The following is a 144,179-nucleotide window of genomic DNA, read 5'->3' on the forward strand; positions in this document are numbered from 1 at the left end:
TGATTTAGGGAGCATCGACTCTGAAAGGGGAAAATGGCCCAGAAAATGAAAGTGGGGCAAAGAGAGTGTTAGAAATCAGAAGCGCTGAATAGAAGGAGACGGTGTGAGTGGCTCTCTCACTGAGTGACACTCACTTTTATGGCATTGAACATAATTCGCTTCATTATTTGTCCTTCCAGCTGGAAAATTCCTGGCCTGGAAAATGTCTGAGCTTTACGTCAGCATTGATTCCTCCTCCTATTGTCCCCGTCTCAGAGTTGATTGTCTCTGGCTAATGCTCTTTTCCAGAATGCTGTTTCATGCTCTGGTTGCATTCTTCAAGTCCATGCTTCCGTCTCTTTCCCAATCTGTTTTTATTTTCTATAGCCAGGTATAGCACAACATTTCTGTGGGTTTTCAGTTGCTAATGAATACGCTATAATGGCTGTGTATTGTGACAGACTGGTAAATTGTTTATTTCTCACACAAGGAGACAGATTTGCATGCACATATCCACACTTAAAGACAAGCGGCAGTTATCGTCTCAGAATGTACGCTCCATACATCTGACTGAAGGCCTTTTCCTTTAATAAGCAAGTCAATGAGCTGTCCGCTCTTAGGCTGTGAGATATGTGTGTGTGTGCGTGTGTGTGTGTGAGAACAAGCGTATATTATATTGTGTTCATGAGTGTGTCTATGCCGCCAAAAATGAACTTACCAGGATCACACATGCTGCCTCCAAAATCATCCACTCCCCTACACCCAGCCTCTCAGACATGAGCGACAGAGCCATCGCCATCATCATCATCGGCGGTCACTCGGGGTCGACTATGACCGTCCTCCCTCTGGGTCTTCAGGTGGGCGTAGAGGCTGATCCTGTAGCTGCATAATGGGAAAACGCCTCCACGTGATACCTGTTTAAATGGAGTCTGAATAGAGAGTCATTGGCCATACGTTTATTCCTACCCTTTCCGATATCGACTTTTACCTAGCACCTGAGGTAAGTTCACTCTTGATGAGCCTACATTATTTTCTGTGTCATCTTTTGCATCAAGATCTGTCCTTTTTTTTCTTTTTTTTTTCAGGCATCCAAAATCCTAGGCAACCCACTCTCCTCAGTTGAATCTCTACATACTAACTGTAAAGCAAGCAAAGAAGATCACCTCTGACCCCTCACATCCTGCTCATCACCTCTTCCAGCTCCTTACCTCAGGGAGGCGCTACAGGTCACTGTCCACGAAGACTAAACACTTCACAGTTTTTTGTCCCCTCGCCATCAGGACTCAGAATTCCTCTCTATAGTCCCCTCCTCACAACACTGGCATAAACACCACCATTCACCTGTTATGCGTGATGTGTTTGTTTCTGGTATTGTGTAACTATATTGTTCATGATAATGTGTGGAGAGTCTGCTGTTGTCCATGTATGTATTGTGCTGCAGAGTTTATTGTGTACCAAAAACAAATTCCACCGGCCTCAGTCATGTGGCTAATAAAAACAATCTAATCTAATCTCATTTTTCTCCCCAGTTGTACTTGGCCAATTACCCTACTCTTCCGAGCCGTCCCGGTCGCTGCTCCACCCCATCTGCCGATCCGGAGAGGGCTGCAGACTACCGCATGCCTCCTCCGGTACATGTGAAATCACCAGCCGCTTCTTTTCACCTGACAGTGAGGAGTTTCACCAGGGGCGGACATAGCGCGTACGAGGATCATGCTATTTCCTCCAGTTCCCCCTCCCCCCCGAACAGGCGCTCCGACCGACTAGAGGAGGTGGTAGTGCAGCGACCAGGACACATACCCACATCCGGCTTCCCACCCGCAGACACAGCCAGTTGTGTCTGTAGGGACGCACAACCAAGCCGTAGGTAACACAGGGATTCGAACCTGCTATACTCGTGTTGGCAGGCAACATAATCGACCGCTATGCAACCCGGACACAATCTGTCCTTTTTAAAACGAGGTTGGAGCCCAAGTGAAAAAAGGGACATTTTGCAATATTCAAATTGTTGTAGTATGATGAATTTAAATGCTGATGGTGGGTTTGGCTATTTTTAACTTTCATGAAGGTGAAAAACAGTGGCTACACAGCCAGAACATAAGTGTATTTGCTGTCCCTATCAGCAAGTGATTTATTCAGATTTAACAAGGTTGGCGGGTGCCTCATTTCTGCCTTATCTCTGGCTTTCCCTATGAAGGGATTGCATATTGCATATTATATATTGTATGTGGTCTACTCAGTCCCCTGTCAAAGCACAGCAATCAAAAGAACCAATTAACATGCTGTAATATGGTCTGTGTGTGTGTGTGTGTGTAATGAATATTTGACGTCTGGAGTCTTAACTACATGCTCATCTGTCAGATCATGACATCATGTTGGGACCAGGGATAGGTTTTTCCATAATACATGAGGTCACTCATCAAATCAAATCGCTGCTGATTCACCCAGACAAATTCTGGTCTACATTCCCCTCTTTCTTCTGCGTCTTTAACATTCCTTTAACATCACCCCCCCCGCCCCTTTTCCCTTGTACTCTGCCATGCATCCATGGCACCCTCTAAAATATTGAAGAGTTTAAATAAGTTGGTAGCCTGTGGGGCAGAATGGAGGAGAAACAAAGAGCCTCATTTATAAACTGCATTCAGACACACACTTGCGCGCACACACACACACACACACACACACACACACACACACACACGCACGCGTCTGATTGTTTGTTGGATGGAGAGACAGGCCAAAGTCATTTACCGTGTCACGTGGCACCTTTCACATCTTCTCAGCCGCTATCAAGTTTGACTATCATAAAGCAAGACCTACTTGCTGTGCCAAAGACAGAACTTAATCCCATATTTGGGCAGAAAAGGATGGGGCAGCTGCCACAACTCCAGGGCCTGAGGTCACTGTAGACAAATGTCTGGTACTTCTCAGAGGTTGCTGTCACTTCAGGCTATTTATGCAGAGTAAAAAGAGAAACTATTGAATTGAAATCTTGGCACTGCCTGATGCAAGAAACTGTTATGCATAGATGCTGCAAGTACACACTGGCAAATGTGCAAGTGGTATGGGAGAACAAAATCAGGGTGGTGTATTTGATATAATAGCAGATGTGATGATATATATGATATATGTCAAACAATATGGTATGACATCATACAATATATTACGATCTTCAAGGCATTACCTTTGGGTGTCATAGCTTTTTCGCATCTCATTCTTTCAGCCAGCGAATGCTGCAGAAGTAAAGTACTTGAATATGGTGGGAATGGTCAGGAAGAACAAACATGTGCGTGCTTCCTCCTGCAGTGCCCGGGGTAAGAGACGGGGCTTCTTCATCTTTAAAGTCAGCTACCATTGAGACCACAACAACCGTCTCATACGGTTATAAATAAAAAAGGCAATGTGTTGAGCACACTCCAAAAGAACACTGCTGTGAGCAGAAGAGGGGGGCAAAACATGGTTTTTATCCTGAATTACAGCAAGGACAAAATGGGATTTGATGACTTGAAGCTTACCAAAACATGCTAAAGTAGGACCGTCTGGTGGTCACCTATAAAATTTCATAGGTGCTACAGTACACCATGTTGTAGTGTGGACTGCCATTAAGCCTTAATGTAATGTCAGATAACTCCACAAGAGAAGACTCCATCTGGAGAAGTGTGAATGATCGCTGGGGGGGTCAGACACTGAAATACATTTGGTTTCTTTCCTAATCCTCCCCCTGTGCTAAAGTGGGTTCTTCAGAGAGGAGCTTTGAATGCACCTGCATCCGTATAGAGAAGCTAGATGAGAGAGAGAGGGAGCTTGAGAGAGAGATGCCAAGGCTGCCCTGCGAACAAGGACAGATGCAACTTCAATTGACACAGATGTAAAATATACATTTGCAAGGATAAACCTCACATATGTTTCCAGAAGGTAACGCAGACATACATACATGGACTACCCATGTATACTTCCCGCAGAAAGAGACTTTACTTATTTAATAAGTTTTTTTTTGTTTTAAGAGACATGATTTAAAGATGCAGTGTGTAGAAATGTTATGGGATTATATCATGCTTCAATGTCTTGTGATCGTACACATGTTCATCTGTAGAAAAAAATGAGATAATCGTGGTGTAAATTTGTTTATTCTGTGTTTAGATCTCACTTTGTGTGTTCCCGGGCTCGAAACGCCGCGATCAGTGCCGTTGCTGCACTAAAATCTGTGGCCCGTCAGATTATGCGACCCTACCTTTAAAACGCACTGTTTCTGCCACCCATAGAGGCTAATCCTAATCTTAACCACACCAGTCTCGCGTCTAAACTGAACTATCTGATACCTAATCCCTAAATGTAAGTATATCCAACTGCCGAGTCCTGTCTGAAAAGACGTGTTTTAAAAGCAGGGTCACATAATCTGATAGGTCACAGATTTTGTTACAACACCTGTTAACTGTTTTAAGGCAGAACCAAGTGTTGTTGTTGGTCAATCTAATAAGCACAGCAGATGGGTAATGCTCAATTAATTGCTTGCTTTCATTGAAGCCATGATCAGCGTGTCAGAGGGTGTTAAGATAACACAAACCTCAACAAGAAAAAAGAAGAAGCCTCTAGCCTCTATCAAAGAAGGCTAAACAAGTAAAGGAAAGTGATGGGGCACTACAGAAAACGAGAGTAAATCTAAGTGAAATAACAATGAGGATATTATATTGCATCACCAAAGCATTGTTATATTTTTTTTTCCTGGACCAGTGTTGGCAATGTCTGCGGTTTTGTGTAAGGGCATTAATTATCTATCCGGGTCAGCAACCTGTACAGCTACATCAGCTAATTTGTATGAGGGGGCATTTTAGGAAATATGTCAGACTTTTGTTACACAAACACTTACATATTCACATGTGAAACTTTCACACACGTATCCATACTACTGAAAACTCACACACATGTGAAACGCTTACATAGTAATGTAGCGCTGGGACACGCACACGCACACACACGCACGCACATACGGGCACTTCTACGGGGTTTCCAGGTGTGGGTTGTGCATTGATTGGGGGAGAGACGTCGGGAGAGAAATAAAGTTGTGCAGTTGTTTTGCTGACGAACTGAAATCCTCGTCTCCGTTTGTCACTGGCACGCAACGCTATAACTGGTGTCAGAAGTGGGATTTAAACTCACGTAGCTGGCCGGTGGCAGCATGGCTCACCCCGCCAGCCTCGGTACGACGGACGAAGAATTGGACCGCGCGGCGACAACGAGGGATGAAATGGAAAGAAGCACGGAGGCATGTGACGCACCGGAGAAGATGACGAGTTCAACCGGGACGGGTGTGGACATGGAGGATGGATGGCACCGAGATCGGGAGCCAGAGAGACAGGTAGGGGAAATGACGGGGGTAGCAGGTAAGGATTATCGGGTTGATAGCGTGAACGCTAGCTGGGCTCAAGCCATTGCTGCATTAGGAAGTGAGTTTAGTGAGAGACGTGCTCGACTCATGGCGAGTCTGAATTCGTCTGAGGCCAAGCACGATTACGTAGACTTCGACACGCCTCCAGGATTACCGTCACTAGAACGTGTTGACGACCGCATTTCCCGGAAATGCCCTGTGTTTGCAAAATTAGCAGCTAATGGTAGCTTAGCTGTTAGCCAGCCTGAGCTAGGTTTAGCTACCGTAGCACCAACTGCTGTATCTGTGCCCGCTAGCCAAGTTAGCTCAAGGCCTGCTCAAATAGCCCTTATTACTGCCCCCGTACCCGATAGCCGAGCCGCTGCCCAGTGTTACTCAGGCTTTAGCACTGTAGCCCCAACTGCTTACCCTGGGCCCGCTGATTTAGCTAGCCCACCCAGAGTATATGGTGCTTTGGCTAGCATAGCTGGTCCCCACGCTAGCCAAGCTAGTGAGGTAGCGGTAACCCCGGTAACCCGAGCATACGCACAGTACTCCAGGATGGAGGCCAAGGAACGAAGCCTGGGGAACGTAGAGGTGAGGTGCAATGCGGTGCTGCTGGAGGACACCACTGACTGGGCTAAGGACCAGCGGGAGAACCCGGACCTGGGCCAGGTGATCCATTGGGTGGAGGCGGGCAGCCGCCCAGAGTGGTCAGAGGTCGTACCCTTTAGCCCGATGGTGAGGGGGCTCTGGTCGCAGCTGGAGGGCCTGAAGATGCAGGATCGGGCGCTGGCTGGAGCCAGCGGCAGCTGGAGAGAGGTGGCAGGTCGTGATCCCCAGGAGGCGCCAGATGGAGGTGTTGGAGGCACATCACAGGCCACCGGGGGTCGGCCATTTTGGAATGACAAAGACGCTGAGGTGGGTCCGCCAGTCATTTTATTGGGTCACCTGCCGGCAGGATGTTGAGCCCTTCTGTAGGAGATTTGACCCCTGCACCACCCGGAAGTGTCCACCGGGTCAGAGCCATGTGCCGCTGCAGCAATACAGGGTGGGATAACTGATGGACCAAGCTGTGGTGGACGTGTTGGGGCCCTCCCCTCGCAACCCTCATGGCAACTGCTATGTAGTAGTCGCAATGGACTACTTCACCAAGTGGCCAGAGTCCTACGCTGTGCTGGACCAGGAGGTGGCAACAGTCTGCGAGCTGCTGATCGAGAGGCTGTTCAGTCGGTTTGGGGCCCCGGCTGAGCTTCACTCGGATCAGGGGCGCAACTTCAAGTGGCAGCTGTTCGCCGAGATGCGTCAAGCAGCTGGCCATCCACAAGACTCAGATCATGCCCCTCCACCCACAGAGCGATGGGCTGGTGGAGCGGTTTGACAACACGCTGGGTGCACAGTTGGTGTTGGTGAAGGACCAAAAAGATTGGGACTGCCAGCTGCCCTTGGTGCTCCTGGCATATCGGTCGGTGGTCCAGGAGACGACAGGATGTACACCGCCCTGTTGATGCTGGGGTGAGAGCTGCACACACCCCTGTCCCTGGTGTTTGGCCAGCCCCTGAACATGCCGCCGGTGCCAGCGGAGCCAGAGTATGCAGACCAGTTAAGGGGCCGCGTGGAGGTGGCACGTGAGTTTGCCAGGAGGCAGGCCGAGGATGTGGCTCGGCTGAAGAGAGCATACGACCAGCACACAAAAGGAGCGGACTTCCAGGCAGAGGAGAGGGTGTGGGTGTACGCTCCAAAGAGAACCACAGGAAGGTCACCCAAGTTGGACAGTAAATGGACAGTCCTTGCAGAGTGGTGGAGTGAGTCGGAGCAGTGGTCTATTGGGTGCAGATGGTGCCCAGGGGGCAGGTTGTCGTGCTGCACCAGGACCGCCTGGCTCCATATCATGGAGGTGGCCACCCTGCACCTGGAGGGCGGCACGCTGGGCCGGTGTCGCCCTCTCACCTTACATTCCAGCACTCTACTGGGGGGCAACGCACTGAGCCCGCGTTGCCTCCACACATATCTCCCCGCGGGGTGTCGCCGAGCCCCCAGAGGGGCAGGTCACTGTGCCTGAGTTGCCCCTCGCACACGACGACACTGTGCCCTGTGGCCATGGAGGGTCGGCGCCCTGAGCCCACGTCGACCCCCGCATGCCACGTTCCAGCGCCCTGAAGGAGGATGGCGGGCTGGACCTGCGTCGCCTTCCCACTGCATCACCTCCCAGCATTCTTCACAGGGGCAACACAGGCGTGTCGCCCTTCCAAACCACGCTGCTGGGAGCCGTGGTCCGGACTGCGATGATACAGCACGAAAGGCCCAGGTGGGCGCGCAGACGTCCCAAGTGCTACACAGACTATGTCCTCCTTGAGGACGAGGAGATTGGGGGGGGGGGCAATGTAGCACTGGGACACACACATACGGGCACTTCTATGGGGTTTCCAAGGGTGGGTTGTGCATTGATTGGGGGAGAGACGTTTGGAGAGAAATAAAGTTGTGCAGTTGTTTGCTGATGAACTGAAATCCTCGTCTCCCTTTGTCACCGGCATGCAACGCTACAGTATGTAACGAGCACGGATGACGACTCACTAGCCCTTGGCTAATGGGTCGGACCCTTTAGTCGACTGGTTAACATAGTCCCCCGCGGACGATGCGGGAGACCCCGGTTCACGTCCCGGCTGTGGCAGTTCTCGGCTGCCCCCTAATTCGCTAATTCGAGACGATCGCTGGACTGACGGCTATGTGCTGGGGAAGCGCAAGGGATTATGGGACTGTTGAACGTTTGTGTTCAGATTGTGTTTTGGTAATGTACAGTTCATGTTGTGTTCATTGTTGTATTGTTTGTTTGGGGGTTGACTCGGACTGGGTAGACGACTATGTTACTGACTGACGGTAGGACGGTGAATGAGACACGTGTTCAATGACGACTTTGTTGGGGGAAGTTATTGTTCGGCAACCATGGGGAGGGGCAGAATAAAGGAGCACTTCTGGGGTGGTGCGGTGTATGGGATGCAGGAGATGCCATTAACTGAATCCTTTGTTACTTGCTTTTCCTTCCCTGTCAGTTCCGTTCGGTTCTGACAGAGTGTTAAAATTAAACATGTATGGGACACGAGAATTGCGAGTAAGAAATCTCTATCTCTTCATTCTTTCACGCCGGTTCGCCACATTGATGTCAGAAGTGGGATTGAGCGAAAGAATGGACACAGAGATTCAGAGACTAGAGCGGGGCATCGAACAGACCATTTGGCGCCTGGAAAACCTGGCATGGTAAAAATCGGAGCCCGTCAGAGATGGCAGAGATGGAAGTTTTTCTAGCCCAACCTGATGGCGCCAGTGCACCGTGGCTCCACCGTCTCCTAGGCCAGGAGGACCAGTAAATGGAGAGCAGCTTCCCACCGCCGCCGTTTGCCCCCTGGCGGCCTGGACGACCAGCTTCGGGGAATGTATGCTGCCTGCCACCGCCGATTGCCCCCTAGTGAGCAGTACAAATACAGCACCCAGAACACCAGCCAAGCTGCCCAAATAACAATGGGACGACGCTGCTACAGCCATACCTCTGACAAGGGCAATTAGTAGCATGGCATAATGGGTGGAGTAAGGTGGGGACTTGTCAGCCTCCTGGCTCTGGCACTGGAGGGAAATGCCTTGCAGGTGCTCCTTGATCTAGCCCCAGCGTAGCAATGGGACCTCCAAGCAGGTGATTCGGGTGACAACCCTTCACTAACCAGAGCAGTGTGCAGCTAGCCAGCTGCTGAGAGAGCTTGGGTGCCTTCTCCACAGACATTCAGCTACATGCCCAGCACGGTTATCCGCAGTTTGATGTAGGTGTCAACGAGGAGCTGGCCCTGCACGCTTTCCTGTAGGGGCTCACATTGGAACATCTGCGCCAGCATGTTGGCCTCACCATGCCCCAATCCCTCAGCGGAGCTCTCAGCAAAGCTGAACGGGCTGAGGTAGTACTGTCCATGTGACCTTCCCAGCAGAAGACCCCTGCTTTCTGACCACACATCAGGGAGGCCTACCATGAGAAGGAGGAAGCAGACCAAGTCTACCAGGTCCGGCTTTCACCACCACAGTCTCTGTGATGGCCTCCAACATCCAGGCGCCGTCCACCCCGGTCGACTCACTGTGTGACAAATAGCCAGTGACTGCCCAGCACCGAAAGCCAGAGCAACCCAGTCAATGGGAAATGATGGCAGAGTGGTCCAGTGAAGGGACCGCCACGCCAGTCTCCAGCCTCCCTTCAAGGCCGATGCATGCTGGTTGGCTGCCTAGGTCGCACCAAGGGATTATATTTGGACTGCCTACTCGACAGTCAATCCTGCAGGGCCCTGGTAGACGCGGGGTCGACCATTTTCTTGGTGCAGCCTGGTGTCCTCCCGGGCACCACTGGCCCCCTCTGTGTAGCATGGTCCCCAACCAACACCCGGCTGGTGATGGTGACTGGGGAAAAAGCTGGGATGAGAGGAAGGAAGTCATTGCGAGTCTGGGCCTGAGACCAGGAGTTGACACATGAGTTCAGGCTTGTCAACATCCAGGACCTGAATATCACTGGCCTGGACCTGCTGACTCGTTGGGGAGCCCATGTTAATGTGTCGGAGGCAACCATCACCCTCAGCACGAAGACCATGGCGCTCCGGTATGGCCAGAGGAGGAGAGGGCTCAGGGGCCAGCGAGCCAGTTAACGAGCAGCCACAGCTCAGCCAGTGTGGCATTGGAGTGCCACTGCTGCCAGCAGCAGGAGGAGCAGAGCCAGATGATGTCAACGGTGGTAGCCCTCCAGACCGCCAGCAACGAGGAGAGGTTGTTCCCGTTGACAACGCAGCAAAAGGAGGCAGAAGTGGCCCTTGTGCTGGTGAAGAGCTGGCTGGAGACAGGGTGGTGCAGGAGACACGGGTTCGCATCCTGGCTGTGGAGGTTCCCAGTTGCCCTCCCCTGAATTCGCTACATTGTTGTCAGAAGTGGAGTCTGGAAGCGTGCAGATCCTCATAAGTCTCTTCAGAGTGTGGGTTTAACGAAACATGAGGGCTTGCTTCCGGCAGAGGGTGACTACTGAAACCTACAAAAACACTCACTGGCCGATCGGCAGGGGGTCGGCCCCCTTTAGTAAAGCAGTTAGCGATGTCGCCTTGTGGTGCCGTACACCCCGGATCGAATCCTACCCCCATGAAACGGGCCCAAGTACAGAAGTTTCTGCCTTCTTATGATGGCCCCTATTTCATCCTGGGCCGGCTGGATGACTTGGTCTACCGTATCCAGAGGAGCAAAAGTGCAAAAGCTAAAGTGGTCCATCACGGCAAGCTCAAGCTTTACCATTCCAGTACTCCACTTGACAACAGCTGGGTCTTCCAAAGTGCCAACGAGTGGGCACCAGTGGAGGTGCCCCCTCCAGCAGTAGATGAAAGCTCTGCTGACCCTGACATCGGTCCCCTCGAACTGTGGGACATCCCATCAGAGACTGAGGTTACTGCTATGGGGGCCCTCCAGGGCCTCCATTCTTCACTACCAGTTTCACTGAGTCATAGATAGCCTCCTGGCAGCCCTGCTTAGCCTGAGCTGGATGAGGCCGGTGCTCAGGATCCTGGTGAGGACGCATCCAGTGTCTCCCTCCTACCTTCAGCCCACTTCAGAGACCCCGGAGGGTTCCGCAGGTCCCCAGACATATTTGGTGACTGGGTTAGTCACTGAGCATTATTGTTAAGTACTGAAAGACTTAACTGTTAGATAGTTAGTGGTGAGATCATTGTTCTGGGAGCACAGGCCTAGTTTAGGTGTAGATGTGACGGGTAGGCACAGACATTATGGATATTACCCCTCCACTTTCAGTTGCCTTCCACTGGGGGAGGACCCATTCAAGAACTGTTGGGAATGTGAGTTATTGTATAATGTTTGTTTTTTTCTTTTTCTTTATCAAAGTCCGTGCTGGAGTGATGTTAAGGGCTAATCATCATCCAGAGTGGAGGTAGTTTTGCAAGCTGAGCCCTGCCCCTTTAAGGAGGGGGCTTTGTGGGTAATCTGTGGGGGTGACATAGACGCAGCTGTGTGTGTATGTTCTGTCTTTAGCTGAAGCCACAGAGATAGCAGTGTGCCGACAGATAGGAAGGTTGCCACCGTTAGCAGTGATGGTTTTTATGCATCAGAGGAAGGCTGTGTGTTAAATTGTGCTGCAGTGCTGAAATAAAGTGCCCTGTTCTCCCCTGCAGAGTTGGTCCGGACTCTTTGTGAAGTTGTTACCAGCTATGAGCCAGGCTAAGCTAAATAGGCTAGCGAGACACCAGAGGCTTCCAACTACGGTTCAGGGCCGCGAAGCTGGAGAGGTAACATAAGATCTACCTAAAACGACCATGAGCGGTCAAAATAGCCACTCGTAATCTGCGCGTGATCATGCGTGTCATGCCACTATTTATGACGTGTTTTGGTCGCATCACTTCCTTTGTGATGTTCATTGCTGTGCCCTAGAAACAAGCTAGTGTTCTCCAGTGCAGAGTAATTGTCTAAACTTGATTTTTGATTATTGCCAACATATCTGGTTACAAGGACCGGATGGCTTGTAGCAACTGCCCCGGTTGCTACAAGCCATCCGGTCCTTGTATAACGTCTGGAGTGCCCTACTTAGTTTGCTGCTACTGTGACGCGGCTGAAGATGATGAATGAATAAATGTCTGGTTACAGACGCCGTTTCAGATGCACAATGACTACCACAGAGGTGTTGCAGTATTTACAGGTGTTGGACAATGGTCAGCGGCTATTTTGAATTGTTTGAAAATAGTATTAAAGTTGTTAAAATGTTAATTTCGGTGTCAGTCGTTTCTTAACAGACATATACCATATGTAATGCATTAATATCTCAATTGGGTATTTATCTTGACAGAATTTAGCGTTTAAAAACCGTGGGGTCGTTCTAGTAGTTTTTAAGTTCCGGTCATTTGGGGCTGTTTCAATATTTATTTTCAGTTCTTTTTTCAACATTTCACGTTTTATAGGCCTTGTTGCGTTTCTTGGATTAGTAATATGTTTCCGTTTTGTTTTTCGGGTAATATTTTCACTTTTTCAGTTTTGCTGTTCAAGGTCGACCATGTCTCTCTGAAGTTTAAATTGTTTAAAAATAGTATCATAGTTGTTAAAATGATCATTTTGGTGTCAGTCGTTTCCTAACAGACATACTAACATATGCAATGCATTAATATCTCAACTGCATTAGCACAACATGCACAATAATTGTACTTGCACAACATAAGAACTTCCGGTCTGGTTTGTTGAGAGAAGAGATGGCTTTGTTTTACACTCGCTGTTTGCAGGACCTCCCTAAAATCACGGTCACCGATGTACATCGCATCATGAGTGCTTCCTCGGTAGCTCAGACAAGCAAAAAAAGAAAAGGGGTTTAAGATGTATATTTCGAGCTACATCGACAAGTACGAGGGTGAGTAACGGCATCATTAGACGGCTCGATCAAGTGCCCGAAGCACATGAAATGCTCATAGGTAGCAAACCTTAGGACACAAGCCATAATACATGACATGGTAGTTGCACGACATGCACCGAGCCTATTTAGCTAGCTTATCGTGAGCGTAGACCGCGAATTTTTGCTAACCCGAGTTATCCAAATGAAAAACAAACGTGATCAAGCACATTAGGTGTTTTTTTTTTCACTGGCGCATGAACGCATTAGGAGTCTGCCGTTTTAATTTGCGTACGAGCAAAGGTCAAACTATTACAATTCTGTCATATTGTTAAAGAATGTGTTGGTCTTTTTCAAATCGACTTTGGGTCACTAAAGCGCTACATCTGGCTTGGTATATGCTCTTTATGATGTGGACGGTTTAGTGAAAACATTAGTTATACATTTATGGTATTTAAGTGTTTTGTTTTAAAGTTTGATGAAGGTTTTTTTTTTTTTACCCCTTTTGTGAAGGCAAACCCCACATCCGTCTGAATTTTTTTTTTTTTTGCATTTTAATTTTTTACGTTTTAAATTTTCTTTTTGAAATTAAAGGCAAATTCATCTTTTGTGTGTCTGAACAAGTTTTACGGCCCAGGGCTCATGAAACCCTTTGAAAATTAACCAGCTGATTAAAAAACATTCAGGAATGTCAATGGGGAAAATGGAGCAGTTTTTTTTTCTTCTGTAGACCTAAAAATCAGACGTTTTGGGGATGAAAGCATTCTTATCAGACAGCAGCAATGTTGTGGGCTCTATCCTGCCCATGACCCCCCCTCCCTCTCTCGTTTTTTTTTTTTTGGTCTAATCACAGACTTGACACAGAAGACAGAAATTAGTACAAAATAGCGTTCACGCAAAAAATAAATAAATCACAATACACTTATTGTGTGCATGTAAAGAACCGATTAGAACCCAAGGTGGAATGGATGAGGGAGCAAAGTGATGCAGTACAGTGCAGGTGTGTGTGGGAGGGGACGGGCGGGGGGGGGTCAGGGATGTGTACCACGTAGAGTAGTTGCACAGACCCCGTACAGAGAAGCGGAGAATGGTTTTTGACGCTCTCCTCTCTTCTTCGCCTCATCTTTTTCAACAAAACATAGAAATCTGATTGCGCAACACAGTAATACACGGGGGTGGGGTGGGGAGAGAGAGGAAAAAGAGAGACAGAGTAAGAGGGAGAGAAAGCATCAAACGCACTTTGTAATAACTGGCCCTAATTAACACCAGAGGGAATAGGGTAGTTATTAGCTGTCATAAGCAAGTTTATCAGATCCAGAAAGAGAAGATACTACATGTGTTTGTGTGAGTGCATGTTGTTGATTGTGTGTTACCTACCTACCTACCTAGATATGTGTTTGTGTGAGAAAGAGAGAGGAATGTTCTACCAGTGGTCAAGCATCCCAGTGTGCACTTGCGTTTGTGTATGTATGTGCACATTGGTGTGGTGATAGTGGAACGGTAGTATTCCCTCCAAACACCCCAAATGTTATTAATATGTATGCGCGGCAAAGAGATACGCTCTCATCTCCTAGCTCATCAAAAAACACTCACAAACACATTATGATCAATCCCCGTTTAACTGCAATGCTCAAAACACACACACACACACACACACACACACACACACACAGATTTATATTTATCTGCAAACCAATAATAAGGGTTTAATGCAGTCTATGGTAGTTGGTTCATTTCAATAAACAGAGAGCTCTTTAACTTTTTGTGACTTGTAGTTGCATTGTTTTATTTCCTGTGTCTATCTTCTCTCAGTTTTCTGGCTTTTGTTTTGGGGGGGGTTCATTGCACAAACACACGCAGAGAGAGGGAGCTTTCAACCATGCTGGCTCTGGGTTTCCATGTGCTTTGCAAGTCTGTTTCCCGCACACTTTGGCTTAATTAAGTCAATTTAATGTAACGGTAACTTTGGATGGCAGGACAGTGTTTTTCAAAAACCTATTGTAATTGGTATGTGAAAGTGGCTTTGTTTTTGCTTGGCTTAGGTAAAAGGCCTATGCATAAAAAAAATAAACACAGCTAATATAACATACTGTGCCAGTACCGTCCATGCAGTGTCTTTGTCCACGTCTGCCTCTAAGTTTTGTCTTCGTTTGATGGCTGGGAGAGTGGGGTGGGCTAAGCTAACTGCTAGCCCATGCAGACCGGCAGTTCCGATAACATCGAGGGTGGTCTGGCGGCGGCCTTGCCTGGTGTTGACTGTGGTGTTTTTGATGTCATGAGGAGTGCGGGGAGGTGCGTCCAAGGTGTCTGGCTGGGAGAGCTTGGTCTGCTTCATCCGGTGGTAGGGCTGGGTATTGTCAAGAACCTCTCAATTCAATTCAATTTCGATTCTTAAGGTCATGATTCGATTCGATATCGATTCAATTCAATATTGGTCCAATATGCTTCGATATCGATTCAATAATACTTGTAGATGACAAAAATACCCAAATTATTCATTGAGTACCTTCTGATATTTGTTATATAATAATGTGTGCATTATTTGTATTGGTTTAGAACAAACTGACCTAAAATGTATTTTACCATTTCATTATGCTTTAATGAATAGAAAATAAAACATTAGTAGTACAGTATTGTACCTGAGCTGAACTTGCAGCACAAAAGTAATATACATAACTGTGCTGTAATTGCATGGGAAAAAGTAAAATGCATCTAAGTAAAGTGCATCTAAACTAAAAATACTCTTTCCTCTTAGTTTGAATTGAAATGTAAACAAAGGCACACAATATGCTAAGTGCTACTCTCTCTGCTGACTTTAACGACTGGACGACGGCTTCCTTCACCTCCGTGTACAGCTTTGGAACGGCGACTTCTGTCGTATGTTTTCGTGTTGGTATGGCGTAGCGTAGCGTGGTTCCAGTCTTCCATCTTCTTAAAGCCCTCGTTTTCCACGACACTGTACGGGCGTGGGTCCTTACAGATGAAGATCGCCACAGACTCTGTTATCTTCTGTGCGCGCACAGAGCTTGACTGTAGTTTGCAGACAAGGGATTTGTCTAGCTGCATTTGTTTGCAATCCACAGGTTTAGCTTTAGCCGCAGGTTGCAAAGCTTCTGCGTGGTGTCGGCTCAAATGGTTGCGTAGGTTCATCGTATTGTTGCGGTATTTTAATACTGACTCGCAAAGCTTACACACGACATGACTTCTACGACTTCCTCTGTTCCGGTTTTACACCTGAATCCAAATGTGTCCAAACGTCGGATTTTAAAGTTGTAGGCGCCGACTTTAAAGCGTTACTCTTGCCCGTTTCTGTCGCCATTTTGTTGAATAAACAAGTGTGATTTCCGTTGTACGGAGGCCCCACTTGACCGAACAACCGTTGTTCGGTCAAGTGGGGGCTCCGTACAACACAAATCACACTACGCCCACAATGGAGTGGGGCTTAATTACAACGGAAATAATCGATTTCAAGATTTTCTGAATCGATATTGAATTGGGGAAAAAATATATTGCAATGCATTGATGAATCGATTTTTTTATCCAGCCCTATCCGGTGGGCCCAGGGACCATGACCCCTACCTGGAGCTGCGCCCAAGGAGGAAACGCCGAGGGCGCTCTGACAGGACACAGAAGCGGAGTAGGCTAGGCTAACTGCTAACCCATGCAGACCGGCGGTTCCAACAGTCATCCTGGCTGGTGTTCGTTCCCTTGGACAGTGATTTTTTTTGTTTAGTTTGGATGATGTGTTAGTTTGGATGCTTGTTATTGTAATTTTTGGGTGTGTTTTTGTGTTGTACTGCTGTCGGCTGGGGGAAATGCAACCACCCTTCCCTCTCTTCATTCACTCTGTAGCTCTCTCAACCAGCGCTGCTCTTTGTTGCTGCCCGATCGGAGTCAACCATAGATGTGAGTCACACATGTGCATGATTGACTTAGATCGGGCAGGGACAGTGTGAGTCCTGAAAGTAAACGAGAAATCAATCGTATTTTGCAAGTCAGCATATCGTTCATTGGTGATCTCAAAACAGGAAAACTGGAGGAACAACTTCTTCTAGGTTGCAGTCAAAACAGGAACTGCTGCATGTTCTTGTCTTTGCCTGATCTGATTCAGCCGAGGATGTGAGTCATGAATGCATGAGTGTAAACGGTTTACCCAGCTTTATTGTACAAACCCCAATTCCAATGAAGTTGGGACGTTGTGTAAAATGTAAATAAAAACCGAATACAATGATTTGCAAATCCTTTTCGACCTATATTCAATTGAATACACTACAAAGACAAGATATTTAATGTTCAAACTGATAAACTTTATTGTTTTTTTGCAAATATTCACTCATTTTGAATTTGATGCCTGCAACATGTTCTAAAAAAGCTGGGACAGGGGCATGTTTACCACTGTGTTACATCACCTTTCCTTTTAACAACACTCAATAAGCGTTTGGGAACTGAGGACACTAATTGTTGAAGCTTTGTAGGTGGAATTCTTTCCCATTCCTGCTTGATGTACGACCTCAGTTGCTCAACAGTCCGGGGTCTCCGTTGTCATATTTTGCCCTTCATAAAGCGCCACACATTTTCAATGGGAGACAGGTCTGGACTGCAGGCAGGCCAGTCTAGTACCCACACTCTTTTACTACGAAGCTGCGCTGTTGTAACATGTGCAGAATGTGACTTGGCATTGTCTTGCTGAAATAAGCAGGGACGTCCCTGAAAAAGACGTCGCTTGGATGGCAGCATATGTTGCTCCAAAACCTGTATGTATCTTTCAGCATGAATGGTGCCTTCACAGATGTGCAAGTTACCCATGCCATGGGCACTAACACACCCCCATACCATCACAGATGCTGGCTTTTGAACTTTGCGCTGATAACAATCTGGATGGTCCTTTTCCTCTTTAGCCCGGAAGAAACGACGTCCAGGATTTCCAAAAACAATTTGAAATGTGGACTCGTCAGACCACAGCACACTTTTCCACTTTGCGTCAGTCCATCTCAGATGAGCTCGGGCCCAGAGAAGCCGGCGGCGTTTCTGGGTGTTGTTGATATATGGCTTTCGCTTTGCATGGTAGAGTTTTAACTTGCACTTGTAGATGTAGCGACGAACTGTGTTAACTGACGATGGTTTTCCAAAGTGTTCCTGGGCCCACATGGTAATATCCTTTACAGAATGATGTCGGTTTTTAATGCAGTGCCACCTGAGGGATCGGAAGTCACGGGCATTCAATGGTGGTTTTCGGCCTTGTCGCTTATGTGCAGAGATTTCTCCGGATTCTCTGAATCTTTTGATGATATTATGGATTGTAGATGATGAAATCCCTAAATTCCTTGGAATTTTACATTGAGAAACGTTGTTCTTAAACTGTCGGACTATTTGCTCACGCAGTTGTTCACAAAGTGGCGAACCTCGCCCCACCCTTGCTTGTGAACAACTGAGCCTTTCAGGGATGCTCCTTTTCTACCCAATCATGACACTCCCCTGTTTCCAATTAACCTGTTCACCTGTGGAATGTTCCAAACAGGTGTTTTTTGAGCATTCCTCAACTTTCCCAGTCTTATGTTGCCCCTGTCCCAGCTTCTTTGGAACATGTTGCAGGCATCAAATTCAAAATGAGTGAATATTTGCAAAAAACAATAAAGTTTATCAGTTTGAACATTAAATATCTTGTCTGTGTGGTGTATTCAATTGAATATAGGTGGAAAAGGATTTGTAAATCATAGTATTCTGTTTTTATTCACGTTTTACACAATATCCCAGCTTCATTGGAATTGGGGTTTGTCTTATGAAATTGAAGACAGGTTTAGGGTAAGAAAAAAATGGTCGCATAACAAACCTTTTCTTTTTGGAAAGTGCAAGTTCATATTAGATTTGGTTGCGTTCGTGCAAGGGTCTGCGTAGGAGGTTGTGCAGGCAAAATGTTTTTATTAGGTAGTTTGTTTTTTTTTGTTTTTTTTTACCTTGAGGGCTGCATATTAAACACGTTTCCCCCCTATATTTCCTGTTCAGTTGACTCGGGCGCTGTGCAAAAGTCTCGTAATTGCAGGAAATACACTGGTTTTTCTGTGTATGCACATGTATCTGTCCGCTGCTGTCAACCTAATAATATTTGTGCACAGTTATGACTATGATCTGTGATGACTGTATGACCTCTCGTGGTTGCGGTAATTCAAACTCTTTGAAAAACCTGTTTTATACCGCAGTTGAATGCTAATTCAGCTGGTTTTTCACCTAAGTCCGAGCACCGGAGAAGGGGAGATACGCCTGGTGGAGAGCTGCACTCTACTTTAATGTGTGGGTGGTGGTGTTGGGGCAGGGGCCATGTTTGTCTGTGTTCAACCAGACTGTGTTTCCTTCCTTTTTTTGTCAGTAATGGCATGCTTCCCAATGGGCAACTTCAGAGCCTGATTCTTAGTTACACTCACATGACCGACTTCAGGATTAGAGTCAGCATGTGGTGAAATTAAAGTAGTGCTTTCTCTCACTCTGCTTGTGCATTTTTTAGACCTCAGTGGAAATAAAAGCAGTGTGTACTGAGGTTCACCAAACTCCACATTAAAGTCTAATAAGTGGGAGGGCAGAAGCCATCACAGCACCTTATTGCTGTCGGCTCCTCTCCCAGGTCAGGTAAGTAAGGCAGACAGAGAAGACGAGTCTTATAGCAACACTCATACAGCCCACGTGCACACACACACACACACACGGCACCTTACTATCTTGTCCTAATCTGAATTTCTATATTATAAATTTCCGTCTCAATATTTATTTTTGTTGTGCTGCAATGGAACTAGGATTCCCCCAATGATGCGGCTTTTCTTTGCTCTCACTGTAACAACTATATACATATATGCTAGAAGAACCCCGCTACAATGTAGCGGTTTGGTTATCCACCCGTCTAAATCTCCCTCCTCTTCATCCTGCCAGCTAACTGCCTTCCCCCTGCCCCTAAAACCCCCCCCACTCCAACTCCCTCCCCCCAAATGCTCGGAATCATCTGAAATGCCGAGAAAAGTGGTTTTTAGCCATTTTTAGAAAATGCATATTTTGCATAATTATTATAATTATTTTAATTTTCTGCTATTTTTCTGGTCCTCTCTTGAACAATACCTACCACCTCCAAAAAAAATTAGGATCATAAGTGCATTTTTGCAAAAATGCATTTATTTTGCATAATGCCAAAACATTTCTAAGTCCCAGAAAATGTTTTTTATATAGGTGAAAAAATCAAAGATGCTCAGAATCATCTGAAATGCCGAGAAAAGTGGTTTTTAGCCATTTTTAGAAAAATGCATATTTTGTATATTTATGCATAATTATGCATAATTTTAATTTTCTGGGATTTTTCCCTTACTCTCTGAGACAATACCTACCACCTCCAAAAAGAATTAGGATCATAAATGCTTTAGTTTTCGGTGCCGCTATCTACACTAACTAACACACACACACACACTAACACCACACACACACACATTCTGAAAATATATGAGTAGATATATATGTATACACCCTCCTTACCTCCCCTTTAAATTCTGCCATGTTAGACTTTCCCTGCCGCTCCTTTCTCTTTCCACAATCCTCTCCCTCTTTCCTCCCTCTCTGCTCTCGTCCAGTAATTTTCCTTTTGGCCTTCCATCTCTCTGCACCTGCACCCCCCCCCCCCATCCAGTTCTCCCATTTCTCCTCCTGAGACCATGCATTCCATTACAGTGCAGCATCCATTGATTTGCTCTCTGTGTGCAAGTGCTATTGATTGCAATACATGCTCCAATGCTACTGATTCTGGGTACCAGCGCTCTGCAAATACCTTAAACATACACACCTATGTGTGTGCACGCACACACACACACACAAATGCAGAGACTGAGACAAGCACACACACCAATGCCTTCCTGTTAGAATCCACCACTCATATCCATTTTAAAACATTTGGCAGTCCACTACTTCACTCGCTTCATGTCTCTCTCCTCGCTGTGTTGTGGCTATATTTCATCTCTTCTCTTTTTCTACATCAGTATGTATCGACTTTTCCAGGCCTTTCTGAGGAGCTGATGTCCTCATGTGCAGTTCTTTAGCCAGTGTTTGGAACCGATTGTTTCAAACGAGTGTCTGAAAGAACAGGAGGGGCTCTTGAGACTGAAGGAAAAGAGGAGCTCTATGTTGACCAATTTCCCCATGAAGGCCTCAGAAAATACCCTTGAGATTATTGTGTGTGTGTGTGTGTTAATCTCTATAAATATAGATACACCGATCACCAAAACATTAAAACCACTGACAGGTAAGTGAATAACATCTTGGAAAAATGGGCAAGCGTAAGGATCTGAGCGACTTTGACAAGGGCCAAAGTATAATGGCTAGATGACTGGGTCAGAGCATCTCCAAAACGGCAGGTCTTGTGGGGTGTTACCAGTATGTAGTGGTCAATACCTACCAAAAGTGGTCCAAGGAAGGACAGCCAGTGAACTGGCAACAGGGTCGTGGGTTCCCAAGGCTCAGCAAAGGCTAGCCGCTTTGGTACAATCCCACAGAAGAGTTACTATAGCTCAGATTTCTGAAAAAGTTAATGCTGGCTATGATAGACAGATGTCAGAACACACAGTGCATCACAGCTTGCTGCGTATGGGGCTGCATAGCCGCATACTGGTGAGAGTTTCCATGATGACCCCTGTCTCCCGCCAAAAGCACCTACATTGAGCATGTGAGCATCAACACTGGACCATGGAGCAATGGAAGAAGGTGGCCCGGTCGGATAAATTGTGTTTTCTTTTACATGTGGATGGCCGAGTGTGTGTGCATCGTTTACCTGGGGAAGAGATGGCACCAGGATGCACTCTGGGAAGAAGGCAAGCCAGCAGATATCATGTGATGCTCTGGGCAATTTTCTGCCAGGAAACCTTGGGTCCTGGCATTCATGTGGACGTTACTTTGACACGTACCACCTACCTAAACATTGTTTCAGACTAAGTAAAAAAAAAAAAATCGCTTAGCACCCTATTGCCTTTTTGCACTGCCTGTTGACACCCATGTCCTATTGTACATAGGTGCCTGGTTTTTGGCACTTGCGTTATCGCCTCCTGACAAGATTTTTGCTCGTGTTGTATTATCTCTCAGATGTACGTTGCTTTGGATAAAAGAGTGTGCTAAATGAAATTGTAACACTGTAAGTACACTGCTTCATAGCAATGGTATTCCCTGGTGGTGGTGGCCTCTTTCAGCAGGATAGTGCACCCTGCCACACTGCAAAAATTGTTCAGGAATTGTTTGAGGAACATGACAAAGAGTCCAAGGTGTTGCCTTGTCCTCCAAATTCCCCAGATCTCAATCCGATCAAGCATCTGTGGGATGTGCTGGAAAAACAAGTCCGATCCATGGAGGCCCCACCCTGCAACTTACAGGACTTAAAGGATCTACTGCTAACGTCTTGGTGTCAGATACCAGAGGACACCTTCAGGGGTCTTGTGAAGTCCGTGCCTCGACGGGTCAGAGCTGCTTTGGCGGCACCAGGGGGACCTACACAATATTAGGCAGGTGGTTTTGATGTTTTGGCTGACTGGTGGAGAATCTGTTGGCAAGGGACAAGATTTTGGTATCAGAAGTGTTCTGGTTTCCATTTCTGTTTCCATTGTAGTCCGAGTAGTATTGACCAATCACATTTGAGTAGGCGGTGGTTTCTATAGGAACATGCTTTGGTTTTATGCAGGTAAACATCCGTTTGGGGAGTGAACAAGGCGGAGCGCATTGGCGGAAATGTCAGTTAGACTTAAAACACCTACAAAAAGTATCGATGTTTGTGTTATTGTGTGGAGAAATGTTCGAATCATGTAATAAAACGAATAAATTGCTTTCAAAGTTGGATTACATAATTGCCTTTGAAAAAATCAGAAGTTGGCGATTCTCCCGGGGCAATATGTAACTCTTGTAAAGAGCTTCTACATCACAGCAATGAAGAAGCCAAAAACAGAATCGGTGGTCTCGTTAGGGACATGGCTGCAGGTAAAAACATCAGACAAAAAGGCTGTGTACCATCAACGCCTTCGCAAGGCAGGAAAAGATGGGAATGTACTGTAACAGAACACATGTCCAGGACGAAGAAAAACCTTATTCACCTGGAATCTCACTGAAAATGTGAGTAGCTGTTCAAATTAATTTTGTTTTTTACTGTTGTGATTGATTGCATAGACCCATTTCATTGTTTCCGCATGTAATTAGATATGTATAGTGTCACACATAACAGGTAATGTAGTTATATGTATATAATATATAAATGCAAATTTGCAATTTGCAATGGGTTGAAGTATAATAGAAGGATTATATCATATGGTAGGCGTATGCATTTTTTTTTCATTTATTTCTGATTTTTTCCCTTTTTTCTCCTAGTTTAGTGGCCAGTCGATCCCTATTTTAATTCCAACACCCACCCTCGTACTGCATGCGTTCGCCAACTGCATCTCTTCGGCCGGCAGTCTCGAAGGAGACCGCCTCCCCACTTTCGTGACAAGGCGACTCCAGGCCGAACCACTGTTTTTTCCGACGCACACAGAGACGCATTCACGTGATGAACACAAGCCGACTCCGCCCCCCTCCCGAAGACAGCGTTGCCAATGATTGCTGCTTCATCGAGTCCGGCCATAGACGGATCTGACGAGACCGGGGCGCGAACCCCAGTCCCCAGTGGGCAACTGGATCGACATAAAGCCGATGCTTAGACCGCTACGCCACCGCGGACTAGGCGTATGCATTTTTAAAGTGACCACATACTATATTTCCCTAGATCTAGCCAGGTTCCCTAGACTCATGTGTTCACACAAGCCTTGTGCAGTAAAACATAATGAATCATAATGTATAATTATCAACTTAACATGGTAGCATGCAATGTTCTTGCATTTATTGTCAAGCCTTTGTTTTATCTTCAGGGCACTGTGGGTAGAGTATCAGAGGTGCAAAAGACCCAGCAAACCCAACCCAGTCCATCTGTATCTGAGGCAATACCACCAGCAGATGCTCCTTTCAGTCTGCACTTGCAGTACAAGTCCTGCGGTACTGCACAACACTTGCAGCCTATCGTCACTGTTCTGTAGATACAGGATAAAACTCACCCAAGTCTACATGCTTTTTTTGGTACGTAAAATGATCACCAAAAACTGAATAGTATAACTAAATGGACAGGCTATCTGTTATTTTCACTTTCATCATTGATTGAGTTGCCTAGCCCGGCATGATCATCACAGTTTCACTATTTTGTGATAGTAAACCCCCTTCTCCACTGTCTTATCTCCACAGGGTGCTGTGAGTAGACTGTTAGGGATGTAACAAATCCAGTAAACCCAGCCCAGTCCACCTATATCTGAGGCAATACCACCAGCAGATGCTGCGTTCAAGCTGCCGGTGGGTATTGTGGCATGGTTACCTCATACAGTTAAGGTTGGTCACAATGGTTTATGTCAACCCTTTGGTCACTGCTGTAACAAGTGTCACTTGGCCTTGATACCCTTGTCCCCTGTGTCATGTCCACAGGCTGCTATTAGTAGAGTATCAGGGGTGCAACAGACCCAGCCAACCCAGCCCAGTCCACCTGTATCTGAGGCAATATAGCCAGAAATGCAGAAAAGAAAGATAAAGGTGATAATTTACACAACTGTCATCAACATTGCTTTATATTCATTGTGTTATAGTTATGAAAAATATGAATGACAATTTTTTCATTAATTTTTTTTTTAGTTTGTAGAGATTGGAACTCATCATAGGAGCAGAATACTTCATGGCCCCTGGGCAAGAGTCAGTGATAACCTTTTATGAGGAATATTACACGTCTTCCCAAAGCAATGATGGGTGTGCTAAGGCCATTGTGGTTGTAGAAGTGGTCAAACTGATGGACAAGAAGTGTAAGACTCTGACCCGTCTGACATTCAACTCAATACTTCGACAGACCAACACTGTGGCTCTAAAAGACTTTAGGTGAGTGAATGTGATGGATGAGTAGAAGACAGCTTCAACCATTTTTCTCAAGTTCCTGCAACATGCAAGCACAGTCTTTGAAACCCAACTACACACCAGAAATCTTTGCTGAATGCTAATTCATTAACAAGGGTCATGGGTAGACCTTTACTCTCGAGAGCACGTTCAGCCTGCATGTGTGCACCAGTGTACATTAACTTGCTGATCCTGTGACAGGGAGGGGCCAAGAAAATGTGTATTCATTGACTCAACAGACTTGGCATCTGTATGTCAAACCATGGGACCTTGATGAAAATAAGGACATGAGCAAAACATGGGACAGCGAGGTAATCTGATGGAAGCAAAGCACATGCCATACAGGTACAGCAAAGACCCATGAAGAAGATAACAGTGATGCCCATCATGTATTTCAGTGTACATTGTGTCATAACATGTAATATGTGATAAAATGAAAACGTTATAATCATTCAGATGTGGACTACTGGAAACTGCATCTAGCTATAGGGCATCGCTATGTATCCAACAGTGTAATTTCTGCTAACTGCACTACTTAATCCTTTACAGGTCGAAAATGATTTAAGTTTCAGTAGCATTGGAATATCTTACCCACAGACACCAGTATCAGATTATGGAATCACCCCAACAACAGTTCATCAATTAGTATTACTCCACTGTTGGAATTGCATGCAGATTCATGTTGGATATTTTTTAAGCACTAAATCAATAAAGTATAAATAAATATTAAGGTACCAATGAGGTCACATATAATATATGCACCTGTATGCAGATGTAGCTGGATGATAATTGAAAATGTAATAGTTAACTCTCATATCCACAGAACCAGGACAGCAGAAAATATGGATTTGCAATATGTTTCTAATCATTACATATCCTCACCTTTTAGGTTAGAGCTTGCATACAATTTCAAATAACCATCGACAGCCTTGACCGTACTGTCACCCCACACATTATGACACAGAGCCATCAAAATATCCTCCACCAGTATCCTCCAGGTACTATTTCAAAGATATACAACACTCTCCTCACATGCCAACCCTCGTCCTCTGATCATTTACGCAGACTTGTTGAAATAGAGCCTGAGGTCTGGCAGTCAGTTTTGAGGCGGGTCCACACATCATCCAATTGTGCCCGTCATGGGGTTTTACAGTGTAAGGTGCTTCATAGAGTGCACTGGTCTAAAAGCAAACTAGCCCACATCTAACCTGGAACTGATCCAAACTGTGATAAATGTCACTCAGGACCAGGTAATCTCATCCATATGTTCTGGGCTTGTCCTGCACTGTCCTTATTTTAGAAGTCCGGTTTTTGATTCCCTTTCAGCTATCACATTTACTTATATCCACCCCTCTCCCTTAGTTGCCCTGTTTGGTGTCCTACCCACTGGCCACTCGTTGCCGTCCTGTTTTGTGGAACTTGCAGCTTTTCTCACATTACAGGCAAGGCGTGTTATTCTGATGCACTGGAAGAGCCCTCACCCCCCCCCCTACCCATTGGATAAAGGATGCCCTATCCTTTGTGAAGTTGGAGAAAATTAAACACTCCCTTCATAGCTCTAATGGACAATTTTATAAAATATGTCAATCCTTCCTTGGACATGTCAGGTCCTTCCAACTAGATTCTGTCCCCATTGACTAAGTACCCCCCCTGCACTGTACCAATATCTTGCACTTCCTGGCTGAGTCCCGTTTTCCTCGTATAAAAAGCACACAGTATGTATAGTATGTTACTGTCACCAAATTGTCTTGTTTTGTCTTGAAAGTTTTTTTTTTTTTTGCTTTCTTTTAAAAACTATGTATATGTGTTTTATGTTATGCTATGTTATGTTGTTGTATGTGTTGAAAATCTTGTAAATAAATCATATTCACACGAAAAAAATCCTCCACCACTGGCTGATAATGGTTGGGAATGAAGAATGAGTCAGTGCTGACCATTTACTAAAAGAAAGAACCAAATCTGTCCCGGAGGTTCCCGCATATAACATAATTCCTAATGTGGATGAGAAGGAACAATTGAGAACACAATTCAAATAGTTCATTGGAAGAGTGTTAGTTTACCAGAATTTAACCAATGCACAATGTTAAGTGGCACCTGTAACATGACTACTCAACAATTATGACCACAAAAACGGGACGTAGTTTCATTGGGGTTGCTAGAAACGGATGAAAAGAAATCAAAAGACATGATTGTGGCTCTGAAGTACATCAATGACCGATGTGTCCTTCATCCCCCTGTTGTTGAAGATGGGGGGGGGGGGACTACCACAAAGCTGTTTGTTCAGGTCATTCTAACAAGGGGACCAGCTGACCAAACAAAGTGCAGATGCTGCATTGAGAACCGTGAAAAATGAGGACACAAGCCATGGCAGACCTCAGGGACTTGTCCTAGCCATGGCTGGCTTCTACTGTAGTATGAATTTAAATGATCTGATCTTCAAAGAGTTCTGCAACACAAAGTCAGATGCAGATATAGGCACTCTATACCAACTACAGAATTTGGCAAACAGTGTGACAAAGTGGGTGGGAACCCACCTTTACTCAGCACGTGCCCCTTACATGTTCATCTCACACGTTACGCCATATTATTTCCTACATGTATTAATTTTGCTATAATGAACCTTGTTATTGTGACATTGCATCACTTACTATCCCGGTTTTGTTTGTGTTAGCATTAGGTTACAGTTCACGTCAAAGCATATGAGTAGCTTAAAGCAAACACGCAGCCAGCCATAAGTTATTGTCAGTGACCTTTATTATGTTACGGGTTTGAACATCGTTTAACAGTTTGTTCCTTTGTTTATGTCTATCATTGCTTCTTCCTTTGTTCAGACCCACCATGCAGGATTACTGTTTGCGAGGGCAAGGGGGACGGGCCCGGTCCGACTTCCAGTTAAAGAGAAGAAGTCTGCGAGCTTGCAGTGAAGCAAATGCATTTACCTGCAAAGTTGTGACCTTACAGTTAGGGGGGGGGGTGGTATGCTGAGGATGGCTGTGTGAAAATCAGGGGTTATGGTCTGTTTACAGATATGCGAGAATACATTAAATCTATGTCCCCAGTAAGTGTTGAGAGAGGGGCATGCCCAGAACATGTGTCCCACCGAGGCTGGACCATGGCTGCACCTTGGACAGCACTGGCGTAACATATTTATTATGGGCCCTGGTGCAAGCAACCCTCGTAGACCCCCCCGCCCCGTTTCTCTCTCACTCGCTCACACACACACACCACCACCACCATAGGTGGGTTTAGTAAGTAATTTTAGTAATTTATTTGTATAGCACCTTTCACAGATATACAATCCCAAAGTGCTTCACAGCATAAAATATAACAAATAAAATAGAAATATCAAAGTAACAGACAAAGTTTACGCAGATTAGTTATTGTAAAGGTCAGTACGTCAAAGATTGGCTACACTTCAGAACCACGGAGAGCGGGTGCACCACGGACAGAGTTCGGAAACCTAAACAGACGGTCTCTAAATCAAATCAGTCGACAAGGCAATGAAACAAGTCAACAAAGCAACTAGGCTGTAATATAGCTAATAGCCTTGTCATTCGACAGTAACAGGGGAGCACACACCAGACTCAAAACCTGGTGGATTGCATGGTTTGGCACGCACGCAGCACACATTGCAGCTTTCCTTTTTTTCCTTGCTCTCCTTCCTCTTTTTACATCCACTTTTATGTGTGTAACTCATGCTTGCTTGCTTGATTTTATTCTTCTAACGTTACTTAGGTAGGCTAGATAGGTAAATGATATTGCGCGCGCTAAACAAGCTATCATCGCATGCTCAAAACAGACACGTAACATTGGACTAGGACAATGCATGCAGAAATATTGACGGGCCCCCCCTAGCGACGGGCCCCGGTGCCACTTCACCGGCTGCACCACCTATATTTACGCCAGTGTCGGACAGCCAGGGTCTGTGGTGGGAAAGCTTCTGGCAAGCTTGTCCCCCGAGTAGTGAAGACAGTGAAGCACCTTAAATTGAATTAATCCATGTCATATACACAACCAGTTCCTGCTTTTGATGGGATTGGTGATGTCATGGCTGACATCACGGGGTCAAACCAAGTGGAGGGGTTTCTTTTCTGTATGAATGTTTCTTTTGTTTGTTTGATGCATTCTAAAGTAATGTGCTAGGATTATTTACCATTTATAGCACCATTTAGTAATGGAAATGAGCTTGTAAATGAGTCTCCAAGAATGTTAATTGATTTTCTTGTATCAAGGCGACCGTGTAGGGTAACCTTCTTTGTTACAGTACTGGCTGAAGCAGTCTAGGTGTTAATTGAACATCCTATATAGTCAGTTGAGTTTTACACCTTGGTTGGGGGGAGGCGATGCTTCCAGAAACACTTGTCTTTTGTTTGATTTACTATGAGCTAGTTTTTCTGGGTTATTTGCCTTGTTTTTTTTTTGTTTTTTTGTTTTTTTTTTGCCAATTTGTTATCTACCTGTCAGCTTATGCAGGGCTCATGATGGCGACAGAACAGTGTGTGTATGCGTTTAAAAGCTGAGGAATACCTCCATGTTGAAAGTTATCTACTGAGCTTTGAATATATGAATTTATGCCAGTCTTACATTCTTGCTGCATGCTGGTCTTATTTTTAATAGAGAGAGAGAGAGAGAGAGAGAGAGAGAGAGAGAGAGAGAGAGAGAGAGAGAGAATGTCCAAGCTTTCCTGCTGCTACAAGTGACATATTCACAGACTGTGAAGCATTGCAGAGAGAACTTACCGACATGTAAAAACCACCGACTGCTTCAGCACCACCTAGACAAATCCATACTCCCCCCCCCCTCTCTTCCTCACTCTCTCTCCCTTCCACTCTCTCTCTCTTTCGCTCTGCCTTCAGACATATTTACGTATTTTACACAACTCTAAGTAATAAAGTCACCCCCTCTCAGTTATCTTTACACTGTTTTTTTTGGGGGGGGGGGGATTGTACTTGGCCAATTACCCCACTCTTCCGAGCCATTCCGGTCGCTGCTCCACCCCCTCTGCCGATCCGGGGAGGGCTGCAGACTACCACATGCCTCCTCCAATACATGTGGAGTCGCCAGACGCTTCTTTTCACCTGACAGTGAGGAGTTTCACCAAGGGGACAAGGGGACGTAGCGCGTGGGAGGATCATGCTATTCCCCTCAGTCCCCCCTCTCCCCTGAACAGGCGCCCCAACTGACCAGAGGAGGCGCTAGTGCAGTGACATCTGGCTTCCCACCCGCAGACAGAGCCAATTGTATCTGCTGGGTCACCCGACCAAACCGGAGGTAACACGGGGATTCGAACGGGCGGTCCCCGTGTTGGTAGGCAACGGAATAGACCGTTATTCTGTTTTAGTGTTAACCCATTCTGAGATCTCCCCCTTTAAAGGCTAAAGAAATAGTGCATTTTGTTTCTCAGCTGGCACCGTCAGGAGAGAAACCACATTCTTATTCTTTGTTGGGATGATTTTGATCAGCTCCAACAAAAATGAATCCTACACCTGGTTTGACTACCGTATTGATAGTTATCTCTTAAATGTCACTGGGGTGGATGTGAATAAATGGAATGATTCAACCATCTGTATAGTTATGCTTATTTTTGAGGCGTCCCAGTAGCACCTCTGATAATCTTTCCAGTCCATTTATGAAAGCTCCTCGGCTTCCCCAGCAAGGTTTATTCACCCGCAGGGCGAAGAAATATCCCAGTATAGATAAACCTGGCGGCCAAATTGACTACTTAGCCTTGATTCATCTTCTTATCAAATTGTCCACCAATGTCCCTGTGTACACCTCACACAGGTTGTGTGGTATGTGTGTGTTTGAGGTAAATACTAGCAGGGTAAAACGGTCGTATTCAAACCTGGGGTGATGCTTTCACACTGTGGCGTTCCTGAAATGCCTACAGCCATCTGTGTGTGTTTGTGTGTGTGTGTGTGTGTGTGTGTGTGTGTGTGTGTGTGTGTGTGTGTGTGTGTGTGTGTGTGTGTGTGTGTGTGTGTATGTGTGTGTGTGTTTGTGTGTGTGTGTGTTTGTGTGTGTGTGTGTGTGTAGACTATAATAACATGAGTGAACTATGCTCTGTTCTTCCCCAAAACGTGTCACATTCTTTATGTGTTGAGGATTTAAAAGCCAAATTAGTTTATTGTTGGCATATATGGAATTATCCATTGCCAGCTTTAGTTCAAATGCAAAGTGGTGAGTTTTTTTGGTTTTTTTTTTACGCTAGAAAGGGACATGTTTCCTCAGTGGTGCTTTATAGATGAAACTGCTCTCTAACCTCCCCCAGCAGATGGGCCTTAATGCAGAATATAACAGTAAGTAGATGAATTCTCTATAATGTAATATAGATTACCTGGTGCTATGATTATCATTATGTAATCTTCCTTAGCCAATGCTTTGCATACAAAAGAAACATCTTCTTTCATTGTCTCTTTTTCTTAACGGACAGCAAGAAAAATTAACAAGATCAAATGTGCACAACTGTAGTTGAGTGTATTGGATCGTGGCGATCCTGGAGACTGTGAGCCAGGCCTGCTCCCCAACATCAGTGGCCAACCTCACTGATGCGTTTGTGGCTGAATGGGAGCGAATCCCTGCAGCCATGTTCCAAAATCTAGTGGAAATCTAGTGGAAAGCCTTCCCAGGAGAGTATAGCAGCAAGGGGGGACCAACTCCATATTTATGCACATGGTTTTGGAATGAGATGTTCAGTAAGCACATATGGGTGTGATGTCTGGGTTTCTACATACTTTGCAGTGTTTGTACCAGAAGATTGTCTGTTAGATTTAAAGAAAGCTTCAGATGATATGAAACTAGTAAGTAAGTATGTTGTTGATTTTTCAATCTCATGTAATAATAATATAATAATAATGATAACTACATTTATATAGCACTTTTCTAGACACCCAAAGCGCTTCACATTGAAGGGGGTATCTCACTTCAACCACCACCAATGTGTAGCAGCCACCTGGGTGATGCACGGCAGCTATTTTGCACCAGAATGCTCACCACACATCAGCTTGAGGCGGAGAGGGAGGACTCATTGAGCCAATTACATGGCGGGATGATTAGGTGGCCAGATGGAGAGAGCCAGGTTGGGAATTTTGCCAGGACAACGGGGGACCCTCTACTCTTTGTGATAAGTGCCATGGGATCTTTAGTGACCACAGTGAGTTAGGACCTCGGTTTAACGTCTCATCCGAAGGACAACATCTACAGCACAGCATCCCCGTCACTGCAGTGAGGCATTGGGATTTTAATATTTTGTTGTTATTATTTTTTTTTTATTAGGACCAGAGGGAAGAATGCCCCCCCCCACTGGCCCACCGACACCACTTCCGGTGAGTCAGTAAGCTATCTAATGCCTACACAGTAGACGCACAGTGGAGCAGATGGTGCAAAAATAATTTCACTGTTAGCAATCAGTTTCTGGCAAATACAAGACGGGAATTTACAATTGTTGCACTTATAAAAGTGACCAAAAATACCATATACCAAGAATATCAAGCGCATTTCATGCTTGTGACGGCAGAAAAACAATTCAAAGACGTTTACATCAACCCGTACTCCACCCTGACTCCAACACAGAGAGAGAGACACGCACAAACACACACAGCAAACACAAACACCGTGCACACTCGCTCCATGGCAGTTGAGAGCGATGTGACAGATGGTGCATGCTGATGTGTGTGCTGCCCTCTGACCTGTAATTGAAAGTGTCGAGCTCAGGCACTTTATCATGATAGGACTTTCCACTCCACAGGTCATTGGCTGCTAAATGGCTGATAAGCCAGCACGCTCTGTGACTGCTGCTCATATGTCCGCCGTCAATGGGCTTCGTGACTGATATCCACAGAACGCATGCGTAAGGGCAGTTTGAGTTTGGACAAGCGGTTCCATGGATGTGGATTCGTGACACAATGCTTGTTTGCGAGTGTGTGTCAGAATGGTTGTGGTTATGAGGGCATTTTGTTCAAGAGTTTGTGTGTGTGTGCGTGCATGCATGCAAGTGTATATGGTAGACTGGCTGCCTGTGTTTGTGTGTGCATGCGCGTGTCTGTCCGCGGGCTTGAGTGTGAGCGAGATTGAGAGAGTCCTGCGATCGATTCCTTACGCCTGTCTGCCAGCGTCATTCCTCATCGGAAGAGACTCTGATGGTCCTGGAGACAAATGAGCTGGCACATCAGGGTCCGTATCACTACCGGCCCTGTGTCCCATCCACGGACCAGTCACCCATCTCTGGCTTCACCCAACATTATCCCCAAACAATTGACCCTTTGTTAACCCTGTACAAAGATGTTACACCCTGACTACTGGGCAGAATTTTGTTTAAGGGTTCTTTTAAAAAGAAGTACTCTTGCTCCAATTTTAAGCTTGCAGGTATGGCGAGGTGCTGCATGCTGCATACTGACCAAACGAAAGCTGCATACTGACCAAACCTAGCATAGACTGGCATGATTACAAAAGATTCTGGAACCCCACCGTCGCATCACCCAAGTGTTTTTATATTCAGAATGTACATGTTTAGAATACATTTTGTGATATTTTTTTAGAATATTTAAAGGTGAACTGTGGAGTTTTCTGTGGAAACAAACATAGGTTAATTTGCATTCATAATTTCGCTCGTGCACACATAGACTCTAATGTCAGACCCTACTGAATATGTTGACAAAAGTTATTAGCTTCAAAGATAATTGAAAATATAGAAATGTTTTATATGCGGATGGCTTCATTGTAAACATCAGCATGGCAGCCTGGAGGGGAAGCCGGTCTGTTTTATGATGCGGGGACCCACTTTGCTCAGAAGCACAACTGGTTGCCAAAAACTCTGCAGTTCAACGCTAATTATTTCATTCAGTATGAGACACAACACCACCACCACCACCCCCCCACATACACACACACACACACACACACACACACACACACACACACACACACACACACACACACACACACACACACACACAAACAAATGAGGACTAAAGCAAAAATTGAACATGTAGAATGGGGACATTGTAGCCTCTGTTGTAACAAAAAATTATTCACATCAAGGACACATATTATTTCTTTAAATTATTTACAAATATGGTAGGCATACTTTTAGAAAAGTCACCACCTTATTTCTCAAAAAATATGTGATCATCCGTGAAGGTAAACAGTTATTCATCTCCGCATAATATTTCTCAGTGGAGTGGGGGGAGTCAGACGTCAAAGTCACTGCAATACATGTCCAAGCAGCACAAAGACAGCTATGTCCATGCATTTTGATTCTGCAATCTCTTCTGTGGATGCAAACACACATGTTGTCTATTAGATGTGTGTGTGTGTGTGTGTGTGTGTGTGTGTGTGTGTGTGTGTGTATTGAATTAATTATTTACAAACTCTTAGCTTTCAGTCGGTGCCATTTATTAGCTACAAATTGATATCCAATGGTGAAGTGCACGTAAACATATGACCCAAATGCCCAATTCAAGTAAATATGGTAATTAGGTGGAGATTTGCCAGTATTGTATTACAGTCAATGGTTATGATACGTTTCCTGTGTGAACCCAGAACAATGTGCTGCTGTTTACCAAGCAGTCAGCTAATGACTTCCACCCTGTGACCACCTCAGCAATATCTAACAGCTTTAATACAGGCTGATTGTAATTGTAAAACACCGTCCCTTCTGCGGTGCTTTAAACCCACCAGGACTGTCATTGTTATTTAACCAAAACCACTGGATTGGGTGTGTGGATTGATTCCACACAGAGGACAACCCGGGATGACCCCCAAGGTTGGACTACCCCGGGGCTCAAACCCAGGACCTTCTTGCTGTGACCCACTGCGCTAACCACTGCGCCACCATGCCGTGCACGGTGTGAATGCATGTGTCAGCCCTGTGATGGCCTGGCGGCTTGTCCAGGGTGTGTCCCCACCTGCTGCCCAATGACTGCTGGGATAGGCTCCAGTATCCCTGTGACCCTGAGCAGGATAAGCGGTTTGGGTGATGGGTGGATGGCATTGGATTGGATTGCAGATTGCTTCTCTTCATTAAACACTAAGTTGATTCAAGATGACATCAGCTGTTAGATTTCCCTTGCCATCAGGGTGAAAATAATTCTGATTTGATGTGAAATCATATATATTTAATCTGAAGATTAACATTAGTTCACAATCACCTGCATTTTGTGTTTGCACAGCTTCCAGCCCAGGAGGCATTTCTCACATGATGTGAAGCAACACGGGTGTTTCCGTCAGACAACTGGCTGCAGAGTGCTGGGCTGATGCTCCAACTTCTCAAATGTGCATCAAAGTGTGGAGGCCCATTGTATTCAGACCCTTTCCATCAATTTGATTGCTTGCTTTGGTTTGCCTAGAAGGTTTTTTGGCTTTGGTGAGGGGATAATCTTGGTTGGCTCCATTGTGCCGGACAAGATCAATAAATCGCAGATCATTTTCAAGTGTTGGACCTTGTAGCCCCACTGCCACGGCATTCTTCTTCTTTTTTTCTCTGTTGTTGCAGTAATTCTCAAATGACCGGCTGTCAGATGGATACTGAGACCGGCAAAGGAGAATTTCCCATCTTTTTAGCATCCAACAACAGGGCATTAGAGGTGCTCTGCAGTGACAGTCACTATGTGTACTTATCCATCGTAAGCTGTCCATCAGCTGCCTCTGCACACGTCACAAGGGCAAAGCCCGGCAAAATGAATACAATAGATGAAAAAAAAGACTGATTCAGATTCAGCAACTTGTACAGAGGCTACAGGATTTGAGTTTTGTGCGATAAAGTTTGGAAGGAAACTACAATTGAAGAAGGTATCCTTGACAAATTACTCCGGTATAAGATGAAATACTAACCAGCTCTGACTTCCAATGAGAGCATGCTTCCCTAGTCTTAAATTACAGTGGAATCAGGCAATAGCAAGGAAATTCATATTGACTATATTAAAGTCATTCCCTTGTGTTTGAGTGTGTGTATTTGTGTGCTTATGTATGTTTGTGTATTGGTTAGTTTAAATTTCATATTGCACTAGGTATTGGCCTTCACATTACTGTGTTATTTTGGATTACATTCACACACACACACACACACACACACACACACACACACACACACACACACACACACACACACACACACACACACACACACACACACAGGAGTTAGGAGGACATTTGTAGGAGAGTAAACAGTGAATATTTCATCAGCTGTGTGTGTTGGCAATATATATACCCTGCAGTAAGAAGGTTCCAGTCTATTTGTTTGTGTTATTGAATTTGTGAGGTGTGTGTGTGTGTGTTTGCATGCATGCATGCATGTATGTGTGTGTGTGTGTGTGTGTGTGTGTGTGTGTACATCAGCAGCTCCAGAGCCTACGGTGGTGCGGGCAGCAGTCTCACCTGGTTGTTCTTTTTGGGCATAATAGATGTACGCTGAGCACCTTAGATACAGCAAACGCTACATTGGGTATAAGATAAAGAGCAGGAGAGGCCGCTCTTTTAAATAATTGTATGAGGAAGTCAGGAGTTGCAGAGAAGTATGTAGGAGTGGTGCAGGATACGTATGAGGGAAGTGTGACAATGGTGAGGTGTGCGGTTGGAATGACAGATGGGTTCAAGGTGGAGGTGGGATTACATCAAGGATCGGCTCTGAGCCCTTTCTTGTTTGCAATGGTGATGGACAGGTTGACGGACAAGATCAGGCAGGAGTCTCCATGGACGATGATGTTCGCGGATGACATTGTGATCTGTAGCGAGAGTAGGGTGCAGGTTGAGGAGAGCCTGGAGAGGTGGAGGTATGCACTGGAGAGAAGAGGAATAAAAGTCAGTAGGAGCAAGATGGAATACATACTATGTGTGAATGAGAGGGAGGGCAGTGGAATGGTCAGGATGCAAGGAGTGGAGGTGACAAAGGCATTTGAGTTTAAATACTTGGGGTCAACTGTCCAAAGTAACGGGGAGTGTAGTAGAGAGGTGAAAAAGAGAGTGCAGGCAGGGTGGAGTGGGTGGAGAAGTGTGTCAGGAGTGATTTGCGACAGAAGGGTACCAGCAAGAGTTAAAGGGAAGGTTTACAAGATGGTTGTGAGACCAGCTATGTTATATGGTTTGGAGACAGTGGCACTGACGAAAAGACAGGAGGCGGAGCTGGAGGTGGCAGAGTTGAAGATGCTAAGATTTTCACTGGGAGTAACGAAGAAGGACAGGATTAGGAACGATTATATTAGAGGGACCGCTCAGGTTGGACGGTTTGGAGACAAAGCAAAAGAGGCAAGATTGAGATGGCTTGGACATGTGTGGAGGAGAGATGCTGAGTATATTGGGAGAAGGATGCTGAATATGGAGCTGCCAGGGAAGAGGAGAAGAGGAAGGCCAAAGAGGAGGTTTATGGATGTGGTGAGGGAAGACATGCAGGTGGCTGGTGTGACAGAGGAAGACGCAGAAGACAGGAAGAAATGGAAACGGATGATCCGCTGTGGCAACCCCTAACGGGAGCAGCCAAAAGTAGCAGTAGTAGAGGCCGCTCTTTTCATTATTTACACTGACCAGGTGAATCCAAGTGAGAGCTGTGAGCCCTTATTGATTGTACCTATTTAATTCACTTGAAGGGAGATTTGGAGGATGGGGTGGAGGACGGCTTGAGTAAGGATTTTAACACCTTTAAGACAAAAGAGACATGGATTGTGCAAAAGATGGTTGGATCATTCCTTATACATTTGTTTACTCTGTATACACTGTGTGTGTGTGTGTGTGTGTGTGTGTGTGTGTGTGTGTGTGTGTGTGTGTGTGTGTGTGTGTGGCTAAGCAGATTTATTATAGATAGATAGATAGATAGATAGATAGATAGATAGATAGATAGATAGATAGATAGATAGAAGGATTGAGAGATGGAAGATAAATGCTGTTACTAGACTGTCCTATTTACAATCTCTCTGTTACTCCCCATTCAGCTCTCTGATGGTTATTTCATGTCCTACTCTCTCTCTCTCTCTCTCTCTTCAACCCCCTCAGTCCCTTCCCCTACCCACATGGTTTCCACCCGTAGACACCTCTGCTCTCTCTCCACCACTGATCTTCATCCTCTGTTACTTCTATCCTCCCTACACCTGAATCTTTCTCTCTCCTACCTCCTGACACTGCTACTGATCTTCTTCTCTCTACCCTCTCCTCTTCTCTGGACAATCTCTGTCCCCTCACCTCGAGGCCTGCACGCCCAACTCCACCTGCCCCTTGGCTGTCTGACTCAGTATGTACTGACAGACGGAGCCTGAGAGTGGCAGAGCGCAAATGGAGAAAAGGCAAACTCCCAGAGGACCTTCTCAACTTCCAATCTCTTCTTTCCCCTTTCTCCTCCTCCCTTTCTTCTGCTAAGGCTGCCTTCTATCGCTCTAAAATCCTATCCTCTGCCTGTAATCCTAAGAAACTCTTTGAAACCTTCTCTACACTTCTTCAACCCCCACCTCCTCCTCCTACTTCCTCCCTTCTCCCTGATGACTTCGCTAACTTCTTTGACAAGAAGGTAAACGACATCAGATCCTCCTTTTCTCACCACCCGGTTAGTGCTGCTTGCACTAACCCACCCTCTGCACCCTCCCTCACCTCCCCACGTCCCACGCTATCCCACCTCGCTCCGCTCTCCCCCGACGAGGTTCTCAACCTCATCACATCCAGTCGCCCCACCACATGCTCCCTTGACCTGGTCCCCTCCCCTCTTCTTCAGTCTATAGCACCTGAACTCCTTCCCTATCTAACCCACCTCATCAACACCTCCCTCCAGGCAGGATGCTTTCCATCTGCCTTCAAGACTGCTCAAGTCACCCCCTTTCTCAAGAAACCATCACTTAACCCCTCTGACGTCAAAAACTACAGACCAGTTTCCCTTCTACCCTTTCTGTCCAAAACTTTCGAACGTGTTGTCTTTAACCAACTTTCTTTATACCTCCACCAGAACAAGCTCCTGGACCCCAACCAGTCTGGGTTCAGGGTGGGTCACTCGACAGAATCACTGCACTCTGGGAAAGCAAACTCTCTCTCCTCTGTCCTGATACTCCTGGACCTTTCAGCTGCGTTTGACACAGTGAACCACCAGATCCTCCTCTCTACCCTCGAGGGGCTGGGTGTCACAGGCTCTGCACTCTCAATGTTGGCATCCTGCCTGACGGGTCGCTCCTACCAGGTGACATGGAGGGGATCTGTGTCGGAGCCTCGCAGACTGACTACAGGCATTCCACAGAGTTTGGTTCTGGGTCCTCTCCTTTTCTCCCAGTACACGACATCCCTGGGTTCTGTTATTCGCTCGCATGACTTCTCTTACCATTGTTATGCTGATGACACCCAGCTGATGACACTCCCTCTGACACACAAGTAGAGACACTTATTGCTGCGTGCTTGACTGTCATCTCGGGGGTGGATGGCGACACACCACCTGAAGCTCAATCTGGACAAGACAGAGCTGATGTTCCTCCCGAGGAAAGGTTGCCCGCACCGAGACCTGGCCATCACCATTGACAACACCATGGTGACGCCAACTCAGACTGTGAGGAATCTGGGTGTGATCCTGGACGACCAACTGTCGTTTGCTGCAAATGTTGTAGCGGTTGATCGCTCCTGCAGATTTCTCCCCTATAACATCAGGAGGATTTGCCCATTCCTCACCGATGAGACAGCACAGGTGCTCATCCAGGCTCTGGTCATCTCCCAGCTGGACTACGGCAACTTCCTCCTTGCTGGCGCCCCAGCGTTGGCCATCAGACCTCTGGAGCTTGTTCAGAAAGCTGCAGCTTGTCTGGTGTTCAACCGCCCTAAGTTCTCCCACACAACTCCCCTTCTCATGTCCCTACACCGGCTCCCAGTAGCTGCTCACATCCAGTTTAAGACTCCGGTGCTAGCCTACAGGGCAGGCAAGGAACAGCTCCTTCCTATCTCCAGGCCATGGTCAAGCCCTACACCCCCACCCGACCACTTTGCTCTGTTGCCTCGGGACGCCTGGTTGCCCTGTCGCTCAGAGGCCCCTGTTTCGACCCAGTCACAGCTCTTTTCTGTCCTGGCCCCACAGTGGTGGAAGGAACTCCCCACTGATGTCAGGACAGCGGAGTCACTGCCCATCTTTCAGCGCAGGTTGAAAACTCAACTCTTTAAGAATTACTACCCTGTTACTTGTTCTTAACACTTATTGTATTCACTCATTAAAAGAAAAAAAACGTCTTTCTTGCACTTTTACTTTAGCACTGATTTTGCTCTTAGATGCTTGTTTAGATGCACTTATGACCTCCTGATTTCCTACGTTAAATGCACTTATTGTAAGTCGCTTTGGATAAAAGCGTCGGCTAAATGACTAATGTAATGTAAAGACAGACTGACGAGGTGACAGATGGACAGAGGATGTCTCTTGTGTCATAGACATATCACAGTGGCACCCAGTGAGGTGGGGAAAAGGACCACACAGATGTTTTCAATGCCACCTCTTCTGACAGCAGTGTCCTTTTCATCTGTCCTTCTAGACAGTCAACCTCTCTGCCGTCCCCCCCCCCTCATGTTACAATTTCCATTTTCCCCCCAATTCCCCTGGGCTTGTTCATAATGAGCTCCCCGGACAATATCCAGACTGCCCAGGGTGTGTGTGTGTGTGTGTGTGTGTGTGTGTGTGTGTGTGTGTGTGTGTGTGTGTGTGTGTGTGTGTGTGTGTGTGTGTGTGTGTGTGTGGTTGTTTGTGCGAGTGCATGTCCTTGTGCTTGTTATAGCAATGAAGGATGCCCCTGATTATTTCATATCGTGTGTGCATGGGTGGTTTTGCGTCTGTGTGGACGCAACCAAGTATACAACTGCAGAGCTTTAGTTGTGCCTTTTTGTATTCTGTGAAGTGGGTTAGTTTAGTGCGTGTGTTACGTGCTCCTCTGAAAGACAGGAGCACAGAAGCAGAGCTATAAAAGTGAGACTTGAAGGACAGTGCATGTTTGTTAATGTCTGTTTCCGTATCTTCCAAGAGGGAAACAAGGTTAACCCCCCCCCACCACCACCACCACCACCACCAATTCCCATGCCTTCAAGTGTAAGCTCACCCCCCGACCTGTGGGGGGCACTGTGATCCTTATGAAACAGTGACACCTGATGAATATTTAACCACCATTCACATTTGGCAGATGTGGTGGCATTTGGCTCACGTTGTGTAAATGACTTGTAATAGAACAACACTGCATTTTGAAATGCTGAAAAACTGGACTTCAAGAAGACAAAATGTTTACATATCAGTACATTTGTCAGTTAAATTAGCAGTAAAGGTTGACATTTACCTAATGAGAGTAGTTATTTTAATCAGTACATTGATAATAATAATAATAATAATCAGCGGTGCACATAACTTTCTTGGTCTGGTTCTCAAGGGAGCACCTGGAGATGTTGCCTAGTATTCAGTCATTACACGGCACGGTTATCCTACAAGCTGTCGTCATCGCTAGCCTCCTGGCTGCTCTCCTCACTGTCTTCCTCTCTTTCAAACATGGCAGATGAAGATGTAGGCCTACTTCTTTCTCCCTGGTTGAGTCTGCGATTAGCTGTTTGCATCCATAAGTCAACAGCTGGCTTCGGGTCAAAAGTCTCTGTTGTCATCTTAGACAAGTGGATGTGCATCAGGGATGAGAGGCGAGAGTCTGACAGGCGGGATCTGTACTTGCTTTTTATTATATTGAGATGTGAAAATCCCCTCTCAAATGCAGCACTGCTGACAACAGAAGGACTTCATGAATATTAGAGTAACTATCTGGATTACTTATCCTCGCTGTGTTGACCAAGTCATACACAGAGGAGGCTGCCAAACAGTCTCCTGCTTGCTTTAAATGCATCCATTCTCTTACGGTGGCATCTCTGTCAACAGACAAGTTGGCCTCATATTTCTGGAGGATGTTAGTAAGTATTGTGCTGCCAAAACTGTGGAGGTCTTGCATTTCTTGAGGCCAAGTTGAAGGATCAACAATTAAAAATTGATCACATGACTTAAGGGATTCATGTCTGCTTTCAAACTCATGAATTAGACCTCTCAATACATCAGCATTGTCCCTGTCAGCATGAGCATTTGAAAGTCTCTTCCCTGTACTTGCCTTCACTGTCAAGCAACAGTGTTGGCTGTCCAGCAGCTACCATGAGCTCATCTTTGTATTCACCAATAGTCAATTTATCTTGCTGGAACCTGAAAAGGCCCTCTCTAGCAGCGACATTCTCACCGTAATGCTCCCCCTCAGTCTCTCTCTTCCCACCGGGACTCCGCCTCACTTTACACGAGCTTTGGGCCAATCAGAACTGAGCTAGCTTTGCCTCTGGTTTTCACCAAAAGTAGTCTGAAGTCCACCACACATCAGACGCTTTCCTGGATTAAGGGCTGTACCATGTACTAATGGTTATCTGGTGTCAAGTGTGTCTAGCACAAGTGAGTGAAATGTTTGAGAATGTTTGTTATAGTTGCTGTTCGCCAGTGAAGTGTTCATGTGTTTTAGCCGATCTAAGGCGGCTCATGTTCATGTGTTCTGCCAACTGTGTGGCCTCAGCAATTGTTACTCACGGTTACTAGCTGGGGCGACACGGTGGCGCAATGGTTAGCGCAGTTGCCTCACAGCAAGAAGGTCCTGGCTTCAAGCCCTGGGGTAGTCCAACCTTTGGGGTTTGTCCCAGGTCATCCTGTGTGGAGTTTGCATATTCTCGACGTGTCTACGTGGGTTTCCTCCGGGGGCTCCGGTTTCCTCCCACGGTCCAAACACATGTAGGTCAGGTGACTCGGCCATACTAAATTGTCCCTAGGTATGAATGTGTGTGTGTGTGTGTGTGTGTGTGTGTGTGTGTGTGTGAGCCCTGTGTGTGTGAGCCCTGTGTGTGTGTGTGTGTGTGTGTGTGTGTGTGTGTGTGTGTGTGTGTGTGTGTGTGTGTGTGTGTGTGTGTGAGCCCTGTGTGTGTGTGTGTATGTCAGCCCTGTGTGACAGACTGTCTGGTGGCCTGTCCAGGGTGTCTCCCCGGCTGCTGCCCAATGACTGCTGGGATAGGCTCTAGCATCCCCGCGACCCTGAGAGAAGGATAAGCGGTTCGGAAAATGGATGGATGGTTACTAGCTGTAAATAGGTATCATGTCTTAGGCATACCGTTAGGATATTGTTTGGTTTATGCTGGTTTAGTCTGTTACTGATAGAATCACGGACCGAACGTCTGCGCATAGGTCCACTTGTTAATTAACGAGGCATGTCCTCATGTAGAGCTTAACAGCTAGTTTAGCCACCGGTATTGATGCCTTGCAGTTCAAGCGTGTTGCATACTACTGGTCAATAGAGGGTGGTGTTGCACCGCTACTACTACTACTTTTTGCTGCTCCCATTAGGGGTCGCCACAGTGGATCATCCATTTCCATTTCTTCCTGTCCTCTGCGTCTTCCTCTGTCACACCAGACACCTGCATGTCCTCCCTCACCACATCCATAAGCCTCCTCTTTGGCCTTCCTCTTTTCCTCTTCCCTGGCAGCTCCATATTCAGCATCCTCCTCCCAATATACCCAGCATCTCTCCTCCACACATGTCCAAGCCATCTCAATCTTGCCTCTTTTGCTTTGTCCCCAAACCATCCAACCTGAATTCCTAATCTCTTCCTTCTTTGTCACTCCCAATGAAAATCTTAGCATCTTCAACTCTGCCACCTCCAGCTCTGCCTCCTGTCTTTTCATCAGTGCCACTGTCTCCAAACCATATAACATAGCTGGTCTCACTACCATCTTGTAAACCTTATCTTTAACTCTTGCTGGTATCCTTCTGTCACAAACCACTCTTAACTCTTCTCCACCCACTCCACCCTGCCTGCACTTTCTTCTTCACCTCTCTTCTGCACTTCCCGTTACTTTGGACAGTTGACCCCAAGTATTTAAACTCATATGCCTTCATCACCTCTACTCCCTGCATCCTCACCATTCCACTGTCCTCCCTCTCATTCATGCATAGGTATTCCATCTTGCTCCTCCTGACTTTCATATCTCTTCTCTCCAGTGCATACCTCCACCTCTCCAGGCTCTCAACCTGCACCCTAGTCTCACAACAGATCACAATGTCATCCACAAACTTCATGGTCCACGGAGACTCCTGCTTGATTTCGTCTGTCAACCTGTTCATCACCAGTGCAAACAAGAAAAGGCTCAGAGCCAATCCTTGATTTAATCCCACCTCCACCTTGAACCCATCTGTCATTCCAACTGCACACCTCACTGCTGTCACACTTCCCTCATACATATCCTGCACCACTCCTACATATGTACTTCTCTGCAATTCCCGACTTCCTCATACAATACCACCCCTCCTCTCTCGGCACCCTGTCGTATGCTTTCTCTAAACCCACAAAAGCACAATGTAACTCCTTCTGGCCTTCTCTATACTTCTCAATCAACATTCTCAAAGCAAACATCACATCTGTAGTGCTCGTTCATGACATGAAACTATACTGCTGCTCGCTAATCATCACCTGTCCTCTTAACCTAACTTCTGTGCTGTTGCACCGCTGATGGGAATTAATCCACTGTTAAGAGGGAATATGTTGTTTCAGCCTTAGATATGCCTATTTGATACATAGCCACATTATGTATCTGCTGTTTAGCAGTTGTATTACCTTGTGTAGTGTAAATTCATACCTTTGTGAGAGCAATGTAGTTTACATTTTCTGCATGTATAAAGGTATCTGATTTATTACACTACCGTTCAAAAGTTTGGGATCACCCAAACAATTTTGTGTTTTCCATGAAAAGTCACACTTATTCACCACCATATGTTGTGAAATGAATAGAAAATAGAGTCAAGACATTGACAAGGTTAGAAATAATGATTTGTATTTGAAATAAGATTTTTTTTACATCAAACTTTGCTTTCGTCAAAGAATCCTCCATTTGCAGCAATTACAGCATTGCAGACCTTTGGCATTCTAGCTGTTAATTTGTTGAGGTAATCTGGAGAAATTGCACCCCACGCTTCCAGAAGCAGCTCCCACAAGTTGGATTGGTTGGATGGGCACTTCTTTGAGCAGATTGAGTTTCTGGAGCATCACATTTGTGGGGTCAATTAAACGCTCAAAATGGCCAGAAAAAGAGAACTTTCATCTGAAACTCGACAGTCTATTCTTGTTCTTAGAAATGAAGGCTATTCCATGCGAGAAATTGCTAAGAAATTGAAGATTTCCTACACCGGTGTGTACTACTCCCTTCAGAGGACAGCACAAACAGGCTCTAACCAGAGTAGAAAAAGAAGTGGGAGGCCGCGTTGCACAACTGAGCAAGAAGATAAGTACATTAGAGTCTCTAGTTTGAGAAACAGACGCCTCACAGGTCCCCAACTGGCATCTTCATTAAATAGTACCTGTTAGAGCCTGTTTGTGCTGTCCTCTGAAGGGAGTAGTACACACCGGTGTAGGAAATCTTCAATTTCTTAGCAATTTCTCACATGGAATAGCCTTCATTTCTAAGAACAAGAATAGACTGTCGAGTTTCAGATGAAAGTTCTCTTTTTCTGGCCATTTTGAGCGTTTAATTGACCCCACAAATGTGATGCTCCAGAAACTCAATCTGCTCAAAGAAGTGCCCATCCAACCAATCCAACTTGTGGGAGCTGCTTCTGGAAGCGTGGGGTGCAATTTCTCCAGATTACCTCAACAAATTAACAGCTAGAATGCCAAAGGTCTGCAATGCTGTAATTGCTGCAAATGGAGGATTCTTTGACGAAAGCAAAGTTTGATGTAAAAAAAATCTTATTTCAAATACAAATCATTATTTCTAACCTTGTCAATGTCTTGACTCTATTTTCTATTCATTTCACAACATATGGTGGTGAATAAGTGTGACTTTTCATGGAAAACACGAAATTGTTTGGGTGATCCCAAACTTTTGAACGGTAGTGTATGTTCATTTACTCAGAACCACTGAGTCATCAGACTGTTGTACAAGGATTGTGGCTGTAGTGGTGGCAATAAAGACGGAAAAATTGAATACAGCTGCGTGATTCTGATCGATCACCTGTGGCTGGTTCTCCTTGACTAAATCCAGCACATAGTTATAGCTGTGAAACTACAGCTTCCCCACAGACCCCACTGAAAACTCCAACATTGACTGCTGCTCCAACTGTACACACCGAGACCAACTTCATCTTCCACTGAGCCCCTAAACCACAAGTATGGAAGAGCTGCTCCAGTCCGTTCAATGTGTTCTGTGCTGCTCGGTTCACACCCACATTAGTTAATCCAAGGAAATCGCCATAGATAGACACAAACACAACGTACACAATTTCCTGCTCCACTTGTGTTATGTCTTCTGATCCATCAAAGAGCACGTCCAAAATTCAGCTGCCTTCGATTTTTCACTCAATTCTAAACTGATTGTCTGTGCGATGCTCTACATGATGTGGGTCCCCCCTTTCTCGTGAATAATATGCACTCCTGACATTAACTCCAAGCCTATTGGAAAGCGCAATATCCTCCTCATATGAACGCGTCGGACGTGCATGTTTCGCTTTGTGAAAGGCCAACAGAAAAATATTACACAGTCCTTGACACAGATCCTCATTGAGTTTGTCCTGCCACGTGTCACGAGGGCAAGGGGATATCTGATCCTGGTTCCACCTGTTATCAATAGTTTGCGCTGTGTTCATGTGCTCTTTACTCTTCACATGCTTTTCAAAAGCTGGATGACTGAAATTTTTTCCCTATATAAAAGGCGCTGCTTCTATCTGCGAGATTGGGATTTTCACGGCATATTTTGCACCACATCTCTGTGCGGTCACCATCTGTTTGGAGCCAGGCTACTTCCTGCAGCCACTTTTCTGTGAGTAAACATTTTTTATGTACATGTTCAGTCTGGCATTTCTTTGGAGGTGGTGCAGCACCAAAGTTAAGTACTTAATGTAGCTTGGTTCTGGGATGTTTTGATCAATGGACGAAAATCCCAAAACCAGAGAAAAATGTAACATTAAACTAGTTGTAACGTAAGCTAACTATTTGCTGGAGTTTAAGGTTTAACAGTTAAGCTTGTTAACTTGGAATAATAATAATAATAATAATAATGATAATAATAAACTTATATAGCACTTTTCTAACACTCAAAGTCGCTTTACAATAAACTGCGATGACACAAGACAACAGATAAACGTAAAAGACATATAGCGCGGATTGGAAAGACGAGAGGGAGGAGTGGCAGCCACACACGATGCCAGCAGTACTCTCCAACTTAAAAGATAAAAAAAGGCAAGAAAGACAACAGCACTGTAGACGTTGATTTTCTGTAAAACTGCATCCACTTAAGAACGAAGGCTAAAAGTTGCACGATTAACAGCTGATTATCAAAACTGACACATTTGTCATAATGACTTTCTTACCAGTGATATATGGAGAAAATCCTGTTGTTTCAGTAAGTAATTTTCTCAAAAATGTTGGTACGCAAAAGCACCTCTTTTCGTATTATCTGCTGCGCATCATTTATTTTGACCACACATGCGCACCAGTTATGTGCACCTCTGATGATAATAATAATAATAATAATAATAAAAACTTTTCCTATGGTGTAAGTGGTTTGCAGAATTTCAGATTCAGATTCAGACAACTTTATTTATCCCAGAAGGGCAATTCAGTTCCCACAGTCCACCCAGACATACACAAACTCACAGACACGTGGGTTGCAAAAACTGAGAAAAATAGACAAAAAATTAAATGTAAAATTTATACTGCAGAGCAAATCCATAAAAAGGGACTATAAAACAGTGAGTACTAGGTTGTGTGAACTAAAAGTGAACTATAGTGTTGATGTCAAGGTCCGTACTATGAACCTGTGTCCTGTGATCCTCACACCGTCCCCATCTTGTTCACATTAACTCTGTGTGAGGGAATGTTTTCACAATAAAATATGACCTTTTAATTGCCATTAGTTTTGAAAATATGCCGCTATCCCTCCTTGTCTACTGCTGAGCATTACCTTTGCTTTTCTGTGAAATCTTTACTGTTGCACAGGAAGTGACGAAATGTATGTATTTATAAGGTAGCATTTATCCAATGTGTACGTAAAATTTGCGCTATTTATATTGAAATCGATCACTTTGGTTTTGTTGGATATACATTGATGAAAACATATAACGTCACCATGTTGGAAGCTATGATACACGATTGATTACTTCTATTGTTCAGCATTTGGAGAATAGCCGTCAAATAAAACAGCATGCCGCTTCATCTGAATTCCTTTATCCTGAAACTCTACATATCTCAGACGAACCATGTCAAACTATACACTCGCTGCAACCCTGACATGTTGAGTCACATGTATTAAAGGTTTTAAAAATGTTTGAGCATGTTTTGTGCCTGCGAGGCTCACTGAACCAATTTCAAACCCTCTGAGGGTAAATGCATCTGACCCCGCATCACCCCACCCTACAAACACACAGGCCCGTCCACAGAAATGAGTGGGCCCCTGAAAAGGTCCAGTAATCCCCCCCCAACAAACACATGCATGTACTCTCTCTCTCTCTCTCTCTCTCTCTCTCTCTCTCTCTCTCTCTCTCTCTCTCTCTCTCTCTCTCTCTATCTCTCTCTCTCCTATTAAACACATACATATACTCTGAGAGATACTTACTCAGTAACAGGGGCTGCATAGGCACACATAATGGAACTCTGATTGAATGCAAATTCCTTTATAATGTCTTTAAAGTCCATCTGTTTATCCAGTTCACACTCAATGGCAATTATCATTATCATTACCATTATCATTGCTGATATTTAGGAAGAAGGTAAAGACCCAGCTCTTTCTCGAACACCTCCACACCTTATGGTATAAAAAAAATCGTTTCTATGCACCCTATGCATTGCCTTTATGCACTGTCTGTTCACACCGATGTCCTATTGGACTTTAACCTCGTTTTTTGGCACTTACTTGCAGTGTTGTCTCCTGACTAGATCCCTGCTTGTGTTGTATTACCTCTCAAATGTACCTCACTTTGGAGAAAAGCTAAATGAAACTGGAACATTGTACCATTTTAACATATTGGGGATGATGAACATGATTACTGATGGGCTCCATCCCACCCCCACCCCCACCCCAGTGATTAGGGCTCAGAAAGCTTTCCCCTTTGTCTTCCCTTACAGGTGGCCTTGCCAACTGCCAACACACACACGCGTGCGCACATTTCTAATGACAATCTTGAGTAAAAAAATCAAGTTTGATTCCTCTTTTGAAGATACACGGTTTTCAATAAACAGCCACCAAGATGACTAGAACATACATGGGAAAGTAAAAAAGAATTTTTTTAAATGGTGGGAGGTGTGTGTGTGAGGGGAAGCAGTATTTTGATTTACACCCACATTATCCATTTCAGCCCCTAAGGTGGTGAACCCTTGTTATTACTCGATTGCTCTTTTAAATCCCCTCGATTACTGTGTCTGCATTTCAAATGGCACCCCGTAAAGTACACTGCCGCTGCTCCTGAAAGCCTTGGGGCTAGGACTACTGCACACTAACCGTGGATTACAGGCTTGTACTTGCCACTTCCCTCTCGTTATTTGTCCTTGGTATATGGCAGCATTTCTCATGTATAGGAGTGCTCTGACGGTACAGGATTAAGGGCTAACATTTCTATGCAGCACACTGGGCGATGTGTTGAATTATTAAGTGGTTCACATGGATGACGATGATGAAGAAGATGATGACGATGATGATTAGGGCAGCTTTGTATCATCACGTTGCTCTGGTCAGGGGGAGGGGCTTTGATAAGTAGGTACTCCTTTTCCTCTGTGAGAGGGGGATGAGGGGGGGTAGAGACGCACAGAGATGGGGCAACAACTAATTGAAGATAAAGCGGCAATGCTACTCATTGTACAAAAGCAGTCAGAAGAGCAAACAAACTAACAAACGAAAATAAAAAATTATTGAAGACAGCTGCAGAGTAGTGCTGAAAAAGGGCAGAGAGAGAGAGAGAGAGAGAGAGAGAGAGAGAGAGAGAGAGAGAGAGAGAGAGAGAGAGAGAGAGAGAGAGAGAGAGAGAGAGAGAGAGAGAGAGAGAGAGAGAGAGAGAGAGCAAAGGCTGACAGAAGGAATGTACAAATAGAAAGGAGAGATGTTTTTTGAGTGAAATCTGATGCATACTAATGAGGCAACTTGACAGGAAATGTTTTACAGGGCATGGGAACACTGGGTTTTCAGTCCAGCATTGTATTAACTGACTATTGTTGAACTTTCTGAAGTATCCTATTCATTCTTTCTTCTTTTTCCAAGTGTGAATGACTTGCATCTTAATCGGCTGTGTCTCTTTTGACCTCTTTAATTTAGATGCCTCCCGATTCTGTATGTACAACCTGTGCTGCTTGCCACTTCATTTTACTGGGTTTGGTTGTAACTTTAATCTACCATCCCAATTAAACTAAACAAAATCAAAGCTGTATTGACTCTCCCTCCTCCGTCTCTCTCTCTCCCTCTGCCCTCTCTTCTCGCTCGCTTTCTGCCACCCTCCATCTCTCTCACCGGCTTTCCCTCCTTTACCGACTCTTTATTTGTCTCCCCCTATCTCTTGCCCTCTCTGGTTCCTCAAGTTGTTTCTAAGACGCTGGGGGTTTCTGTCTAAATTAGAATCAGTCAATAGAGAGTGTATCCTCAGGCTAGAAAATCTGGTACCAAGCTATTACTGTATAGTATCTTACCACTGTTTACAGATAGCTCTCTCCCTCCTTCTCTCTCTCTCACCCCCCCCCCCTCCCTCTCTCTCTCTGCTTTTGCAAAGTGATGTGTGTGAGTTTGAAAAGAGATGAAGAGTGGTAGGATGGATGGATGTGAATGCTGCTGGATTATGAGCGTGCACTTTTGGATTTCTTTGACTTGAGGAAGCATGTGACTACCTCTTGCTGAGTACACCCAGTCTGCTGTCCAACAACAATATCTTCCCCCTTTGGCTTCGCTTGTCTCCTCAAGGTCTCTCTCACTCTCAACATCTCTCTGTCTCTCTGTCTCTCTGTCTCTGTCTCTGTCTCTGTCTCTCTCTCTGTCTCTCTCTCTCTCTCTCTCTCTCTCTCTCTCTCTCTCTCTCTCTCTCTCTCTCTCTCTCTCTCTCTCTCTCTCTCTCTCTCTCTCTCTCTCTCTCTCTCTCTCTCTCTCTTGCACTCAGTTTCTTTCTTTCATTGTCTCATTATCTTTCACTATTTCTACCCAACTCATAAATCTTACCCTACAAGTGTTACAAAATGAAGGAAATGAGTCAGCAATGAAGGGATGGTGAACTTAACACACCCACATATACTTTCTCTCTCTCTCTCTCTCTCTCTCTCTCTCTCTCTCTCTCTCTCTCTCTCTCTCTCTCTCTCTCTCTCTCTCTCTCTCTCTCACACACACACACACACACACACACACACACACACATGCACACTTATTCAACATAAATATGTTGAGTCACAGATGCTACTATGAACATATTCATAGAGCCTCCAATCTTGTGACTTGACACAACTTATGTGAGACGATAACTTGTTAACTTGCTTTGGTTGATTGGCACGGTGGCCCAGTGGTTAGCACTGTTGCCTCACAGCAAGAAGGTCCTGGATTCGAACCCCAGGCCGTGCCAGGTCCTTTCTGTGTGGAGTTTGCCTTGTTCTCCTCGTGTCTGTGTGGGTTTCCTCCGAGTGCTCCAGTTTCCTCCCACCATCAAAAAGACATGCATGTTAGAGTTAATACTCCTGTCTGTGCCCCTGAGCAAGGCAATGGAAAGGAGCAGTGACGTGCGGTGAGGTTCGTGGCTGGTGAGGCACTGACTTTTTCAGTCAGATTTACAAATATATGAACCCAATATAGTAGCTTCAATTCACCATTCATTTGGCAGCTTGCACATTGACTACTGCTTGTGGTCATATCTCATCAGCATTCTTTACACACACATAATTAAGGTACATATTTGGACAAGGAGCGGCTCAGAGAAAGAGCGCATTTGCTCTGCACCATGCGTGTTTTCCTAATTTGCCATCGTAATTCCACAATTACTATTACTATTTTTTATATTGTGTAGTTTTTATCTGTTGTTGCTTTTTGTATTTGTTTATCTTTGTACAGTGTCCTTGAGTGTCCAGAAAGGTGCTTATGAATAAAATGTATTATTATTATTATTATTACTACTACTATTAGTATTTAATTAATTACATACTCATTCAATACAAATAAAAGGATGTACTGCAGTGTATGCATGGGCTTACCTTTACTTGAAAATGAAGTCCATTCTCCTATCCTTCTGGACAAAAATCTCCTTGACTTTGTTGTAAAACTCCACCCTATCTTCTTTTAGTTTTAGAAGTCTTTCCGTCCTGTAAACCCGTGGGCTCACGCATACTCCCCCTTCAGTGAGGCGGAGGTACTGGCTGCCTCATCTCATGCTTTTTCAGCGCGGTTTTATGTAAGATCAGCAAGACTAATATACATACGAGAAATACACATACAAGAAATACATTAATTATTTTAAGGAAAGTGAGGACATATAATAAAAGTGTCTACAAACATTACATTGGTGACAAACAGTGAGAAAGTGAAAGGCATGCGCTCAACCCAGTTTGTGAGGGATTGCACAATCCGAGGTGAGGCTCCACTCCTCGCTGCCTCAACTCGCGTATCTCCCCTCTTATTGAACAGGAAATATGAAAATTCAGCGATTTTGATAATAAAAATGATTTAAATTATTGGAATTGTACATAAATTACATTTATAGCACAAATCAGTAGACAAATATTAATATTTATTTTATTTTATCATCATTTGTTTTTTCTTTTCATGATGAAAGGTGAGGCTCTGCCTCACCTACCTCCCCTGACCGCACGTCCCTGGAAAGGAGAACTGGAGTTGGTCCCCGGGCGCTGCAGCTGCCCGCTGCTCCTATACAATAGGATGGGTTAGATACAGAGAACACACTCATTCTAACCAAACAACTGTATAATGACAAAAATAAAGTGGCTTTTTTCATAAAGTGGCTTGTTAGTGCATCACTGTGTTTATGTCTATGGATTTTATAGGTTTTTCCTTTAGTTCATGTTAAGTCAACTATGGGATCCTTAAAAGGCCAATCCCACTTAAACACCATGATATGTTTCCTGCTATGTGTGGTTTGGGGGCAGTTGAAGTGCATGTGCATTATTCAGTCAAGTTTTTATTTAAATTTGTTCAATCTCCACCTGTTATAGTTACCCTGAACATGTTCCACCCCATACTCTCCAGATGTCCTCCACTTGCTAGTATACTGGTAGCAAGACGTCAACACTATGCAATATGCAATTAGCTAATTTGTTAAAAGTGCAGCTAGTTCAGCCATGGCTGATGCCATGTCGGAGATATGTTGTGCAATAAGCTGTGAGAAGAGAGACTTTATTCATCTTAAGCTACACACTGGAACACACACACACACACACACACACACACACACACAAGCAGAGAGTAGTGGCTGAAGAAATGTTCCTTCTGCAATTTTTTCCCCTCCTACTGTCCTTCCTCCAGGGCCAGCCAGGAGTACTGTGCAGCCCTTTCCTTCAACATCAGGGTCCAATTCCAGGTGGACGTCCATGATGTGGTCAGAGAGGATTCTGCGTGTTTTTATAGAGGTTGTTTTTGGTGCTGGAGGAAACCCATGTGAGCATGGGGGGAACATGCAAACTCCACACAGAACTGTCCCTAGTCTAGACATAACCCATCTGACTACAGGGAGAAGGTGCAGAGTACACACAGACAGCCACTGCACACTGACAAGCCTGGACAGAACACAGGAATCAAACCTAGTACCCTCTTGCTGTGAGGCATCAATACAAGCACTGTCTCATCATGTTGCTATGTGCACGATGTCCACTTTATGCACAAACTTCCTTTCTGAAAATTGATATCATTTGTGGTCATCTTTAATTGGAAAACACAGGACAAAAGAACGATTTTTTTTTCTCAGTACCATATAAGATTTGGGAAATATTTAAATTTGACATAGACTATTATTCCTTCAATCAACTCACATGATAATGAGCTCCAATCAGTAGGATGCTGACATCTTATTCATAGTGAATTATAGTGTTGCAAAGGCTAGCCTATACTTTGTTCATTCACTGCACAAACATTAGCATAGAGCCGCTTTTAACATCTAACCATTCTGTGGTGGTGTGACTTAGCCTGCCTGCCTATGTTTATTTCCTATTTTCTCTTCTCACAAGTTGCCATGGTGGAAGTGTGGAGGACCTCCACCATGCACAAATGTGCATGGCTAAGTTAAGTAAGATAGCGCTGTACATAAACATCTATTTTCTGATGTTTACATTTGCCATATAGTACATAAGACATGATGTGTTCAAAATTTATATGTGGTCCCCTTCAGTCTTTGACTTGTCCTCAGCTTGTCAGTCAAATATCTGTTATGAAAAAAAAAGGAAGCCTACTCTCAAGAGCACTGCTAGATTAGATGTGATAAAAATGTAAGTGCACCTATCTATTCAAAGGAGACACTGGTAAAAGCGATTTACTCTTCCAACATGTTTATAAGTGATTTTGAAAAAAATTCAAATAGATTTTATGTGCATGGGTTTATGTGTGGTACTATGTAGTTGTTATACATGTGTTTTTTGTTGTGTGCATCTGCATGTGCATGTGTGTTATGTATGCATGCCTTTACTCATGATAAATTATGACTCATTTATGATGTTGATTAATAAGCACTGGGGCCAGACTGCTGTGGTCAGCCAAAGGGCCAGCGGCCACTGGAGTCCTGAAGTACCAGCCACACACACACACACACACACACACACACACACACACACACACACACACACACACACACATGCGTGCGCATGCACGCACAGATTGACATGACTTATTTTTATTATTCCAGTTTACACTGTTAGTGCCCAGAAGGTAAATCTTTGACCATGGGATTAGTCGGAGACCCCATGCCTCTTAACTAAGAGGAACAGGTTGCCTCTAGACAGTGAATGGGCCAGTTCCTCTGGCTAAGTGACAAGATAGCCTTGTGGTAAGGAAAGTCATCCTCCAGAGGTTTGATTCCCTCATCACCACAGATTTTAATGAATCCTTAAGCTTGCCTCTCAAGACCTCTCTGTTACACGGCTGCGACACTTGATTGTTACCCAAAGTGTGTGTGTGTGTGTGTATATATATATATATATCAACACGGATACAGGAAAAAACATTTTAATGCATAGCAGTACAGGCCTGTTTCGTTTGGTCAAAAAAACATTAGCAGCTGATGAGTGTGAGATGCACGAAACGGGCCTGTACTGCTGTGCGTTAAAATCTTTTTTCCTGTATCCGTGTTGATATTCCGCTCCTCATTAGTTGAGCACTCAACACCATTGACGGTTTCGGAAAAAAACGCTAATATATATATATATATATAACTTTGTTAAAAAAAAACACTCAACGGTAGGGAAAGTGCTCAACAAATCTACTACTACTTTTGGCTGCTCCCGTTTGGGGTCGCCACAGCGGATCATCCGTTTATCGGGAAAGTGCTCAACAAATAAGGAGCAAAATAATCCACTGAGTCAAGTAAATTCTTTATGAGACAGTACAAGCCTATTTCATGCCATAAGCAATCATCAGCTGTCAATAAAGCTACACGGAAAAGGACATACCATTTAATGCCTCGTCATGCACATCACGTGCACAACGTCCGATGGGGAAGGGAGAGGTGCAACATTCAAACATTTAAAAACACGTGATCACTAACGGTCTCAGTGTGTGTGTGTGTGTGTGGGGGGGGGGGGTGTATTTGTCTGTTGGTATGATTTGTTTATAATTACATCATACCAATAAATAAATCATATCAACAGACAAACCCCCCCCCCACTGGACCGTTAGCAATGACGTGTTTATGAATTTTTGAATGTATAAATCATACCAATAGACAAATAGCCCCATAGACAAATGAAAATTGCTTATGGCATGAAACAGGCTTGTACTGTCTCATAAAGAATTTACTTGACTCACTGGATTATACAAACCCCAATTCCAATGAAGTTGGGACATTGTGTAAAACGTGAATAAAAACAGAATACAATGATTTGAAAATCCTTTTCGACCTATATTAAATTGAATTGAATACACTACAAAGACAAGATATTTAATGTTCAAACTGATAAAACTTTATTGTTTTTTGCAAATATTCACTCATTTTGAATTTGATGCCTGCAACACGTTCCAAAGAAGCTGGGACAGGGGCAACAAAAGACTGGGAAAGTTGAGGAATGCTCAAAAAACACCGGTTTGGAACATTCCACAGGTGAACAGGTTAATTGGAAACAGGTGAGTGTCATGATTGGGTATAAAAGGAGCATCCCGCAAGGCTCAGTCCTTCACAAGCGAGGATGGGGCGAGGTTCACCACTTTGTGAACAACTGCGTGAGCAAATAGTCCAACAGTTTAAGAACAACGTTTCACAACGTACAACTGCAAGGAATTTAGGATTTTCATCATCTACAATCCATAATATCATCAGAAGATTCAGAGAATCCGGAGAAATCTCTGCATGTAAGCGGCAAGGCCGAAAACCACCATTGAATGCCCGTGACCTTCGATCCCTCAGGCGGCACTGCATTAAAAACCGACATCATTCTGTAAAGGATATTACCACGTGGGCTCAGGAACACTTTGGAAAACCATCGTCAGTTAACACAGTTCGTCGCTACATCTACAAGTGCAAGTTAAAACTCTACCATGCAAAGCGAAAGCCATATATCAACAACACCCAGAAACGCCGCCGGCTTCTCTGGGCCCGAGCTCATCTGAGATGGACTGACGCAAAGTGGAAAAGTGTGCTGTGGTCTGACGAGTCCACATTTCAAATTGTTTTTGGAAATCATGGATGTCGTGTCCTCCGAGCTAAAGAGGAAAAGGACCATCCAGATTGTTATCAGCGCAAAGTTCAAAAGCCAGCATCTGTGATGGTATGGGGCTGTGTTAGTGCCCATGACATGGGTAACTTGCACATCTGTGAAGGCACCATTAATGCTGAAAGGTACATACAGGTTTTGGAATAACATATGCCGCCATCCAAGCGTCATCTTTTTCAGGGACGTCCCTGCTTATTTCAGCAAGACAATGCCAAGCCACATTCTGCAACAAGTAGTGTCCTCAGTTCCCAAACACTTATTGAGTGTTGTTAAAAGGAAAGGTGATGTAACACAGTGGTAAACATGCCCCTGTCCCTGCTTTTTTGGAACATGTTGCAGGCATCAAATTCAACATGAGGTGACCCGTCTGTTAAACTCCTGTAGTTTGCAGATGACACAACCATTATCGGCCTCATCCGGGATGGTGACGACGAGTCTGCATATAGATGGGAGGTCGATCAGCTGGCCCTCTGGTGCAGCCATAACAACCTGGAGCAGAACACGCTCAAAACAGTGGCGATGACAGTGGGTTTCAGGAGGAGCCCCCCAACACTGCCCCCCCATCATACTCAACAGCATGGTCTCTACGGTGAAAACCTACACATTTCTGGGTTCCACAATCTCCCAGGACACAATCATCAAAAAGGCCCAGCAGAGGATGTACTTTCTCCACCAGCTCAAGAAGTTCAAGTTGCCTCAGGAACTGGTGATTCAGTTCTACCCTGCAATAATCCCGTCTGTCCTCTGCACATCCATCACTGTCTGGTTTGGTTCGGCCACCAAACAGGACAGGGGCAGACCACAACGGATAGTCAGGACTGCAGAGAAAATCACTGGTGCCAACCTGCCCTCCATTCAGGACTTATACACCTCCAGAGTCAGGAAATGGGCAGGTAACATCACTGCAGACCCACCACACCCTGGTCACAACCTGTTCCAACTCCTCCCCTCTGGCAGACACTACAGAGCACTGTACCCCAAAACAACCCGATATAAAAACAGTTTCTTTCCATGGGCCGTCACTCTGATGAATACTTAACATTGTATAATAAATCTAAGCACACTGTATACACTGTATATTGTACATATACATGTATATTCTGTCATGTCCACCTACTTCATGTATATAAGTAACCTGCTAACATATTTGTTCCAGCATCTTTGCACTCTGCCTTCCTGTTTCACCTTGTATATATACTTGAAGATTGTTGTCTTGTTATTCTTTGTAAGTACACTGAGAGCTACTAAACTGGAGTCAAATTCCATGTTATGTGCAGACATACACGGCCAAATAAAGATGATCCTGATTATGCATTTTCTCATGTAATTTCCCCTCTCAGTGTATGATACCCTTCCTATTAAATCTTGTCTCGTCCTTCCTCTCTCCATCAGCTCTCATCCACTTCTTCAGTCTCTAACTGCATTCTTATCTGGCTCTTCACAGCTGTCTTAAGCTTCATTCACACTTTACTGACAACTGCTGCACATCTGCCCATCCCCTTTGCTATCTTTTTCACTTATCTCTCTCTCTCTCTTTCTCTCTCTCTCGCTCTCCCTCTCTCTCGCTCAAACACACACACACACACACACACACCTGTCCTCTCTCTTTCTCTTGATCCATCAAGCTAACAGACCTCCCCTTGGGCCAACTTTTTCTATCCCATAATTCTTTGCTCTGGCCTCTGATGACTGACAATTCCCTACTGTGGATCCACTTTTTCAAGGTCACCTATGTGATGCACGTGTATTTGTGTGTGTGTGTGTGTGTGTGTTCATCTCTGTGCATGTGTGTGTGCATGTGTGTGTGTTTGTGTCTTTAATGTGCCTCTGTGTCTTTGCATTTGAGCACGTACTACGTGTCTGCTCACTTATGTTATTAAGATAAGTTGTGTGAGCATATACACATGTAGTTGGCTACTTGAGAGTGTAGCTGTGTCATTTTTTTTTAGACAGCTGTCTTTTTTGGGGGGGGGGTTACGCACAGTTGTTTGCGTCCCTTAATTTTAGAATTTGCATTTGTGTATATAAGAATTCATACACCATACACGTGAGCATGTGAGACAAAGCGAGTGCATGCTCACACCCTCTGTCTTACAGAGGGTGTGAGCATGTATATCTTTGTACTCCATATCAGCCTCAGTACATTCATGTTTTAAGTATTTGGTTACTATTTCTTTTCTACCCATGATCACTCAACTCACAGCTGACTGGCAGGAGAGTCACGTGCCAATGAGATGAGAGCAATTACATGTTCACATGCAAACACACTAAAACGGGTGTGCGATTGAATGTCAGTTATGCAGTAAATGCACATCTCATTTAGATACTCTCGGTGTCATGTCTTGCATGTTGAAAGAACTTGGATATGTGCTGGCTGAATGCCTATGTTTGTATCTTTGACTGTGGCTGTGTCCATATGCATCAATGTGAGCCTGTGTGCTTGTGTGTTTTTTGGGTGCTGCATAGATGCAGGTGCTGTGTCTAAATTTGCATGTTTTTGTGCACGCTTTTATGTGTCCTTTATATGTCTGTGCATATGGACCCTGGCTCCAGCATGATTAGTATGTAGAGGCCATGCTAGTATTTTCAGCAGTGCAGTTCACCAATAAAAAAAAAAAACAGACCCTGTTGTCTTCTTCTGAAATATGAATGTGAGAGATAGGTGCAGTCTGAGCAAAGGTGAGAATACCGTGTCTGCTGTTTTAATCCTGTTGCTGTTCAAAAGGCTCAGTTTTTATCATAAAGGCAAGAGAGAGAGGGAGAAAGGCGCAATTGGACACAAAGATCGAGAGAAAATGCGAGAGGGCGAAATAGAGACAGACAGAGGGTCAGACAGGCAGACATACCTTTGGTATTAAATACGGAGAGAGCAGTGGAGTAGATAGACAGACGGACAGATGGTATAGCAGAGGAGTGGAGAAGCAGGCTGTGAGATGAGGAGATAGACAGGCCATGTGGCAGAGCCAGAGACACAAGGCGTGAAAGAGACAAGACAGTCGCAGGTACATCGGACTGCACTAGAGAGAGCAAAATTAAAATTTATTAAAAAAAGAGGGAAAGAAAGAGAGGACATAAAACAATCTGTGCTAATCTGCCCTCCATTCAGGACTTATGCACCTCCAGACTCAAAAAACAGGCAAGCAACATCACTGCAGACCCATCACACCCTGGTCACAACCTGTTCCAACTCCTCCCCTCTGGTAGGCGCTACAGAGCACTGTACCCCAAAACAACCAGATATAAAAAGTTTCTTTCCGCAGGCTGTCATACAAATGAACGCTTAGCACTGTCAATAAATCCAACCATTTTGTATATACTGCACTGTACATTGTACATATACTGGTAGGCTCTGTCATGTCCATCTACCTCAGACATGTATGTAAGTAACCTGCTAACATCTATTTCAGCATCTCTGATATATTCTCTGCACCATTGCACTTTACCACCTCTTATTTCACCTGTATAAGTCAATCCTTGTATATATATCTGAAGATTGTTGTGTTGTAGTGTTGTTATACTATGTTAAGTACACTGAGAGAGCCATGAAACTGGAGTCATATTCCATGTATGTGCAAACCTACATGGCCAATAAACATGATTCTGATTCTGAATAGAAAGAGATGGTATGTAAATAAAATATTGAAGTGTCAGACAGGAAAGTGTAAAAAGTGACACTGTTCTAGGAAGAAAAGCTAAATTACTCGAACAAGATAAAAAGGGTGGTGAAACAGACAGACTTCTTTACATCTAGAGCACAGCTCAAAAAGAAAAAAGAAAAAATCTTACTCATGTTTCTACCAGCAGTCCGTTAATTAGAACCAGTGTCAAAATCTATTCTAGCCTCTCTTTAGTGTCATTCAGTCCTCATTACAGACACTTTGATGGTGAAATCAAACAGCCCTCAGCCAAATTGTTGTCATTATACCACAGAGGCTACTTACTTTCCAGCCTAAATGACACAGTCAAGATCTCCTCTGAACTTGACTTCAGCACTGAACCACATAATGTCAATAAGTGATTTGTTGTTTTGCACGTTTGTGTGCGTGTGTGTGTGCTGTATTGTGCACACGATATTTCTTTGTGTGTTTGTTTGTGTTTGAATACAAACAACTTTCAGTTTTTTGTGTATTTACAGACTTTTGATTGTGTGTATGTGTGTGTGTGTGTGTGTGTGTGTGTGTGTGTGTGTGTGTGTGTGTGTGTGTGTGTGTGTGTGTGCAGTAAGGCACAAAGTGAGGCGTGAAAGGCAGACATTAACAACCAGACAGACTCCTCGGGCTGTGACAAATTAAAACTCCTTCAGCTTCTAACAGTGAAGAGTGAGTGGTACTATTAAAACAATACAAAAGACATCCTTATAATCCCAAAGACTCACAGATTAGCACACTGGCACACACGCGTGCGCGTGCGCACGCACGCACGCACGCACGCACGCACGCACGCACGCACGCACACACACACACACACACACTAACTCATTTAAAAACAGAGGCTCACATATACACATGGACATTCATAAATGCTATTCAATTAACAGAATATACAGTTTTACATAAAAACTCAAATGATTCCAAGAAGACACATGTACAACACACACACACCCCTCACACACACACACACACACACACACACACACACACACACATATATATATATATATATGACAGTTACAATATGTATACATGAGTCTACAAGATTGAATTATCTGTCTCTCTGTGTTTATGTCTCTTTGTTCTGTATATCTTAGAAGACAGGTCTTCTCCTGGATCACCACCTTGTTGTGGTGGAGAAGCTTGCGTGTACCAATAATCCCAAGAGCTATGCCATCTGGAGCTTGGCTCCTGGTAGGGTCACCCAAGGCGGATAGGTCAAGGGGGAGGTTCCAGACAAAGTGTGATCCAACAAAGACCTCAACAGTGGAACTGGTAGAAGATGTCTCCAGATCACAACAGCAGTGAAGGTTGATGAAGGCTGCAACAGAGGGTGGTCCCCAATCGTCTTGGTTCTCTTTGCCATTGGACGCTGGCCATCCTCTGCCAAGGACCGTGTAGTGGCTGCAGGTGCATCAGCAACTCCACATAAAAAGCTGTCACAAACACATGTCCTCCCATTAAGCGGCTCCAGGATCAGCCTCTACACCCACCCGAGGACCCAGAGAGAGGACAGTCATTACTCGAATCTGGGTAACCGCTGATGACGATGTGAAGATAGGCGACTGACCACAGCTCACACCAACTCTATTGAGTAAATATAAAATGCTAACGTAAGGTGGGCACTTGATAGGTATACAATAAACTACAAGTGCTTATTTAAGGTACTTTTCAAAGAGGAGTAGAGGAATGAAAACACCAAAACACCTATTACATTTTACTCAACGGCCGGCATTTATTTTACTGTAACATTAAACACAAAATAGAAAATGAAAAAAAAACCTTTCAGAGCTCTGACGAAATAGCTCCCCCCCCAAAAAATAAAAGTAAACAATGTTCATCTACCCGGGTAGTATGTTTTTGTATTAAGTGTGGCGAGATCTCAGCGCTTATCTGCCCGATGAAATGAAGACATGTGGAGTAGGACAGTTCCGGTTGCTGGCGAGATGTTCCTCTTCACGCCCTCTGTTCGTCTGCTGTGGGTCCGTTGGCTATTTGTCCAATGGACTGTCCCAAATCATCTCAAGAAAAAACCCAACCTGCATAGCAGGGCAACATTCAATGACTTATCAACTAAACATGACCAGATCTGACACTAATATCACTCAAAAATCCATATCCATGAACATATAGCAGCTTACAATTGGTATATATTCGATTCTCTCAATCGCTGCACATGTGAAACAGCTTCTAATAACACTTTCGTTCGCGAACCCTAGTTATATGAACAACGACAAAATGGCTGAGAGGGTTATTGCATTGTGACATCCTCCACAATAGCTCGCTGGAAAAAAGAAAAACGATGGAGGTGCATTCCCCGTGCCAATCCCGGACAATATGACCCCCTTTGGTCATATGTCCTCCCACCGACCCCGTATTGGCACGCCCACCGGAAGCGCTATTCCTCTTTGTAAGTCGAACCATCTCCAACTAAATGAGCACCACACCTGTGGCCCGGGTAGGAGAAGAACGGCTCTATTCTCAGCCATTTTGTCGTTGTTCATATAACTAGGGAACCCAAAGTTACATTTCATGTACTCCAAAATGGCTGAGAGGGTTATTGCATTGAACAACGACAGGATTCGTGCCTCCGTTCCCTAGCCGTCCAACGAACCCTTCAAACCCCTGGTGGGACGGGGTACGCGTTCTGATGAGAGCATCCTAAGAGGCCTGCTCCAGAACAGCGTCGGCAACCGACCGCACCTTAACGTGCCGGTAATAATGCCGTAAGAAAGTGGTCTCACCACTCCAAACCGCCGCCTGGCGGATGACCTCCCAGTCGATACCTGACAACACAGCTATCGACGTAGCAGTCCCTCGGGTAGAATGCGCCTTCAGCTTAGGAGCTGTTTTACCCGCTTTGGTATACGCCTCCGTAATACCATCCACCAGCCAGTGTGCTAGCCTCTGGGTGGAAAGGGCATAACCTGGTTTGCTCACTCTGTAGGTCAACAGCAGCCTGTCAGACCTACGAATATCTGCTGTGCGCCGCATGTAAATGCGTAAAGCCCGTACAGAACACGAGAGGTGCAAGCGTTTCTCATCCCTAGTCACCGGTGACGGATGAAACGCGTGTATCACCACCGGGGCCCTACGCGTCAGGACAGACACAGTTTTGGGCACGAAGCTGGGGTCTGTAAAGAGCGTGACCATCAGATCACCAGAAAACACCATCCCCTTGATGGTGAGTGCAGTGAGCTCACAACCCCTCGCTGCGGTGGTAAGTGCCAAGAGCACAGCCAGCTTAGCCGAGACATAACGCATGTCTGCCATAGACATGGGTTCAAAGGGATCTTTCTCTAGTGCGCGCAGAACAAGGGAAGCATCCCAAGTTTCAGCTCTCGTAAACTCCTTAGCTGAGAGCTTCTTAGCACCCAACAGGTACTGCGTCATGAGCGGGTGCGTGAAAACCGTGCTACCCTCGATCTTCCCCCGGAAGAACGTGAGAGCCGATACACAGACTTTGACCGAGGAGAAAGACCATAGTCTATCACTCCTACAGACCTCCACAAAAGTCAGTATAGGGCCAATCCCTACTGACAAAGGGTCCATGTCGCGTTCAGCGCAAAATTGGTCAAATCGATTCCAGTACCCCTGGTACCTGGAATACGTGGAGTCTTTACGCGCCGCTAAGATGACACGAATCACTTGCGCACTAAGTCCCATAGCTAAGAGCCTGGCTTTGTAAGCATCCACGCCGCTAATCGGGAGCCTCCTATCCAGGGGCCCTCCCGTAGCAGCCGTCCTGCTTGCGTGAGCGCGTCCGCCCACTCCGGGACGTCGAACCGCTCGCCTACTATCCAGGGCACTATTCGCGGAAACCACGGGGTGCTCGGTTCGTACGGGGCCACGAGAACTAACCGACCCCCTGTGCGCTCGAACTTGACCACCGGGTCTAGGAGGCACCTGCGCGGGAGGAATGCGTAAAGCATCTCCTCGGGCCATGGATCTAGTCCAAGCGCGTTGACCCCCAACGGCGCTAGGTCGGACGGGAGCATCGAGTACCAACGAGGGCACTTGTAATTGAGTTTCGATGCGAACAGATCCACTTGAGCTACCCCGAACCTCTCCCAGATCATAGCCACTATGGCTGGGTTGAGGCTCCAATTGTCCGCATGCGGGCCGCCTCTCGAGAGGATGTCCGCTGCTTCGTTGTCCTTCCCAGGAACATGAAGCGCCCTGATTGATAGCGCGTTGCTGTTGACCCAAATCCAAATTTGCATGGCCAACTCTCTGCAACGCTTGGACTTCATACCGCCTTGGCAGTTGATGTAGGCCTTGGCCGTCATGCTGTCTGTCATTATCAGTATGTGACGGCCTACGAGATCCTGAGCGAAATGCTGGATAGCCAGCCAAATCGTCTCCGTCTCGCGCGCGTTGATGTGGACCTTCTCCCCAGACGGCCACACTCCTCGCGCTGTTTTGTAGCCAAGGATGGCCCCCCAACCCGAGAGGGACGCATCCGTATAAATCGTTACCTCGGGTCCCCTGGGGACCATAGGGACCCCAGACATGTCCATGCAGGCTCTGGTCCAGTGGTCTAGGTCCTGCGCTACCACGCGCGGGACCAGGATAAGATGGTTGTTGTACCGGCGTTCGTTGCCGTATTTCAAGAAGTGAACTGCGAACCACAATTGCAGTCTCCTCATGAACAACAGACCTAAAGGAACAACTTGGTGAGCCGATGCCAGAAGGCCCAGCAGCCTCCTGATCATCCGATAAGTGACATATGTCCCCGGGACGAAATGTGCTAACGTGGTCCTGGTGGAATGCCATCTCTCTTGCGTAAGGGTTGCGCGCATGGATACCGTATCCAAACTCAGACCCAGATACGTTGCCTGGCACGAAGGCCATGGCGCGCTCTTCTTTATGTTGATAGTGAAACCCATGTACTCCATGAATTCAATCAACTCCTGAGTATGGAGTATTGCTTGTTCCGGCGACCGGGCCAACACCAACAGGTCGTCTAGGAACCATGCCAAGCGCATACCTTTGCGCATCAACACTCCGAGCGCTGCTTTCACACACCTTGTGAATGTCAGAGGAGAGAGGCGATATCCGAACGGGAGGCATGTGTACTGGTAACACTGACCCCGGTAACAGAACCGAAGATACTTTCTGTGTCTTTCCGCAATCGGACAATGATAGAAAGCATCTTTTAGGTCAACCGAAGTTAGCCAATCGGACTGTGTCACCATTGACAGCAGAACCGGTGTGCGTAGCATTTTGAAACTGACCTTCTCTACATACTTGTTGAAGGGTTTCAAATCTAGGATTGGGCGCATGCCCCCATCCTTCTTCGGGACCAGAAAGTAACGGCTGTAAAACCCGTCTTCTCTTTCTAGGGGAGGAACCACCGTGATTGCCCCTTTCGAGAGTAACTCTGTGAGTTCGTTGTCTAGGATTTGTGCTTCGGCCACCGACCCCGGTTCCGTATGCACTATTCCCAAGTACGGGGGTACAATACCGTTCTCGAAAAGGATTTGGTGTCCGTGGGCTATCTGATCCAAAACAGAAGCCGACGGGACCAATTCCTTCCACCTGTGTAACATGCGTGACAGAGGTCTCGTTGCCTCCTGTACCTTGCTGTTCAGGTAGCGCGCGTAAGTTGCGCGTAAAGGGTCTGGGGAAGCCCCGCCCGCCATGCCCTGCATCCATGGGAGGGCTTCGTCCTTGTAAAGGAGACCCAGATGGGGGAATTGGCGTTTTGAACCTTTCCAAATTACCATTTGACCCATCAGAGAGACTAAACATTGTCGCATCATAGTCCCCTCCCAGGGGCTCATTTGCGCTCATGTCATTATTATCCAATATTTCCAGCAGGGATGTTATTACATTGTTATCATCATCTTTACCTAAAGATTCAGACAGACAATCAGACTTGCGTATCAAACCTTTTAATACGCAATCATCATCATCACCAACATAAAAACTTTTATTCACATTCACAACCTTTGGAATAGAACAAGTAGACTGTGCATCAGAAACCAAAATAAAAGGCGCAGTGTTTAGCCCTGCGCCTGAACAAGCGTCTATATCGCCGGAGACGGCTCGGGAATCAGTCTGTTGGTGTGGGTCGTAACATCCTGCCGAAACACGTCACGTGGCAGCTCCCTTCTTAGAAGTGTCTGTGCTGTCCGGCTTGGCCGCCTTGGCCGCTGGTGCTGTGGAAGACTGGGAGTTTGGACGTGAGCCCTGTCCACGCCCGCGCCCCGCTTTACCACCTCTTTTTGGATAAGTCTCTCTCCATTTCTGCTTGCGCGCAGGCTTGTCCCCCTGCCCTTTGCCCACCGCGGGCTTAGGGGTAGGCGGGTTCTTCATAATCGGGAGAAGCTCCTTGTGCAAGGTTTCGCGCTCGGCCTGGGCGGCCTTGTATTTGCTGATAATGTCCGGGGTCGTTCCAAACAGGCCCTGGTTCCCTGCGCAGGAGTGGGCCATCCACTCCTTGCAGAATTCCTCTTTTACCCCGGCTGTCTCTAGCCAGAGACGTCTGCGCGAAAGGGTGGAGGCAGCTGCGCTAGAACCGCACTCTAGAGCGATGGAATACAGCAGCGATCCCAGGGAGTCAGCTATGCGTTCCATTTCCAAGATGTACTCACAACCTGCTTCGCTGGCCACTACGTCACCGAACTCGGCCCCGTCGATACCTGCTGTAGCAATGGCGGCTTTGCTTTGCTCGACGTTTGATAGGCTGCAGAGCTTGCGCATGTACGCCGTTATCATCCCAGCCGTTGAGACGAGTCCAGCTGCGCGTGTACTGGCGTGCCATGCATCACACGCGTAACGATCCACCTGTTGGCCCCACTGCGAAGGGTGTTTGGGAGTATCGCGAGACCCCACCTTGGTGTTAGGGTTGAACGATAAAACGTCCCTCTCTGGTTGCGGAATTTTCCAGTCTTTGTAGTTCAGGTTCCTAACCTCGACTGCTACGACGTCAACCCCCTTCTGACTGAACTTTGAGGACGATTTAAGTAGCGGATCCGCCTCCGCCCGCTTAAACGCTCGTTCGATGTGAGGATAAGGTGGTAGAGTGGAGTCCCTGACCCTCTCTGCCATTCGTGGAAAATCGGCTACCACCGGATCTTGAGGATTGCCCGGCTTGGTAACGATGTCGGCAGACTCGACCGCTCGCGCGAACAGATCGCGGAAACTGGCGAGGAATGTTTCGGACCCACGTTGCATGGCGTCGCCATCTTTGTTTGGTTGAGACGAACTTGGCTGGTCGTCTTCCACGCCCTGATCGTCTACTTCCTCAGGCAGAACACACTACACCCAAAGCAATGACTCTCACATAGATAAAAGACAAAACACTTAAAGACCCAGTCTTGCAGAAGGTCAATACCCACATCAGAGACAATACATGGTACACAGTTGCAAGTGACACACAGCATGCTGAAACACTCAAGAAGTACAAACAAATCAGTAGTGAGCTCACTGTGTCACACACTGATGACATCATCCTGCGAGGCACAAAGATTGTCATCCCTGCATCTCTTGGACACAGAATGCTACAGCTAGCCCATGAAGGACACCAGGGCATTGTAAAGACAAAGACACTCCTCAGATCAAAGTTATGGTTTCCTAACATTGACTTGAAAGCAGAACTCACTGTTAAGAACTGTCTAGCATGCCAGGCCAATACACCCATAGTACAGTCGGAACCTTTGAAGATGTCCGAACTACCAGTAGCCCCCTGGCATAATGTCAGTACAGATTTCTATTGCCCACTCCCTACCGGAGAATACACGTTAGCTATCATAGACGAATACACACGCTACCCAGTAGTTGAAATTGTGAGATCCACTTCAGCCAACACAGCAATCCCAGCCATAGATAAAGTGTTCTCCATGGTAGGACTTCTGAGAAACCTAAAAACAGACAATGGCCCTCCTTTCAATAGTGAACAGTTCTCCAAGTTTGCTGGCCATCTAGGTTTCCACCACCACAAAATAATGCCCCTCTGGCCTCAAGGAAATGCAACAGCAGGAAATGTCATGCGCACGCTTGGAAAAGCCATCCGCATGGCAGAAACTCAGAGCGTCCCATGGAAACAGAGACTCAACACGTTTCCACACCACACAGCACCACTGAAGCATCACCTGCAGAACTGATGTGCCAACGCAAAATACACACCAAGATCCCGATGGTCACAACGACCATTGAAAGTGACATTGACCACAAAATCAGAGAACGAGACAAAACTGCTAAAGCAAAGATAAAGTCTGACTCAGACGCACACCGTCATGCCAAGTCAAGCGCACTCACCCATGGTGATACTGTGCTTCACCAACAACCCAATCACAACAAGCTCACCCCTCTGTACAACAGTGAGCCTTACACCGTGTCAAAGGTCAAAGGCTCGATGGTCACAGCAACCAAAGATGGACATTCCATAACCAGAAACTCTTCTTTCTTTAAAAGAAATCAATGCTGAGATACAGGACACTTAAACAGATCCTGACGAGGATGATATTGACACTGTTACTGTTGCAACACCGAGGTATCCTTTCAGAAGCAATCGCCAGCGCCCCGTTATACCCCAATGACTATGATTAAGATGGTTACCTGAAGGCCATCATTGTGACCAAATGAATGAGTTTATTTGAACTGGAACTAAGACAATGTAGCATTTTAATTTTAAATTATGTTGAGTTGTGATTGAGAATTAATATTGCTATTGCAGATAGTAAGTGAATCAGTTGTGTCTAAAAACCTTATAAACTGTTTTTGAAGACAACGGTTGTTAATCTTTTCTTCTTTTTTTTTTAAAGAGAGTGATGTTGTGGGAGTGCAGGAATGAGGAGACGGAGAGGTCGAGTCGAGTCAATTCCGTTTACTCGCCACACAAAACGACACCGATGCAGCACAATCTCTCGTGGCAACCAGCTAACCGCTAGGCTGCTGCAAACATGGCTCCACCCCGGAAACTCTAAGCAGTGCCTACGTAAGCACTCTGAACGTCTGCCTTAAAGGAGCAGCAGCCCCTGGTGAATCTACCCTCAGTTGCGTATCACCACAATTTAATTAATGTTTACGGATAGGTACAACGCTGCAGTGATTAATATTTACGACAGTGACGTATTGCAGTCATGTGAACCCGCGAAATCAGTTAATCAGACAGTAGTTCACAGTGCGGCTGTATGCAGTGAAGCTGGGCTTCTCCAGTAAAGTTCCGCGTTTGTTTAATAAGTTGTCCGCCTATGTGTATTACACACGAGAACATTACAGATTACAGCAATGAAACGACGAGCAAACGGGGGGAGTTCGCCCCGGCCCACAACAGGATGATTTCGCTTGTGCTCCAGCCGTTCCTGCTTTACGCGGCCCAGCTGAAAATCACCTATCGCGGGCACACTATCAACTTTGGGACGCCACATGAAGCTGAGAGGTCTCTTCAAAACACATTTCAACCTCCACCAGCCCTACAAAACCAAGAAATGACCGCTTTCCTCCGGGAGCCGGGCAACGGCGACAAGATGGATGCCTCGTTACCGCCACCGTGAGTTGCCCAGAGCTAAACGACGCTAAACAATCTTGCGACATATGCAAGATCGTTTAGCTTTATATATTTTGCTATTTTTTTGTACACTCTAGCGTTTTGACTATACACTGACTGTGACTACCTGCTAACTTAGTTATTCAGCGGTGATGGGACTTGGACTGACGTTGCTGTTGTTCACTGTTAGGGCTGTTTATTCCTCACATTGCTTAACTAAGCTGGTTGAAGTTAATGACGTTCTGCTGTGCGGGTTATCTGACAGTTTACATTATAGGGACTGAATCGTTCACATCACGTATTATTCACTCTTTAGAGGGGGCCAATCTTCAACCCAGCCACTGAGGATGCACAAGCCAGTGCATCCTTAGTGCCGGTCCCAAGCCCGGACAAATGGGGAGGGTTGCGTCAGGAAGGGCATCCGGCGTAAAATCTTTGCCAAATCAAATATGCGGATCATAAATAAGACTTACATACCGGATCGGTCGAGGCCCGGGTTACCAACGACCGCCACCGGTACTGTTAACCAGCAGGGTGTCGGTGGAAACTATGCTACTGTTGGGCGAAGGAGAAGGAGAGGGGGAAGCATGTCCAGAGGCAGCTAGAGAGGAGGAAGGGTAGGCATGTGGAGGTGAGAGTTGGAACTTTGAATGTTGGCACTATGACTGGTAAAGGGAGAGAGCTGGCTGACATGATGGAAAGAAGAAAGGTAGGCATACTGTGTGTGCAAGAGACCAGGTGGAAGGGGAGTAAGGCCAGGAGTATCGGAGGTGGGTTCAAACTCTTCTACCATGGTGTGAATGGGAGGAGTAATGGGGTAGGGGTAATTCTGAAGGAAGAGTATGTCAAGAGCGTGCTGGAGGTGAAGAGAGTGTCAGACAGAGTGATGAGTATGAAGCTGGAAATTGAAGGTTTATTGCTGAATGTTATCAGCGCATATGCCCCGCAAGTTGGGTGTGAGATGGATGAAAAAAAAGAATTCTGGAGTGAGTTGGATGACATGGTGGAGAGGGTACACAAGGAGGAGAGAGTGGTGAGAGCGGACTTGAATGGACATGTTGGTGAAGGGAACAGAGGTGATGAGGAGGTGATGGGAAGGTATGGAGTCAAGAAGAGAAATGTGGAAGGACAGATGGTGGTCGATTTTGCGAAAAGGATGGAAATGGCTGTGGTGAATACATATTTCAAGAAGAGGGAGGAACACAGGGTGACGTACAAGAGTGGAGGAAAGTGCACACAGGTGGACTATATCTTATGTAGAAGGCGCCATCTAAAAGGGATTGGAGACTGCAAGGTGGTGACAGGGGAGAGCGTAGCTAGGCAGCATCGGATGGTGGTCTGTAGGATGACTTTGGAGACCAAGAAGAGGAAGCAAGTGAAGACACAGCCGAAGATCAAATGGTGGAAGTTGAAGAAGGAAGACTGTTGTGTGGAGTTCAGGCAGGAGTTAAGACAGGCACTGGGTGGTAGTAAAGAGTTGCCAGATGGCTGGAAAACCACTGCAGAAATAGTGAGGGAGACAGCTAGGAAGGTACTTGGTGTGTCATCAGGACAGAGGAAGGAAGACAAGGAGACTTGGTGGTGGAATGAGGAAGTACAGCAAATTATACAGAGGAAAAGGTTGGCAAAGAAGAAGTGGGATAGTCAGAGAGATGAAGAAAGTAGACAGGAGTACAAGGAGATGCAGCGTAAAGCAAAGAGAGGTGGCAAAGGCAAAGGAAAAGGCGTATGGTGAGTTGTATGACAGATTAGACACTAAGGAAGGAGAAAAGGACTTGTACCGATTGGCTAGACAGAGGGACCAAGCTGCAAAGGATGTGCAGCAAGTTAGGGCGATCAAGGATAGAGATGGAAATGTGCTGACAAGCGAGGAGAGTGTGCTAAGAAGGTGGAAGGAATACTTTGAGGGGCTGATGAATGAAGAAAATGAGAGAGAGAGAAGGTTGGATGATGTAGGGATAGTGAATCAGGAAGTTCAGCGGATTAGCAAGGAGGAAGTGAGGGCAGCTATGAAGAGGATGAAGAGTGGAAAGGCAGTTGGTCCTGATGACATACCTGTGGAGGCATGGAGATGTTTAGGAGAGATGGCAGTGGAGTTTTTAACTAGATTGTTTAACACAATCCTGGAAAGTGAGAGGATGCCTGAGGAGTGGAGAAGAAGCATACTGGTACCGATTTTCAAGAACAAGGGCGATGTGCAGAACTGTAACAACTACAGAGGTATAAAGTTGATCAGCCACAGCATGAAGATTTGGGAAAGAGTAATAGAAGCTAGGTTAAGAGGAGAGGTGACGATCAGCGAGCAGCAGTATGGTTTCATGCCACGAAAGAGCACCACAGATGCGATGTTTGCTTTGAGAATGTTGATTGAGAAGTATAGAGAAGGCCAGAAAGAGTTGCATTGTGTCTTTGTAGATTTAGAGAAAGCTTATGACAGAGTGCCGAGAGAGGAGGTGTGGTATTGTATGAGGAAGTCAGGAGTTGCAGAGAAGTATGTAGGAGTGGTGCAGGATACGTACGAGGGAAGTGTGACAATGGTGAGGTGTGCGGTTGGAATGACAGATGGGTTCAAGGTGGAGGTGGGATTACATCAAGGATCGGCTCTTAGCCCTTTCTTGTTTGCAATGGTGATGGACAGGTTGACGGACAAGATCAGGCAGGAGTCTCCATGGACGATGATGTTCGCGGATGACATAGTGATCTGTAGCGAGAGTAGGGTGCAGGTTGAGGAGAGCCTGGAGAGGTGGAGGTATGCACTGGAGAGAAGAGGAATGAAAGTCAGTAGGAGCAAGACGGAATACCTATATGTGTGAATGGGAGAGAGGACAGTGGAATGGTCAGGATGCAAGGAGTGGAGGTGACAAAGGCATTTGAGTTTAAATACTTGGGGTCAACTGTCCAAAGTAACGGGGAGTGCAGTAGAGAGGTGAAAAAGAGAGTGCAGGCAGGTTGGAGTGGGTGGAGAAGTGTGTCAGGAGTGATTTGCGACAGAAGGGTATCAGCAAGAGTTAAAGGGAAAGTTTACAAGATGGTTGTGAGACCAGCTATGTTATATGGTTTGGAGACAGTGGCACTGATGAAAAGACAGGAGGCGGAGCTGGAGGTGGCAGAGTTGAAGATGCTAAGATTTTCACTGGGAGTAACGAAGAAGGACAGGATTAGGAACGATTATATTAGAGGGACCGCTCAGGTTGGACGGTTTGGAGACAAAGCAAGAGAGGCAAGATTGAGATGGCTTGGACATGTGTGGAGGAGAGATGCTGAGTATATTGGGAGAAGGATGCTGAATATGGAGCTGCCAGGGAAGAGGAGAAGAGGAAGGCCAAAGAGGAGGTTTATGGATGTGGTGAGGGAAGACATGCAGGTGGCTGGTGTGACAGAGGAAGACGCAGAAGACAGGAAGAAATGGAAACGGATGATCCGCTGTGGCGACCCCTAACGGGAGCAGCCGAAAGTAGTAGTAGTAGAGGGGGCCAATCTTCCTATTGTTTTGATAAGTTGGTTGATATTGATGATGTTCAGTTATGTTTTATTTTGCGTTTTATATCACGGACTGAATAGCCAACAGTACTGAAGCCGTGCGTATTTTGTGTGTTATGCCAGTTTCAACATCTCTTCCGTGTGGGATTTTTTTCTTCTTCCGTTTGTTTTCTGTTGTTTGCTGAACATGAGACGTAGGAGGGCAGAGGGGTTGTGAGGAGTGGCCTTGCAGTACGCGCGCCATCGGAATGACTAGTACATGTTCCATGCAAACCTGAGGCGTTACAAGGACCTGGAAGTTTGCCTGTTCGTATATAGTTCTGTTACACTCCCAATTTGTCTATGTTAAATGTACCAGTAGCCAATGTGCCATTAGCTATTAAGAGACATATGCTCAGTTTAATTATTTTCTTTACTACTCATATAAAGTGGACTATTTACAGGTTATTTTGCTACACCAACATTTAAACCAACCAACCAACCAGTCAACCAGTCAACCAGTCAACCAGTCAATCAATCAATCAATCAATCAATCAATCAATCAATCAATCAATCAATCAATCAATCAATCAATCAATCAATCAGACTTTATTTGTATAGCACTTCTCATACAAACAAATGTAACACATTGCTTCACACAATACAACAATAACCCCCCCTCCCCCCACAAAAAAAACCAAACAAAAAAACAAAAACGGTCTGGTCAAAACAAAAAAAGAAAAAAGTACAGACACATTTTATAAAAACACAGACAAGTTTAAAAATGAGTTGGAAAAATAAATAAAAGGGCCATAAACACTGATTAATTAAAAGTAACAACAATCGGAGCAGGATATATAAAAATATCAAAATATGTAAAACACACACACACACTTAGAACTTAGCTGTAGGCTGTTTTAAAAAGTACGTTTTTTAACCTGCTTTTAAATGTGTCCGGTGTGGGGGCCTCTCTCAGGTCTTCAGGCAGGGCATTCCATCTATTTGGGGCGTAAATAGAAAATGCAGCTTCCCCTGCTCTAGACCTAGCACGAGGGATGGTTAAAAAAACACTGCCATTGGACCTGAGAGTTCTTGCTGGTTTGTAAGTAATTAACATGTCTTTTATATAGTGTGGTGCAAGGTCATTTAGTGCTTTGTATACAATTAACAGAATTTAAAAATGGATTCTAGTTTTGACGGAGGAGCCAATGCAGAGATCTAAGAACAGGCGTAATGTGCTCATACATTTTAGTTCCAGTGAGAACATGTGCTGCTACATTTTGAATTAACTGTTGTTGGCGTACAACTGATTGCGGGAGGCCAGTGAATAGTCCATTACAGTAATCTAATCTTGTTATAAATGTGTCGGTTTGGATAATGGATGGATGGTTGGATGGAGTCTGATTTTGATAGAAAGTCCCTTGGTTTTGAAATGTTTTTAAGATTGTAGAAGGCTGGTCTTGTGAGATGATTGATGTGGCTCTTAAAATTTAGATACACTGTCTATGATTACACCAAGCTTTCTAGCTTCGCTTTTGCACTCCAGAGACAGAGAGCTGAGATGAGCTGCAATTCTCTGTCTCCAAGTCTTTGCACCAACAATACGTATTTCTGTCTTGTCTTTGTTCAGTTGTTAAAAAAAATTCTGACATCCATAAATCAGATAACATGTGCGAATGGGAGCATATAGAGATTGAATAGTGGTGGTCCAAGAATCGAACCTTGGGGTACCCAACACATTAATTATACCCAATTTGTCTGAGGACAAGTCTCCAATAGATGCAAAGAACTGCCTGTCCTGTAGGTATGTTCTAAACCAGTTGAGAACTAGGCCAGAAAGGCTGACCCATTTTTCTAATCTCTCTAGCAAAATATCATGATCAGCAGTGTCGAAGGCGGCACTGAGATCCAGGGGCACAAGAACAGACAATTTATTAGACTCTGTGTTCATATGCAGATTGTTCACAACTTCGATAAGTACTGTTTCTGTGCTATGGTGAGATCGAAAACCTAATTGATAAATGGCTAGAAGGTTGTTTGATATTAAAGAGTTATTAACTTGAGAATAAACTTTTTTTCAAGTATTTTGCTGAGGAATGGTAAGTTGGAGATGGGCCTGTAGTATGCAATAGCTGTCACATCAAGATTGCTCTTCTTCAGAAGTGGTTTAATGACAGCTGTCTTAAGTGCTGCAGGAAATATACCTGCCTGAAGAGAGTAGTTAATAATTTCTAAAACATCATGTGCTAAGCAATTAGCACATGATTAGTGTTCTGAGCCCCCTCCTTTTCTCCCTCTTCACCCACGACTGCCTGCCAACTCACCCCTCAAATGTTATAGTTAAGTTTGCAGATGACACCACAGTCATTGGCTGTATCACCAACAATGACGAGATGGCCTACAGAGACGAGATTGAGCACCTCACATCATGGTGTACTACCAACAATCTTGTCCTTAATGTGCAGAAGACAAAGGAGCTGATTGTGGACTTCAGGAGGTCTAGAAGCTGCAGCCACTCCCCCATACACATCAATGGGGTGGAAGTGGAGCATGTTTCCAGCTTTAAATTCCTTGGAGTCCACATCAGCAAGGAACTTGCCTGGACATTAAACACCCAGGCCCTCGTGAAAAAGGCCCAATAATGCCTACATATCCTGAGGAGGCTGAGGAGCATCCTATCCCCCAAAATTCTCACCAGCTTCTACCACTGCATCATAGAGAGCATCCTGACCATCTGCATCTCAGTGTGGTACAGCAACTGCACCTCAGTAGACCAGAAAGCTCTGCAGCGGATTGTCAAGGCGGCCCAGCATATCACCGGTACCCAGCTCCCAGCCATAAAAGACATTTATCACAAACACTGCCTTTGAAGGGGTCTGAGCATCAGCAGAGACCCCACCCACCCCAACCATGGACTGTTCTCCCCCCTGTACTCTGGGAGGCACTACAGGAGCCTCAGAGCCCAAACTACCAGGCTCAAAAACAGCTTCTTTCCACAAGCTGTTGCCCACCTGAACCTGGCTACCCACTGAATGTCTGTCGATATTTTTAAATATTTTGTACTCCGGCTCTTTTTTAACTTATTTTTAGCTTTTGGTCTTCATGTGTGTATATCTTATACTGTGTTTGCTGTGTTTGTCTGTGTCTGTCTTGCACTGTTTGGTGAAGCCACAGCCCTCATTTCATTTTTAACATGTGCCTGCACATTGTTTTTAATGACAATACAATTGAATTGAATTGAATTGAATTAAAAACATTTTAAAGAAATGTATTGGGGAGAGGATCCAAGCAGCAGGTGGAGGACCTGAGATGCCTAACAATATTGTCTAGACTTTTAAGGTCTAAGGTTAAAGTGAGACATGGCGCCAGTGATATTTCTGGAGAACAGGTGGGTAGGTTCATTACTGGATCTTGAGACACTAATGTTCTGTCTAATGGCAATAATTTTGTTATTGAAGAATGAAGTGAATTGCTCACATTTTTCAGTGGACAGCATCTCTGATGGCTTTGGAGATTGTGGATTAAAAAGTTGATCAATAGTAGAGAAAAGCACTTTGCTATTGTTAATATTTTCATTACTGATTTTTTTTGTTTGTGGCTGCTGCTTCTCCCTCTCGTAGCCCCCCCCTTCCCATTCACCCCTGTATGTTTATGTTTATCTGTTGTCTTGTTTCACCCCGTTTATTGTAAAGCAGCTTTCAGTGTTAGAAAAGTGCTATATAAGATTGAGTTATTATTATTATTATTATTATTAATAAACTGGCTAACAGGCGGCATGGTGGCGCAGTGGTTAGCACGGTTGCCTCACAGTAAGTAGGTCCTGGGTTTGAGCCCATGGGTATTCCAACATTGGTGGGTCATCCCGGGTCATCCTCTGTGTGGAGTTTGCATGTCCTGCCCGTGTCTGTGTTGATTCCCTCTGGGGTCTCCGGTTTCCTCCTGCAGCGTCCCCATGACCCAGAGAGTAGGATATGTGGTTAAGATAATGGATGGATGGATGGATGGATGGATGGATGATTTTAGAGAAAAAAAAAGACTGTGGCCGGTTTAATTTCTTTGCTACACTTGTTCAGTCTACCCTTGTAAATTTTATGGTGAACCTGTAATTTAGTCTTTCTCCACTGTCGTTCTGCCTGGCGACTCTCTTAAGTTGCCTAACAACCACTCCATTTCTCAAGGGGGCTTTTTGTATTTCTATGATTTTGGTTTTAAGAGGTGAAATGTTGTCAAAGATATTTCATATTTTTGAGTTTAAGTTGTTCATAAGATCCTCAATTTGTGATGCCATGAACGGCAACAACTCATTTACAGTTTTCTTAAAGGTTTAAATTATATTATTATCAATGAAGTGTTTTTTGATCATTGGAGTGCTCGTCTGTTGTACAGGAAAAGCAGACACCTCAAAAAATATACAACAGTGATCTGAGACAGCAACATTCATGACACAGGGTACAGTAATATTAAGTCCTTTTGATGTGAATAAGTCTATACCCTTATTGTGGGTGGGTCCATAAACATGCTGAGTGAGAGCAAATGCCTCCAGTAAGCTAATTAGGTTTCTAGCATCGGGGTCTGTTTGATTGTCAACCAGGCACGTAGCCAGGTAGGTGGTTTTCGTGTCTGAACCCCCCCCCCCGAAACCCCACGACCCGTCTGAAATGGCACCAATAATTATTTGGTTATCGTTTTGATTATTTGTCACCGCCCCTCTAGCCTAATCATACACTGCATCTATCGTGACTGACAGGCGTTAAACCTGTCAGTTAATTTGTTTCCAAACATGATGTATCTTATTGGTCTGTTTCGTAAAACACATAAAATCACACGCTTTTGATTGGCTCAGGGGTCTGACGAGTCAGCTAAGCAACCTGCCACTGGTTATGTTAGCTAAATGGTCGATCTATAGTTTGCTTTTCAAAAGCAATGGAGCCGCCGAAAGCTACCTGTAAATCAGGCAAGAGCAGTAAAGTTAATATTCGTAAAATCAGTGATTTTTTTTGTTTCAACGTGTCCCGACTCAAAAAAGAAAAAAAAGAACATTACAGATGATCTGGTCACTAACGTTACCGATTTTCCGGAGCAAGTGTTAGCAGACCCACTGCCCTCCTCCTCGGAAACGGAGCCAGAGTTAGCAGACCCGCCGTCCTCTACCTCGGAAACGTTTTCACACGACTTTGTGGATTATATTGGTGGGAAAATATCAGACGAACAGAGAAGAGAAATATCCTCACTGGACTGGACGGCCAATATCGGACAAACATTCCCTACAAAACTAGGAGGTAAACTACGTTTCCAACGTCATTGGATTGACCAATTTAGCTGGCTAGTATACTCAACAAGGTCCGACGGTTGTTTTTGTAAGCACTGTGTTGCATTTGCAGTCGAGCATGTGGGCAAGGGAGGGCACAGAAAAGCTGGCAAGCTAATTAATGTCCACTTCTCAGACTGGAAACATGCTTTAGAGACGTTCAAAGACCATGCACAAAAGGCATATCACAAGGATGCATGTTTGAAAGCGGACAATTTCCAAATGGTTCTCAACAAAAAGAAGGAAGCAATTTCACTGAGGCTAGATTCTGAGAGAAAAAAGCGAGTCTAAGAAAACAGAGAAAAACTCAAAAGCATCATTGCAACGTTGATTTTTTGCAGTCGCCAAGAACTCGCCCTGAGAGGTGATATTGATTCGGGACCAGTGACATTGAATGAGCCAACTCACAATGACGGAAATTTCAGGGCTTTACTCAGGTTTAGGGCTACATCTGGCGACACAGTACTGTTACAACACTTGAGTAAATGTGCAGCAAACGCTAGCTACTGCAGTCCTGATGTGCAAAATGAAATAATCAGCATAATTGGAGATGTGATAACAAACAAACTGGTGCAGAAAGTAAACTCCGCGCAGTGTGTCGCTGTGTTGGCAGATGAAATGAAAGATGTTTCAGGGCGGGAGCAGCTTTCTGTCTGTGTCAGATACGTGAACCAGCATGACAGCCAATATAGCATCAGAGAGGATTTTTTGTCCTTTGTTGATATCGAGAAGTTAACCGGGGAGGCAATCGCCAATTCAATCGAAAGTCAGTTGACAAATGCAGGCGTTGATTTACAGTTTTTACGTGGCCAGGGATACGATGGCGCATCTGCCATGAGTGGCCGTTTAAATGGTGCCCAAGCTAAAATCAAAGAGAAGCACAAGCAAGCAGTTTATGTGTACTGTGCCAGCCACAGTTTGAATTTGGTCCTAAACAAGTGCTGCACTGTACAAATGGTGCGAATTTGCTTTGGAATTGTCTCGGAAATCTGCACTTTTTTCCATGATTCGGCTTTGCGGTCTGCATGCAGTCTGCGACACGAGACGGAGCGTCTTTTACCCGACTGCAAGAAAACGCGACTGACGAAGTTGTGTGAAACGAGATGGGTCGAACGCCACGACGCAATATTTACATTCAACGAGCTTTTAGACCCTGTGCGATCCAGCCTGCAGAAAATCAGTGAAACCTTCACAGGGGACACATCTGTCAAAGCCACTCAGCTCTTTAATTCAATTGACAATGCAGAATCAATGCTGTCCATGAATGTGAGTGAGAAGATGCTTGCAAAAACCTACCACCTGTCCACCTTTCTTCAGAAGGAAATTTGTGACTTGGTGAGTTGCGTTTCAGCTGCTGATGTTGTTATTAAGCAGGTAGATGAGATGAGGGCTAACTCTGAGATGGAGTTCAGGCAGATTTTCCAAAAGACCTCTTCCCAAGCAGCCAAGTATGGGGTTGAATTTCGACCACGAAGAGGCATGGACTGCAATGAGGATCCATTGAAGGCCTGTGAAAATCACTACCCGCAAAAGCTTTTCATAGTCATGCTTGACTTTTATTCATCACAGATGAAGGAACGCTTCAGCAAACACAGAAATGTGATCTCCAACCTCTGCTCCTTACTGCCATCTCAGGTCAGCATGCTGAACGACAGCTCAGCTCAAGCGCTCTCCAACCTGTATCCTGATGAAGTGTCACCGCATCTGGAAGTTGTAAAGTCAGAAATTGACACCTGGCGGGATAAATGGAAAGATGCAACTTATGTTCCACAAAATGCCATTGAGGCATTAAATGCCTGTAACAGTGAGTTGTTTCCAAGCATCTTCAAGCTTCTCCGCGTTTTGACCACGCTTCCTGTCACCAGTGCCCATGTCGAGAGAAGTTTTTCCCGTCTGGGAAGGATCAAGGACAAAATACGCAGTACAATGACGGAAAGACGGCTTAATGGACTGACATTGCTCTCGGAGCACAGAGACATTGTGGTGACGCCGGAAGAGGTACTGGACATCTTTTGCAGACAAAAACGACGATTGGACCTGCTTTTATAAGGTAAGACCCACTTTTATTTATTAATTCATTGATGATTATCTATGGGCCATTAATACGTTGAAATTTACCGTACGGTTGGGTATTAGGCTATAGTATACAGTGTGGGAATTTTATTTACCGGCAGCTTTCGGCAGTGTTGCCCGACCCCCCCCCCCCAAAAATATGTTTCTGGCTACGGGCCTGTTGTCAACATGAACATTAAAATCACCTAAGAAGATGAAACAATCATAATCAGTGGAAACCATAGACAGTAGCTCAGAAAATTCATCAAGAAAACCATGTTTAGATTTTGGTGGCCGATAGACAGTATTTATTAAGTTCGTAGCATTACAATGTATTTGTAACTGCTCCCTGCTGTTTCTTCTGGACAGATAGTCTTGACGCTTCAACTGATGTTTAGCAATTTATTCATTCACTTCTTCTTACTCCAAACACTTATTGACACCATGAAAAACTGCAATAGAAATGATATTGATCTTTATCCAAAGGAGTTGAGTCAAGTGCAACTGGACTTGGTATATATTCGTGAAGACGTTTCGCCTCTCATCCAAGAGGCTTCCTCCAGGCATGAAAATCACTCACCTTTCGGCGAAATTCGCCGTTTTGACTCCAAAATAGGTGACCTACGTGAATCGTGTAGATCCGATGAAAAAATATTTTTTTTTGGGGGGGGGGGGGTATGGACCGGACATGGAGTTATACACGAGAGCGCGGAGCCATGGTGAGCTGGCCTATCGAATTCGAATTTGCCTTTTTCATTGACAAAAATATTCCCCCTACGAGTGCGAGGGGCCTCGCGTCACCAGTCTTCTCTGGGAAGGTACCGCTACCCGATTGGTTCGTGAAGTGCTCGTGCAGCGAGTGCTTGTGCTGACCAAAGCGATTGATGGAGCAGCGCACGGGGTTGAGCATTCCATGGGGCTGAGGGAAGACGACTCTTTGGACTAACTTTAGCTGACTGATGCCTGCCTGACTGAATTTGGTGAGCGTTTCAATCATTTCCATTTTTTCTGATGTATAACGTTACTCAGGAGCTCTGTTGACATAGCCTAGTCCTACATGATTTCAGGTAGTTAATCTATCACTAGCTAGAGATTTAATAAAGAATCCACGTGTCATCGACGCATACGTTAGCTATATTCCACACAGACTGGTGGAGAGATTTGCGTCTTGTGGAAAATTGTTAGCTAGCTAGTTAGTAGGGTAACGTTAGCTAACGTTAGCTTACACCGTATATGCGGCAGACTAGGTTGTATAGCTAACGTTATCCCACAAAAAGAAACACGATGAACGTTAACTGTTGGCTAATTCTCAAAATCTCTAAAACCCATTTCAGGACATGTGGACTGAGGAACTGGTGCGGTGGGAGGCTGAATTAATGTTAACGCTAGCTAGCAAATGTTAGCTAGCTTTTTGTGTTCTAAGTTAGCTAACTCACATTGTAGAATCAGAGTCAACAAATTAGCTAACATTACGTTAGCGAAGGTTAACAATATCATAATTTCACTGTCCTATGTGTATGTGTCACAGGACAGGCTTATATCAAAGAACTGGACTGTAATCGTCGATTTATGAGTGGCGCAAGCCTGGGGGCTCTCTAGTGCCTGACTGTTTCAGGATCACGCTAAAGCACAGGCGAGCGTAGTGAAATACATCGTGTAAGTTTACATTCACAGAATTATGTTGAGTAATGTTAGTCAGTGGAAGGGACGTAATGTTACTTATTAACCTACTATATTGTAACTGTAAATACCGGATACCTTTTCATCTGAAATCCAACTATGTATGTAGGCCTAACGTTGTGTGTAAAACAATTTTCAATTTTACTCTGTGGGTTAGGGTAACGTTAGGCCTATAGTCTAAGTTACTTATCTGAACTTGCGAAACACTCGTTTACACATCTGATTTCAAGTGGACATATATCTGTATAACATGTAACGTCAGATCCAGGTGTGAACAACCACCACTTATCAATTAAGCTAGAAGTTAACCCTACTAACGTTAACATTGTTTTTCCAGAATGAGTGTGTTAGGAGAGAAAGATGCTCTTCTTGTAAAACAAGTGGATGCAGGCATCAAATGCAGCTGGAATTGGTCGTGGCTTAAACTAGAAGGGAAAATAAGAGTGAAAGAACAAGAGCTCTCATTCCATCTGTCAGATGTCTTCCGGAAGATCAATAAACAAGGATTCGCACGGTGCATTCGCTGCCAAAAAGATATAAACTACACCCATACACATGTTGTTAGTACTCCTATCTTGTTTTGCCACTATTACCCTATATTAAAGCTGCGCTCTTGTGCATTTCATGAGAGAAGTTGTAAGTCTCGTTTCTTATATAGCATAATGTGAACATATACATACTGTCCTGTAATTATGCTTGATTTTTCTCTCAAAGTGCACCAGATTGATGCATTTAAATATACAATGTTCAAAATTTTCTTCCAGGGGACCATGTCCCCGGACCCCCCTAGAGCAGTGTTTCTCAACCGGGGGTCCGCGGACCCCTAGTGGTCCGTGGACCCCTAGTGGTCCGTGGTGTAATTGCAAGGGGTCCGTGAAAATAAAGTGTCTTTAAAAAAAGATCCTGACATTTATAGAAATAGGATTATTTTACTCAAATGTGACTGAGACCTTTATCTACCTAAACTATAAAGGGTAACAGGACTTTTTTCTCTAATTACATCTGTTTCACAAGTGTAATTTATTGTATTTTAATAAGAGATCTCGCTCCCGTTTGCATTGTTAAAAGTTACTGCATAAAAATTCTGTTGTTACATATATCTGAAAGTTGCTGAATACATATTCTGTTTTGTTACATATATCTGAAAGTTACTGCATAAGAATTCTGTTTTGTTACATATATCTGAAAGTTACTGCATAAGAATTCTGTTTTAACTATATCTAAGTTACAACTGAAAGCTCTTATTTTTGCCCCAAAGAGTGAAAAAATGCTATAATGCAATTTAAAATGCAGTTTCTACTGTTTCTATCAAATTGCAACCCCCCTCCCCCAAGATCAGGTGGAGGGGTCCTCAGGGTAGATCAAAAATACGCAGGGGGTCTAGGACCCCAAAAAGGTTGAGAACCACTGCCCTAGAGGGTCATATCCTTCTCACCTTTTTCACCCCTGACCCGTTTTCATGCCTGTTCCTCAGTTCGTGCCTTTCTGACTAAACCAAGCTAGTCTGACTGGCTGGTGATGAGACTCAGAATTTATCCTCTAGGAGTCATTGTCCTTGATGGTAGGTGCTCTTCGAAAGGTGAAGAGGGGAGGAGTTTTAGTCAGTTCACAAAGTGTAGGCTCAGCTTGCAGAATATGCCAGTGTTTGGTGATGATATTGTGCAATTGTTGGTGGCAATGATTAAATTCTGTAATGAAACATAATTGGTTTGGTTTTGAAGGTCTTTCTTTTGGCTTGAGTAGATCTGGTCTGGAGACACTGGAGGTGTGCTGGTAAGCTTTGTTTATTGCTTCAGATGGATAATTTCTTTGTCTGAAGCGAGTTTTTATGTCCTCTGCTTTTTGTTCAAAATCCGGTGTGCTTGAACAATTTTGCCTCACTCGCAAAAATTGACCTTTTGGTATGTTTGTTGTCAGATGTTTTATATAGTTGCTTGAGCCATGAAGGACTGTGTTGCATTCCATTGGTTTTCTGTAGATGGTGGCCTCAACGTGTCCATCAGAAGTTTTGAAGATTGTGAGATCTCGAAAATTGATAGAGGTGGGATGATATTCTACAGTGAATCTTAAAAAAGAGCTACTTAAATTGACATAGTCATGAAACTGTTTGAGCTGTTCAACTGTACCATCCCAAAAGATGAGGGTATCATCCAGGTATATTTTCCACAGCCTAATTTCTGCATGGAAGGAGTTTATAGTAGTACTGTAGATTATGTTTTCTTCCCAGTGTGCCACTACTAATGATGCAAATGATGGAGCTGCCGGTGTTCCCATTGCTGTCCCTTTGGCTTGAAGATAGTAATGAGCCTCAAATCTGAAATAGTTTTTAGATAGTACAAGATTGAGGATTTCTAAAAGGAACTCATTTGGAGGTAGGGCTTGGGGGTCGCATTGGATCAGAAAATGAGCCACAGAGGCTAAACCAATCTCATGTGGAATGCAGCTGTACAGGCTCTCCACATCAAATGAAGCAAGAGTTGTTGAGCTATCCAAACAGTAGTTGATGACGCAATGTAGTACATCCTTAGTATCCTTTAAGAAGGAGGGAACTGACATGACAATGTCCTTCAGAAAAAAATCCATAAACTTTGACAGTGGTTCAGTGATGGAACCTATCCCAGAGGCAATGGGTCTCAGAGGGGGTTCAGTTGGATGTTTATGGATCTTAGGTAGACTGTATAAGCAAGGCTCAGTGTTTTCGGTTTTTATTTTTCAAAGCCATTCAGCATGCCGAATTTCGCCACAAGAGGACACTGTTACATAACCTCACATGAATAGGAACCACTTTTGGATCTGTGGAAACATAAAATCCGGGTGAAAATCAGTTTAAACCGATCTGCTCCTTTTAAAAAATCTGGGTATTTTTCGGTGAAAATTGGTAAAAACCGAAAATGCTGAGCCTTGTGTATAAAATAGGGGTCCTTGGAAACTCAACAGTAAGATAATTGAACTTCTTTTTTGAAATCCAATCAGATTGTGATGCTTGTTTCAAGAGGTCGTCCATTTCTTCTTTAATTTCATTGACTGGATTCCGATGGAGGGGTTTATAGGCCTCTGTGTCCAGATTTGTAAGCATTTTCGTCTGATAATATTCGGAGTCCATAATCACTATTGCACCGCCTTTATCTGCTGCCCTGATTTTGATATCTGAATTATCTTTCAGTTCTTTTAGAGCTTTGCACTCAGCTTCACTGAGATTGTGATATTTGGGTCCTTTGTCATTCTTGATCATTTCATCTATATCACGGTCAATTAGCTTGCCAAAAGCAGTCATTAAAAAGGGCTGGTATTATTGGACATAAATGATGGTGGTTTAGCAAATGGAGTTCTAGTATAACTATGAGTAGATTGGGTAGTGGTATAGCTTGTGTTTTCATTTAAGGGAGAGAAAAAATGCTTGAGATGTATTTTCCTCATGAACTTGAACGTGTCCGTCTTCAAATTGAATGCTTCAACCCTGTTTGTCAGGGAGTAAGAAAGGCCTTTACTGAGGAGAGAGGTATGGGCGGGGCTGAGAGCTGTTTTTGAGAGGTTTATTACCGGGGCCTCAGTAACCATCTCAGGGGCTCTCTTTCCCTTGAGCCTCTTCTCGTCCTCCACCTCCTCTGTTGCGTCCACGGCCTCTTCGACATTGGTCCAAAAAAGAGACTTGTTGGTTAGAACGAGAGTCAACATCAGTATCACTTGGGGCACGTGACTGGTCATCACTCAGTGAGGAGTATCCAGAATGGAAACGCCCATTCTGTGGATGTCTGGGTATTGTGGTATGTTGCCTTGTTTGAGTGTGAGATTTCTCTTTTTTTATGCCATTCATCTACACTGCCCTCTTTATTGTCATGTATATCACGTTCATATTTCTTAGGTTTGTAGTCATTTAATTGGTTTTTGAAGGAGTCCATTGAAGCCTTCAGCTTTTCTTTCCACTGAGCATAGTCATCGATTTTGGACATTTCCTGGATTTTCTGTTCAGTTGTTTTAATTTCTTCCAACTTTTTCCTCCCTTTCAGATTTGGTTTTCTCAATTATCAAGACCTCCAAGTCAAGAGAGCACTTGTTAAGAATATTTTCCCATTTTCTGATGAATTCCAGGTCATCCATTCCAAAAGATGGTGATTTATTAATCCGTAAGCCTTGTGGTATTCGTTGTTGGTGTCTACTCAGATATCTGCAGGTGGGACATGCAAATCTGAGAGGGCTTTTCTTTTTCATGGCTGTTCAGTATACCTGTATGAAATGTGTGAAACATGCAACTCCCTGTGAGGGAATCCTCCACTCTCTCACCCTTCCCTTTCCCTTGCTTCCTACTAATGCTGTGTGGGAACAATTAAGTGATGTAGGAATTTTCCACCTATGCTGCAAAAAACCTGTTTTAACAGATTTGTGAGACGTCTTTAATTTTCATGCATTAGCATAAATCTTCACACGACTATTTATTGAGACACCCTAGTCTTTGTTTCAATGCTCCATATGTCAAGAAACACACTGTTGGCAAACACATGCATAATCGCATGTGCACACACACACACACACACACACACACACACACACACACACACACACACAGATCCACTTTCCTCCCTACTTCAACATCTGTTCCTTGAGTGACTCTGTTAATCCACTTTTCTATATGGTCCCACCCTCTCCTCCTTGTCTCTACTTTCCTCCTCTCCACCTACTTCCTTCTCTTCGTACATATCTACTGATCATGTGCAGCTATTCTCTACCATCATACACACTGTGGGTTTCATTGGAGCCTGATAGTGTCACATGGTGTGAATTTTGTTTCAGAGGCTTCTCAAGTTTGCGAAGAAACATATTTTGTGGGTTTCTATTAGGGCTGGGCGATAAATCGATTTTATCGATTAATTCGAATTTGTAATTAAGGACGATTCAATTTTAATGAAAATCGATTTTCTCATGAACTTCCACCGCCGGCGCTCCTCTTGAGCTCCCGTAGGTCAGAGTGCGCTGCCCCCCTCCCCCCGCTTCTCCACAAATGCACATGGTAGCAAGCAAGGATGAGCTCGTCCCCAAAAAAGACACAGTGTCCTCGGTGGTATGGAACTGGTTTGGTTTTGTGGCATCCGACAGCGAACAAACCACGACCTACTGCAAAGTTTGCTCAAAAGCTGTTGCAACTAAAGGTAGCCGTACGACAAATTTATTTCAGCACCTAAAGCAGAGGCATGCAGCGGAGTGGGAGAAATGTTGCTCTCTGTGGGATTCACAAGACCGCAGCCCACAAACATCTGCTAAAAAACAATCCACATTAGCCGATTCCATTTCACATTGTGTCCCTTACGACAAGAAATGGACGCGGTGGAAAACTCTTACCGATGCAGTTGCGCTGCATATGGCTAAAGACATGGTCCCCATTTGCACTGTGTAAAAGCCGTGGTTTTTCCACATGTTAAAAACTTTCGACCCCAAGTATGTACTACCAAGCCGCAAGTATTTTGCCGGAGTTGCCTTGCCTCACCTGTACAACTGCACATGGGAAAAGATCGCTAGAGAGCTGCAGGAGTTGTCGTTTTACTCCACCACAACAGACTTACGGTCCAGCCGAACCATGCAGCCCTACATGAGTTTGACTGTACATTTTATCAACAACAACTGGACTCTGCGAAGCGTCTGTCTCCAAACAGCGTATTTCCCTGAGGATCACAAAAGTGAGATAATTGCCCGGGGCTAAAAGATGCTCTGAACTCCTGGAACCTTGCTGAAGACCGACTCATCTGTATGACAACAGGCAGTGGCACCAACATAATCAAAGCTCTCAAAGACAACAAGTGGCCCAACCTCCAGTGCTTTGGACATAGACTGCACAACGCTATAGGTAAGAGTCTAATGATGCATTCAAGTGATGTGGAAAAAATGGTCGACCTGAAAATGTATTTAATTCCCAGTGACGTAATAAGATATTGTGGCAGGAATGAGGAAAAACACAGGAGACCAAGGCGAGTTTGATGTTTATTCCTCAACTCCAAAAACCAACTGCAGCAGGAACAACCCTGCACCGGCGAGTCCGGGAACGTAAACCACGCCCCCAGCTCACAGTCCTGCTGGGTGAGAGGCATAGCCCCTAGTGTCCGCCACACAGCCCCCCCCCCCGAACACCCAGAAGGGACTCCTGGAAAGAAAATTAGTGTCTCACTGGAGGCTTAAGCAGCCTGCCATAACGGCTGCGCCGTCCCTCAGCCGAAACAGTAGGTGAAACACAGTCCAAAGCCGCCTGAGAAGCAGAACGCTGAACCCGTGAAGACACTGCCAGGGTCCTGGAAGGAGGACGACCCCGACGGGGAACCTGGGCCGGAAACACAACTTCGCCTGCCACCCTGTGCGCCGGTTTAAGCCTATCAAGCGTGACACGCTCCCTACGCCCACCCATATCTAGCACAAAACCCTTAGGACCCGTCTCAAGAACCCGAAATGGGCCATCGTATGGGGGTTGGAGGGGTGAGCGGTGAGCATCATGCCGTACAAAAACAAAACGAGCCGACATGAGCTCCGCAGGCATGAACGACCGCGGAAAACAGTGGTGAACGGGGCCTGGAACCCGAGTGCTGTCGGACAAAAAAGGATAAACGGCCGGACGGGGTCGAGGAGCGGAACTCCCAGGCAAAAATTCCCCAGGGACGCGGAGCGGCTGACCGAGCACCAGCTCAGTGGGTGACGCGTCGAGGTCCTCCTTAGGAGCCGAACGCAACCCGAGCATAACCCAAGGTAAACGCTCCACCCATTTACCATCCAAGAGCGCAGCGCGCAGCGCCGCCTTGAGCAACCAGTAAAAACGTTCACACAACCCGTTAGCCTGAGGGTGATACGCGGTAGTGCGGTGTGCCTGCACACCCAAGGATCGCGCAAGTGCCGACCAGAGCTCTGACACGAACTGCAGGCCCCTGTCTGAGCTGATATCTGACGGAATGCCGAAACGGGCGACCCAGGAGGAAAGAAAAGCACGTGCAACATCCGAGGATGTTGTGGAGGACAGAGGGACAGCCTCTGGGCACCTGGTGGTCCGATCTACCATCGTGAGCAGGTGCGTAAAACCCTGTGAAGAAGGTAGAGGGCCCACCAGGTCCACATGCACGTGGTCGAAACGTCTGGCCGGGATCGGAAACGGTTCGAGGGGCGATTTAGTGTGTTGGTGGACCTTAGCGCGCTGGCACGCTACACATGCAGCTGCCCACCCCTTGACGTCCTTGCGGAGGCCAGGCCAGACGAACATGGAACCGACCAACTACACCGACGCCCGAACTCCAGGGTGCAAGAGGGAGTGAACCGAATCAAAAACTCGACGGCGCCAGGCCACTGGAACAACGGGGCGGGGACGGCCGGTGGAGACATCGCAGAGGAGGGCAGGACTGCCTTCCTGCATCACAGCGTCCTCTAGCTTGAGACCGGTATGCGTTGACCTAAGGGCAAGGACGTCCGAGTCGCTGGGCTGGTCGGCAGCCATAGCAGAGAAATCCACACCGAGGTGCACAGGACACGCAAGCACACGCGACAGACAATCAGCAGCAGGGTTGGACTTCCCGGCCACATGCTGAATGTCCGTTGTGAACTCGGAGATCGCCGCTAGGTGGCGCTGTTGACGAGCAGACCACGGCTCAGTCACCTTGGACATGGCAAAAGTCAGCGGCTTATGATCCACATAAGCCGTGAATGGGCGACACTCCAGCAGGAAGCGAAAATGCCGGGTTGCAAGGTGCAGTGCCAGCACCTCCCGATCAAAAACGCTGTACTTGCGCTCGCTATCCCACAGTTTGCGGGTAAAAAATGCGAGTGGCTGCCACGCATTCGCCACACGCTGTTCAACCACAGCCCCCACGGCTATGTCAGATGCATTGGTTGTTAAAGCTAAGGAAGCCGTGGGTGTGGGATGGGCGAGGAGGGCAGCGTTAGCCAGGGCGCACTTAGCTCCGTCAAAGGCCTGGACCTGTTCGGGAGTCCAGTCGACAGGGTCGTTAGCCTTCTTAAGCCGCAGGGCTTCGTAAAGTGGCTGAAGGAGGTGGGCAGCGTGAGGGAGGAAACGGTTATAGAAATTCACCATTCCCAAGAATTCCTGCAATGCCTTAACAGAGACTGGGCGGGGAAATTCCGCCACCGCTTGCACCTTAGAAGGCAACGGGACCGGGCCTTGCGGCGAAATGCGGTGACCCAAGAAGTCAATCACCGGCAGTCCAAACTGACACTTGGCCGGGTTGACTATCGGCCGTGTTCGTCCAGACGACGGAAAACCTGTTTCAGGTGCACTAGGTGCTCTTCAGCTGACGGACTGGCCACTAATATGTCGTCGAGATAAACGAACACGAAAGCAAGGTCACGCAACACCGAGTCCATCAGCCTCTGAAAGGTTTGCGCTGCCCCCTTCAAGCCAAAAGGCATGCGCATGAACTCAAAAAGCCCAAACGGGGTGATCACTGCGGTCTTGGGCACGTCCTCTGTGTGCACGGGAACCTGATGATAGCCGCGCACCAGGTCCATCTTAGAGAAAATAGTGGTACCTGCCAGGCGTATGGAAAAGTCCTGTATGTGTGGGATGGGATAGCGGTCATTGGCGGTGACGTTGTTCAGGCGGCGAAAATCGCCGCAAGGCCGCCACGACCCATCCACCTTGGGCACCATGTGAAGCGGCGAGGCCCACAGGCTGTTGGAACGCCTCACTATACCCAGACGCTCCATGATGGCGAACTCCTCCTTAGCTATAGCAATTTTACCGTGTTGAGGCGCCGCGCATGCGCAAAAACTGGCGGTCCCACCATGGGAATGAAGTGTTCTACCCCGTGTTTAGTAACCGCAGTGGAAAAGGCAGGCGTAGTCACCGATGGAAAATCTGCCAGCAAACGCTGAAAAACATCCCCTAATGCCAAAAAGTTAGCGTGTGTTAACGGCCCGGCTCCCCCTGTCTCGCACGGAACAGTGGCGAAAGACACAGCATCAATTAAACGGCGGTTTGCAACATCAACCAGCAGACCATTAGCACACAGAAAATCCGCGCCGATAATAGGAACCGTAATGGCGGCCACTACAAAGTCCCACTCAAAATGGCGCGCGTGGAAGCAAACAGTCACCAACCTTGTGCCAAATGTCACAATGGATGAACCGTTAGCTGCACTTAACTGTGGGCCGCCGCCTTCGGCCGACTTGTCTGTCTTAGCAGGAGGGAGTAGGCTCTTTTGCGAGCCTGAGTCCACCAGAAACCGTCTTCCTGACATTGTGTCCTTAATGAAGAGCAGCTCACTACGTCCACCAGCGCCCACCGCTGCTACTGAGCACTGGCCCTGGAGTTTCCCGACGCCTCAAACGTGCATGGAGGGACACAGCGCCTCGCCTTGCCGCCGAACCGCCGGTGGAAGAAACAGAGGCCTCTCCCGTGCCGTCTCCGGGCAGTCACTTCAGCCACCACTGCCGGGTCCGCGTCCTCCGACGTCGGCTGCAGAGGCTCCGATGCCACACTCTGCACAGAGAACCGTCTGGTAGCCAGCAGGACCCGATCGGCCTCCTCAGCCAAACCTCGGCAGTCACCAGCGGCCAGACACGGGGAGTTAGCCAAAGCCGCGCGCCCAGGAGACGGGAGCTGGCGCAGGAAAACGTGCGGGAAAAGGAACCCACCTTCGTCTGAGTCTAGCAGCGACAGCATATTGTCCACGAGATCCACAGCCGTCCCGTCGCCCAAACCGGATAGGGAAAGGATTCTATCCGCCCTCTCTGCGGTAGATAGACTGTACCTCCGGAGCAGAAGATGTTTGAGGGCGACGTATTTATCGTGTTGCGGAGGGGCACGCAACAGCTGCATGGCCCGGCGTGTGGACTGCTGGTCCAGCGCAGCGACGACCAAATAGTATCTGGAGTCGTCCACGGAGATTCCACGCAGGTGGAACAGCGCCTCGACATGCTGGAACCACGAGGCCGGGTCGCTCTGCCAGAACTCTGGGAGTTTCACCGCCGCGGCGAGAACGGCCGTCTGTGAGAGTTGGGGCGGCGTGGCCGAAGTGGATTCACACTCCTCTTCTGCTCCAAACATGTTCAATTCGGGGTCACCAATGTGGCAGGAATGAGGAAAAACACAGGAGACCAAGGCGAGTTTGATGTTTATTCCTCAACTCCAAAAACCAACTGCAGCAGGAACAACCCTGCACCGGCGAGTCCGGGAACGTAAACCACGCCCCCAGCTCACAGTCCTGCTGGGTGAGAGGCATAGCCCCTAGTGTCCACCACAATATTACTTTATCAGTAAAAATTTTATTACAATACCAGTCAGGACATGTTATTGCATTTACTATTTACCATTTATTACATTATTGAGTTTTATTACATTTTCAATCAGTTATTACATTATCAGGAAATTATTACATCATTGGGTGCTACAAGCCCCCTTAATGCATGATGTTCACATGCATAATTCATGATTAATGCATTTTAATCGATTTAATACATTTATTCTAAATGTACAGGCACGATTCATCATAATGGTACACATGCACTGTGTTTGTGTGTGTCCTTCGTTTGCGTCAATAAAATGTTGAAATGTGTAAAAAGACTTGTTGTGACACATTGAAGAATAAGTGTGTGAATGTAGTTCATGCCACAGTAAAAATTGTTTTGTTTGTGTTTTATTTATTTATTTATTTATTATACAGAGAATGGTGTGAAGGACCCACGGATTGAACGTGCCATTGGGATTTGCAAAAAGGCTGTTGCTGCCTTTTCCTATAGCTGGAAAAAAAAGAAGAGAGATGGGTGAAGTACAGACTGAGCTTGGTCTACCCCCTCATCAACTAATAACTGAGTCCCCGACCAGATGGGGTTCACGACAAAAAATGATACAGAAATTTCTGGAACAGGAGAAGGCCATAGCCCGTGTCCTGGGCTCAGACAAGAAAAGTCGGCATCTCGGGCCCACTTGGCAAGACATTGATGTTTTAGAGTCCATAAATAAAGCTGTCAAACCACTCCAAGACTTTACTGACGCCCTGTCTGGGGAGGCTTATGTTAGCGTTTCCTACATTAAACCGGTGCTCCATTTGTTCAAAACCAGTCTCCTACAGCCAGAGGAGGAAGACACCGAGCTCACTGAAACTATAAAAACAAACATTCTTCGGTACCTTGATGACAAATTCAGCAACCCTGTGACGGATGAACTCTTAGACATGTCTTCACTGATGGACCCCAGGTTCCGAACAACCTACCTTGACCCAGGCAAGGTGGAACAAGTTAAAAAAAGGGCTGTCACTGAGCTGATGTCTCTGCCTGTGCCTGCTGAAAAAAGTACACCACAGCAGCCTGGTCTAGCTGTGCAGGTGTGTCAAGAAGCACAGCCTCCACCGAATAAGAAAATGACTTTAGCTTCCTTCTTCAAGAAGAATGTGCCACTGCCATCTCCCCACCAGTCACAAGCAGGAAAAATAGAGACCAAGCTGGCAACCTACCTGTTGACCCCTGAGGCACATCCAGACACTGATCCACTTCAGTGGTGGAAGCGCCACGAACCAAACTTCCCAAGGCTCAGTAATATGGCCAAGAAATACCTTTCTATCCCTGCTACAAGTGCCCCATCAGAGAGGGTTTTTAGTGTGGGGGGTGGCATTGTTACATGCAAGAAGGCATGCCTCAAGCCAGAAGTAGTAGACAGGCTTGTATTCCTTGCCAAAAATTTGTAAAAAAAAAAAAAAAAAACTAAAGACAGCATTGCAAGCACCTCACGTCCTGTACATTTACTAAAATTTGATGTTGACTATGCAATGCATGCAGATGTTTGATTTTGTATACATATTCAAGGATTCAAAATAGGGACAATAATTTTTGTATACAAGAGGCACCTTTGTTAAAATGCACAACGTGTGAACTTAAATTAAAGTTTTGTTTGCACTATCAATCCCAATGGGGAAAATTATCTATTTTTGTAATGGCATGTAATCTGACATGTTAAATTTATGTTTTCAAAAAGTGTTTTATCAGAAACTTTTTTTTTCAAGAGGAAGCACTTTTATGTTTTTTTTAACGTAGGTTTGAAGGTGCACTGTATCACTGTCAGAGAAGTGAACATTTTCTTAGGTATGTTTTCAAAACTAGAAGATTAGGTCCCTGTAAGTTGGGACATTGTTTGAAGGCCAGTAGAAAGGTGCTGAAATGTTACATTTTTGCTGTTGTTTACAATGGCAGGGCCTGCCATCTTGTTTACACGCTTGTTTCAAGACTTGTGTTTTTGGCTGGATCAGCCGGCTGGCCGCCCTACAAGCAAGAATATCCCTGACTGACCGACTCACGTTTAGAGTGACTGAGGCCTAGTCCACACGTACACAGGTATTTTTGAAAACAGTTTTTCCTCCTTCGTTCTTAAAAAAGAATCCTGTCCACACAAGCACTGTTTAAAAAAAAATCTGACCAAATAAAAATGCAACAACAAATGCGACTCAACCCAATGAATGCACTGTCAAGAGCATGCCAAACCAACGGGTGGCGATATAACCCTAACCCTAAAGCCATGTTGGCCAATCAGAAGCCTGAAAAAAATCCAGCAACAAGCCAAAACCTCCGTTTTCCCTGTCGACATGTCAACGCTGAAGACAGTTTCTGAAAATTTTCATCCTGGAAGTTTTCCAAAAAGGTCTGGTTTTAGTGACCTAAAACCCAGTTTGTATTTGGACAAAAGGCCAACACATATAGAAAAAGCTGTATTTTTAAAAATACCTGTGTACATTTGGACTAGGCATGACTGAGTGATCAGTTTGACATGATTGGTCTGCAGAATCAGATGACCAACAACGTCAAGTGAAGTTACACGATTGATCAGCTGAGCGCCCAGAGGCATGAAGGAGAGTTCACAGTTAAAGCACCCAAAATAACATTCACTCTGACAAAACACTCACTGGCAAATTCAGAAAGAGATTGTATAGCTTTTGCAGCTGTTTAACCTGCACAAATGACACAAAAATAATCCATGACCCAGGGATGGGCAACAAGATCCAGAGAGGGCCGGTGTGGGTGCAGGTCTTTGCTCCAACGAAGCAGTTACACACCTGAGTCTACAAATCAAGGACCTTAGCGAAGACTATTGGTTGACTAATAGAATCAGGTGTGTAACAGCTTGATTAGAACAAAGACCTGCACCCACACGGGCCCTTTCTGGATCATGATGCCCACCCCTGAGCTGTGTAATTCTCAAACCACCCACAAAGGGTGAAATACACCCCTAACTGCACTGCCAAGCACATAGTGTCTCGGTGCTCTGGTGCTATTTGCACGTATTAGGTAATATGCATATATTTGGTGCAAAATTGGCCTCTTTCTATGCAAATGGGCCCAATTGCAAAAAAACAGTGCTAATAGCACACACAGTTAAAGTGAACATTATTGGCGTCTTCGGGGAGTTGGTGGTAACTGACGCCCAGACTTTCCAGTGATCATGGCAGCAGTGATTGTAGCCAGGTAAAGGCATCGTCATGCCAGGCGTGCTTGTGAGCATATACTTTGAAGAAGAGTATCACTTTTTGATTAACTGAAACCGAAATCATTTGCAGATACAGGTTGCCAGGGCAAACAATTCTTGCTATACTTGATGGCATTAAGGAGGACATTGAGCCTGCCTACTGTGTTCTTGGTGCAAACCCATCATTTATATTTTGCCACATGGATAATTGCGATTGGACACAAAACAAGGTCAAATTGTACTCGGCTGCAAAACATTATGGGCATGGTTGTGCCATAATATCATTAGTGTAACAACTTTTGTGAATCAGAACTTGAGTTGGGGCAGATAGTAGTTAAAAGTGATGCACAATTTGTGGTGCTGTCAGTGGCTGCAATCCATTCTTTGTGAACTCGCCTGTCAACACAAAGTGAGTCGAGAGACATCCACACATAGACACAGATGAAGGAGGAGGGGAGTTAACGGATAATTTGAATAGTTATAATTACAATTTAATTAAGTTCTCTTTCAAATCAAACATCCCAAGATATGGGATGTTTGATGTTTGTTACTGGGACCACTGCAGTAAATTGCAGGTGAATATTTAATAACCAGGAATTCACATTATAGACATTGCCACTGACTACCCCTTAACAAATTGGCCACAGTTTCAAACATTGATCATACATGGTCCAGCCATATACTTGATTTTGACTTAGTCTTGTTTCTGTTTGCTTGTCATGACTTTTGTGCTGTTGTTTATTTAGATATTCTCCTTTCCTCTCTTTCAATGGGCATTGAAATGCTAAGAGTTAAAAACTTTGATATACTAATATTTGTAGCATTGATTGTGAGTCAGTATCATGAAGCTCATGTGTGAATTCATTTGGATTGCCCATGCTGCTGAAATAACAACTGCTTTGTTATTTTTGTCAGCCAAAGTTATGCTTTTCATATCCATCTTCCTCCGCTGCAAAGATACTGCAAAATATACATGAAAGTGTGAAATATAATATCAAATAGCAGTTTTCAAATGAGCAGAGGCATAAAGAGAAAATGGTATGATTTTAATTGAGGTACCTATATTTTGGGGGGGGGGTTCCCCCTTTTTCCACCCAATTGTACTTGGCCAATTACCCTATTCTTCCAAGCCATCCTGGTCGCTGCTCCACCAACTCTGCCAGTCCAGGGAGGGCTGCAGACTACCACATGCCTCCTCCGATACATGTGGAGTCGCCAGCCACTTCTTTTCACTTGACAGTTAGGAGTTTCACCAGGGGGACGTAGCGTGTGGGAGGATCAAGCTGTTCCCCCTTCCCCCCGAAAAGGCGCCCCGACCAACCAGAGGAGGCGCTAGTGTAGCAACCAGGACACATACCCACATCCAGCTTCCCACCTGCAGACACGGCCAATTGTGTCTGTAGGTATGTCCAAACAAGCCAGAGGTAACACAGGGATTCGAACCAGAGATCCCCGTGTTGGTAGGCAATGGAAAAGACCCCTATGCTACCCGAATGCCTGCGATGCCTGTATTTAACAGGTCTGCTCCAGTCTGTAGTCTGTCCATCTGATCACAGCAGAGTAGAATTCAGGTTTACGCTGTAAAAATGTGTGGTGTTTGTTAAAAAAATAAAGGCTTAGGTTCACCTGAGAGACAAGACACGAGATGACCCAAACCAGGAAGAAACCAACATTGTCATTCTCTCCTTCTCTTTTTTCTTACCTCTATTCACGCAATCTCTCTTTCATATCCCCCCGCCTGCACCACTGCTCTGTATTTTCACAGTGAACTGTGTAAAATAGGATTACTGCTCCTGACGGATTAACTCAAAAACCCCTCTTTCAGTTCTTCACTGCTTCCATGCTCTTACCTTTCCCTGCTCCATCTCTCCCATCATCAGTTTTTCTCCACCTCTCCCTCTTTATCGAACATCTCCATCTTGCGTGTGTCACTTTCTTCCTCTCTCGGTGCCACTTCCTTCTCTCTCGCTTTACTTTTGCTCTCGATTCTGCCTTTCTTTTTTTTACTCTTTTTCTATCTCTCTCTCTCTTGCTTTCCCTCCCTGTCCTCCCGCTATAAGAGTGACAAGACAAGAGATTGCATTTCTCCGCTCAGCAGGCTGGGCCGGTAGTGGATGCCACATTTAAAGACGGGAGTACCTGACATCTCACATCAAACCTTTGTAACATTTCAATGGGCTTCTCTATTTTTCCCTCCCACATCTTGTCAGACATCGGCCTATTATTGACAGATTGTGGATTAGAGATGCAGGTGGGACCCGGGGCTTTCACTCCTTCAGATTGCTGCTATCTGTGTTCACCGCTATCAGCGGGTACAGAGCAATACGAGGACAAATGGCAAATGAGACAGAAGGATTTTCTACTCCTGGATGACATTGTATACACACAACATCAGGATGTACAATGCAGGCTTTAAAAAAGATATGGTTAAGTGGGGAAAACACACACACACACTAGTGGGATACTCGCTTGTGTATTGTTCATAGATTTACACATGAACAAGTTGTGTCAGACATTCAAAAGTTCAGCAGGTCCTACACTGTTTGTTTTTCATCAGCCAGTCATGATGTACTTATTGTACATCACGACTATGTACTTATTTCCATACCAGTCTATCTCCTCTGCCAAAGGACCTTAAAATAGTAATACTTGTGTTATGGCTCGCTCACCCCGCGCCGTGGCCCGCCCACCCCGCGCCGGCAGCCAATCGGCTCGTCAGGGCCAGGCTTAGGCATCAGGGCTGGGCTTAAGTTTGGTGGCCTCCCACGTGCCCGTTGTCAGTTCGTGTTGTAACCTCCTCGCAGTAGCGGCTACTCTCCTCCCACGGCCCTTTTCTCTACGAACTCATCCCAGCCCTTGGTTCATGTTTTTCCCTTGCAAAGTTTCCTCGTGGAAGTATCCTGCCGTGTTCCCGTTTGGATTACCCGCGAGTTTTTCCCCTTGGACTTTCCGTTTTTTCCTTGTCGCTCGTTGCCTTCCTATGTTTGACTATTTGTACGCGTAAGGAATAAGGTACGCCAGTTTTCGGCTAACCCCATCTCTGTCTGGTGTCGCGTGCGCTTGGGGCCTTCCACAAACCCTAACAACTTGATGGATTAGAAATTAACAGAGGCATAAAGAGAGTGAATCGAATCATCATCATCATCATCATCTGATGATAATGATGGCATCAGATCTGAGTTATCTGTAGCTCAGTGTCCTGTAGGCATCAGTATATTTATTGTTGGATTTTTACAGGCAAGCATTGTAAATTGTTACTAGCCAATTAAGACAGTACTTAAACTATAAGATTTTGACCAAATTCATTATAGAATTCATCTTTTCCTTCCTTCCATCCTTCCTTTGTTCATTTATTCATTCAACCCTCCCTCTTTCCTTTTCTATTTCCTCACCCTCTTCTTTCCTTCATTTCCTACTTAATTCCTACCTTCCTTTGCTTATTCCTTTCTTCTCTCCTCCCTAATTTCTTTCATTACATCTCCTTCCTCCCTGCCTTTCTTCCTTCACCCTTCTGTCCTTCCTTCATCCGCTCCGTCCTTCCTGTGTCTTTGTTTCATCCCTCCTTTCCTTTTTTTCTTCCTTCCTTCCTGGCCTCGTTTATTAAACCTTAACTCTGCCCATTCACTTCACCTTCTTTTCTTTTTTCTTTTCTCTCTCCTTTTCATACTTTAGTCACTGCCTAATGAGGTCCTCTCTTCCTCCTACTCCCTCATGGTTCCTGCGTCTTTCACCCACTTTCTTCTCTCTCTTTCCTCTTTCGGACCCATCACACTGCCCTTCTTTATGAAACCTGCCCATCCCTCAGCCCATGCGCGAAATTGCCACGGGGGACGAGTGGAAACGTATCCCTCAATGTACGAAAGAGGGAAATTCGACCCCCTCACAACATCCTGTCGATACAGACAGGATGTTGTGAGGGGGTACCTAGTGGTATACCACAAAAGAAGAAGATACTCTGTGTGTGTTTGTGTGTGTGTGTGTGTGTAGCATCTGGTAGAAAGCGACAACAGAGCCAAAAGAGGTAGACAGCGGGTGCCCAGGTGGCGTAGCGGTCTTTTCCGTTGCCTACCAATACAGGGATTGCCAGTTGGAATCCCCGTGTGTCCCTACAGATACAATAGGCCCTTTTCACATGACGTCAGAGAACTTCCGTTCTGACTCCTTGCAGGGTATGCTATTTTCCAGACGGACTATGGAGTTTACACAGTCGCTCACAAACCTGCCTGAAATACGGCTAGATGATGTACCATGGATTGCCGAAACATTTGCATTAACCAAACGGTCCAAACTCGACAAAGGCTACAAATTCTTCTTCGAACGGTACCTGTTTGATTATGCTAAATAACTTATGTTAAAGACAATAACTTTAAATCATAGTCAGGAAAAAAAAGTGAGATCTTGAGAGAGAGAGATCTTATGAGAGAGAGAGATCTTGAATTCGACTAAATAACTCATGTAAAGATCGCGCCATCTCAACCAATCTGAAAATGAAGACACTACAAACAGTCGTATGGCCAGTCACGATATATGGAAGTGAAGGATGGACTTTGCCTAAGATAGATGAAAAGAAAATCAATGCTGCCAAAATGTGGTTTTGCCACCGTTTGCTGAGAATAGGTTGGATAGAAAAACGAACAAATGAAAGTGTGCTACAGCAATTTGGAACAAATATGATCGTTCTGTCGACCATTCAGAGACAAAAACTAAAATATTTCAGCCATGCTCTGTGTCATAAGACCTGCAGTATTATGAAAAATAGATAGATAGATAGACGGACAGACAGATGGTCAGACTGACAGCCAGCCAGCCAGCCAGCCAGCCAGATAGATAGATAGATAGATAGACAGACAGACACGGACAGATAGATAGATAGTCAGGAAAAAAATTTAAAGAAAGACAGACAGAGACAGAATCATAGTCATAATCATATGACTATGATTAGCTAGTCTTAACGTTACCTTTCAAAATTACTTCAGGTTGAGCATTCCTGCATTTTCAGAAGTCATCTATACATCCATGAGTCGTCTACGGCTCAAACAGAAGTGAAGATAACCTGCTTTGCAGAAAGGCGGACGTTAATTGACGTCATTGTGAAAAGGGCCTATTGGATGTGGGTATGTGTCCTGTTCGCTGCACTAGCGCCTCCTCTGGTCGGTCAGGGCGCCTGCTTGGGGGGAGGGGGGGAACTGGGGGGAATAGCGTGATCCTCTCACGCGCTATCCCTCCTGGCGAAACTCCTCACTGGCAGGTGAAAAGAAGCGGCTAGCAATTCCACATGTATCAGAGGAGGCATGTGGTAGTCTGCACCCCTCCCCAGATCGGCAGGGGGGGGGGGGGTGGAGCAGTGATCGGAACAGCTTGGAAGAGTGGAGTAATTGAAGTACAATTGGGGATAAAAATGGGGAAAATGTCAAAAAAAAGGAAGAAAAAGAGGCAAACAGAAAGTGGACTGCTAAGATGCGGGTTCGACGTGAGCACCAAGACATTGTATTACTCAAACAACACTCACGTCACAATATTTTTGTCCGAATTCCGTGTGTTGCACTGAAGTTCATTATTTCAGAGTTTATCTGGGGCGAGAAAAAAGTTTGTAGAACTTGGGCAGCAGCCAGCCTCCATATTGCTAGCTGTTGTCCTGAGGTCTCTGTCTCTCTTTGGGTTACCTGCATCAATAAAACTATTGTTGGTGATCCTGGATAATTAGTATCATATCTCTGTTAACACTGGGTAGTTGGAAAAAAAATTGACCGAGTGGCTTGTTAGGTTTGCTGTTTTATGCTTGTTCCAGAATACCATGTTTGTGTTTGTAATCTGTGCAGCGATTTGCTTCCATACACATCCGGATGCATTATACACACACACACACACACACACACGCAGAGTCAGTCAGTCCCTCCAAAAGTGAGGATTTTGTTGTTTACCCGGCATTCTCTCTGTCATCTCTTGTTTGACTGATGCTGTGTCAGGGCCATCCATTTCAACAGTATCACTGCCCTTCAAAACTTAGTCATTCAGTGAAACTGCAGCCATACGGGGGTAGCGTAGCAGTCTATTCTGTTGCCTACCAACACAAGGATCTCTGGTTCGAATTCCCATGTTACCTCTGGCTTGGTCAGGTGGCTCTACAGACACAACTGACCGTGTCTGCGGGTGGGAAGCCAGATGTGGGTATGTGTCCTGGTCGCTGCACTAGCGCCTCCTCTGGTAAGTCGGGGCACCTGTTCAGGGGGGAAGGAGAACTGGGGGGAATCACGTGATCCTCCCACGTGCTACGTCCCCCTGGTGAAACTCCTCACTGTCAGGGGAAAAGAAGCGGCTGCTGACTCCACATGTATCGGAGGACACGTGGTAGTCTGCAGCCCTCCCCGAGTCGTCAGAGGGGGTGGAGCAGCTACCGGGATGGCTTGGAAGAATTGGGTAATTGGCCAGATACAATTGGGGAGAAAAAGGGGGAGAAATCCAAAAAAAAGAAAAAAGAAACTGCAGCCGTCTCACATCCTCAACAGAGAGAGAGAGAGAGAGGGAGAGAGAGAAGAGAGTTGGTTTGGCTGACTGAATCAGAATTGTCTTTATTGGCCAAGTATGTTTGCATATCCAAGGAATTTGACTCCCGTTTAGTTGATCGCAATGCACTTACACAGAATAACAACACATCAATCTTCAGGAATATATACAAGGAATGACTGTACAGGTTAAACCATTTCTGTGAACTGTAAACAGGAAACAGTGCAAAGAAGTGGAGAGTGCAGGGAGTGATGAGATAAATATTAAAAGGTTAAAAAAAAGTTATTTTATATTCACTCTGTTTTGATCCTGACACCTGATTTTGTTATTGAATAGTATAGAGAATTTACAAATTTTCGCTCCAATGCATTGCATTTGAAAAGACTTCACAGGTCTCCTGGGGATGGAAACAGTCGCTGGTGCATTCTGGGAGATTGTTTGGAGACTATTTCTGCTGAGCCATAGCCAGCGAATGTATGACTGAATGTGTTTGTGTGTGTCTGTGCTTTTATCTCCTTCTGCCATTTGCTCTCATGTGGTATCTCCCTCTCCACATCTCCCCTTCTCATCATCTCTTTTTGTCGTTTGTCTTCTACTACAAAAACATAAGTGAAGAGTCAGACATGTCTTAAGTTCCCAAGCACATGCAATGTCAATGTGTTTGACCACCTTGATACAGGAAGATTTTGTACAATATGAAAATGCACCACAATATGTACAGTATAAATTAGTAATTTTCACTTGCATTTTGGAAACTGACAAGTGTAATTGAAACAACTTCCAAATAGCTAACAGACCTAACCTACCTACTATGACATTTTTGTAAATTAAATAGTTTCCAAAGGGGTATCTAAACCTTCAAATGCTTTTTATGATTGATTTTTGTTGTTGTTGCCTTTGAGACATATTTTCAAAGCAGCGCGTAGTACATGTTAAACATTTTCTTGTACATGCATAGTGCTCAAGTTTGCAGAAATCCAATGCGTGAGATTTGTTGACAGACGGATGGACGGACAGACAGGGTGGTCAAAAACGAAGAATATGATTATGTATTTATTTGTTTGTTTTATTAACAAAAAACGAAGAATACAATTATGATTATGTTTCTATGTATTTTTGTTTTTATTAACATATACTACACAAACATTTAAGACAATAAAAACAGTCCGTACATTCAGAGAAAACTGCATCATAGATAGAGCACGCACACAGTACAACCACAACGCGCAGTACCAGCATATGACCGCAGGTTGTCCTTCGTGCTGCACGACATACAATGGCCAAGTAAATAAGCTATAGCAGCAGCAGAGTAATAAAGCTGAGTTACTTACATGATCTATAATAAGGAGGGTTGCGTAGACGCTGAAGTGGAAGCTGTTGCTGTGGTTGAGATTTTTGCGTTATTATATTCCCAGGTTACCTTCTTAGCCTTTTTTAGAAGTTTTCGATTGGGTGCGAATTTAAAACAGGGGTCCCTGTTGTTGACCGTGACCGTAATCACTGAGCTGAGGGTTTTGTCCATGTCAAGGCTGGCTCTGAAGTCAGTTCTGTTTTTACAGACTAGACTGAAAAGTCTCTCCTCGTCTGCACTGCTGTGAGCAATTACAAGCAACAAGTGTGCTAGTTGTGATAGGCGACCAAATCGATTAATAGCCGATCCTGGCACATTTACTTGCGATAGAAAAGCCCATACCACATCCATCCAATGGTACACTGCGGTGGTGCTACTATCTTTAGTCTCTAGCTTGGTCTCTGCTTCGTTCCACACATGCTGTGGAATTTCCTCTTTTCGCAAACTCTGATAGTCCATAAATTCCTCCCACAGCTTGTCAGTGGCGCTGCCATCCCACTGTAGATGCATCTTGAATTTGTAGATATTCCACAGTCGCCACGTAGAAAGATCACGGCATTGTAGAACTTACTGACATCTGTGTCACCGACGTCACCATTTTCAATCACATTTGCAGCTTGCACTGAGTTGTAAAGCCAATGAATGTCTGCTTGTTTGGCTTGGCCTTACTGCAGTTGATGTGCATTACATTGCTGTGTTTCTGCAATTCTACACAATCAATAAATTCCTGCATCAATTTTTTGAGCATATTTTCCACCTGACTATGCATGACATGAATGCAGGGGTCCCCACGTTGAAAAAATAAGTTCAATTCAGTGAATGACGGCAATGCAGCCTGGTGAAAAAGTAGATAGATTTCAGACATATGATTTTGGAAATTGTCACATAGTCTCTTGAATCATGGGTTTTGCACTGGGCCATTCGTAGAGGCAAAGTAACTTTTCAGGGCGGGAAACTGCTTCAGGACCTTTTCTATCGCAGTTTGCAAACTCAGCCAGCGAGTTGAGAAGTGTTTGAGAACGGCTCTGTATTCAACATCACAAAATTCACAGTAGCTAGCTAACTCGTTCCTCCTCTTACTTGACTTGTCAAAGTAATAGAACAGATCAATAGTTAAATCTTCAATATCAAACACTATGCACTTAGTAAACCCACTACCCCCTTTCTGGGCTGCATTATTGAGAGATATGACAAGGGCATCCTACCACATAGATGTCTGGATTTTCCCACAGAAACCTGGTTTTCGCTGAATTTCGGCACCCCATGTGGACCGATGTGTTATCCATTACAAAAGAAATGCAATTAATTAGAAAAACAAATGATGTTTGTTTTCTTTCCCTTTTGTATCTATCCAAGTCGGAGAGGACTGCTGGCATCGTGTGTGGCTGCCGCTTCTCCCTCTCGTAACCCCCCCCCTTCCCATCCACCCCTGTATGTCTGTGTTATGTTTATCTATCGTCTTGTTTCACCCCGTTTATTGTAATGTAACTTTGAGTATTAGAAAAGCGCTATATAAGTTTAATTTATTATTATTATTATTAATTACTCCAGGGGATGCCATGTTTTGTCATTACGTTGTTGACTTTGGAGTAAAGTCTCTCAGAATCTCCAGCATTTGTAGAGCACATGTTCAAAAACTTGTGCGAGACTCGAGTGTGATGCTTTATGTCAAAGAGCCGTACAGTCACTGGGTTCATTTTTTTGAGACCAGAGTCATTGCTCACATCTATGCCCATTGAATTAACCATCTTTCATTGATGCAATAGTAGGTGCAAGGAAATGTGGTGCTAGTGCATCATTACTTATACAGGATGTCTTTGTCACAGTGGAGGCGTAACCTTTAGTGATTTCACTGTCTGGAAAGGCAGATCTGACTAAAGGCCCGATGTGGTTTGCTGTGGCAATTGGTAAATTGTGTTCCACGAGAAAATTAGAAAATAAAACCTCTGCCTTGGTAATCTTGTCTTGCAGTGGTGAAGCGTTTGGTAAGAAGAAGGTTTGCAACAAAGCCATACCCACCATGGCTTGTTTCGTCTTTCTGTGCTCCTCGCCATTGATGTAACGTTCAACATCTGTCCGTCTTTGGTGAGCACAGCTTAGAGATCTTTTGCAAATGTCACAGAAAAATTTGTAGACGTCCAAATTGGTCTCGATGAATGCATCCATATTCAGGAGATGACTTTATCCATTCACTGTTGAATTTGGTTATATATGTGTGCACACCGCTTTACTTTCGTTTAGACATTTTTGCGAGCTGTCACAAACATAAAGTGGCACAAACCGTAAACCTGCCGTTGAGGAGCAAAATTGAAGAACGCGTCTGATTGGCTAAAGTAATGCTCAGCCAATTAGATGTTACCTTGTTCATGCATTCCTGCAGCTAACAAATCAGTTCAAACCAAGTAATAAACTAAAGTGTAGGCTATTTCGTTAACATGTTTATCAAGCTTTTTCCCTTGTTATGTGTGCAGCTAACGAGTTCTGGGTGGAATGCATGAGATTTCGCGGGATGCATGAGATTTCGGTACCTATGTGTGACACCGTGAGATGGAGTCCCAATGCGTGAGTCTCACCCCCAATGCGTGAGACTTGAGAGCTATGTACATTGTGAATCATGTTATCTGATGTGTGGACCAATCTGTCTCTCAGCTCTCTGGTTGAACACACACCATTACAGAAATCCAAACGTTTAGGACAAGGACCAAAAAGTTTGATCAGACTGGCTGTTTTGTTGTGAGGCTGCTACAGAGACATTGGCTGTTAACCTTATTTGAGATTTGAGGCAAAGCAACTCAAAAGCATACTTCGATAATGACAGCCAATATTAATTCATCTAGTCTTATGGAATTATGTAGACTCCAGGGACAGACAATGACAGTATGATACAGGGACAGTACCCATGGTGCAGGGGATGCTGTTCACATTTACAAACTCTCTTCAAATTATCAAATTTCTGCAGAAGCTGTAAATGCAGCCCAGTCTCACAGACTTAAGGTTCTTATATATACAACTTATTTGCAGGTCTCAAAATACTTTGATTTCCAGCATCTGTTTAGCATGACGGTCTATTCGGTTGCATACCAACACAGGGATTGCCGGTTGGAATCCTTGCGTTACCTCGGGCTTGGTTGGGCATCCCTACAGACATAATTAGCTGTGTCTGTGGGTGGGAAGCCGGATGTGGGTATGTGTCCTGATCGCTGCACTAGCGCCTCCTCTGGTCGGTCAGTCGGGGCACCTGTTCGAGGGGAAGGGGGAACTGTGGGGAATAGCGTGATCCTCCCATGCGCTATGTCCCCCTGGTGAAACTCCTCACTTTCAGGTGAAAGGAAGTGGCTGGCTACGCCACATGTATTGGAGGAGATATGTGGTATACACTGAAAAAAGGGGAGAGGGGGGTTGTACAATTTACAAAAATGCATTTCGTATATATGACATGATTCATTTATGTTACTTCTCTGGTCATTTTTCAGTCAAGTAGAATTCTTTTGATTTTGATGGATGTAAAATATAAAAGTTTCAGTCATGTCAAGGACGAATGAAGATGTTATGTTTTGTTTGGAAACCCCGTCCCCTTCCAACAGGGAAAACTTCTGTAGTGGCATTTCCGTACGCCATCTTTTCACTCGTGTTGCGGTCGAGACAAGACTGATACCCCACTGTGTCTTATTCCTCCTAGGTTGTTTTTCAGTCTAGCACTGGGTCAGTATCACTGAAAAAAAAAAAGTCTGTTGGATTTACATAAAAAATTATGTACATCGGTTGCACATATTAAAGTTATGTTTTCTAAAAATAATTTATGTTCAATATACTAAATTCTTATTTGTTTAACAAACATGACTTTTTATGTTAATTGAAAACATTTCTTTCATGTTCAGGTTTTGTTTAAAAACATGGTTTTGTTTGTTATTTTCTTGAGATCGAGACCATGTAAATAATTGCAATTGAGGCTTTATTTAGCTTTTGCCAGTTTTAATGAATCACCGTTGTCCACTGCTTCTCGCATGACCAGCGACAAGCTTTTATCATCCAGAAATTGAATTAGCTCTGCATATGCCTCGGAATTTCTCTCCTCGTCTTCTGCCGGTTCCGCTTTCTCATCGTCGGCTGGCTCAATTAAAATGGTGTCCTTTAGCCCTTGCAGCCGAAGTTGGCCCAAAAATTTCATCTCCCATGTTCATCATTCTTTTCACCACCGTCAAAACTAGCCGAGACCAGCGGCTGCTCGACTCGACAGCTAGCCTGCTCATGGTGCTCATAGCATGCTAACTCTCATCAGACACGCTGTACGACGTGGCTTTTCTTTCGGTGGTAAATCTCTGGGTAACTCTGGGCCCATAACCTGTTAGCAGAGTTGGATTACACAGCGATTCTGGCATGTATATAGTCTGCAGCCCTCTCCGGATTGGCAGAGGAGGTGGAGCAGCGACTGGGGCGGCTCGTAAGAGTGGGGTAATTGGATGGGTACAATTGGGGAGAAGAAGGGGAACCCCCCCCCCCTAAAAAAACAAAACTGATTTCCAACGTGTCCTTGAAATAGGATGTGATTGAGGAAATGTGCCTTGATCTGCTTTTAACCCAAATTTACACTCAACATGGATTATAATGCATAAAGGCTGGTCTCCTTACCCTGACCTAAACTGCACCAAATCTATGTATACATACACATAACCTTTTGTGACTTTATACCTAAATTTAACCATCTCTAAGGTGTTACTTAAATATACTAATTTCTAACCTTATATCTAAACTTTACCATCTCTAACATAACACCCAAACATTTGAAACCTTATAGCTAACATACTTCACCATCTCTAATGTAATGGCACCAAAGATGATGATCTGAGTGGATATCCTGAACAACATCCTCCTAATGCAACATAACATTGGCAATCAACATGTTCTGGGAGCTGCAAAGACGTACATGAATGTTTTGTGTGTGAGACTGAATTGTGACATGACTCCTCGCCTTCTCATGCAGGGATTTTCTGTTTTTTAATCTCCATCTCCCCGTCTCAGGTTCTCCACAAGACCGCTCTACCTCCTTTACTTTTTCATGCCTTGTTGCCATCTGATGAGTTAAGGATGCCTGCCACACTTCTTCCTCCATGCCTTCTTCATCACCTTTTCTGCATCCATTGTTACTAGCCTCATTCTCTCACAATATGGCTGCAGAGCCACAATGGTAGAAACTTGGTGTTAGAGTAGAGATATTTAGGACCTGGACACGGAAACTAAATTGTTTAGTTTTCACTGAAAATTTGCTGGACAATTGAATGTAAAGAATTGGATGTGAACGTACGAAAGTTGGATCACCCAAGTGTGTGTGTGTGTGTGTGTGTGTGTGTGTGTGTGCGCGCGCGCGCATGCGCGTGTGCGTGTGCGTGTGCATATCTCTGCCATCATTATTTATTGTGTTGTCTCACCAACAGTATCTAACTCTATCTGATAAGTAGTCGTATCCGATCCATATTTTCTTAATTAAAAATTCATGAGATGCTAGCATTACCACTGCCGAGCAAAGCTACATAGAAATCAGCTATGGAGAGTCAATACCCAAGTGACAGTGGGTGCCATCCAACAATGCACTCAAAGGAGTTGTTTACCAAACAAAATAAACAGCAGAGTGCACCACTGAAAAGATGTTGCAGACGAGGGAAACAGTCCAACAAGAAATGACTACAGACTGGAGAGTTGACAGCAAGACATGGTAAATAATGTCTAATAAACAAATGACTGGGGAACACATGTCAGTACTCTCAAAAGGATCAAAAAAGGTTGGACCAGTTCATCTGATTGAGTCAGTTCATCTGGCTGTATCCATATTAACTGATTCAACCTTCTTTGATCTTTGTACCTGGATTATTGAGCATGCATCGAGACACTCTAAAGGACTTTCTTTTGTCCCTACAAATGACAATTTTTGTTAGGCAAGGATGAGCTTATTCAGGTTGTCCCTATCAAACTTAAATAATTCTATGGTGGCGTCCGGGTGGCGGCGTGGTCTATTCCATTGCCAACCAACATGGGGATTGCCAGTTCGAATCCCTGTGTTACCTTCGGCTTGGTCAGGTGTCCCTACAGACACAATTGGCCATGTCTGCAGGTGGGAAGTTGGTTGTGGGTATGTGTCCTGGTCGCTGCACTAGCGCCTCCTCTGGTCGGTTGGGGCGCCTGTTCAGGGGGGAGGGGGAACTTGGGGGAATAGCGTGATTCTCACACACGCTATGTCCCCCTGGCGAAACTCCTCACTGTCAGGTGAAAAGAAGTAGCTGGCGACTCCACATGTATCAGAGTATATGTGGTAGTCTGCAGCCCTCCCTGAATCGGCAGAGGGGGTGGAACAGAGATCGGTACGGCTCAGAAGAGTGGGGTAATTGGCCGGATACAATTGGGGAGAAAAAAAGGGGGGGTGGATGGTAGCAATCCGACGGTGGAGTTCTCAACCTTATCAGGAAGAGAGGCCACTTGAAATGTCAAAAGCAAAAGCTGTACCACAGTCAGCAATGCCTCAAACACATTTTGTGGACTAGTTGAACAGGAAGCGACATCTGATTATAGAAAAAATGAGCCATATGTCCAGAGAAGAGGAAAGAAAAGAACTGATATCACAGAACATTGAATCAGTTCATCTGGACACAACGTTTATTGAGAAAAACATTTCATCATTCATCTAAGTGACTTCTTCAGTTTAAACTGCTGCAGGTATCCCCACCTTTATAAAAAATACAGTGGCATAATGACCGAAACCAACAACCAAATTCATATGCAAATAGGCGTGACCATTAACTACAGTTACAATGGCCATATGTACTATTCAAAGAGGATTGGGGAAGTTTTGCAAGATGGTGACGGATGTACTATTAGCCCCCCCCCCCCCCGGTTCGGGGATGGTCGTTCCCTTTTCACATAGATGGCCTCTTTTGACTCCCCGTTCAAACCAGCATTTTTCCCTATCAAGGATGTGCACATCCTCATCCTTGAAAGAGTGGCCACTGGCCTGTAGATGGGTATAGACTGCAGAGCCCTGGCCTGACGTGTTAGCTCTTCTGTGTTGTGCCAACCTCTTGGCCAGTGTCTGTTCAGTTTCACATACAAGTCACAGCAATCCTCCTGGCACGTCACATTGTACACTATATTGCTCTGTTTGTGCTTTGTGCTGGGGGCACATACAGAGCAACCGAACCCCAGGCCGCCCCCCCCCCCCGGGTTCAGGGATGGTCATTCCCTTGAAGAAATCACTTAGATGAGTGATGAAATGTTTCTCCCAATAAACATTGTGTCCAGATGAACTGATTCACCTCTCTGTGATTTTCTTACTTGGATTATTGAGGATGTTCAAGGACAAAAGCGCTGATAGCTAATACAAGATTCAAGATCAATATTAAATCTTCAGACTTCAGATAAGAGAGGATTAATCAGAGAACAGAACTGTGCAAACTGTAAATATGAAGTCATGAAGACTAATGAGCTATGCGAACTTGTATAAGAAGCAAATTACAATTACAAATTATCCCACCTTTGTTTTTTAGTCAGAAATTGACATGTATATGGAGACCACACATGAGGATAAAGTCATTACAGAGGCTCCCGTCCTGTGTGGCCTAGACTGTATAACACTATTCTGACAAAAGTTTAGAAACCCAAAATAAATCAGGTCAATTTCCCAGAAAGATCCATTTTAGTAGGTATTGGGTCATTAATGGAGCTACTGTTCAATTTTGCGAACTATTTCATAAAACCACATGTAAAATCACTGTTATTGTGAGATTATAGATTTCATCAACAAGATTGTTCCACGCTGTGATCTGTGTGAAAATTGTATCTGATTGACTTCAGATATGAGAAGTCTGTGTACCAGCATTCCTCATCTGAGAGAGCTGGATGCATTATCACATTATCTAGCGAGAAACAGATGAAAATCAAACCATTGAATGTATTTTGAAACTAGCAGAATGTGTCAGCAAGTATAAATACTTCAAGTTTGAAGATGACAGCCATCTTCAGATCAGTCGAGTTTCAGCAGGTAGCATATTTGCTTCAAGTTTCCACCAACCTTTGTGGGCTTATTGGAAAAGAGTTTTGTGTAGAACCTCAGTGAAAATCCCCCAAAAAATAAAAGGCAGGTACCGTTAATGTGGATGACATTTTCTGTCTGGTTGAGGATTATGGTAGATGGCTGAATGAAAGGGAACATAATTTGAGGGTCACTGTAGAATATGACCACATTGACATCCACACTGAGCTGAAAAGACAGCAGACACACTTCTTTGTATAAAAAGGAGATGGACAGAAATACAGCCAACCATAATACTTAAAAAAATGCCCAAAAATATTTTTTTTAGACTTGGGTGCATTTTTCAGACCATAGAGGAGTTAGTGAGAAATAAGAAGAAATAAGCATAGATTTCTTCACAGGGACATAGCACTTGGCCATATTATGGCTATCAGAAAATATCGGTACACTCTTTTATCGAAACCATTTGAGTTGAAAAGCCCTCTGTTGATTACGTTTAGAAAAAGGATGAAATAAATTGTCAATATGTCTTTATGCGTGCGCAATAATCCAGGTAAGGAAATCACAGAAAGTTGAATCAGTTCATCTGGACACAACATTTATTGGGAGAAACGTTTCATCACTCATCTAAGTGACCTCTTAAAGGGAACGACCATCCATGAACCGAGGGCCTAAGAGTATGTCTGTCACTGTCTTGCAATGCTGTGATTGCAACTATTCCCCAATCCTCTGTGAATAGTACACATGGCCATTGAAACTCTACTTAATGGTTATCCAAAGGAGTTGAATCAAGTGCAACTGGACTTGGTATATATCCGTGAAGACGTTTCGCCTCTTATCCAAAGAGGCTTCCTCAGTTCGTGCCTTTCTGACTAGACCAAGCTAGTCTGACTGGCTGGTGATGAGACTCAGTATTTATCCTCTAGGAGTCGTTGTCTGAGCTATTGATATGCGTGGCTCTTTGTGATCAGATGTTTACCAATGCCCGTCGCGTGGCTAGCGACGGGCGTTGGTAAACATCCAGTCAGTTGAGACTGAAGAGGTCACTTAGATGAGTGACAAACCGTTTCTCTCAATAAACATTGTGTTGAGATGAACTGACTCAACTATCCAGGATAACTTAGATTTTGTTGAAACCCCTTCCAAACAGAAACTATAAATGTAAAGGATGAGCCCAGTGTAACAATATAATAAACCATTTTACACATCTGTATACTGGCAAAGGTACACTTAAGGTCAAAGTTATTAGCCCCTTTTATGAAATCAAACAAAACCCTTAACTTTTCCATGGAAATGACCATAGCCAAAAGTGTTAATAGTTTAATTGCTTCCAAAAGAACAAAGACAAAATCTCCACTAAGCCTGATTAAGATATTTTACTGATGTGCTGAATTGAAACAAGAAAAACAAAAATGTCAAGGCAAAAACTATTAGCCCTCTGACAATTAATAGTCAATAGTGTAACCTTTCTGACTCACAACTGACAACAACCTCTTATGGTAGTTCCTAACTAGGTTGGCACATGTCTCTTGAGGGATCTTAGCCCATTCTTCCATGGCAAATTGTTCCAGCTCACCCAAATTGTGTGGGTTTTGAGCATGGACATTAACCTTGAGCTCCTGCCACATATTCTCAATAGGATTGAGATCTGGACTCTGGGAGGGCCACTCCAGGACCTTGATTTTGGTGTCCTTCAAAAAGGTTTGGACCAACTTGGATTATACTTTGGGTCATTGTCTTGCTGGAAGACCCAGCAGCGACCTCAAGCTAGACTGGCAGCAGATTTCTTTACATTATCCTTCAAAATGTCAACATAATTGTCTTTCTTCATGATCCCATGCACCCGAACAAGGTTCCCTGTGCCTCAAGCAAAACAGCCCCACAGCATTATGCTCCCACCACCATGTTTAACTGTAGCAACTGTGTTTTTAGGGTTGAAGGCTCTCCCTTCCTTCGCCAAACAAAAGCAACATCCATGTGCCCAGACAGCTCAAGTTTAGTCTCATCAGACCAAAGGACAGACTTCTAAAACTCATGCCCGTGTTTCAAATGTTCATGGGCAAACTCCAGTCTGGCTTTGATGTGCCGCTGTGTGAGCAATGGAATTTTTCTTGGACGATGACCTCGAAGCCCACCACGATGAAGCGCTCTCACAACAGTCTTCCTTGAAACATCAAGTCCAGAAGAGGCCAGTTCAGCAACAATAATCTTGGCAGAGATCCGGGGATTGTTGTTGACATCTCTGACTATTTTCCTCTCCAAAGTTTTTGAAATCTTGCACTTTCGACCACGCCCATGTTAATAACAAATAATAATAATACATTTTATTTGGAAATGCACTTTACATTTCAGAGAAACCTCAAAGTGCTATAAAACAATAGCTAAAATACATCAACAATAATCAATACACAGTGCAAGTTAAAAGCAATCACAGGGGCGGCAAAAGTACAGTCATCCACAATCCATAATCATAGTCAGTGAAACAGAGTCCATGGTCAAAACCATTTAAAAAAGGAATGGGAAAAGAGGTGGCCTGGCTAGGAAAAAGCTTTGGTGAACAGATGGGTTTTGAGGTGTTGTTTGAAGGTTTCCACAGACTGTGGTGCCCTGAGGTGGTCTGGGAGGGCATCCCACAGCCTGGAGTCAGCTGAGGAGAAAGCCCGCTTCCCCATGGTTATCAGCTTCCACTTTGCTTCTTGGAGGAAGTTGACATCAGAGGAGTGAAGGCTACGTGTGCGCAGGTCTTTGGTGCAAGGAGCTCCTTGAGGTAGGAGGGGGCATTTCCATATATGCATTGGTGGGTGAGGAGAGAGATCTTGTACTCAACTCTGAAAGATATGGGGAGCCAGTGAAGTGATTTGAGGGTGGGAGTGATGCGATCATACTTTCGCACCCTCATCATGATCCTAGCAGCGCAGTTCTGGATGTACTGGAGCCTCTGAAGACAGAAGCTGGGGATCCCGATGAGGAGTGCGTTGCAGTAGTCCAGCCTGGAGGAGACAAAGGCATGGACGAGCTTTTCTGCATCTGCCTGGGAGAGCATGGGACGGAGTTTAGAGATGTTCCTGAGATGATAGAAGGACTTTTGGCAGAGGTGTTTGATGTGCGTCTCAAAGGTGAGGTAGGGGTCCATTTTAACCCCCAAGTTTGTGACTGATGTGGAGAGGGGGTTGTTTTGGCCGGAGAAAGTAATGCTGGTGATGGATGATGACTGGATCTGATGAGGTGTACCAATTTGGATAGCTTCTGTCTTAGAGCTGTTTAACTGTAGAAAGTTAAGCTTCATCCATGCCTCTATCTCCTCCAGGCAGGACTTCAGTGTGGCCAGTGGCAGAGGTGTGGAGGGAGTGGGTTTGGTTCTGAGATATAATCGTGTATCATCAGCATAGCAATGGAAAGCTATTCCATGCTTACTGATGATGTGGCCTAGGGGGACCATGTACAGGGTGAAAAGGGTGGGACCCAACACCGAACCTTGTGGAACACCGCCCGTGACGTTGTGGGTCTGAGATTTTGCCTTGCCCAGCGCAACATACTCAGTTCTGTCGGATAAGTAGGAGGTGAACCAGTTTTGGACAGTGCCAGAGAGACCGATGGTGGAGTGCAGACATTGGAAGAGAATGTTGTGATCTATGGTGTCGAAGGCCGCTGTGAGATCCAGGAGGATGAGGAGGGATGGGGAACCAGTGTCAGCTGTCATTAATAGGTCATTTGTGACCCTGACCAGAGCCGTCTCTGTGCTGTGGCCAGTGCGGAAACTGGACTGGAACTTTTCAAACAGATTGTTATGTATTAGGTGAGTCTGGAGTTGAGCGGCGACTGCTTTTTCTAAGACTTTGGAAATGAATGGGAGGTTGGCGATAGGTCGATAGTTTGCAAGGATTTCGGGGTCAAGAGAGGGTTTTTTGAGTAGGGGTCTGATAACAGCAGTTTTGAGGGAGGTTGGGACATGGCCGGATTGGAGGGAGTGGTTGATGACCTTGGTGATGAGGGGACTGAGGGTGGAAAGGTTAGATTTTAACAAAACTGTGGGGAAGGGATCAAGGGCACTGGTGGTGGGTTTCATGTTCTTTACAATGCTCTCGACCTCTTGCTGCGTGGTGTTTGAAAAACAGCACAGAGGCTGGATGTATCCAGGCTCTGGGTCTTCGGAGGGGGCCAGTGAGACGGGAAAGCTAGAGAGGTGAGAGCGAATGTTATTCACTTTCCCCTTGAAAAAGGTGATGTGCTCGTTGCACCTCTCCTCAGTAGCTTCTGGGTGTGAGTGGGATTGAGGTTTGAGTAGATGGTTTACAGTGGAGAAGAGCTGCTTGGAGTTTCCGGGCTTGCTATTGATAATGTTTGAGTAGAACTGTGAACGTGCAGTGCTGAGGGATTTGGCATACTCTTTTTGGTGCTCTCTGTATGCTTGCTTATGAACGGTCAGTCCAGAGGTCAGGAAACGCCGCTCAAGGACACGTCCAGATTTCTTCATCCTCCTCAGCTCATTTGTGTACCAGGGCGCTGAGCGCTGGAAGGAGACCATCCGGGACTTGAGAGGGGCGTGCTGGTTTAAGAGATCACTCAGGAACTTGTTGTAGTAATCAACAGAGTCTGTGGCTGAGTGGAGATCTACAGGATGAGATGAGATGTGTTGGAGGTCAAGGGAAAGGGCAGCCAGGTTTATGTTTTTTAGACTTCTAAATTGAATTTTCCGTTTGGGCCTGGAGATGGGGGTCAGTAATGGTAGCTCCATGGAAATCATGTTGTGGTCGGATACACCTAGACTATACACCTGTAAGCTATTTATGGGGACGGTGTTGGAGATGACCAAATCGAGTGTATGACCTTTGTTATGTGTTGGCTCATTGACATGTTGTGTGAGGTGGAGGTGGTCCAGTAGTTGGAGAAGCTCGATTGCTGAGTGATCTAAGGGGTTGTCCACGTGAATATTAAAATTTCCAAGAATCAGAATATTGTCAGTGGTTGAGCAGAGTGAGGTGAGAAGGTCCTGGAATTCTGAGAAAAAGATTGACTTGGGTCTGGGAGGAGGGCGGTAAACAAGAAGCACGGTCAAAGGAGCAGGGGACTTGCATTTGAATGCTAAGCATTCAATTGAGGACTGCGTGGCAAGTGGGATGGGGGATGGCTCCAGTTCCTGCCGATGGAAAACGGCTAGGCCACCACACTTTTTGCCAAAGCGGGCCTTCTCCAAGTAACCAAAACCGGGTGGGCAGAGCTCATTTAACCCAAAGAAAACATCAGGCTGGTGCCAGCTCTCTGTAATACAAAGGAGATCTAACTTATTTTCAATGATATGGCAGGGAAGAAGGGAAGCTTTTGATCCAATTGACTGTGCATTAAATAGGGCCATTTTGTTTCAAACAGGATTTGTCTCCTTGTGCTTTGCAATGATGCAACGCACAGCTGTTCTAGACACTGTGAAATGCTTGGAAATGGCAGTATAGCTTTCCCCCTTAAGATGAGCATCCACTATTTTTTTTCTGAGTTCCAGACTGATTGATTGATTGATTGCTGAAGTGTGGTTTGAAAGCTGATTGATTGCTCAGGTGTGGTTTGAAAGCTGATTGATTGCTCGGGTGTGTTTTGAAAGCAAAAAAATCACATGGGGGGGGGGGGGCTAATAATTTTGACCACCCCAATTTTCATTACATTTGGTATAAAGCAAACCTGAATATTTATTTTAAATTCCAAAATGTACTAAATATGGGCCTTAACATTGATGAATGTTTTACTATGTAAAGTTTTATGAATGATGCAAACATTTGGTAGAATTTTAGGGAAATGTTCCATAGTTCGTTGGGGGCTAATAATTTTGACCTTAACTGTATATCATTAATGATGTGATTGCCTGCAGCAGTTCCCATGTTATCTACACGATAACATGCCCATATAGGCTCACAATCAAAGAATTAGCCAACTCAAAGCTCTATGCTGAAAAATGATAGCAATGACCATGTTTCAAGTCATTTTAATGATGCAAGACATGTTACTCCCACTATCAGTTTTTTCCATGTTCAGCTGTGGTAGTTTATAAGGTATCTTAACTAAAAGCCACACGTTTCAAACATTGACACATAAATAGTTAAATGATGAAACTCCACAGTAAGCCATCATCTAGGTCGGTTACCAGTTGTCTGTGATTAGATGATGAAGAATGATTTGTGTAAGCTGAAAGGCCGATGTTGCTCATTCTTACTGTAAAATCATTGTTTCCAATTAAAATTATTGATATAGGTTTTGGCTCCAATGGTGCTATATCTCTGAAATGTGACTTTATTCAGTGAGTGTGTTAATCAGTTCAGTATAGCCCATTGGAGAAAGACAGGTGGGTCATTGTTTAAATTACTACTATTACTTAGTTGAAATGCGGTTGCAGTCCTGACATGATCAATTTAGGACAAGCAAAGAGACTTTCTGAATTCAAGGATAATATTTTTCTTATATTTCTGAGGGTGTTTTCACACCTATAGTCCATTTGCTTTGGTCCAAATCAGTGGACGAGTTGCTACTTTGTTGTATTTTCCCTTTGGTTCGGTGTGGTTTCACACGGCAACATTTCACATGAACCAAAATGTATCAATAAAAGCCACATGGGAGCTGTCACTCCGTTCATTGGTCAGAAATCTCGTGGGGTTGGTGGGCGGAGAAAGGAGAGTTTGTGGCCAGTTTTGTGTGAGGTTGGGCATCATGGCATTCTGACAAGTTTTGTGCACCAATTGCTTTAAAAGAAGAGAACACCACGGGATGTTGCTCAAAAGGACCATTGTTTGAGAAAAAGACACAGTAAAGACTCCAGTCTAACATTGTCCATTTTTTGAGAGAAATACAAACTTTGACGAGTGCAACCAAATGAATGCTAACCACCCTGCTATAAGCTAATGTTACCAGATGTCAGCATGCCAAAGCGAGAGAAGGAAAGGAAGGGGAACATTTTGATGGATTTCGAAGATGAAAGCTCACTTTCTCAATGCTTGTGGCGGACACTAGGGGCTATGCCTCTCACCCAGCAGGGCTGTGAGCTGGGGGCGTGGTTGACGTTCCCGGGCTCTCTGGTGCAAGGTTGTTCCTGTTTCAGTTTGGTTTTTGAGCTGAGGAATAAAGTTCACACTCGCCTTCGTCTCTTGTGTTTTTCCTCATCCTGCCACATGCTCGCCCTTACCTGAATCCCCCGAGTCTAGTCCTAACCCCAAGAAAGTCTGCTCAAGCAGCCAAGAAGATGAATTGTCCACTGCCGACATATGAAAGCTATCCAGGAATTAACAAAGCGTTTTACTTCCCTCGAAAAGATAAGCAAAAACACAGCAGATATTGTGACAATTAAAGAAAATATCGAAGGGACAGAACACCAGACAAAGATAACAGATGATAAGGTGCAGTAAGTGAGTCGGCGAATGGTTGAACAAGACATGAAGATTGAAGAAGCGGAACGTTACAATCAACGTTGGAATCTGAAACTTTTTAATCTCCCTGAAGCTATCAACGAAACCGCAGATGATGCAAGGAAGCAAATTTTTGAGGTCTTTTGCCAAATTGCTCCAGATGAGAAAAACAAACGAGGTTTTCTCATCAACACTGTACACTGGGTCGGACGCCCCAGGGAAGAAGGAAGCACACGTCCAGTAATAATTCAGTTCACCATGCACACCTTCATGCAGAACATTTGGAAAGGTTCAGTTAACGCCATGGTAATGAAGGAGAGGAAGCTACGACTCGCAGAGGATCTGACATACTGGGAGAGACAATCTCGGAAAAAACTTTGGCCGCTTGTTGACAAAGCACGCAAGGAAGGTGGAAAAAACTACATGGCGTGGCCCTGATGTGATCACTGATGGAAAAAAGAGTCACAGCAGATTCAATCAAGGACACGGTATAAGTTTCACTTGACTCAAATTGATTGATTCATGATTGACTCTACCTACTTTTCATTCTACTTATGAACGGATTAACGTTGGACTAGGTACATCTGTTAGACTGGTTAATAGTTTTGAGCTAACATACTAGTCACCGTGCATTTCAGTTTCAGTTAATAAAGTTAATTGCTGGTGCCTAAAACTTGAAAAACTTTTTCTATATTCCTTGAGATATTCACATAAACAAGCCTATTCAATTTCAAGGCTTTAAATTTACCAATTTGTTCTTCATAAACTGTACTCCTTTATTATTTTTACGACTGGTTTTAAGTTGAGCTCATTGAAAGTTGTTTCTCTTTACGCTAGGGGATTACGAAAAAGTATTAAAAGAAACGCAATATTCATTTTTATTTGCAAAACGGATGACAAAAATTTCCTTTTACAAGAAACACATTCATCTGATACTGACAGTAAATTTTGGAAAGGACAGTAGGGAGATTAAGCATATTTTCTCATGCTTCTCATCACTCAGCAGGTGTCACTCTTCTGTTTAACAAATTTACAGGTGTTATCTTAGAAACTTTCAGTTCTGAGGATGGCAGATTATGGCTACAATCAGACTAAATAATTCTCTCTTCATAATATGCAATGTATATGGTCACAATGAGGTAGCCCAAGCTAAAATTATGTTCACTTAAGTTTACTCAAAAGTAAGGGATCTACAAGACAAAAATAAAGATGCATTTCTGATTATAGGAGGGGATTTTAATGATGCGCCGAATGACTTCATAGACAGAATACTGGAAAGAATCTCTCAAAATTCACAGTTCAAAGCCACATTTAATCTAAGTGAGAAGTTGTCAGTAATGGATGCATGGCGATTCTTTAACCCTGGCTGTAAGGAGTTTACTTGGTGTAATGCTGGATGTACACAACATTCCAAAATAGACTTATGGTTAAGATGAGAAAAAGAGAACAAATCTCTCTGACCAAGGCACGCCGTGTAATTAAAAATGTCTTTATTGATACTTAGACATATCCAAAAAGGACCTAAAAATGCCCACGCGTAGTGACTTGGGCCTTCTTCAGGGCATAGTGGGACAAAACAGGAGTGAATGGTTTTTGTGCAGGCACAGAGCACAGGTGTTCGTTGCTTGATTGGATCTGAAGCAACCAATTACTAAGACCCGCCCCTCACACAGATCCTAGAGAGCAATCACATGCAAACACAGTTCATTGTATAAAGAAAACAAAAACATGGATTAAGTGTACACACACCCACAACTATATCCCAATAAAGGTACATGTTCACAGTGACTCAGAAAAACATTAAACTATAAATTAGACATTTTTACAAAAAAGGCCTATAGTCTATCTCTTCGTTCAAACCTGGATATTCCATTTCCTTAAAATTCCAGATCCAAAAAGTTTCCTGCTGCAGCACTTTTTCAGTCTATCCCCCCCACGTACAGATTTCTTTATCATCTCAATACCCTGGACTCTTAAGGATGAAGGGTCGCTATGGTGCATTTCTCCATAGTGTTTGGCCATTGGATAATCTTCATTGTTGATCCTTATTGCATATTTGTGTTCAGAAAAACATTCTTTTAATTTCCTCTTTGTCCTACCTACGTAAAAGCACCCACATGGGCACTGTAGGCGATATACAACAAACTCGGAATTACAATTGATAAAGCCATTGGTTTTGTATTCTTTTTGGGTTTTCAGGTCAAGGAATGTCTTGCACTGAATGACACCCACACAGTGTTTACATGACCCGCACTTATAAGTTCCCCAAAGGTCTTTATGCAACGATGTTTTTTCTTTTGAGCCTGGCAGGTAACTCCTGACAAGTTTGTCTGTTATAGAAGGTGCTTTTCTGAACACTGTCATAGGTGGATTTGGGAAAATTTCCTTTAGAAGTGGATCACTATTAATCATTTTCCAATTGGACCTGATTATTTGTTTCATCCTGGAGGCACAGTGGCTGTATTGTGTGATGAATAATGGTCTGGGATTGTTTTTAACCATATTATTTTTTTTATTTTTCGTTAAGAGGTCAGACCGATTTTGAGACTGGGCTTTTTTTACTGCACCATCAATCAAAATTGGGGAATAACCCCTTTCACAAAATCTCAATTTCATGTCTTTGGCCTGTTTTTCAAAATCTGAATCATTGTTGCAAATGCGTTTCAAACGCTGAAACTGTCCAAAGGGAATGTTGCTTTTAAGTCCCTTGGCATGGAAACTGTCAGATCTGAGTAAAGTGTTCCTGTCTGTACTCTTTCTATATATTGTGGTTTGTAGAGAGCCACCCCCATCAATAAAAATTGATAAGTCTAGAAAGTTTACAGACATTTTGGAATAGTCAATTGACAACTTGATGTTAGAATTTGTCGCATTGATATAATCATGGAATTGTTAGAGTTCACCCTCACTTCCTTGCAAAAGAAACAATATTTCAGCATTAAAAATAAATGGCGATATTACTACCAATCCCAAAGAAATAACTGAACATATAGGATCTTTTTACAAAGAACTATATAAATCAAGAGTTGAATCAGAACACTGAGAAGCATTCTTAAATAACATTAAAGAATATATCCCTACCATTTCAGAACAGTTTAAAACTAATTGTGCCATCACATTCTGAATAGTGAATTTATAGAAGCCTTAAAACATGAAAACTGGGAAATCACCCGGGATTGAAAGTTTATCCACTGAATTCTACTTATTCTTTTGGGATATTATTGAAGCCCCACTTATGAATATGTGTAGAGAATGTATTGCTAAATGACAACAATGACGAAACAAGGACTAATTAGGTTGATACCCAAACCAAATAAAGACTCTGTGTATAGAAAATTGGAGACCGTTCACTCTTCTAAATGTGGGTCATAAATTATTTGTACGTGTATTTGCCAGAGATTTAAAAAGAGATATTGGAGAGATTATTAATGAAACCCAAATGGGCTTCATGAATAACCGAAATATAAGTAACAATATAAGATTAGTTCTAGATTTGCGTGGCTATTCTGAATATGTTGTGTCACATGCAGTCATTGTATTTCTTGACTTCTGTAAAGCGTTTGATACAGTGGAACATCCATTTATATACAAGGTTTTAGACTTAATGGGTTTTGGAGAAAACATTATTTCAGTAGTAAATATGCTATACAAGGACATCAACAGTAATTTAATGATTTACCCCAGTACTTCCAAAAGATTCCCTGTTAATAGAGCTGTGTGTCAAGGTTGTCCAATCTCCCCTTTTTTATTTCTGATTGCTACAGAGCTCCTCCCATTGAAAGTTTTAAATAGTCCCAATATAAATGGTCTGTCTATATTTCAAAGAGAAATTAGAATAACACAACTAGCCGATATGGTTTTATTTCTAAAAGACAAACACCAAATTGAACCAACTATACAATTTATTACAGAATTTTCAAAAGCTTTGGGATTACATCTTAACATAGGAAAATGTGAAATCTTAAGCCTATAATCAAAGCATATGCAATATTCTGGTCGAAAAAAAAACTGTCAGATACTTGGGAATTGATGTTACTAAAGATATGACAACCAAACAACAATTTAACTTCTTTCCTAGAGTGAAAAAACACAAGGTATTATGAATATGTGGCTTCAACGTGACCTATCTATTTTTGGCAGTATCCTTTTAACCAAGGCGGATGGTATTTCAAGGCTTGTATATCCTGCTCTATCATTATTTGTCCAAGAGTCAGCAGCTAAAGAAATCAACAAAATACTCCCTAACTTTACATGGAAAAATAAACAACAACCCCTAAAGAAAAAAAAAATCTTTCAGGATCCAGAAAAGAAAGGGAATTTGAATTACTAAATTTTGTTGATTTAAATAACACACTTAACACTTAACACATTTAAGATAAAATGGATTAAGGAATGTCTTAAAGCCCCAAACTCTATTTGGTATTTTATTCCATACATAATTTTTTAGAAAACTGGGTGGACTTCATTTCATACACACCTGTAACTTCTGTATTACCAAATTACCTTTAAAGTTATCTAAATTTTACCAACAGGCTCTCGTAGCTTGGAAATTATGTTTCTCTCATAGTTTTTCCCCACATAAAACTATTACATGGAATAGTGGAGACATTACGGTTAGGAAAAAAATCTATATTTAAGCAGAATTGGGTTGATAAAGGTATCGTTTATGTAAATGATCTCTTTGATACTAATGGCATATTGTTAAGTTATGAGCGTTTCCTTCTTGTCAAAACCTTCCCTATTACAAGCAGAGTTTTAACTATGTAATAAAAGCTATTCCTCATGGCCCATCCCTTCTAATGAAAAGTCATCTTCAATTTCAAGAAGCACTGAGAGTAGGAGCCCTTTTGATGATAAACGGTGTTGATATTATGAACTCTAGATGTAACAACAAACATACGTAAGACATTTTATAAAAGAAGGAAAATATCTCCTAGAGGGAAAGCATTTTGGGACAACATTTTTATAGACATCGACTGGCAGAAGACCTGGTTATTGCCATGTAAGTTCTGCATTACTAACAAGATAAAAGAAGTGCACATCAAAATTTTGCACAATATATATCCAATGAATTTGTATTTCTCTACATTATTAGACATTGATAACAAATGTAGCTTTTGTAATGACAAACCATAATCTTTAACACATTTATTTTACCATTGTATACACTCAATTTCTTTTTTGGCCCGAATGGACAATTAAATATTGTGTAAAATTAACGATAATATCAAAATTGCATGTAAAAATTTCATGTATTTTAAACACGGAAAACAAGACATTGAATTTATTGTGAATTTGTTAATTTTGTATGGTAAATTTCATATACACAAATGCCAATTTACAAAGGTTTCCCCCCATTTTATTGGTTTCTTATGCAAATTTAAAAATAGATTAAAACTCTGCCTTTCATTGACACTAAAAAAAGTAACAAAACCATTAAGCTGTACAAGGATATTTTCAAAGAGGAATGATGTCAGTTGTTTTTTTTTTCTCCTTTCTTTATTTTCTTTCTTTCTGTTTGTTTGGATGATTTGTTTTCTCATTTTCATAATCCCTAGTAGATCTGTTTTGTAATTATTCAAATTACTTTCTTGCTGTACCATTTTGTGGAGTATATGTCTGCTATAATTGTACATATCAATATTTTGCAATAAAGTTTGTTAAAATGTAAAAAAGAAAAAGAAAGGAGAGTTTGTTTTTCTGTCGGATAGTGATCCAAAATGGAGCATCGGCAGAATTGGCATCTGTTCATAATTGCGGTCATCTTTTGGCTCATGTAAAAATATGCGAGCAGAATGGCACATTTGAACGCACTTAAGGCAAAATCTGGAGAATAATGGGTTGCTTCACCTTACGTGAAGAGGAAGCACTGCCTTCAGTCGGCAATTCTGTGTTGACAAAGCTCATCCTCAGTCCATAACGCACAGCACAGCTGGCGATGGGAGCTGGTTTATTCCGACAGTTGGGTCAGATCACGTTCACACTACAAACGAACCGTACCACCATTCATTTGTAGCCGGACCTAGACCTAGACCACCTCTTCAACAAGGTCTTGGTGCGGTTGTTTTGATCTGCAGCTGAGTGTGCTGTTCACAACTGCCCAAACGAAACGCACCGAGGGGGTAAACGCTCATGGGTTCGATTAAAACAGATCAAACAGCTCAGGTGTGAAAACACCCGGAGATAGTTGCCCTCTTCCCCTCTTCCTCATCCTCGGCTGAATGACGCTGCATATCAGTTTTTATTTATTCGTGTGATGTGATGGCGTGTGATGTCTTTGTTCTTTTTTATTTTATTTTTTTACAGTGTACTTTGGCGCGCTCACTGTTGTTGGAAGACACTGGGGTTTGTTTTCGTGTGGTTTATGTCTAACAATCGCACTTCAAAGTGTTTGGATTAATTACACAGCTTAATGTACGTGGGTTGCTTGAGATACCAGACTTGAAGGGTCATGATTAGTTCAAAAGAATATTTAGTAAATGAGCTTGTTCAAAACAAGTTATAATGAGAGCAGGAGTAGAAAATATGCATATCATGTATTCCCATGCAGGCAATTTACACGTAACAAGTGTAAAGGCCGAAAAAAAAGAGAGACAGAAAGTCAGTGTTGCCAGCACTAAACTGCATAGACACATTGCTGTGTCCTGGGATATTCAAGCAACATTAGCCTGCACATGAACCAAATGATATGGAGATACAGGTGAAATAAGGTGATAATTTTCACTGAAGGAGATGTATCTCGTAATTGTTATTAAAAAAGTGCTCACTGGTGGGCATCCTGATAAATCAGGGGGCTAAGACATCAACTATTGTATCTGTCTGACAAGTTACAGTCCCTGAATCTACAGCCATGCCTGGCTGTGCTGGGGTTTTACTGTCTTATTTGTTTCCATCATTTTCTTTTCTCTTTTCAAGCACTTTATGACTTTACAATAAACTGTTAATCAAGGTGCTGTATAAATAGTTTACTATAATTTTCATTATTATGATCATACATGGTGGCACGGCGGCGCAGTGGTTAGCGCGGTTGCCTCACAGCAAGAAGGTCTGGGGTTCAAGCCCTGGGGTAGTCCAACCTTGGTGGGTCATCCCGGGTCGTCCTCTGTGTGGAGTTTGCATGTTCTCCCCATGTCTGCATGGGTTTCCTCCGGGGGGCTCCGGTTTCCTTCCACAGTCCAAAGACATGTAGGTCAGGTGAATTGGCCGTACTAAATTGTCCCTAGGAATGAATGTGTGTGTGTGTGTGTGTGTGTGTGTGTGTGTGTGTGTGTGTGTGTGTGTGTGTGTGTCTGATGGCCTGACGGCCTGTCCAAGGTGTCCCCCTGCCTGCCGGCCAGTGAGTGCTGGAATAGGCTCCAGCATCCCTGTGACCCTGAGAGCAGGATAAGCGGTTAAGATAATGGATGGATGGATGATCATACATGTGTGGCCCCACTAGCTTTGTGTTAGTCCCCATAGGGGCTTTGTCTTCAGGGCATCTGCTGGTGTTGGCCTCCAGCTCTACTGCCACTGTCTAAATCGAGAAAGCTGCTCATCATGCATGTTATCTCCCGTCCCATTAGGGCTTCTTGTCACTCACCCTCCAATGCATAGAGCCACTTCAGCAGTTTATGTATTTTTTTTATGGCTTTATTCAGCCTCAACTCACTTTCTGCTTCAGTACCTTTTTCTCTTGCCTCTTTCCTCACAATCACTTTCACTTTCTCTTCCACTACGATGTCAGGGAAGATCCCTGTTTCTCTCTCTCTCCCCGGTCTCTAGAGCCTTGTTCTCCCCCATTCAGGAGAGAGAGAGAGAGAGGAAACAAGTCAGTCAGGCAATATGCATGACCAATAACTTGTGAAAGAAGAGCTGGCAGATGTGTGAAACGAACGATGATAGCCTTGTTGAAGAATGGCTCCAGCATGGAAACACGTGCTGTGCTTGCAGACTCAAATGCACTTTGCCAAAAAAAGACAGTCTTTGATAGCATTAGTAAAAAAAAAAAAAACCCAGTGGCCTTACAGTCAGTGACAGATGGCTCTAAACGTGTGTGTGTGTGTGTGTGTGTGTGTGTGTGTGTGTGTGTGTGTGTGTGTGTGTGTGTGTGTGTGTGTGTGTGTGTGTGTGTGTGTGTGTGTGTATGTATGTGTTTGAGAGAGTGTGTGTGAGAGAGAGAGACTTTCAACAATACTTTAATAAAAATCACAAGAAAATTACAACACAAAGACCAACATGGTCAGTAACATCAGATTCACAGAATTTAAATCATCTCAGGACACTCCCCAAGATCAGCTCATCATCAACAACACAGCAAAGTACATTTTTACAACACCACACATTGCGAAAACTTTCCAGATCATCCATCATTTTAAAGTAACAAAAATCTACTTTTAAACAAGCTCTTAACATTTTTATAAACAAAAAAAACAGCATCATCATTCTCAGCTTCCTCCATTCTGTTCTGCTCAGGTACACGGCCATCTTTGCACTCCCCAGAATGAAATTAAGAAGCTGGCATTTGGCCTTGTTTTTCCGAGACTACCTGTAGACCAGAATGAACATGGGTTTGGAAAAGACTTCCCCAAACAACCCAAAAGCATTTTCCAGTAATGTAAAAAGTGGCAGCATTCCACAACATTCCATGAAGCAATGAAAAACAGTCTCATGATTAGAACTAAATGGACACTCACGGCTAACATCTGAATTAATAACAGAGACAAATGCATTAAGCACCACGATACCATGTAAAACCCTCCACTGCAGCTCTTTTGACCAATGGTGGTTTTTGACCAATGGTGGTTTTGTCTCCAGCTCATTTGACCAATGGTGGTTTGTACAGCGCTTTGCACTCGACCAACACTGTCACTCAGACCTAAGTGAGCCCTCCATGGGGTGTCAGGTTTACCATTTAATTTGTCTCTGTGCAGAACTTAAACGAACATTTTGTACACTGACCTTCCATTTGGACCCTGAAAAGAAAACACAGAGGGGTTCTCACTTTTTAAAAGTGGTCCTGTATAGTCATTAAAATCTGGGGAAATGTTCATTGAAGGGAAAACAAACTTCTCATCAGGTCGAACAGAGCCATTTTAATACTGGATCAACAGTGTCCACTCACCACTTGTGAGAGCTTCCCTCCATTTATTAAGCAGCAGAGCGAGGACACGGGTTGATCTCAGTCTCAAGCGGGAGGCAAGAGGAGCTGCATTGTCCATGTCATGCAAGCTGAATTACATGTCCTAGGGTCGCCATGTTCGACACACACAACCGCCTCAGCAGAGTTGGCCCCACTTGACAGACTGCACTGAAACGGAAGCCATGTATGATTGGTTCCTGGAGCAGCCAAAACAAAGAGCTGTGTTGTCTCAGTGTGTCTTTGTTTAGCAAATTCCACACTTTGAACAGCCCACAGTAGAAGTCAGGTAGGTCCTTGATGTTAAGCTGTTTCAAGTCCATTAAAACCAAAGATCTGTCCAGTCCCAGGTCCCCTAGCTGACTCAGAATGGTGCAAGCCTGCGACCTCCATACTAACTCAGCAGGACCGTACAGAAACCTTTGCAGGAACTGGAAACAGAAGGTAGCCCCCTTGCTGCTCAGGTGGATCAGGCCCTGTCCTCCTTCAACCCTCGGCAGGTACAGCATACACTGAGGCACCCAGTGCAGTTTGTCCCAGAAGAAGTTGACAAGAAGAGCCTGGATCTTGGACAGCAGGTCTGGTGGGGAGTCATCAACTGACAGGTGATGTCATAACATTGATGATGTCAAGTTGTTGACGATCAAGACTCGACCTCTGTAGGACATCTTGGGTTACATCCACTTCCACTTTGCCAACCGACCTTTGACCTTTTCAGGAAAATTTTTCCCAGTTTTTAAGAACAACAGACTGATCACCGAGAAACACTGCTAGACATTTCACCCCCCCCCACACACACACACACAATCCAAGTCAACCCCCCAGGCAAATGGAGCTTTTTCTCCAGTACACCCCCAACACTGACAGCCTCTTTTTTGATCCAGTTAGTCTTGGCTGAAGATATTAAACCAAACTGGACTATGTCCCCCTCCAAAATGTCAATATCCTGCTGACTGTTCACCAGAATTACTAGATCATCGCATAGGCTGACAGTTTTAAGGGTGCACTGCAACCTGGGATAGTTATACCCCAAAGGCCAGATCTGAGTTTGTGTAACAACGACTCAAATGCTAGGGAATATAACATGCCTGAGAGGGCACAGCCTTGTTTAATGCCCCTTTGCATTTGAAAAGGAGCACTCAAACCACCATTAATTTTCAGAACACTCTGAATGTCACAATACAGAACCTTAGGTTTGCTAATAAAGCCAGGACCAAAACCAAAGGCCATCAAAGTGAGCCATAGATATTCATGCTCAACACGATCAAAAGCTTTTTCTTGATCAATTGATATGATGCCAGCTTTGAGGCCAAACAGCCTGCAGATCCCTAAAAAGTCTCGAATCAGAATGATGTTGTCTGAAATCAACCTGCGAGGTACACAGTAGGTCTGGTCACAGTGAATCACCTGTCCCATCACTTTACTCAGTCTGGTTGCTAACACCTTTGAGAGGAGCTTATAATCAGTGCAAAGCAGTGACACAGGCCTCCAGTTTTTAATGGACTGTGGGTCACCTTTCTTGGGCAGCAAGGTGAGAACCGCCCGCCTGCAGTTCAATTGTAGATACCCTCTGGCGAGACTGTCATTTAGCACTTCCAGCAGATCCCCCCCCCCCCCGAATAACCGACCAGAAATATTTGTAGAAACCAACAGGTAGACCAACAATTCCAGGAGCTTTCCCACTCTGCATACTCTGCAGAGCAGCATAGAGTTCATCAGAGGAAAGAGCTGCTTCCAACCCTACATTGCTCTGCCGGTCCACCTGAGGGACATCAGTATAAAAACTCTGAGCCACTGCCTGCTCCTCTCTATGCTCACAGCTAAATAGGTTCCTGTAGAAGCTGACAGCACACTTACGAATCGCAATATGATGAGTCAGCACCTGCCCAGTGTCAGATCTTAAGCTGTGAATGAACCACTTCTGTCCATTCTTACACTCCAGGCCAAAAAAAAAAAGTGTGACGGGACATCCATCTGGGCTACATGTTGAAAACGGGACCTGACCAAAGCGTCCTGAGTTGAAACACCCAGCAGGTTGTTCAAACGAGACATTTTCGCTGCGAGTGCCTCAGTATGGTGTTGGTCCCCTGTTGCCTCAGCCAAGCCCTGGAGTTCCTCTACTTCAGACTCCAGAGCTTTCACTGAAGTCATTAAGGTTTGTGTGACATTCTGAGTGTACTGTTGACACAGTTGTCTTATTTGGACTTTTCCAATATCCCACCACTGTTGTACAGACGCAAAATCAGATATTTTACTTTGGTGGTTTCTCCAAAAACAGACGAAAATGTCCTTGAAGTTTCTATCCTCCAGTAAGGCTGTGTTAAAATGCCAATTGGTACTATTGGATTTCACACATTTTATAAAGACAGAAACCATTACTAGTGAGTGGTCAGAAAAACCAACAGGGCTGATGATTCAACTTTTGAACACATTAAACTGATGTTTCAAACAACAGAAACAATCAAGCCTGTCCATAGACAAGTTATCCTTAACATGTGTCCAGGTGTATGGTCTCTGTTTGTTATGAAACCCTCCCCACACATCGCACAGTTCATGAGCGTCAATTAGACGAACCAGACAGCTGTGAGAGGCAGCACGAGGCTCTGCATGGTTCCTGTCCAACCTGCTGTCCTCAGTACAATTGAAATATCCACCAATGAATAAATATTCCTCACTGGTACAATTCTCAATAACTTCATCTAAAACATCCAGGAAGACTAACCTCTCCGCTCCCACAACTGGAGCATAAATATTAATAAACACAATTTTTATTTGTTCATACACTGCTGTTAATTTTAACAGGCGGCCTTTAATAACTTCCTCAGACTCGACAGACTGAGGAATAAAATTCCTGGAGAAAAAGAATACCAACTCCACCACTGTTACTGGTTTTATGACTTAAAAAGGTCTCACCAGTCCATTCTTTCTGCCAGTCAGCATCGTTATCAGTGGTACTGTGTGTCTCTTGTTCAAAAAGCACATCTAACTTTTTAAGAGCACACAGCTTGAAAAGAGAGGCCCTTTTCCCACCAGTCCTTGCCCCATGTCAGTTTAAGCTCCCCATTCTTATGGCCTCCATAATACAGAAAAGAAGTTGCAAAACAGAAACAAGTGGACAGAGAAAGAATAAATTGAAAAACTTATTCATCATTCCCTAACTGCTTTCTGACCTTTTGAACTATTTTTTTCAAACAAAAACTTTCCTGTTCAGTGAAAGCTTTCTTCCCCAGACCACCAGGACTTCTCAAAAGAGTCTTCACTGAATCAAGGAAGAGTTGACACTTTGTCAACTTTTACATTTCTGGGCCCCTTAGTGTCCTGCAAGAACTTCTTAATACTCACTACAGAGTATCCAGTCTGTTGTTGAGTCCCCGTCTGTGAGGCAGCCAGCGACTCCACATCACTGGCTTCATCACCTTCACTCTCATCTGACTGCAGACACCTATTCTGATGAGAAACCTTTGTCGCTATACTAGAAGGCGGCGACACCTCATCAGGTTTCCTCTTTTTATCCTCGACATTAGAAGAGTCTTTCTTTACCAACATCACACATTCCTCCTCCAGAGAACAGTTTGCTTCATTAGTTTCAGACTGTGTGTCCATTACATCACAATTAATAGTATCTGTGGGACACTTTTCAACAACCTCTACAACAGTATTGTCCTGTGTAGGGCCCGGATCGGCAGCACCCGAACCCACAGCCCCTGAACTTGCCGAACCCGGATCGTCAGCAACCGAGCAAGCAGCCCCTGCTTTAGCAAAACCTGGATCAGCAACACCCGAACCAGCAGTGTCTGGGTTAGCGGAACTAGGAACAGCAGCACCTGAACCAGCAGCGAGAAACTCGGCTTCACACTGGTTTTCCTCCTGCTGCGTTTCTCCCTGCTTTGGCCTTGGCGCCACAGTCCCAGTTTGCTCGGGGCCCTGTGCTGCCATCTCATCCTCATTTTGCTCAGCAGTTGATTTCTCTGGACAGGAACTTATGAGATGGCCCTCCATTCCGCAGCCAAAACATTTCATTGTCTCTGATGATACATACACATCGTAGCCAAAACCATCAACTCTGAACTTCAAAATTAGATTTAACTCCGTTTTGTTCCTCAGAACCATAAAGACCTGCCTTCTGAAGGTAACAACATGTTTTAAAAGTGGAGATTCGCAGCTCAGAGGAATCAGTTTTATAGGTGACATTAATTTTCCGTGTCTCACTAGTTCTCTCTGCAACATGTCGTTGCTAATGAACGGATGGACTTTGGACAAAATGACTGTTACGGCCCTAGTGTTGCGTGTCTGTAATTTTCCCTCTCCAGGTAATGCCCTGCCTCCTGTGGAACTGCTGATTGAGCCCAGGTGACCCCAATTCCTCATCAGCTGGGTATATACCTTGGAGAGAGACACCCAACAGTGCCAGTGGGCCATTGCTGGCAGCTTGAGTGAGAGAGAGAGACGGCCAGTGGGCCATTGTTGTCAACCAGAGAGCGAGCTCTTGTGTCAATACTCTATACTCCTTGAGAAGGAGGGTGAAACCTGTTAGTGTTCTTGTTTCTTTGTTTGTTTCTTTTTGTTCTGAGTTTGTTTTGTTAAAGCCTGGTTAGTTAAGAGCCAGCATCTTTAGTTGCCTGTTTCTTCTATATTTTGACTGAAGGTTCATTTTTGTTAATAAATCTGTTTTGTTTTTACACCTGGTTCTGCCTCCCACATTTCTTATTCCCCCGGGACACTTTCATTTTCTTTGTTACTTCCTCTCATCCCCTGGACCTTTAACGGGGAACGTTACAATGACCTTTTTGGCTGGATTGACCAGCAGCACCACCCGAACAAAGGTTACCTGGATTACCATGCCTTGCTCCACAACCACGTTGACTTTGTCAATACTGTCGAGAAACACAACGGCTCCACTATTCGTTCTCAATGCGGACTTAACACTGTCATAACCAATGATTTTTCCGATTGCTAAACTGCAATCTTCTACCGAGCAATTGAAGTTTGGACAAAGTTTAACTCCATGACGGCGTGTGAGCTCCTCCAGGCCCACGCCTCCGACTCCGCGAGTCTGCATGACTCACAGCCGGGCTGGTCGAACTTGCTCCGCTATCAAAATACATCACCACGACAGTAAATCTGTCAAAATACAAATCCCCCGAAAAACACGAAACAACGAAAAATAGAAAACGACGAAACGCGCACTCACTCACTTCCGCTCCGAGAGAGAGAGAGAGAGAGAGGAAGTGACATAAGTCTGTTTAGACTTACAGGGCCTACAGTCTAACCAGACTTATGGGGGAGGTCAAAATGTGAAAGGTTAAGGGGTCAGGATTCATAGTTCATGGCATTATGGAACATATATCCTTTTTTATGTGACACGTAAGAACTTTAATTAAAGTGCACACTGAACGCTGTGATGCCTCTAGCACAGACAGGAAAAAAAAATGTCTCCAAGCTGACCATAATATATAGAGAGTGTATCAAGCGCTGGGCACAGTTTTAGTTTACTATGTCATCAGTCATGCTTCTGAAAAGATGTTACCAGTCACTGTTTTGTGTGTGTGTGTGTGTGTGTGTGTGTGTGTGTGTGTGTGTGTGTGTGTGTGTGTGTGTGTGTGTGTGTGTGTGTGTGTGTGTGTGTGTGTGAGAGAGACTTGGTACACCAGACACCTTAGTTTATACACAAAACAAGGAAGATTTAGGCTGTCTTCTGTCGTAAATCCTACTGAAAGTGCTCCATCACTCACACACAAACTAATCGGCTGCTCAATGAATCAGGTGTCAACACAGAGTTTAAGGATTCAAGTCAACACAGGTTGGTAGGAATGTTACTTTTGTGTGTGTGTGTATGTGTGTGTGTGTGTGTGTGTGTGTGTGTGTGTGTGTGTGTGTGTGTGTGAGAGAGAGAGATTAAGAGCGAGAGAGAGAGAGAATGTAAAAAGAGAGAGAGTAGATTAAGTTTGCCCATACATAGTTGGTGCTCTTCAAGGCTGAAAGTACAAGTGTGTGTGTAGGGGGTGAATGGACAAATGGAATAAAATACCTCGGCATCTGTCATTTACAACCCGAGTCATCTCTCGTCATCACTTACCATCCGTATCCTGTCCTTGCTTTGTTTATTCCTCATGATGCATAGAGAGATGTGAGCAGCGACAGTTATCAAGGTCTCCGTCTTTTATTCTTTTCTCTTTTTTTTGTGTCGATTGTTTCTGAAAAGGACAAACAAGTCAGAAAACTTGGGACTTTCCACTTTAAGCTTGCCAACAAAGAAAATGTTTTTCACTTCTTATTCAAGCCTTTTTTGATGTTCAAATTATTATTTATGGCCATCTCAATAAGCAACATTTCCCAAAAACATTTTGGCATCCTCGGTTGAATGTAATTGCAGTTTCTAAGGTTTATTTCTGAATTTTCAAGTTTCATATTCACCGACAGAGGTGGTTACATCATTATGATTAACAATGTACAGACACGCGCTGACCCCCCCCCCCCCACACACACACACACAGTCACACAAACAAACTTGTGTGGGTTATCAGTGCTTCAAGTCCGCAAAAACACTTGTTTGCAATGACTATTGTCAATGAGAGAAAAAGCCTCACATGAAGAGAACATCCATCCATCCATCCATTATGTCTTTGAATGTTCTCATTCATCCAGGTCATAGTTATCCAAAGGAACTGAATCAAGTGCAACTGGACTTGGTTATATATCTGTGAAGATGTTTCGCCTCTCATCCAAGAGGCTTCATCAGTTCATGCCTTTCTGACTAGGTCTAGTCAGAAAGGCCAAGTCCAGTTGCACTTGATTCAATTCCTTTGGATCCATCAATTATCTTTACCGCTTATCCTGCTCTCAGGATCGCAGGGACTCTGGAGCCTATCCCAGCAGTCATTGGGCGGCAGGCGGGGAGACACCCTGGACAGGCCGCCAGGCCATCCCGGCCATGAAGAGAACCGGAACTTCTAAAAGAGAGAGATGATAGGAAATAACAGCTCAAGAAAGGAAAATGATAAAATGGCAACAGCCAACACAGAAGAGGACTGCTAAAGGAGATTGGGGAAAAAAATCAGAGAAAGAACAAAAGTGGCACCTTGATGGGCTTTGCTCACACCATCTGCTGTGACTTTGACTGAAAGCAGGAGGTTGTGCCATGTGTGAGTTCTGGCCATCACTTAATAACCACGCTCAACAAACAACAGTGAAAGCTGCAATGTCTGTCAGTGGCATATTCAAGACGGCTTATACATAAATATCCAAACCCTGCATGGTTTTCTATTTGCTTATTCTAATAGTGTCGTGTAGCTAGCAATTGTGTCGTCACTGTGGCAGCTAGATGACACAGAGGAGTAAATGAGGTATCGACCTTGGTTGCAGAGGAAGTGTTACTGTAGCTAACCAGGAGACATGACAGCATTGGTGAAAGGCCTTCAGAACAGGATCCTGCTGTCCTAAAGCCCAGCGGTGGGCAAGGCACTCACAAAGCAGCACTGGGGATTTCAGATATGAAAACCAAGACTGAAAGCAACACATCTTCTGAAGGGTTTCGTTGGGGGAAGAGCGCTACGGGGGTCCACGTTTGCTGGACTTCAGCTCTCTCCCAGTCTCTGGTGCATCATCATTTGGGGTGTGGAGCCTTTTTTTTTTTTGGGGAATTTCTCCCCCTTGTTCCACCCAATTGTATCCAGCCAATTACTCCACTCTTCTGAGCCTTCCCGGTCACTGCTCCACCCCCTCTGCCAATCCGGGGAGGGCTGCAGACTACCACATTCTCCTCCGATGTATGTGGAGTCACCAGCCGCTTCTTTTCACCCGACAGCGATGAGTTTCACCGGGGGAACGTAGTGCATGGGAGGATCACACTATTCCTCCCAGTTCCCCCTTCCCCCGAATAGGCGCTCCAACCGACCAGAGGAGGCACTAGTGCAGCGACCAGGACACATACCCACATCCAGCTTCCCATCCGCAAACATGGCCAATTATGTCTTTAGGGACACCTGACTAAGCCGGAGGCAACACGGGGAACCCCATGTTGGTAGGCAACGGAATGGATCACTATGCTACCTGGACACCCTGTATGGAGCCATTTTATCTGTTCTACAGCAAGTTAATCATACTAACTCAGGGCAGCTAGTCCACACATCACTCTGTTACATACCTATCCACCTGTCCAAAACACACGTATCACCAGGTGTCAATACATTTCACCAGAAAAAAAGCTCCCTTCATTGTAGCTTTAATCATGGCTGTGTGCCAGCAAATACAGTGCTGCTTGAAAGTTTGTGAACCCTCCAGACATGGTCACTGTTTTTGTAAAAAACATTAAAATAAGCTTATCACACATACATCCAAATCCCAATTTGTAAAGCACACCTTCCAAATAATGGACACACACACAAAAAGAGATATATTTTCCTTATTTAATTCAACAAAGGTGGTTTATTTCACAAAAACTGAACATTTAGCATGTGCAAAAGTATGTGAACCCTTGTATTAGTAGCTTGTGGCTCCTCCTTTTGCAGCCATTACTTCAACCAAATGTCTTCTGTAACCACTAACCAGTCTCTCGCATCTGCTTATGGGGCTTTTTGCCCACTCCTCCTTGCAGAACACAGCCAGTTGAGAGAGGTTGGAGGGACATCTGGTATGTACCAACTTCTTCAGGTCTCGCCACAACATTTCAGTTGGATTAAGGTCCGGACTTTGACTGGGCCTATCCAGAGTACGAATCCTCTTTCTCTGAAGCCATTCCTTTGTAGTTTTGCTGGAATGCTTTGGGTCATTGTCTTGTTGCATAATCCATTTTCGTCCCAGCTTCAACTCCCTGACTGATGGCAGGAGATTCTGGTCAAGAATTTGTTGATATGCCGGGGAATTCATGGTTCCTTGGATAATATGGAGTCGTCCAGGTCCAGAAGCAGAAAAGCAGCCCCAGACCTTCACATTTCCACCACCATGCTTCACTGTTGGGAGGAGGTTCTTTTCTTCATATGCAGTGTTGGCTTTTCTCCAAACATGTTGGTTTTGATTGTGACCAAATAATTCTATTTTGGACTCGTCTGTTCAGAGAATGGACTTCCAGAAGGTCTCTGGTTTGTCCAAGTGCTCTCTGGCAAAGTTGAAATGGGCAGCTTTGTTCTTTTTTGAGAGCAGAGGCTTCCTTCTAGCAACCCTCCCATGAATGTCATGGCTATTCAATTTTCGTCTGATTGTAGACGCATGCACGTTTGTCCCAGATGCTACCAGAGAGGTCTGCAACTCTCTAGAGGTGATGTGTGGGTTGGCCTTTACCCGATTTATTATTTTTCTGGTGCTTCTGGGTGATAGTTTTGATGGGCGTCCACTTCTAGGCAGAGTTGCTGTCATGTTGAAGGCCCTCCATTTGTAAATTATTTGTCTTACAGTGGATGGATGGAGCTGGAATTTTTTGGAGATGGTCTTATATCCCTCCCCAGACTGATGGGCTGTCACTACCCTCTTCTTCATGTCCTCGGATAGCTCCTTTGCTCTCGGCATTGTTGATTTGTATGGGACGACAGTGGTTTGGTTGGTTTCCTCTCTCTTTTAATTAGTGCAGGCCAAACCCTTTCCCAAGGATGTCTCATTTCATTGGTCTGCTTAACTGATTAATTAAGCACCCAAATGTGTTTCACCCGAGTCTGTTACCTGCTTGACTTAACCAATGCAGCTGGGGGTTCACTTACTTTTGCACATACACTAATTCCATGTTTCATGTAGTTTTTGGGCTACTTAAACAAGTCCCACTAAGCAAGTACATGCAACTGATAAACATATATCTGACATTTCATACATAAAAACTGGTGATGATAGAATAAGAAAATCATGGTAAAACAACAGAAAACTCTAAACTGCTCAAGGGGTTCACATACTTTCAAGCAGCACTGTAGCTTTCAGCAATGCCCAGATGATGTGTTTTTCTCTCTTTGTCCCATTTAATATTATGCATATGTCATGTTTGGTAACACATTTCTCACTGACATCAATGACTACGACTACACTGTAAATTCTAACAAGTTACGTTTACTTAAAAAAAAAGGAAACAAATTACCTGGGAAAAAGTAAGTAAATGAACTTGTGTCAAGTTTAGGGTTGGTTATCGAAAGCTGCACCGACCGAAATATCTCGGTCCTACCGAGTATCAAACTCTTGAAAAAAACGGTGCCAAATTTCGATACTTTACAGAAGACAACGTGAACACTACCGCAGCCAGCCAATCACTACCAGCGCTGTTGTACACAGGCGACTGACTGACAAATCAGCATGAAGCTATTTGGTATGCGTGTGCGTATCGTGACTGCTTTGGAGTTGAAAACTGGCGGGCAAGATTCAGCAAGCTACTATGCGTTCCAAAGCATGGCTACACTTTGTAAAAATAGACAGCAAACCTGACACAGGAAAATGCAACTGCTGCAAAGCGATCATCAGATGCAAGTCTGGGAATATGATGAAACAGCTGATCACGCATGGGGTAAATTTACGAGTGGACAACTGTTCTGTGTTTGATAACGTTAATTAATCCGGTGGCTTAGTGAAATGATCGTTATGGAGCGGATAAAAGTGCCATTTTTGGTAGGATGGTTCCTTAGGGTCAGTTATTGGATTTTAGGGTAGGAGCCCCTGGAAAATCTCAATTTAAAATATCAAATTGCAACACTGTCAATGTCAATGAAGTATCTGAAAATCCGCCTAGTATTTTTCAGACAATATGCATCATAAAATCATGAAATCACTTCCAAATGTGATAAAGTTGGCCAACTTTTACAGAAATAAAGTCCCCAAACATTAAGTATTATCAACAACACATTTAATGCAATGATGAATACAATGATGAAACTCCTGGCTATCTACATTTAGTTGCTGGAAGGGATGCTTTGCCAGGTCGATGAATGTTTCTGTGGCAGCATCATAGGCTTGCCAGGCCCGCCAAGCTGACTTTTTACCTTTACTTTTTTTTTTTTTTTTCGGACACAACGTTTATTGAGAGAAACGTCTCATCACTCATCTAAGTGACCTCTTCAGTCTCAACTGACTGCAGGCATCCCCACCCCCACAAACAACACAGTGGCACAACGACCGAAACCAACGATCAGTTCCACACGCAAACCGCCGCGACCATCAACCAGAGCCACGACGGCCATGTGCACAATTTACAGAGGATTTGGGAATAGTTGTAATCACAGCATTGTAAGATGGTGATGGTTGTACTCTTAGGCCCCCCCCCTCGGTTCAGGGATTGTCGTTCCCTCTTCATATAGTACACATGACCATTGCAACTCCAATCAACGGTCACGGCAACCCGCACATGAAACCGACCGCTGGCCCCAGTCCCCACGCCACTGCACTGTCCACAAGGGCGGGGACACCTGCAGTCAGTTTATTTTTTATTTTTTTTTTTTTTGTATAACTTTGTTTATTGAATTTTCCGCACAATCAACATTTACAAAATAATTGTCCTCATAAGTTGTACAGCATGAACACAAAACACATCCAACAATACACTAACACACCAGAATACAATGAGGAATAAAAACACACCCTCAAAGGAGGAAAAAAAAAATCAAATCAAATCAAAACAAATTAACTAAAATAATTAAAAAAAATAAAATAAAATAAAATAAATAAATACAAGTACACATATTCCAATGCACTTGTCCGCAGGCCAGCCAACCCAGCACAGTCCCTCACAGACATCATGTACACATACACCCTGCCTCCTTCATCACCGGAGCTTGCCACGCCCCCACCTCCATCCAACAAGGACATCAATAAAAAGGAAAAAATATGTATATATATATATATATACACACACATCACTCTGGAATAACAGGGAAATGAAGTCGCTTAACATAAGAAAAGAAGGGGGTCCACATTGCCCAGAATTTGTTTAGAGACCCTTTGAGTGTGTGCCTAATTTTTTCCAGCTTTATACAATTTAAAACAGACTTAATCCAAAGAGCATGAGAAGGGGGTACAGAGGATTTCCAACTAAGCAAAACCAATCGTCTCGCCAACAGGGTAACAAAGGCAATAAAATCCTTATTAATATTGGTCAGTTGCAATGTGGGCGAGGGCACCCCAAATAGCGCAATAAAAGGGTCTGGCTTGATCTGTGTGTCACATACTTCTGAAAGTGTGCTAAAAATATCTTTCCAAAAACCATCAAGAGATGAGCAACACCAAAACATGTGCACATGATTAGCAGGAGACTGGTTACACCTCACACAGTTAGGATTTATGTCTTTGTAAATTTTCGCTAGTCTCGCTTTGGTCCAATGAGCCCTATGAATGATTTTGCATTGAATGAGACCATGTCGGGCGCAGACCGAAGAGGTATGTACCCTTCCGAGTGCCCTCTCCCACAGCCCATCAGATATTCCCTCCCCCAGTTCCTCCTCCCATGAGGATTTAATGTCATTAAGTGAGGCAATTCTTAAAGAACAAATTTGTCTATAAATTATTGACAAGGTACCTTTCAGAGTGGGAAGCGGGGTAAGAAAGGTGTCAAACTGTGTTTCACCAGGAAGGGTGGGGAAATGAGGATCCAAATTGCGGACGTAACTCCGGATCTGTAAAAATCTAAAAAAATGATGCCTGGGAAGACCAAATTTAACTGCTAGTTGCTCAAACGTACTAAATGTATTGTCAATGTAGAGATCTTTAAACCTTTTTATACCAAGACTAGACCATATTGAGAAAGCACTGTCAACCATAGATGGGGCAAAAGCAGGGTTCGAGGCCACCGGAGCAGAAAGAGAGGTTGTCTGAAACCCAAAATGGCGTCTAAATTGATTCCAGATCCTCAATGTTGTTTTGACACACACATTCTTGGTGAAAGAGGAATAAGGGCCTGTAATGGAGGAGTGAGCGAGGGAAGACAATGATGCCGGTACAGACGAAGCAGCTTCCATCTTTAACCAAATTGGGGACGGGGACATCTCTCCACCTCGCAACCAGAACTGAATGACCCTAAGATTAGCCGCCCAATAATAAAATCTAAAATCTGGTAGCGCCATACCTCCGTCTGACTTGGGTCTCTGCAAGAGCTGTTTTCGTATCCTAGGAGTCTTCTTATCCCATATGAAAGGTAGAATTAGGCCGTCTATTTTTTTGAAAAATGTGTTGGGAAGAAAAATCGGTAGGCACTGAAAGAGATATAAAAATTTAGGGAGTGTGTTCATTTTAACAGAATTAATTCTCGCTACTAAAGAGAGGTGCATCACTGACCTGATCCTTAGTGCGGGTTAAAAGCGAGGAAAAGTTGGCCCGAAAAAGGTTTTCAAATCGACTCGTGACCTGTACACCAAGATAAGTGAAACAACTATGAGCAACTTTGAATGGCAAGGTATGTAATGGGAATTTTTCCGCGGTCACATTAAGCGGCATCAATTCGCTTTTACTGAGATTCAGTTTATACCCTGATAAATGACCAAAGGATGTAATAGTAGCAAGGGCAGCAGGAACAGAAACAGAAAGATTAGATGTGTATAGTAATAAGTCATCTGCATATAAAGACACCTTGTGCTCATGTCCGTATCTAACTATACCTTTGATAAGAGGATTGGAACGAAGTGCTATTGCAAGGGGTTCTATGGTGAGAGCAAACAATAAAGGGCTTAGAGGGCAACCCTGGCGTGTTGACCGTTGCAGAGGGAAACAGCCTGACTGAGTGTTATTAGTCCTGACAGAGGCTTGGGGGGGACGCATACAGAAGTCTTACCCAAGTAGTGAATTTTGAACCAAAGCCGAATTTATTTAGTGTATAGAAAAGGTACTTCCACTCCACCCTGTCAAACGCCTTCCCCGCGTCCAGGGATATAATGGCCTCCGAGGTGTTGGTGTCAGAGGAATTGTACATGATATTAAATAGTCGCCTAAGATTGAAGAATGAATGTCTATTTCTAATAAATCCTGTTTGATCAGGAGAGATAATCGATGGGAGAACTGTTTCCAGGCGTGTTGCCAGAAGTTTGGCTAAAATCTTATAGTCAACATTTAACAGGCTAATTGGGCGATATGATGCACATTCAAGAGGGTCTTTATTATTTTTAAGAATTAAACAGATAGTCGCTTGAGTGAGAGTCTGTGGAAGAATACCATTAACAAATGCTTCATTATACATTTCAATTAGAATAGGGGCTATTTTGGGGAAAAGTTTTTTATAAAACTCTGTCGAGTAACCGTCAGGCCCTGGCCTTCTCCCGGATTGAAGGGATTTGACAGCTCTAGACAGTTCTTCAACAGTGATTGGTTGTTCTAATTCTTTAACCAAATCCTGGTTGACTAAAGGTACATCAAGGGAGTGGAAGAAGTCATCAAATTCTGATGAATCAGCATCACTTTCAGAAGTATATAGAGACTGGTAGAAACTTCTGAACTCATCATTTATCTCCCTAGGGTCTAATGATATTCCGGATGATGTATGAATTTTGGGAATTTGATGTGATGATGAAACTTGACGCAACTTGTGTGCTAATAACTTACTGGCTTTGTCTCCCTGTTCATAGTAGGTGCTCCTAGACTTGACAAGCAGCTCAGTAACTTGATCTGTTAGCAAAGTGTCAAATTCTGCTTGCAAAGTTAAGCGCTCCTTATAAATATCTGGAGATGGTGAAACGGAATATGCGTTATCTAATTGGGCAATGCGGCGTGTTAGCATGGACAATTTATCTTTTTTAAGTTTGTTCTCATGTGTGGTGTAGGAAATAATTTCACCTCTAAGATAAGCTTTCAAAGTTTCCCATAGGGTAGACGCAGAGATACCTGGGGTTCTATTTGTATCCATAAAAAAGTCAATTTGGGCCGAAGCAAAGTTAATAAAATTTTCGTTACTGAGTAATTGAGTGTTAAGCCGCCAAGGCGGTCTCTGATTATTAGCTGTTTGAAAGACTACTCCCATAGTGACAGGGGCATGGTCCGAAACCACAATTGGATTATATAAGCATGAAGATATGGAATGGAGAAGTCTATCATCTACAAGGAAGTAGTCTATGCGCGTAAAAGTGTGGTGTACCGAAGAGAAAAAAGAGTATGCCCTCCCAGATGGATTAAATGTTCTCCAAGGGTCTGAAACAGCGAAATCAGACATAAAGGTGCGGACAACCCCAGCTGAGGTTGATAAAGTAGTTGATTTAGTGGAGGATCGATCCAAATGTGGGTCCAACCAGCAGTTAAAGTCACCGCCTATGATCAGCATATGGGAGGACATATCAGGGAGTGTGGAGAAAACCGATTTGAAAAAATCACCATTGTCCCAATTAGGACCATAAACATTAACAAGAACCACCTTCGTATCGAATAACCTACCACTGACAATTACATATCTACCATTGGGATCAGCTATCACATTAGAACATGTAAAAGGTACTGATTTGTGAAGTAAGATAGCCACCCCTCTTGACCTACTCTGAAATGAGGAATGGAACACCTGACCCACCCATCTGCACCTAAGTATTGAGTGTTGTGATACCTTGAGATGAGTTTCTTGGAGGAAGATAATGTGAGCTTTCAACTGATGGAGGTGGTGGAGAACCCTACTGCGTTTAACTGGGTTGTTAATGCCTCTACAATTCCAAGTGAGAAAATTAAAACCATTCCCTCCAGCAGGATGAGCTACGTCAGACTGAGTCATGTCTTAAGAGAGAGAGGACATGTTAAGGACAAGGCATAATGCAAATTAAATATTTTGGCTGACCTCAATAGTGCAAATTCAAAAAACAAAAACAAGTGACAAAACACAAGAAAACAAAACACAAATACAGAAGGAAAAAAACCCTCCCACAAAATCCCTCTTGCCGAAGCATCTCCCCAACTGAGATGCAAGCAAACCCCTAAATACAAAAAACCTTTAGAGCAACGCATACCAACTTAGCTAGCTTACTCTTAGCTACCTGAGATTTGTGACCATTGAACTAGAATAAAGCAAATGTGCATAAGTCGGTCTCCAATAACATTAGGACCCGAGGAAAACTAACTCAGTTAAGAGAGGTACAAAATCTATAAAGTGGCAAAATTGAACTTCAACCATGTAAACAACCAAATACTGGCAGTGCAGGCAGCTCAGATCAAAACAAAATGAAATGAGAATGACACAAATAGTAGGCAGTAATGTAGGTGGAATAAAATATATCTCCACATTATATCACCTTAATGTGAGTAGTCCGCTGTATACTCATCAACATGTA

The sequence above is a fragment of the Lampris incognitus genome, chromosome 7, assembly GCF_029633865.1.
Source record: "Lampris incognitus isolate fLamInc1 chromosome 7, fLamInc1.hap2, whole genome shotgun sequence".
NCBI lineage: Eukaryota > Metazoa > Chordata > Actinopteri > Lampriformes > Lampridae > Lampris > Lampris incognitus.